Source organism: Talpa occidentalis, unplaced genomic scaffold (assembly GCF_014898055.3).
Source record: "Talpa occidentalis isolate TD23 unplaced genomic scaffold, MPIMG_talOcc4v2.1 talOcc4.8, whole genome shotgun sequence".
Taxonomy (NCBI): Eukaryota; Metazoa; Chordata; class Mammalia; order Eulipotyphla; family Talpidae; genus Talpa; species Talpa occidentalis.
In genome coordinates, this window is record NW_023605194.1 from 74505103 (window position 1) to 74622820 (window position 117718).

Consider the following 117718-nt stretch of genomic DNA (forward strand, 5'->3'; position numbering starts at 1 on the left):
ATTTTCCAGATTGGTCTATTTTTTCCTAAAATCCATTTCACCAATCCTGACACATAGGGTGTGGAACACAGGGTTATGAAATTTAACAGTCTGGTGAGAGAATTTATTCTTGTTTCTGGGAACTTGAGGCTTCTGAACACAATGGACAACAAAACAATTCAGCCTTACTAGGAAAAATTTCTTTCCTACAATTGTCTGATTCTTTCAAAACAAAGACTAACAAATTGTGTGATCCTGAATAGGCCTGGGTTTCCACCTCTAAAAAATGAGGGGAATTGATTAGATGACCTCTAAGATACCTTTCAATCTAAAGTTTCACCATTCTATTACTTTTCTCAGGAGGATAAGGTTAGACTCAAACTACCAGGAAGGAATGGTTTAATTCAACAAATATGTATTGATCATTTATTGTGGTTTCCTTATGGGCTAGTTCCAGACTCCAGAGATAGGTAAGACAGATTCTGTTCACAATGTAGGAAAGAAGGCAGATACACTAGCAAATAATCTTAACATATAGTAATAATGGCAGCAATAAAAATTCAAATATAAGCTTTGCAGGAGATGGGTATGGAAAGACAGAAGTTACAAAATGAGAGCAGGAGACTGAGTTTTTAGTCAAGGAAAATACATGATCAGAGTTAAGTTTAAACCAGTCACTCTTAGAGGTAAATAGAAACAGGCAACAGAGACATTCAGTTATCTATGCAGACATCTTGAGCAGCCCCTGTGTTAGACAAGGAAAAACTTCTTGCTCTGTTTTTATGAATGAGGTGTGGAAATGTATAAAACCTAACATTTTTAATGAAAGTAAATGGAGTTCTGTCCCGGCCACTTCAAAGGAGCAAGAATAAAGGGGCCTTTAAGTTTTATCCTGCCCAATGATTTTGTTACATCATATTCACTTTCCTTCAGGATAATAAACAACCTGTTAACTAGATGGCATGGGGTTAAGCCATTAAGTTGCTTATTATCTACCACTTCCCTAACATTGAGGTAGGCACAGTGGGAAGGAAAATGATAAATCTGAAAGGAACGTGGGGAGTGCAAGCTGTGTTTGGGGGATGGTGAATAAATTAATCTGGCTGGAATGGAAGGAACTAGAGAGAGAAGGTGCCAGATTGGAGACAGCTGACAGGGTTTATTTCAGGCTTGGGAGAATAATTTCTTCCTGTAGGCAAAGCTTGACAGTTGAATTGAAAGTTCGGCTCGTTAACACTGCAAAGTCCCACCTGAGGCAATGTGACCGGAATTGGCTTCATTTCTCTGCTGCATTTCAAACACCACAACTGTTACCTCTACCTTATTAAGCATAAGCCTTTTTCCAAAGTGCTTTTTGAAGCTTCTCACTTCACATACATGGTTGAATTAAATTCTCCCACTAGAGGACAGTCTAAACCCACAGATTCTTAAGCCTCCCTCCCCACCCCCTTTCCTATTTCTTAAGCTTAATTTCCCCCACTAATTTTTTAAAAGATCCATTTTAACCTCCTACTCATCAGATACATCTGTCTTTGAATATCAGCAACCACTCTATCAAAACTGGGGTGGAGCAGACAGGCTTATCATCGCAGTTCTTGGCCCCAAGTGGCCCCGTTTGTGGACCCTGAAACAGCAAGCCTTGGTTTAGCACCTTGAAGAGGTAACTGTTTTCTCCTGTGACTTGGGGTGAGATACTGTATGAGATTCCTACAATGGCCCATGGCTGTGTATCTAGCACAGAAATAATCGTGAGTTGAATATAATTATATTAAAGATCCAGAAAGCACATCTCCAATGGTGGGATTTTAGGGCAATGAGGGAAAGGTTTAATTTCAAGAGAATTAAGAGAATGGGGTCCTTTCTTTGCTTTTCTTTCCATGAGGTCATTCAGGTCTCCAGCTCATGATCTCCTGGTGCCTCTGACCTCTTTATAATGGATTCTACATCATTAGCCTAGAAGGTTGTTAGCCTAAAGGGTTTGTTAGTGGTGACAACTTCATTGCATTTAAAGTATGTATAGGGTAGGGGCTCCTTCTTTGAGATAGGGACAGTCACATCAGAATGAAGGTAGGTGATCTTGTCTCTCAACTTCCCAGTGCAGAAAAAGCAGTCCCAACACCCTTGATTAATGCTACAACCCAAGCATCCATCTATTAGGTGTGTCTAGACACTCAGGCACCCTGAGGAAACTTTTGGAAAGCTAGTCATGAGGTGCATTAGCTTACTATTGCTGCTATAACAAATTACCACAAATTTAGTGGATTAAAAAAGCACAGGTTGGACCTCCCTGGTAGCGTAGCAGGTTGAGCGCTACTCTGTGAAGCTGTCCCAGCCTCTGCAGCGCAGATTTGATTCCCAGCCAGCCAGGGAAAAACCCACATGACGTGGCAGACCTCTCCTGCCTGGCCCGCTGATCCCCTCAGCGGTATCTTCAGTCCGTCTGCCTGTTCTGCTCCCCGCTCTGTCTCTGGTGAATTCTCTCACCCTCCCACACCTCTGGCCTGTACCCCAGTTCTTGTATAAATAAAATAAATAAATCTTAAAAAAAAAAGCACAGGTTTATTATCACACAGTCTATAGATCAGAAACCCAACATGGATTTCACTTAGCTGAAAATAAAGGAGTTGACAGGGCTGCATTCCTTTCTGGAGGCTCCTGGGAGAATCTGTCTCCTTGCCTTTTCCATTTTCTAGTAGTTGCTCACATCCTTTGACTCTGCACCTTCATCCTTTAAAGCAAGCAGTGTGGTAATTCCGACCATTTTTGTCATCACTCCCTTCAGCTGGGAGCAGAATTCCACTTTCAAGGATTCATGTGATTGGAATGGACTCACTTGGGGGGCCTCTCTGGTGGCTCAAGGGGTTAAGATGCAACCTATGAGGCTATCCTCAGCCACTGCTGACGAGTTCGATTCCCTGCCAGGAAGATGACCCACATGGCACAGCAGATCTCTCCTGTCCCGCCCGCCAGCTCCTCCCCTCAGCAGTGTATTTCAGTCAATCTGCCCGTTCTGTTCCCTACTCTGTCTCTGGTGAATCCTCTCACCCCCCACACCTCTGGCCTGTACCCCAGTTCTTGTATGCATAAATAATAAATCTTAAAAAAAAATAGAATGGACCCACCTGGGTAATCCAGGCTACACCCCCCCCCCATCTCCATGGCCTTATCTTATTCGCACGTGAAAATTCTTTTACCATATATTCATAGGTTCTAGCATTTAGGAGGCAGATACTTCCTCCTCTGGGAGGCCATTATTCTGCCTACCACATAGACAGCATATATATCAGGGAGCAGTCCTCTCTAGGCAGAGGGAGGAGCTTGTAGGAAGGTGTCCAGATGAGGATTGTGTGTGTTCTAGAAGCTGCAGGGAGTATAGTAAAGGCCAAAGCACGGTCTATATTGAAATGAAGGAGGGTGTTATTCATTCAACACACTTGAATACCTAGTACATGACAGGCACTGCTCTGCGGATGCAAGGATTAGTGAAACAAAGTTTCTGTTCTCCGAGGCTGCAGTGAAAATCCAGGGCCAGAGAGGAAGTGGCCCTGATTGTGGACTTGAGGTTTGGACTTTACCCAGGAGTTATGTGGAGCCATCCATTTGTTTGACAAGCTTTTCTTGAGTACCTGTTATGTCCCAGGCACTGTTCATTCTCTGCTCTGGGAATTCAGGCATTTAAAGCACAAAGTAAAAAATCCTGCCCTCGCGAACATACATACTAGTCAGTTTTAAGCAAGGAAAACAGATGGTTGTGTTAGAAAGCACTTTCTGGGGCCTCCCCGGTGGCGCAGCGGTTGAGCGCTGGGTTGCGAAGCTACCCGCGACCTCTGCGGCGCCGGTTCCATCCCCGGCTGCTCCCCGGCCACCGGAGGAGGGTCCCACATGGCGCACAGACCTCTCCTGCCGCCCGCTGCTCCCCTCAGCAGTGTACTTAGGTCCTTCTGCCTGCTCTGCTCCCTGCTCTGGCTCTGGTGAATTCTCTCACCCTCCCGCGCTTCTGACTGTACCCAGTGCATGTATAAACCAAACAAACAAACAAACAAATAATAAATAAATAAATAAGACATGCCTCTAAAAAAAAAAAAAAAAGAAAGCACTTTCTGGCCAGGGCACCGGAGTGACAGGCCTTAATGCCCATGTCAGCATTCATAACCTTCCTGCTTTGGCACCTCCTTTTCTTTCAGGAGCCCTCTTTTCCTTTTTTTTTTTTTTTAAGTATTTTTTTTTTTTATAGAGGCATGGTTTTTATTTATTTATTTATTTTGTTTGTTTGTTTGTTTTGTTTATACATGCACTGGGTACAGTCAGAAGCGCGGGAGGGTGAGAGAATTCACCAGAGCCAGAGCGGGCAGCAGAGCAGGAGAGGTCTGCGCAGCAGCCGGGGATCGAACCGGCGCCGCAGAGGCCGCGGGCAGCTTCGCAACCCAGCGCTCAACCGCTGCGCCACCGGGGAGGCCCCCCTCTTTTCCTTTTGTGTTTCAACTGGGTACCCTGATTTAACGCTTAACATTCCCAGTGCTGTAGAAGAAAATGGAAATATGGGTCATAGCCACTACATGATAAAATGGCCCATCCCAACAGGATCCTTGTCTCTGTGGGCAAGTTCCTTTCTTGAAGGAGCTACCTTCTCATTCCTTCAGCAGCTATATTAACCTTGACCACTTTCCTTAAACATTCCTCCCCATTTCTCTCAGTAATTTCTTAGAGACTGTCAGGCAGCAACCAGTCCTCTCAAGGCCTAGTCTCTTGTGTATGACTCTGCACAGACATCTCCTTGTGTACCCTCCTCTCAAAGATGCCCAGGCAATGTCACCCCCTATTCCTGGACCCCAAATCCTCTCACTCCTCTGGGGTTTTCTTCATCAGTCATCTTCCTCCTTGGTTTTACCTTAACAAAATAGCATGTTTAAGTCTTTTCCATCTGAAAAAGAAAAAAATCATAAGATCTTCCTCTCGACCCTGCACCTTCCCCATCTACTGTCATATTTCTCCTTCCCATTCATTGCCAAGTTTATAGAAACAATGATCTACACTCATGTGTCTCTTTTTTATTATTTTTTAAGATTTATTTATTTATTTATGCATATAAGAACTGGGGTATAGGCCAGAGGTGTGGGGGGGTGAGAGGATTCACCAGAGACAGAGTGGGGAACAGAACAGGCAAACTGACTGAAATACACTGCTGAGGGGAGCAGCAGGTGAGACAGAAGAGGTTTACTGTACCACGTGGGTAGCTCCCTGGCTGGGGATTGAACTCAAGCTGCAGAGGCTGTGGATAAGTTCAGAGTACTGTGCTTAACCCCTGCAACACCAGGGAGGCCCTTCTCCATTTCTTTTGCAGGCCTCTTCCTCTGCATGTCCACTGAGGTGATCTCAGACATGCCCATAACTTCATTTACTACCTATAAACCAAGCAGTCCAAACTGGGTATCATTTGCCCATGCCTCGACTATGAGTTTAGAGTCTCAATTCACTGTCTACCAGGCAACCCCCCCTAAATATTCCACAGATAGCACCAACGAACACAAACTCATGATCCCCCCCATAGTTAGACACCCCTCTTTCCACCTTAGTGAACTGCCACCAATTCCTAATGCATCCAGTGGGGAACAATTTCTAGATCCCCCTCTCTCCTTAATTCACAACTTCCAACACATAAGCAAATGTTATTGATTAGGATTCCTAACTATCTCTTATATCTGTCATTTCCTTTTCATCTTAGATGTACCCTGGGCACTGCTAACTTGTATCAGGTTGGGGCAGGAAGCAAATTTGCACTTCAATTTGAGGAGTAATTTAAAGAGAGTTAAAAAAAAAAAAAAGAGAGAGAGAGAGAGTTTACAAAGGACTGGCAGGGCCTAGGAAAACCACAAGGCACAGAGTGCAGCAAAGCAAGTTTCTTCATTTCCCCCCCCTCCTCCAAAGGAAGTGGGTGATTACCAGAATTAAGAGAGAGGAGGGAGAGGGAAGGGGGAAGGGAGCTATGATCTTTGGTTGAAGGTGGCCACAGCCCACAGTGATCCCAGAAAGAGGGATTCTGAGGAATAAATATCCAGACCTCCCTGAATTCCAGCTCCCCTTCCCCCCACTACTGCCATGGCTCCCCACTGGCAACTGGTTCCAGGAAGCAGAGGGCCCAGAGTGGATCTGGAGGGCCAGGGGGAAATAGTGCATCTTCCAAATGCTGTGTAATCCGCCAGCAAGTTTTCCAGATCACATCACTCCCAACTTCACCTGTCTACACCTGTGTCCTCTGTCACCTCCAGGACAAAATCTAAGCCTTTTTGCCATGTCCTGATTTCTCTTATAACACAATTTCTTCTCCCTACCAAAATGCATTTGAAAGCCTTTACTGTGCTCCTCAACCCAGCTACCCAGGCCCACTTATTTCCTGTTAGCTCTCCACTTGTGACTTTTCACCCCAAAATTGTGCCACAATGGGTCCACCTATAGCCACCAGGCTATGGGGTTCTCTCAGGCTTCCGAGCTTAGCCTGATAGCAGGCACAGAATAAGTGTCATAAATATCTGTATTATGAACAGGGGGAGACTGGGGAGTGGAAGAATGACGGCTTTAGCCTCTGTGGATCTTAGGGATCAGGAATAGGGTCCTATGGACATTATGATTTATGTTATCAGAATGGTTCACTTCCATTCTCTCGTTAGATCTGCTCACACTGAGTGGTAGGGGAAGCTACGGTTATTGCAGCTCAGGGGGTGACTGGACCACCCAAGGTCACATCAGGAGGGGCAGAGAGGAGAAACAAGCCTGTCTGCCCCTCACAGGCTTCTCCACCCTTTTTCTCTCCCCAGGGTTACCTGCAGGGTTACTTTGCATTTGCCCAGGTTTCATCTTATAAGAAACCAAGAAATCCTTCTGAATTGTCAACTCACTTTTTCCATTGCTTTCTCCCCTATGTAGGATGGCCTTTGTTTATTCAAATTCCATTTCCAACAAATAGTTGTCCTTTTATAGCACTTTAGAGTCTCTTCCAATTTTATAATATGAATCTAAGAATTCTGTTTGGGGTTGTTGTAAGCTTTTTAGTAATGAGGAACAATTTAAAGGTCCCGAGTCTTTAAAAAAAAAAAAAAAGTCCTATCTGAAACTAAAAGCTCTCATGAACCTCTAACGGACTGGAATAGTAACATCTTGGCAAATATTTCCTCGAAAACACGGAAGAAGATGGTTGGCAGATGTTTCTATGGAGCCCTGGTTGGGAGTCTTGAGACTTAAATACCTGAAGGGGAGTTCAGAGGACAAGGCTCGGAACAGGTGTGGATTCACAGTCGGGCAAGAACTAAGGAAAATGCAAGCAGTGAACTTTGAGATCAGATATCAGTCATTATGCAAAGCAAATGCAAACTGGGAGCTGGTCAACTGGCTTTCTTGAGGTGACTCCTGGGGGAGAATTCTTCTAGATACCACGCCTCCAAGAAAAAGTCTACATTTTAGGTACGACCTACTGTAAGAAAGAGGGCTCCCCCACCCTTGCCACCTGCTTCCCTCCTCAGGTCGTTGATTGCTGTTTTCTGAGGCTCTGGGGGGAGCTTCCATTTGGGCGAACAGAAAAACGAATGGGGTCGAGTGGGGAAGGCGCGAGACAGCCCCCCCTCACCCCACCGCGGCCCCGAGGTAGCATCACTGTGGATACGAAGGGAGAATTCCTCGAGCCGATAACTGGACCCCCAAACGCTGCCGTTTGCAGCAGCGCGGTTGGCTTTCACCTGACCCGGCGCGGAGGGAAGAGGAACGACCGTCTGCAGAGCCCTCACCTAAGCGGGGAGTGGAGACCTGGCGCCGGGGATCGCAGGCACCGCTAGACGCCGGCGCGCCGCGCTTCCCCCGCGCGCAGGGGGCGGAGAGGGGCGAGGTGAGGCGGGGAGGGAGAGGTGGAGGCCCCAGGCTCCGGGACCCGCCCTGCCTCCCGCCCGGGACGCGCGCTGCGGGCCGCCGGCAGGGTCGGGCGCGGGGCCGAGCCGAGCGCCGGCCTCCGGGAGATGGCTGCTCCGCGCTCGCCCGCGCCTCCCGCTATTGTCTCGCGCGGGGTGGCCTGACCGTGCGGGCTCGCGCACGCCCTCGCCGGGGACCTCTCTCTGCTGCGAGCTGCGCCCGGCGCCCTCGGCGGCCTCCCCCGCCGCCCGGGGTCCCCAGGGCCGCGTGAACCCGCGGAGGGGAGCGGCCCGGGAGGAGGCGGCGCGCGCGGCTCGCGCGGGCCCCGAGCCGCCCGGAGCCGCCCGGAGCCGCAGAGCCGGCCGCCCGGTCGCCGAGCCCGCGGCACGTCGGCTGGGGCGGGAAGCCCGCGGAGCACAGGTAGGACGCGCCCCCGCCGACGGCGGCCGGGGGGCTGCGGCGGGCCCGCCGCGCTGGCCGAGCCGAGGTCCGGGCGCTCTCTCCAAACATGGCAACAGCCGAGGGGCAACAATGGAAGGAGCGAGGGTGGCGGGCGACCGCCGGAGCCGCGGACGCGGTAGCAGCCGGAGCCCCTGCCCGCCGCGCCGAGCAGGTTGCAGACCCCCGGCTCGCGCCGTGTCGGGGCAGCTCAGGCCCCCGGGGGGTCCTCGCCGACCACTTTCCCTCTAAGCACACTTCCTGGCTCCCGGCTGCAAGCCGGGAACCAACCAATGATTTGGGGATATGTTTGTTTAAGATGAAAAATAGGAGCCAGACCTGCCTCGAGTGGGGGTGGCAGGGGTGGTGCTTTCTCTGGTAGTGGATGAAAAGTCAGCGCCTAGTCTGGGGAATGCAAACATCTCTCAGCCAGAGGATGGTAAATGGGCCTCGTGCCTTATAAGGATACTGCAACAGAAGGAGAAAGCTTGGGAGAGGGACCCTCAGGCCTGGGTCCTCGGCCCTCAGGGTCGCTCTGCTCTCCCTGCATGTGCTTGTCTCTCATTTTCAGCTCCTGAAAGCTGTGACTTTGATGTTGGGGAGCAATCGCAGCAGCAGGGAGGTTGCCAAGCTGGGGTGGAGTGGGGTAGGGTGGAGTGGGGTAGGGTGGGGAGCCTGGGGGCTTGGCAGGCTTCTGGCTCACTGGAAGAGGTTACCAAATGTATGAGGTTAGTTTTTGCCCACACCCTAGTTGGCTGAGGTGTGTGTGCTTGAAGAATGTGCCACTGCTCTTGCTCCTCCAGCCCAACCTTCTCTACCTCCATCTGCACTGCTTTTGGGTCTTTGTGGCTTCCCTGCCCAGGTTCCTCCAGCCATGCTTGGGGTGAAATCACTTGTCTGCAGCTGCCCTGATGTTTTTTCCTCAATTTCCTTGGAGAATTTTGCGTGCAAACTCTGCATACAAATCCCTGCCCAGCACCAGATTCCTTAGCACACAGCCACCTGGGCTTCCAGAAGTGGGCCAACAAGGCCCCTCCTTCTCTCTGAACTACCTGCCTGTCTGGGCTGTGGCCAAGCAGATGTAAGCAATTTGCACTGAATTCCAACCCTCTATCAATCTTTGAATGAAATGGAAAGATATTGGGAGAGAAATGTCCAGGGAATGACAAACCTGATTCCCAAATACTTCTTCTCCTCCCACATCTCCAGTGTGGGTCCCAGAGCAGAGGCTTTGGAATTGCAGCTCCTGCAGAGCCTGCCAGTCCCATCTGGGGTTGTGTCCATGGAAAAATTAAGTAGAGGTATATTTTATTGCTCTGCCTGGCAGCCAGCATCTGAGGAGATGGTAGCGCTGAGCTGGAGCCCCAGACAGGCTGCAGCTGCCACTGCTTCTCCTTTGGCCTTGGGTGAGCCCAGGGCTTGATTTCCATGGCTCTGAGTTTACTGCTGAGTGTGCATGGGTGTGTGTCTGAATTTGATCAAACTCTCGGCCCTGGCCAGAAGGAGCTTATCCGTTTCCTTCTCCCTAGACAGGTCTTTGAGGCAGGCCCAGGGGTGTGCTGGGATGGAGAAACCTTTGTTTAGCTGGAGCCTTGGGCTTTTCCTGGGTTCTTCAGAATTGTCTGGGTGCTTGGAATGCCTTGGTCTTTGCCTTGAACTAGTGGCGCTCTGGCAGGTATCCCAGACCCTGTGGGCCTTTGGTCCCCTCTCTGGTTTTCCCTCCCTACCTAGGCATGGTGCTTTGCAGGCAGCACGTGTATGGACAGCCCTGCCCAGGCCTGAGGGGGTGAGGGCGGAGCGGCGGGGGTGGGGGTGGGGGTGGGAGGAGTGAGGCATCTTTGTTTCTGACCATAGACTTCCGGCTCCACGTGCTCCTGGGCTGTGAACGTGGACATGACCAAATGATAATATGGAGTAGTGGAGGAATGGCGGATGGGTTCAGTTTTAGGAGACCTAGCTTTGAGTCCTGGTGTGACTGACTTCCTAGCTGTGTGAGCGTGGACAGCTTGTGAAACTAAGATTTGGTTTGCATATCTATAAGATGGGGAAAAACAAATACAGGTTCACAGGATTGTTTTAAGAATAAAATTACACTGCTTACCATGAACTGAACAAAATCATATATGCAAAAGCACTCTGAGAACTGCAGAGTACTATACAAATGTTGGTTATTCGTCCTGGTTTAACCTCACTGACAAGGGAAGGAGAGCTGGCTGGATGGGGGAGGGGATAGGAGGAGAAGGATGGAGTAGAGAATATTCTGGAGCCTTTCCTTTCTGGCTAAGGGAGAGTGATATGACAATGCCAAGGGAATTCCATGGGTATTTCTCTTTAAATGGAGCTGGCAGGATGGGAACAGAGATGTGGAAAGGCTGCTTAGTGACATTTGTGGGTAACTGGGGAAGGACAGACACCCTCCAAAGACTAACTTCTGTCAATGGAGAGATTAGTGCTGAATTGGCAAATAATACGTAATTGCTAACACTTCCTGATTTCAGCCAGCTACCAATTGACGCAGAGGGATTAAAACAGGCCAATTTACTCCAGACCCTGCACTTGTAACCTTGATGCCATCATCTGGGAGATGTCTTGGGAGAACAGAAAGGGACAATGTGGCAGAATTCATTTATGTTGGAATCCTTGACTTGGCTTTCCTGGGCTATGAAGAGACTGGGGATACCTTAGGTAATAGGCCTCTCAAGGACAGGGGCCCAGGAAGACAGCTTTCCTCCACCCAGTTCCAGTTCAGTATAGAACCTTCTCATTTTCTAATTGTTTTGTGGTTGGAGCACATATGGGTGTGAATTTCCTGTGGCCTTACTCTGCTTTGTTATTTATATACCTCTCTTCAGCATAAAGAGAAGATTTGGAGTAATTAAATCAAGTTATTCTGCCACCTTCTGGGCAACTCCAAAAAAAGTTTTGGGACTTGGGCGGCCCTGGGATAATTGAGGCAAATCTTTTGATATTTCCGTATCTGCTTTATTTTGTGTCTGTTGAAGGGAGACTTCTTGCTTTACCTAGGATCACAAGAGGCATTACAACTGGAAAGGATTTTGAAAATCATTTCCATGAGAAGTGATTCTCCCCACTAACCACAATATGAACAGGAAAAGGACCTTCCCTTTGGCATCTCAGAATCTTGTGTCCTCCCTATCAGCAGCTTCACTGTTAGGAAAATCCCTTCTCTTAGAACTTGGTGAAGGAATTTACTCACCTTAAATCTACACGCATAGGTTAAAAAGATGAAGGATGCTGAAGATACCATTTGTGCAGAGGCGCTCAAGCTTTGGAGAAAGAAGGAGAGAGGTTTGAGACAGAATACAGAACCCCCGGCCACAGGGATCTTTAGCAGTTCGCTCCTTCCTTTTCCTGTGAACTTCCTATAGGAAGTCACACGTGGCAAGCTTCCATCGTGTGTGGAGAAGCCAAAGATCATTTGCCTCTTTGGAAACTATTCATCTTTATCACTCCTGCTACCATTCCTTCTTGAAAACATTGCCCAACTCCCTTGGTCCTGATCCTTTCTCTATTTTTTAAAAAAAGATTTATTTATTTATGCATGCAAGAACTGGGGTAAGGCCAGAGGTGCTGGGGTGGGTGGGGGACTGTGAGAGGACTCACCAGAGACAGAGTAGGGAACAGAACAGGCAGACTGACTGAAATACACTGCTGAGGGGAGCAGTGGGTGAGACAGGAGAGGTCTGCTGCACCATGTGGGTACCTCCCTGGCAGGGGATCGAATTCATGCTGTGCTAGGTTGTGTCTTAACCCCTTGTGCCACCAGGGAGGCCCAACCCTTTCTCTATTAACCCTAACCAGCTCTAGTCACTGTGGGACGTTCTCTGGGGTAGGCATTTCTTCTCCACAGCTCTTCCAACTGTTCAGTGCCCCCACAGCCTCGTCCTAGAGGTCATATCTGACTCCCTCTCCTCTCCCTGCATCCTCCCACAATGGAGGTGGGTGTCAGCATAGTAACTGCACCACACATGTGTCTGGTTCCCCACAATCCCTGCCTGGCTGAGCCAGGCCCCCCAAGACTGAGCTTGAGTAAAGCCATCCTTTGCAGTTAGGGCTTTTTCTCTGTCTCAGTCTAGTTAGTATCCTTGGCAGCAAGCCAGAAAGCAGAGAGTGAAGGGGAAAAGCAGACAACCAGGGAGATTCTCTCTTTTGAGGAAGTACTATAGTTTACCTTGCCAGGCAGAATAAATAAATATGGTCAAGCTCTTCTCATCTTGGGTCTCAAGCTGACCTAGAGCTCAGGTGAGAGTGACAAAGCCCTTCCATGAGTGTAGCTTCTCTCAGGAGCCCTGCTTTTCAGGAGACAGAGTGTCTGTCATGTTCCTGACTTGCCAAGCTGTCATGTCTCCCAGGGTAAAGGGAGTTAAAGTGACCCGGAGTGCCGTAAAAGTGTGTTGAAATCTGATCCAGAAAGGAGAGATGGTTTGCAACTTGGATATCATGGGAGCCTGGAAGAAGGTGATTTTATTTTATTTTATTTTGTTTTGTTTTTTAAAAAGATTTATTTATGCATACAAGAGCTGGGGTACAGGCCAGAGATGCAGGGGGTGAGAGGATTCACCAGAGACAGAGCGGGGAACAGAACAGGCAGACTGGCTGAAATATACTGCTGAGGGGTGCAGTGGGCGAGACAGGAGAGGTCTGCTGCGCCATGTGGGTTGCTCCCTGGCCTGCCGGGGATTGAACTCGTGCTGCAGAGGCTGTGAACTGCTTTATGGCGCGGTGCTTAACCCCTTGCACCAACAGGGTGGCCCAAGGTGATTTTATTTTACCCCCAAAATTTATAACCAGGGAGGGTAGATTTCCACCCTAGACCTCAAGAAGGCAGAGAAAAGAGATGCAGTTCTCTGATGAGAAACTTTGAAAGACAGAGTAGTTCAAAGGGCTACCAATTTCTCTGCAGTGCAATTGTGACTGTCCTGTTGCAAGATGATCCCAATAAGGAAGGCAGAAGGAGCCGCTTGAGCAAAAAGTCGAGCACCAGGAAAGAGCACGTGATAATATAGTCCCCAGCATTGACAGGTCCACTCATAGATACTCAAACATTGTCTCAATTTTTCTTTCTTCCTATCTCTGTTGGAGGTAGATGGTGATAAAGTTGTCTCTTTCCCCCTTTACAGATGGAAGACTGAGGTTTAGATTCAAAGTAAGGTTAAGCAACATGCCTGAGATTTTACAACTACTAGCACACCCCAGAGATATTGTGGGTTTGGTTCCAGACTACCACAAACAGTGAGCGCCACAATCAAGCGAGCGCAGCAATAAAGCGAGTCACTGGCTGGATTGGGTTTCATAGTGTGTATGAAAGTTGTTTATGCTACTCTACAGTGTGTTAAGTGTGCAGTAGCTTTATGTTTAAAAAATGTACATACCTTGGGCCTCCCTGGTGGTGCAAGGGGTTAAGCACTGCACAATGAAGAAATCCGCAGCCTCTGCAGCGAAAATTCGATCCTGACCGGCCAGGGGAGCTGACCCACATGGCACAGCAGACCTCTCCTGTCTCGACATCTGCTCCCCTCAGCAGTGTATTTCAGTCAGTCCGCCTGTTCTGCTCCCCACTCTGTCTCTGGTGAATCCTCTTACCCCCTGCATCTCTGGCCTGTACTCCAGCTCTTGTATGCATGAATAAATAAATCTTTAAAAAAATATGTACATGACTTAATTAAATAAATTCTATTGCTAAACATACTAACCATGATCTGAGCCTTTAGCAAGTTGTTCTCTTTTTGCTGGTGGAGGGTCGTGCCTCCACCAATTTGTTGGCTGCTGACTGATGGTAGTTGCTGTGTGGCAATTTCTTAAATAACACAACAATGAAGTTTCCCTCATTGATTGACTGTTCCTTTTACAAATATTTCTCTGTAGCATGTGATTTGGTCTGATAGCATTGATCCACAGTGGAACTTCTTTTAGAATTAGAGTTAGTCCTCTCCAGGCCTGTGGCTGCTTTACCAGCAAAGTTGATGGTAAACTTCAGTCCTTTGTTGTTATTTCTTTTTTTTTTTCTTTCTAAGATTTATTTATTTGTGGGCCTCCCCTGGGGGCGCAGGTGGTTGAGCGCCATGCTATGAAGCTATCCGCAGCCTCTGCAGCCCCGGTTCAATCCTGGCTGGCCGGCGAGGGTCTCACATGGTGCAACAGACCTCTCTTGTCTCACCCGCTACTCCCCTCAGCAGTGTATTTTGTCACTCTGCTTCTTCTGGTCCCCGCTCTGTCTCTGGTGAATTCTCTAACCCTCCTGCGCATCTGGCCTGTACTCTGGTTCTTGTATAAACAAAAGAATAAATCTTTCTTTTTAAAAAAAGATTTATTTATTTGTGCATACAAGAACTGGGGTACAGGCCAGAGGTGCGGGGTTGGGGGGTGAGAGGATTCACCGGAGAAAGAGTGAGGAACAGAACAGGCAGATTTGACTGAAATACACTGCTGAGGAGAGCAGTGGGCCAGTCAGGAGTGGTCTGCTGTGCCAGGTGGATCAGCTGCGCCATGTGGGTCAGCTCCCTGGCTGGGGATTGAACTCTTGCTGCAGTGGCTGCTGTGGATAGCTTCATAGGTTGCAACTTAACCCCTTGTGCCACCAGGGAGGCCCTCTTTGTTATCATTTCAACAGTGTTCACAGCATCTTCACCAGGAGTGGGTTCCATCTTAAGATACCACTTTCTTACTCATCCATAAGCAGCACCTCCCTTATCTGGTAAAGTTTTATCATGAGATTATAGCAATTCAATCATACTTTCTAGACTTTGCTTCTTTTTCTAGTTCTCTTGCTATTTCCACCATATCTGCAGTTACTTTCTCCACTGAACTCTTGAACCCCTCAAAGTCATCCATGAGAATAGGAACCAACTTCATCCAAACTCCTGCTAATATTGATATTTTAACCTCTGTCCATGAATCTCGGATATTCTTTTTTTTTTTTTTAAGATTCATTTTATTTATACATGCATACAAGAGCTGGAGTATAGGCTAGAGGTGTGGAGAGGGGAAGTGGTGTGAGAGAATTCATTAGAGACAGAGTAGGGAGCAGAACAGGCAGATTGACTGAAATACACTGCTGAGGGGAGCAGCGGGTGACACAGGAAAGATCTGCTGTGCCATGTGGGTTAGCCCTGTGGCTGGGGATCAAACTCATGCTGCAGTGGCTGCTGATAGTTTCATAGTTCTGAGGTTTAACCCCTTGCGCCACCAGGGAGGGCTTGAATATTCTTGATGGCATCTAGAGTGGTGAATCTTTTCCAGGCGGTTTTCCATTTACTTAGATCAGATCCATCAAAGAAATCACTCACTGTGGCAGCTAGAGCTTATGAAATGTATTTTTTAAATAATAATACTTGAAAGTTGAAATGACTCCTTGGTTCATGGACTGCAGAATGGTTGTTGTGTTGGCTGTCATGAGCATTAATCTCCCTGTACATTTCCTTCAGAACTATAGATAACCAGGTTCAGTGTCAATGAGCAGTAATATTTTGAAAGGGATCTTTTTTTCTGAGCAGTAGTTGCAATAGTGAGCTTAAAATATTCAATAAATGTGTTGTAAACATATCTGCTATCATCTAGGCTTTATTGTCCTGTTTATTGAGCATAGGCAGAGTGGACTTAGAATAATTCTAAAAGGCCCTAGGATTGTTGGACTGGTAAACAAGCATTGACTTCCACCTAAAGTCACCAATTTCATTAGCTCCTAACATGAGAATCAGCCTGTTCTTTGAACACAGACATTGACTTCTCCTCTCTAGCTATGAAAATCCTACATGGCATTTTCTTCCAATAGAAGACAGTTTTTTTTTTTTTTTATATATATATATTTTTTTTTTATAGAGGCATGTTTTATTTATTTATTTGTTTTGTTTTTGCTTGCTTGTTTATACATGCACTGGGTACAGTCAGAAGCGCGGGAGGGTGAGAGAATTCACCAGAGCGGGGAGCAGAGCAGGCAGAAGGACCGAAGTACACTGCTGAGGGGAGCAGCGGGCGGCAGGAGAGGTCTGCGCGCCATGTGGGACCCTCTGGTGGCCGGGGAGCAGCCGGGGATCGAACCGGCACCGCAAAGGCCGCGGGCTGCTTCGCAATCCAGTGCTCAACCGCTGCGCCACCGGGGAGGCCCAGAAGACAGTTTCATCTATGTTGAGAATCTGTTGTTTGGTGTATCACCTTCCTGTATTACCTTAGCTAGATCTCCTGGATAAGTTATTTCAACACTTGTTTCCTTTTATGCTTTGATGTTATATAGACATCTTCTTTCTTTAAACCTCATGAACCAACCACATCTGCCATCTTCAGACTTTTCTGTAGCTTCCTCACCTCTCTCAGCCTTCATAGAAGTGAAGGTTAGGATCTTGCTCTGGATTCGGCTTTGGCTTAAGGGAACATTGTGGCTGTTTGATCTTCTGTCCAGCATACTAAAACTTTCTCTATATCAACAATAGGTTGTTTGGCTTTCATATCGATCACGTGTTCACTGAGTAGCACTTTCAGTTTCCTTGAAGAATTTTCCCTTTGCATTTACAACTTGGCTGACTAGTACCAGAGATCTTGTTTTGACCTATCTATCTCGGTCTTAGACTTGCTTTCCTCACTAAGCTCAACCACTTTTAGTTTTTGATTTCAAGTGAGAGACATGCAACTTTCCCTTTCACTTGAACACTTAGAGGTTCTGAATTGACATAACTTCTTTGTTATATCTCAGAGTTTAGGGAGGTAGGGCTAGGGGACAATCCGCGGAGCAGTCAGAACACATCATACTTATTGATGAAGCTCCTTGAGTGAGTGTAGTTTGTGGCACCCCAATTATAAGAGTAAGATCAAAGGTCACTGCTCATGGATCACCATAACCAATAGAATAATAATGAAAAAGTTTGAAATATTGTAAGCATTACCAAAATGTGACAGAGACAGGAAGTTTCAAAAATGGTGCCTGTAATATCGCTTGACACAAGGTTGCACAGACCTTCAGTTTGCGAAGACAACATCTGCTAAGAGCAATAAAGTGCAATAAAATAAGGTATGCCCATAATTAGAGCCAAAGTCTGAATCTAGGTCAGAGCACCCTCAGACCAGCATTCCTTCTGTGCCAGTGCGACAGTAAAAAAAAATCAATGACCCCAAGTTCTGTATGAGGTAGTGCTTCCCCAAAAGCCAGTGACAACAGAAAAGGCCTCTTAAATCTTCTCTGCAAGAAGAGTGATCATACAGGAATAGAAAGTCTGTGCGATAATGTTTAAAAAGAACTCGCTGGAGTTCTTCTAGTGACTTTAGGTACTTTCAACAATCCAGACAGAATTTACCAAATGGGAAATACAGGCAAGTAAGTGTGCTGCGGTAGGGGCCGTGGGGGTTCTTGGAGAACCCATAAGTGGGGCTTTCTGAGAAAATACTAAATGTTAGCTGAGATCTGATTGTCTAGAAATTGGGGTGGGGTGGGGGGTGTAGTAAGTGGTAAAAGAAGTGAATGAAAGTGTTTTTTTTTTTTTTTTAAAGATGTTATTTATTTGTGTGTACAAGAGCTGGGGTACAGGCCAGAGGTGTGGGAGGTGGGAGGATTTACCAGAGTCAGAGTGGGGAGCAGAACAAGCAGACTGACTGAAATACACTGCGGAGGGGAGCAGTGGGCAAGATAGGAGAGGTCTGCTGCGCCATGTGAGTAGCTCCCTAGCTGGAGATCGAACTCATGATGCAGAGGCTGCGGACAGCTTCAGAGGTTGTGTCTTAACCCCTTGTGCCACCAGGGAGGCCTGTGAATGAAAGTGTTTTAATCTGACCAAAGCCATCGAAGAAGTTTGTTTCGTTTTTCATTCCTCCATTCATTCACCCCATGTGCGAAGAATGTGCAACATGCTTGGGTCCTGCCCACCGCAGCCGGTGAGGAAGGTGACCCCCAGCTTCTAGGACTTGTGTGCTGGAGAACTTGGCTCACTAAGAATAAATCAAATCAAACTTCTTTGTTTTACTGACAAGGATTCCATACTGGTAGATCAGGGACATATTCTGGCTGACGTCAAGGAAAATTTGAGAATGATTTTTGTGATATTATTATGGATAATATAGGTTAGGTTAATTAATGGTTGGTAATTTTCAAATAAGAGCATCTTCAGTGCCTCTGCTCATTCTTTCATTCATTCATTCAATCATTCATTCATTCACTGAGGGGCAGTATAAAATCTACATGGCTAAGACTTTGGCTCTGGAGCCAGATTCCCTGGGTTCAGAGCCTGGCTCCCCCACTGCTAGTAGCTCGACCTTAGGAAAGTTGCTTCATCCATCTGTGCTTCTGTTTCCTCACATGTCAGATGGGGATGATAATAGTACCAGAGGGGATAAAGGCTGTTGTGAAACAGAAGTGAGTTCACTGATGGCCTACCTGGCGTGTGTGGCAAGGGCTTGGTAAGTGGTGGTGGCTACAGTTATTTTGTCATTCCTCAGTAGCAGCTTTGCGCTGGGGATACAAACTTTGCGCTGCGTCCTGAGTTTGAGGTGACCGCGCTACTCCAAAGAAAGGATAAGATTCCTTTCGGAGTGGGGTAAACCTGTAAGCTCAGTCTGAGCCAAGCAGCACATGGAGTTAGGGAATCTTGGGCAGCATTTCATAGGCGTAGAGGAACTAGAACCAGAGAGCTTAATGTGGGGGAAGGGAGGCTCTAAATTCTGAGAATCTGCTAAATCGACCTGGAAAAGTAAATTACAATTTTGCTTTCTTCATCGAGTCCCAGAATCTCTGATCCCACAGCAGGGATGTGTTAACTCTCTGCTTTGGGCTGGCCCAGACTCCCTCAGAACACAGTATAAAGTACCTACACGGATAATAGTTATTTTTATTCCCATCACTGGGGGGGATAAATGAAACAATACAAGTACAGCAGAGAAGGCTCTGACAGAAGAGCAGACCTGTAGAGGACAACCAGTGTTCTAGGAGACTAGGGTGAGTGCAGGTTTGTGGGAATACTTGAGGCCCTGGGGAACGGTTAATAACCATCAGAGTTTGGGGTGACCAGGAGGCTGGGTGGTGCCTCAGTGTGGGGAATCTTGAGTAAAAGAGTAAAGGAGAGAAACAGAAACTTTTCCATCATAGAATGTCATTAGAGCTGTGTGGTGGGGTGTAGATAGTGTGGAGGGTGGCAGGGGAGACAGAGACTAATTAATTAGGATGCTGTTTTAATCATTGAAATAAGAGAAAGGAATAACAGTTCTTTCGCTGCCTAATTCATACTTTGTAAGATTATTTCACTTAATGAAAGCAATCAGAAGCTTGGTAAAGAATGGACCAATTTGAGAGAGATTTGAAGCAGGATTTCCTTTCCCTGGAGGGTTTTTTTTTTTTTTTTTATAGAGGCATTTTTTATTTATTTATTTGTTGTTTGTTTGTTTATACATGCACTGGGTACAGTCAGAAGCGCGGGAGGGTGAGAGAATTCACCAGAGCCAGAGCGGGGAGCAGAGCAGGCAGAAGGACCGAAGTACACTGCTGAGGGAGCAGCGGGCGGCAGGAGAGGTCTGCGCGCCATGTGGGACCCTCCTCTGGTGGCCGGGGAGCAGCCGGGGATCGAACCGGTGCCGCAGAGGCCGCGGGCAGCTTCGCAACCCAGCGCTCAACCGCTGCGCCACAGGGGAGCCCTCCCTGGAGGGTTTTGAGAAGGGGAGTGAGACTGGTTGGGGCTCAGTCTGGAAAGTTCTGGCTCGGCCTCTGACCCTCCTTCCAGCAACTGGCTATGTGACTTCAGGCCAGTCAAGCCTCCCCTCTGGGCCATGGTTGGCTTAGCAAAATTATGCGCTTGTTTTTTCTTTTCTTTTTGAGTGGCCTGGGAGGGTGAAGTGTTTTGGGGTGTGAGGAGTGAGTGTGGGAGTGTTCCAGAATAATCACAGTGTTCATGTGAACATTTGGTAAACTGTGATGTGCGGGGTCTCCATGGCAGGATGAGGTAGAGACTGAATTTAGGGCTTAAGCAAGTTTCGCTTTGACTCTTGAATCTATTGGTTACTAGTTGTGTGGCCTTGAGCAAAGTACTCAAGACTTTTCCTGTTTTTTTAATCCATAAAATAAGGATAATAATATCCACATTTAAGGATTGTCCTGAGGATTAAACAAGACAATATTTGGCACAAAATACTAGCGGGGGTGGAGGGGGGTGGGGAGGCAGGTCGGTTTCCTTCCTTCCCTTTCTGTCATTTACAAATTCACTTAGCTGTCGCCCCCACACCCCTCTCTGCCTACTTCTCTCTTCCTTCCACCAAAACAAGCATGATTCCCTCCCTCAGCTCTCCCTGGGGGTCCTAACTCAGTAGGCTTTGCCATGGTGTTCATATATGTGTAGTGGGGTTTCAGCAAGGTGCCTGGGACTTGTTCCCTCCCCTGTGCCAGTGCACACGCCTGCCCCCTGGTCACACTCATGCGACTGTGACCCTGCTGGGACCGGCCTCCATTCCTACCCCGGGGTCCTTCTGGGGCCCCACGAAAGTGGGGCTGGTGGAAGAAGAATGTGCTCCACCATGCCAGGTGGCAGCTGAGTGTGCTGTGGTGCACGGAGGCTTGTTCTTGAGACCTTACTGTGCCAAGTATCGGGTAGAGGCAGTAGGAAGGCATCTGGGCAGGAACAGAGCAAGGCTGCCGTGAGTCCTTGCTCTGCTTCTCACCCCCGGGTCGCTTCTTACGTAGGAAATAAATCTTCTTGATCCTTCAAGCACAGAGGTGTAAAACAGTTGTTTTAACCCACCCAAAGCCACTGTGTCACTCCACCCAAGACACCAGGGCCATCATTTTAATCAGCCATGTCACATGCAGCATCAGAGTGTCACGAAGCCCCTGAGAATAGAAGGAGTAAGGAGAGATGGAAAGGGTTGACTCGGGAAGGCTTCTGGAGTTGGAGTGGAAGAGGAAGGTGACCACAGCTGCAGCCATAGCTCTTAGGCCCCGAGAGTCTGGAGGGCTGGGAGGAAGGGCCCGGGGCAGCCCTACCAGGCTGTACGTACGGAGGAGCAGGGCCGAGGGCCCTGGAACCCACTGATGGGACGAGTCCAGGGGGTGACCTGGCCGGGATCCCTGGCTCCTTCAGAACCAGTGCCTGCTGCGCCCCTTCCAGTCGCCCCATCTAGGTATCCCCTCCCTTGTGCTTTGAGGATTCTGGACCCCGAGAGGCCATCTTAGGGAGGCTCTCGTTTCCCATTTCCCTTGTTGGGCCCTGCATCCCAAGTGGGATTTTTCCCTTGACCTGGGTAAAATTGGATCCTTGGTGTCCCCGCTGGGTTCAGTGTCCTTGGCTGACCGGAGCAGGATATCCTCTGGCTTGCCAGCAGGAAAAGTGGAGGTTCCCTGCTTGGGGACTGCGTAGCTACAGGGAAGGCCTGTGGCCACCCAGGTCAGCATGGGCTGGCAACAACCATGGTCAGGGGTTGGAGGGTCAGTGGCTTTCAGGGTAGGCTGGATAGTGCACAGCAGGCGGGGGTGGGTGGGCTCATGTTCTGGAATCCAGAGATTCCTGGGGCTTGGGAGCTAAGAGCAGGGAAGGCCTCCTTTTTAATGTCGAGAGTCCTCTCGGTGCTTCTAGAACCTTCCCATACCAGTTCCAGAACCGGTTGGGTTGGGCACTCCTTAGACTCTGCCCTTTAAATGCAAATGTCCCCTGGGAAGGACTGACACCTTGGTCTCTAACACCCCAGTGCAAATTACTATCTGAGGTTTGATGGTATTTTGGTTTTTGTGTTGTTTTTTTCAAGTCTGAAATGTGGGGGCTGCTGGAGAGCTAGTGCCCCTTTCCTTTCCCACTCTAGTCAGTGGGGACCCCAGGGCTTCTTATCTCTTCCCAGATTTTGGAAATAACTGGCTACCCTTGGGGCCTGCCAGAAGCAGGTGGGGTGGGGTGGGGGAGGGAAGGGATGGTGTCTTTGGGTAAAGACCCTCCTGGGCTCATTGTCTGGAGCCTTCTTTCCTGGCATTCTTGTCCCCGGGTGCTGTCTGGCCTGCTGGGCCTGCCCCAGGGTGCTGGAATGCGACTAGGCAGGGCCTGTTGGGGAAGGCCCTGATGGCTCCTGAGTTGAGCGCTCCTGTTTTGTTTTTTTCTCCCAGGTTCCACCTTCTGCCTGCTTTTCTGACTTCTTTGCCAGTGACACTAAGACTGCTACCTCATGGTGTCTAGGCCAGCATCCTTCCCTCTCCTTGGGAGTGAGAGAGCTGGCAGGTGTGTGGGGTGTGTGGGGGGCATGGGGAAGAGGTTGTGGGTATGTGTCAAGGGTGTGGGGGTTCTGGGAAGTGGTGGGTATGGAGGTTTGCATGGTGTGGCAGGAGTGTGGGGTGGGAAGGGGCAGTGTGTAAGGTAGGGAGGGGAAGGCTGAGGGGCTTGGGGTACGGGGAGGTATGGGGTGTGGGGTAAGCGTGGCATGCATGTGATGGCCATGACTTCAGGCTCCTGAGAATGACTACAGTCTCTTGGGGCTTTTCTTCCTTTTGGAGTGGGCAGGGCTGGGGACCCCAAGGGAGGGAAGGCAGGTCCCCTGGGCATGGTGTGCGTGCACATCTTCAGCTCCTGGCTGGTTCCCATGGGCGTCTGGCTGGCCTTTTTCTGCTTGATTTCCTCTCTCCTCTGAGCCGGGCAGATAGCAGATCAGCTGCTGGCAGCCCACCACCCACACGGCCTGTCCCTGTCCATGGCTTCTGCACCTGCCCCTGCTCCCAGGCAGCCTCCCGTCCCTTCCCACAGACACACCGTCCCACTGGGCTGTTGGCTCACCATCGCCATTCTGTGGGAGACCATTGTGGCAACCACTTTCCTCCCAGGCTCTGGCATATTTGTGCCACGTGTGTGTGGGGAGAGCACAGGCTGGGGGCCAGGACTGTTTTTGAGGGTTGCCACCGTGGAGCCTTCATCTCTGCTGGGTTCCAGTGTGAGACCCCAGGCAAAGCCACTGGCCCTGAGGGGGCCTCACGTTTCTTACCTCTGACAGATAGGAGCGCCCTGCCATGGAGGAGAGATAGGGCACTTTTCAGAAAGGGGCACCAGAAAGCAACCCATGTGCCTTATAACAGAATGAATTGAAGATGCTGCCTGAAAATCAGAACCTTGATCCCCAACCGAGATGTCCTCCTTCAGGGTGTGGACAATCTGGCTTGGCTCCGGTGCAGTTACCCTGAGGCCACCGCCCCCTTGCCTCGGGTCAGGCCCACTGTGGTGCCTTCAGTGTGGCTCTTCCCTGTGCAGACTGAGCCCGCCCAGTGCTGAGGATGTGGAGTCAGGTCCGAACTCCCCTCCGCGAGTCCTCCATGTGGAGCAGCAGGGCTAGTCCTTGTTCTGGTGCTCCCGCAGGGTAGGAACAGTGACCTGTTTTCTGGCCCCCTCCAGGCAGTTTTCCCAGCCCAATTAGGAATCCTGGAGAGCTGGACTTCAAAGAGCATCAGTTGGGGAGCTGGACTGGAGGCTCAGCTGGAGGTCACACAGGCTACGGAGGGCCTAGCAGGAGCCTTTGGTTGGTGGGAAGCAAATGGCGAAGCTGAGCTGAGGAGGGGCAACAGATGGGGCAGGACAGGACTAGGGGGGCTACTGTGCCCTTGGCCCAGCCGGACCCATCTCCTGACGATCTCCTTTATACTTCATGGGACCTGAGTTCTCTTCAGAACTACTGGGGGCTCCTGGACATTGCTATTGGAAATGTTGGCATTGTTTTTCTGATGTGGGAGGGGCTGGTGGTAAAGGCTCATAGTTTCCTCGTAAGTCCCCTCAGCTGGAGGCCAGGATGGGTGAGAGCCCCACCTGCCAGGCCCCACCCACACCACCCTCTAGTGTGCTGAGGAAGTTGCATGCTTGATTCTTAACCACCACGCTCTTTAGAGGGAACTGGCCCTTCTGACCTAGAAAGGCTGTAGTGACGCAGAGCAGATGAGGGTAGAAAACTGGAAAGATGGACCAGACTGAGAACAGCTGTAGCTTCCTTGTTCCTGGGGTGGTTCCGGGTCAGAGAGCATACTCTGCCAAGCCCTTTCTCTCCTGTTGCCAAAGCTCCCATTCTGGCAATTGGCAGCTCTTGACCCTGCCATCAAAGTCACTGACTCTAGGAAGGAAAGTCTCTGGAGGGGCCACGAGCCATCTCATGAAAGTCTCTGGAGGAGTCATGAGCCTTTTCACCTCTTTCAGCCCTAACTGTCTTCATGCTCAAATCCCCAAGCCTGGCCGAGTGTGTGGTAGGAGCTGAGACTATCGGAGATTCTTTGTGTGGGTGAGAACAGAACCAACTGCACAAATGGTTGCTGAGCCAGGACCAGAGCCTCCAGGGGCCTCCAAGGGGCTCCAGGGCTCTGAAGGATCTCACTACCTTATATCCAACCCCAGGCCTCTTAAGCACCTTCTCTGCTCTGTGACACTACAGAGTAGCCTCTACTGTTGTGTTTTTGTTTTTTTTTTTTCCCCTCCACTAACTCTTGTATTCTCTTTGGCTTCAAATTATTGGAAAGTCCAAGATGGGCCTGGGAATAGAGAGCTGGAAAGTAAGTTCCTGTAGCAAAGGCTTAACCATGTGGGTCTGCTTTAATTTGGCTAAGGGGGCATTAAGGAGGGGCTGTGTGAGTGGGAAGAAAACACAAGCAGTAATTTTCTTTCCCCATGTTGGAATCCAGATGAGAGTCACTTGGAAGGAATATGGGCTAGATAAGAGAAAGACCTTGTTGGTGCTTGTGACTCAGTGGAGGGCCTGACGTCGGAGAAGCTTGGAGAGCTGTATGTAACTGATAGGTTCAGATAAGGACAACAAGGATGCAGGAGTCAGATACATGTGGATCCAGGCAGAGAGCCGACCTCCTTGAGCTTCCTGATAATCCTTCCTGCCGGAAGAGTTGATTCCTGGCAACGGGGCACATTGATCTTCCCTGTAGGAGCTGGGGCTGTGTGAAGGGAGAGGGCTGCAGGTGTGTGGATTGGAGTGGGGGGAACGGTCCCTGCCTGCAGAGCCACTGGGACTTGGGGCACTGGTGAGTGTGGCTTTTGGGGGGGTGGATAGGGACAGGGCTCCTGTTGGAAGAGAAAACTCTGGAATCAAAAGGATCAAGTCCTAATGGCCTCCAAACCCTTGACCTTATTTGTCCTGAGGGAGGTTCTAGAGACCCCTTCCTAGGGCAGTGCTAGAATGGAGTCCTCTCCCTTTAGTAAAAACTACTAAAGGTGGGATGCCCAGGGCCAGGGACTCGAGACCCTCTATGTTTTCACCATCTTGCCCAGTGAGGATGGGCCAAGACCTGTAGTACTTCCCTGCTTTGTGCCTTAGGGGTGGGGACTGAATTGTTTATGTCTATGTCTGTCACCTTTCCTAGATCTTACATGCCCTGAAATTGCACCACATTTATCTGAATACTTTAAGGTCTAGCCCGGCTCCTGGTATGTAGCTGGAACTCAGTGCCCACTGGAAGTCAGTTCTGTGGCTCAGGCTGGGGGGAGAAGGTCACCCAAACCATCAAGTTGCCATGGCCCCCAGCGGCGCAGCTCTGATACCCTGGCCTGCAGCAGGAAGCCCTGTCCACAGCTGGTATTGCTGCTGGCGCCAGGCCCGCCCTCTCCTGCAGAGACCGAACACAGCTAGCTCCGCTGGAGGGAGTATTCCCTCCTTCCCCTTCATGCTTTGACTCTGAACCATTGTGTGGCTCTGCCCTGACCCTGTTTCCTCCCCTGCGGGCTCCAGCCATCTGTTGGCAGCTGTGGGGGCTATTTGGTGCCTGGTGCTGCTCTGACCCTGGCACCGACCTGCTCAGCCATAGCACGCCCTTTGCCCTCACCAGCTCACTGCCTGGTGCTCTCTGGGATCTCTTTCCCCAGTTCTCTTTTGCCGTCCTGGGGGTTCTAAAGCCCTTGTCTGTGGCATCAAACCTGGCTGCACATCTGAATCGCCTGAGGGACTCCAAAATACTGAGTCCAGGGACTCTCCCTACTGAAGCAGGCCTTTCCGGGAGAGGGCCAGGGACTTGCAGTGACAGGCTGATAATTTAAGCCTTTCAAATATGGATAATGAGAACCCTCTCTAAATTAGATAATGCTGAGTCAACATTAAGTTCCATGGGTATGCTAATGACATTGTGTTATATAGGAGAATGTTCTAGTTCCTAAGAGTTTCAGGCTGAAGTATTTCATGGTAAAGTGTTTGCATCTTACTTTCAAGTGACTGAGCAGAAAAAAGAGACCAAATGTGGGGAAATGTTAACAATTAGTGCATGCGGGTGCCGAAAGGAAACTGACTGAACTTGACCTTTCAGACCATTTCCATCTGCTCTGAGAGATGGATACTGGAAGAGAACACAAGTCATCACGGCGCACAACTCCTTGGGGTGCCTTTCATATGGTTCTTTGTTGTGGTCAGAGGGTGTCCTGCACATAGAATGTAATGTGAGGGTGGTCCTGTAGTTGTGTGGGGGTGGTGCTGGCCCAGCCATGTCTTCCTGGATGAGCCACAGAGCAGCAAAGACCTAGGCCCTGGTCCAGCTCACCTGTTTCCTGGGACCTGCATAAATATTTGTTTTTTTATAGGATCCCTAAGGAATGTCTAATTTGTCAACCCAGCAGAAACTGGTAAAGAGGAGCTGAAATGGAGAGCGGGGAGGCAGGGAAAATGAGACTCTGATTTCTAAATACTCTGTGTGCCATCCTCCTCCTGGGAAATGAAATTCAGGGCTTACTGGGTGAGGAAGCCAGCTCGCTCTGGCCTGGGGTCCCTGGGGCCGTTGGCGCTCCTGCTCTGACCTGCCCTTACCTTAGGCCAGCTCTCCTGGCCCTCAGGTGATGGTGCTTATCCTGCCTCCTTACCACAGATTTCTCAGGATCAAAATGAATGAGTTCTGAGCCCTTTGGAAGCAAGAGCTGCCAGTGTGGCTATGGGCAAGAGATCTGTGGACAGGCCTGTGTGGCTGAGACATAGCGTGGTGGCTTCCTGGCCTGGAACCACGATGGTAGTCACAGAGGGGTAGCTTGATTCCTTCTCTGACTCCCTGGAAAGAGCCTTAGAGCCCAGCCTGCCAGATCACCCTCAGCAGCGCCTTTTCCTCCCCAAGAAGCAGCCCGAGCCCTGGGGTCTGACTGCGGAGTCCTCTGAGAAATTGGCCTGAAGGGAATCAGTAACCCCAGGGCCAGAGGCTCTTGGTGTGGTGGTCTCGTCCATGTGCTGGCCTGCCTTTTCACATGCCAGCCTGTGTTAGACAGACCCCAGGGGAGGGTATCACCTCACTGTCTCCACGTCTGAGAATTCTCACCACCAAGATGCTCTGCCCTCCCATCCCTCTCAGGTTCGACCCTCTCAGTGGGAGCAGGCTGATTCAGAGCGTGAGGAGCCTGGAGGCAGTGACAGATCCACACACTGAACTTTGAATAAAATATTTTAAAATTATGTTTGCTATAAAGAGCCTTAGTCCAATTTGAGGGTGCAGAGAAGGCTTCCTGGGGAACATGGTGTCTGAGCAAGGGCAGAGACAGCCACACAGAGCACTGGGAAGGGAACACCCAGGGAGGGAGGCTTCTCCTAGGCATCAAATCCATGGTGATATGTGCTTGGGGACGAGGCTGGTGGGGAGTCAAACAGCCAACCTTTGAAGGGGTTCAAGCAGTGAGTGGGATGATGGGATTTACACCCTAGAAGAGCCCTCTGGCCATTGGAGAGAGCCTCAGAGAAGGAAAGAGGAGGAGGAGGAACTGAGGCCCTTGTAATGCCCAACTGAAAGATAAAGGTGAAAATAGGGCAGCAATTAGGACAAAAAGAGGCACTAGACTTGGGACATTTTATTTATTTATTTATTTGTTTGTTTATACATGCACTGGGTACAGTCAGAAGCGCGGGAGGGTGAGAGAATTCACCAGAGCCAGAGCAGGGAGCAGAGCAGGCAGAAGGACCGAAGTACACTGCTGAGGGGAGCAGCGGGCGGCAGGAGAGGTCTGCGCGCCATGCAGGACCCTCCTCCGGTGGCCGGGGAGCAGCCGGGGATCGAACCGGCGCCGCAGAGGCTGCGGGCAGCTTCGCAACCCAGCGCTCAACCGCTGCGTCACTGGGGAGGCCCTTAGATTTGGGACATTTTAAAGAGGAAAACTGGCAGACCTCAGTGATTGCATGTGGAATGGAAGGAGGGAAGAACCCTGGGGGACTCTAGTTCAGGTGACCGGTGTGCTTGAACCAGGAGGGACAAGAAAGTCTTGGGCAGGAAAGAAAGCAACAGTTAATTTTTTTAAAAAAGATTTATTTATTTATGCACACAAGAACTAGGGTACAGGCCAGAGGTATGGGGGTGGGGGTGAGAGGATTCGCCAGAGACAGAGTGGGGAACAGAAGAGGTGGATTGACTGAATACACTGCTGAGGTGAGCAGCAGGTGAGACAGGAGAAGTCTGCTGCGCCATGTGGGTTGCTCCCTGGCCAGGGATTGAACTCGTGCTGCGGTGGCTGTGGACAGCTTCATAGGTTGTGTCTTAACCCCTTGCACCACCAGGGAGGCCCCTGATAGTTCATTTTGAATCCTTGGGGCTTGGGATAGCGGTGGGCCTGTACACTTGAGGGGGGAATCTGCTGTGAGTCATTATCATGTGAATGGTATATGCAGGTAAGATTGCCCAGGCAGAATGGACTCTTGAGCCAACGGTAACACTTCAGAGGTAGACGAAGAAAAGGAGGACAAAGAAGGAGGTGGAGCACAGGTGCTATGGAAGCCAGGGGTTGGGGATCTGAGGAGGAAGGGAATGGCCTGTTGAGACAAATGCAGCAGCTAGAAGTGTCTGCTGAATTGGGTGGACAGGGCACTGTTGCTGGAGCAGTTTTTGTGGAATGTCAGGACAGCAGCCAGATGATGGTGGAGGAGTAATGGGAAGGGATGTGTTGGAATCTGTGTGTCATCTACCCTCATGCAGCTCGGCTGGGACGGGAAGGAAGAACAGGGAGGATATCAGCTGGAGGACAAAGTCAAGGGAAGATGTTAGAGAATAGGTTTCTCTCCTCCCTCTTCCCCTCTCCTCCCCTCTTCCCCTCAGAGGAAGATACTGGGGAGCATCTTCCTGGAGGAGGTGGGTGGATGGGGCAAGAGCTCTAGAGGGTTGTTCTGCAAAGGAAGAAAGGGGGGTCCCAGTGCAAGTGCTGATGTATTAGTGGGTAAGAGAGGTAGGAAGCTGAGAGAGGTTATTTCCAGTGTCCCTCTCCATAGTGTGCCAGGCTAAGGCAAATCTTAATACTTGGCTTGTCCCAGCTCCTAGCTGAAAATGCAGGGTCATTCTCTGGATTAAGAGAGGGCCAAGAGGGCCTCCCTGGTGGCGCAGGGGGTTAAGATGCAACCTATGAAGCTGTCTGCAGCCACTGCAACATGAGTTTGAGCCCCTGCCAGTGAGCTACCCACATGGCGCAGCAGACCTCTCCTGACTCGCCCACTGCTCCCCTCAGCAGTGTATTTCAGTCAGTCTGCCTGTTCTGTTCCCTACTCTGTCTGGTGAATCCTTTCACTCCCCACACCTTTGGCCTGTACCCCAGTTCTTGTATTCATAAAAAAATCTTTTTTTAAAAAAAAAGAGAGGGCCAAGAGGAGGCAATATTTTGACATGCCTGTACCCTGTCAAGCACCTGGTTCTTACCTGTTGGCAAGCTTAGTTTTATTGTACATGTAGGTGTTTGGGGGGGAGGATCTTAGTGCCATCTGGGGTCTGTTTAGTAGGCTATATTGTACTTTTCATTTATCACTTTATTGATGCGTAATTGACATACACTAAACTGTACATATTTAAAGAGTACAATTTGAGGACCTCCCCTGGTGGCGCAGGCGGTTGAGCGCAGTGCTGTGAAGCTGTCCGTAGCCTCTGCAGTGTAGGTTCGATCCTGGCTGGCTGGTGAGATACCCACATGGCACAGCAGACCTCTCCTGTCTTGCCCGCTGTTCCCCTCAGCAGTGTATTTCAGTCAGTCTGCCTGTTCTGTTCCCCACTCTGTCTCTGGTGAGTTCTCTCACCCTCTCGCACATCTGGCCTGTACCCTGGTTCTTGTATGCATGAATAAATAAATCTTTAAAAAAAATGAAGTGTACAATTTGATAAGTCTTGGCATGTGTGCATCTGTGAAACTATCAGATAATGGACATAGTCACACTCTTTCAAAAGGTCCAGTGACTCTTGCTATTCCACTGCTATTCCCACCCCTGCCCGGATCACCTCTGAGCTGCTTCTGTCACTGTGGCTTAGTGTTCATTTTCCTGAATCTTATGTAAGTGGAATCCTACACCCTCAGACTCTTTTGTCTGACTTCTTTTACTCGGCTTAGTTATTTTGAGATTCAGCCATGCAATGGCACGTATTAGTAATTTGTTCCTTTTTGTTGCAGAGTAGTATTCAATTGCGTGGATTTAAAACTTTTTTTAAGTTCATTTGCCTGTTGACAGACATTTGAATTTCCAGTTTTTAATGGTATGAATAAAGCTGCAATGAATATTCACATACAGTTGTGGTGTGGCTCTGTCTTTCATTTTTCTTGGGTGGTAGCTAGAGGAGAGGGATAGTTGAGCCACAGGGTAATTTACCTCTACAAGAAGCTTCCTGTTTTCCATATTGTGGTGACATTGTAGATTCTCCACCAGCGGTGTCCCTTTTAAGCTGGTTGAAGGCCCTTGTTTTCTCTCAACTGATGAGCAGGGGCCCTCTTTTTCCTGGGTTACATGTGAGAGAGCTGAGGACGGGATTAAAGACCAGAAGTGGAGACATGTATACATGAACGGAAGGGGAGAGGGATGTAATAGATAAAGTTATCTTGGTATCTCTTTTCTTTTTTTTTTTAAGATTTACTTTATTTATGCATGCAAGAACTGGGGTACAAGCCAGAGGTGCAGGGGGTGAGAGGATTCACCAGAGACAGAGTGGGGAGCAGAACAGGCAGACTGACTGAAAGACAGTGCTGAGGGGAACAGCAGGCGAGGCAAGAGAGGTCTGCTGTACCATGTGGGAAGCTCCCTGGTTGATGGGAGATCCAACTCATGCTGTAGATGTGGATAGCTCCTCAGTGCTGTGCTTAACCCCTTGCGTCACCAGGGGGTCCTGGTATCTCCTTTATCATTTTTCTCTTTCTTTTCATCTATTGTAGGCAGTAAAGCAACAGACAGGCACAGGTGCAGATTGTGCTACCTGAATTAGATCATTAATATCTCTCTTTTTGCCACTCACCTACAGGTGCCTGGACACCATGCCACAACCCTGCAGACCTGACACTGGCAGAAAGTAGAGGCTGCTTGTCTCTCCATTGCCCACCCTCACCATGTCTTCGACTCAGGGCAGTGGGGAACACTGGAAGTCCCTGGAGTCGGTGGGCATCAGTCGCAAAGAGCTGGCCATGGCTGAGGCCCTGCAGATGGAGTATGACGCTCTGTCCCGGCTCCGGCACGACAAGGAGGAGAGCAGGGCCAAGCAGAACACAGATCCGTCCCTCATCAACTGGGACGAGCTCGACCTTGACTTCTACAGTAAGAACACAGGAAGGCGGAATGACCTCAAGCTCTTACGCGGTCTTTCTGGCTCCGATCCCACCCTCAATTACAACTCCCTCTCGCCGCAGGAAGGGCCGCCTAACCACTCTACCTCCCAGGGCTCCCAGCCTGGCCCCGATCCCTGGCCCAAAGGCTCCCTGGCTGGAGACTATCTCTTCCTTTTTGATGGTTCAGATGGGGGACTCTCTTTGTCCCCAGGGCCAGGGGACATAGATGACTCCTCTAAGAAACTGTCCCCTCCTCCTCTGCCTCCCCGAGTCTCCATCTGGGACACCCCTCCCCTGCCTCCTAGAAAAGGGTCCCCCTCATCCTCCAAGATCTCTCAACCCAATGACATCAACACTTTTTCACTGGTGGAACAACCTGAGGGCAAATTGCTAGGGCGTCGGATCCTCGAAGAGGAAGAGGAGCCGCGAGGTGGTGTTCCAGGGCGCCTACTGGGGTCTGTGGACTACGATGGTATTAACGATGCAATTACCCGGCTCAACTTGAAGTCCACCTACGATGCGGAGATGCTGCGGGACGCCACTAGGGGCTGGAAGGAGGGCCGGAGGCCCCTAGACTTCAGCAAGGATACTCCTGGCAAACCCGTGGCCCGGAGCAAGACCATGCCTCCACAAGTGCCCCCTCGCACCTACAACTCCCGCTGCGCTAACCGCAAAAATGCAGCACCTGGGAAGAATCACCGGATCTCTGCTGCTCCGGTGAGGACCTGTGCATCTTCTGCCCCTCTTTCCTCACATCATCAGCCATCAAGAGTCCTCTCTCTCTCTCTCTCTCTCTCTCTCTTTCTGTTTTTGTTGTTGTTGTTCCAAATCCAGATTTGCAAAGCGCTCTCTTCCCCTCCTCTCCCTTCACAGAGCCCCCGGCCCTGGCATGTGTCCTCTCAGTGGTGTAGGACCTGGACTGGTGACTCTGCCCAGTTGGCCAGTTGAGTCTGCCCATCTGTCTCTTTTATTACCATTTAACCATTTCTAAGTGTGCAGTTCAGTGGCATTAAGTGCCTTTACATCGTGTGCAACTGTCACTACCACCCATTTCCTTTCACAGTGGAAATATTTAGAGAAAGTATGCAGTGTGACAATAATTCACTTTTACCAGTACATAGTATGAAATGACAACATAGCTCCACAGAGCACCGGGTGGCTCAGGGCAGCTTTGATCTTTTCTTCTGGGTTAAAAAGCATTATGTCCATGGTGTGTTTCGCCCTCCTCCCTGGAATCGCTGGCCTCAGGGGGCAACAAGAGGCACCTCCATGGCCCATTACTTCTGTAGTGACATTGCACCACCTGATTCCATGCCTGATCCTTCCATATCTATTGCCTAATGATCACCTTGTGTTGCCTAAGGGATCACCTTGTGTCCAGCAGCTGGGATCCTTAACAAGTCTTGGAAATCACATGGTCCTTCTTTCCTGGGCTTCTGCTAAGAGAGTCTCCCCAAAGCCGAATCAGCTCCTAGGATCAGTCCCAGCCCCGGAGCTTCGGGCTTTTTAAGGCCCTGCTCTACGAGGTGGGGCTGCTCTGGCTATTTATAGGGACAGGGAGATTCCTGTTCCCAGGGCACTGAGCTGGGCCTACTCACTGAGTCAGGCGCTGTGGTAGGTGGTCAGCCCTCTTGCTCCCTTTCTCTCCTGCTTCCCCCCACTTCCTCACCCTTCCCCCAGCCCGTGTGTCATCAGAGTCCTGAGAGGGAGCTTGGTCCATAGTCTCCTTGAAGACGCAAGGGCAAGCTGAAAGCTCTTGCCATTTCTTGGGTGAATGCGGCCTTGGTCCTCCCCACCTCCACTCAGGAGGAGAGACCCCTTGGGCTCTCGGCCTGTACCACCACCCCGCCCTCGCCGGGCTTCCAGCCGGAATGATACTCCTTATCCCAGGCCTGTGGAGCCAGCTCTGGAATTGGCTGGCTCCAAATGCCAGCCTGGTACCCCCGCTGCCAGCCTCTGCCCGGCAGATCCCCCCAGCCAGCATCGGGCGATGCCATCGGGGCCTGCCAGCAGGGCAAACGTAAGTGGCTTTTGTTTTCTTGTGGAGCCAGTGAGTGGTACTGAAGGGGCCTGAAAATGGCCTTCAGTAGCCACTGTGTTCTCTACCCCCTCGCCTTCCCTTGCTTTCTTGTTCCTCTCCCTCTGTCCTTCTCTCTGTCTCACTCTTTGTTTCTCTCTCTCTGTCTTTGTTTCTCTGTGTGTGTGTCTCCTCACTTTTATGGGTTAATTGCTGACAGTGGTGCTATTGTTTTGACTGGGACACAGGCACGAACTTGGCAGAGCTGGGGCCTCACATGTCATCTGCCTCCGCTGCTGCGCCCCCTCCATGCTCACCCAGGGGAGCAGGGCTAACGAGAGCGAGCGTCAGAGGGAACAATCTGGATATTCAAATGACTAGCTCAGTCGCTGCCATCTGCCCCAAACTGAGACTAGCCAGTGGGAGGACGAGAGGTGAGGTGTTGCCATGAGCAGAGACATAGACTTGATCCCCGGAAGCAGCTGCTGACCCCATCTGCCTTTACCGGATGTGGCTGGGCGCTTCATTGGAGCCACAGCTTCATTCCCTTGGGGTGGCTGCTCTGGGCAGCTGCTCAGGCAGAAACCCGTCATGCACCAGCTCTCCCTCTACTTCCTCCTGCCGGGGCTGGGCTGTAGGCCCTGTTTGGGGGTTCCTTTAGAAGTCTTCACAGGTGACTGAAAGCAGCTCTGTGATGGGGGACCATTCGAGGTCTTGTCCGAGAGACTATGCCCTCCTACCACACACATGCTCTTAGATAAGAAATGGGACCCAGGCTGACTTCCTAACATTCAGAACCAGACGACTTGGGAGGCAGGAGAAGCTAAGCTTCCATCAGGAGGAGCCTCCACCAGGTTCTGTCCTGCCCAGACAGCTGCTTTGACACTTTCTTCCTCAAATAGCATTGACCCAGAAGTCACAGGTGTCTGAGTCACTGCCTCCATCCAAGGGCTCCCACGAGGCTGTCTCTGCTTTGGGTCCAGAAGGCTTGCCACGGGTGTCGAGGCTTTTGCCCAAGACCTAGCTTCCCTGGGGACTACTGGGCCACACACTGGCCCTGGTTTCAGAGGTGTTTCAGGGGTGTGGCAGGGAACAAGTGCCTGCTCTGATCCCCACCATGCCTCTGGGAGCATCCCCCTTAAAGCCAGTTGTTAGCCCAGCCATGCTGCACTCTGTTGAACCTGCTGGATTGACCTTATTAGACTGCCCTCTCCGGAAGTGACTTCGGCCACAGTCTTGTCTGTCCTGCCCAGGCCTCTGTACTCAGCCAAGTTTTCAAGTCCTCCTTCTTGACTTGGCTTTTAGTCTCCTAAGATGGCAAATATTTTCTTAGATTCCCCATATTTTCTTGTGCTAATAGTCACTGAACGTTGAATGGCTAGAAAAGTCTTTTTATTTTTTTAGCATGGATTTTTACCTCCTCTGGAGAATCAGTATCTCAAGTAGCTATTTTATAGAGTGAGGGCAAATTTTGCATAAATTTTTTTTAAAATCAAAACATCTAGCACCAGCCATTAAACCCCCTTGGCCCTTTCTCACACCCTCCAACTTCTTCCCCTCTGGTAACTTTAGTTCTGTAGTACTGCTTTATTTTGTTTTGTCCATTCATCTGCTTTGTTTCTTTATATTGTACATACAATTGAAATCATCGAATATTTGTCTTTCTCCTTCTAACTTATTTCATTTTACATAATCCTCTCCCATTTTGCTGCAAATGGCAAAATTTTCATCTTTTTCATGACTGTGTAGTATTCCACCATAGATATTTACCACATCTTTATCCAGCCATCTACCAGTGGGCACTTAGGTTCTTCCTGTATCTTAGCTGGTCTGAAGAGTCCTGCAGTGCACTGTGATACATATAACTCCATGTGTTAATGATTTCATATTCTTTGGATAGATACCCAGAAGTGGGATTTCTGGATCACATGGTAGCCCTAATTTTAGTTTTTTGAGGAAGATCCATACTTCTTTCTAAAATGGTTGCACCAATTTATATTCCCACTGACAGTGTACCAGGGTTCCTTTTTCTCCACACCCTCACCCACACTTTACTGTCTTTTTGATGTAGGTCATTCTCACAGGTGTGAGGTGAAAGCTCATTGTGGTTTTGATCTGCATGTCCCTCATAATGATGTGTATTTCTCCACGTGTCTGTCGGCCACCTCTATGTCCTCTTCAGAGAAGTGACTTCAGACTACCTGCCTGTTTTTTGATTGGGTTATTTGTTTTTCTGTTGTTGAGTTGCATGAATTCCTTCGAGAGCTTGGATATTAACTAGAAAAGTCTTGACACCTAGAGGTTAGGAGTTTCAGACTGGGAGCAGCCAGGGGAAGGTGATGCCGGCGGGGAGATGACACAGCTGCTCTTCTCTTAAAGGTGGGCTCCCGGCCCCACGCCGTCGCCAATGGCCATGAGTTGTTTGAGGTCTCAGAGGAGAGAGATGAGGAAGTTGCTGCATTTTGCCACATGCTGGATGTGTAAGAGTTAAAGAATGGGGGATTTGGGCGGGTTGTCGGGGTTGGGGGGTGGCTACCCCTTTCAGAACTTTCTTAGGAAGGAAGAAGAGCCTTGTTGATAACTCTCAATGTACAGCTCCATACAGCAGGTGTGTGCAGGCTTTATGAAGTTTTAGCTGTGCTGCGTTTTTTGACAACATGCATGAAACTTTCATCTAACAGTTCAGTTATCCCAGTCTCTTGAGACTCAGTGGCCCTGAGGAGCAGATGCAACCCAGGAGGAGATAAGAACATCATCTAGAGAAAAAAGAAAAGAAATGGATTTGGAAATTTTCTTTGTTGATTGCAGTGTAGAAAGCTTTTTCATTTTAGAACAACCCCTACTGTTCAGCTCTGTTGGGGATACCATTTACAACTGTAGCAAATATGTGAAGAACATGGTTTTCCAGGGCTGCTCCCTCACTGCCTACCTGCAGACCTGGAGGGCCTTGCCAGCTATGTGAGCACTTAGGGGCTCCTGGGCCTCAGGGTGGAAGAGTCCCAGAGGGCCTCTTCTGGACTGCTCTCTTGCACAGCGAGGGTCCTTCTCTCTTCCTGCACAGACTTCGCTCAGGCTCTGACATTCAAGATTACGCCCTCACTGGATATGTCTGGAGTGCGGTGACCCCAAGCCCAGAGCACCTGGGGGATGAGGTCAACCTGAAGGTGACCGTATTGTGTAACAGCCTTCGGGAGCCACTCACATTTACCTGCAATTGTGAGTTAATGGGGAGGGCAGGGGCATCCCTGGAGGTGGGGCTGGGAGGACTGCAAGGTGGTGTTGGGACTGTGAACTCCTTTGTCCTTGATTCCCATGCTGCCTTGTGGCCCAAAGAAGAGGCCGTGGGGCAGCTCCTCTGGAGTGACTGGCTCTACGGCAGCCTTTTAGATCCACAGTTCCCCGCCTCTCCCCCACGCTGCTGTATCTGCCTGCTCTGCTCTGGAGCGTGCTTAGCTGGGAGGAGTCCGCGTGGGGAGGTTGAGCCCCACCAGCCCAGTACCTACCTTCACTGCTCCGCGGGCCCACCCTACAGGTTCCTCCACTGTAGATCTGCTCATCTACCAGACCCTGTGCTATACCCACGATGAGCTGAGGGAGGTGAACGTGGGTGACTTTGTGCTGAAACCCTGTGGGCTGGAGGAGTTCCTACAGAAGTAAGTGAGGGGCTGGGTCATGTGGGGTAGGAGATGGGACCTGCCTGTAGGCAGCAGGACTGAAGGATGCTGGGGAGGGCTGGTGCTTGGCTCAAGCTCCGGGCTGGCAGCTCCACCCCAACCCCAGGCAGGACTCCTGCTTTCTGGGCACACTCACAGCCACGTCGCGCTTTCCCCGGGAGCTGCATCATCTAGGAGGGCTGGCTGAACTCCTGGGCCAAATCTGCTGTGGAAGAGCTTGGAGTTGGGCTTAGGCAAAGACGAGGTTCTATTTGCTTACAGACTTCATGCAGGGAGGTGGGGGGGGGGGGTGGAGGCGGGGGTTGCTGGGGTTATTGCTCCTGCCCTTGATTACGTGTAGTGTCTTTATGGCAAGGGGCAGGAGGAGGACGGGGCAGAAATGCACTTATGGAGCCTGGGGAGAGATCACAGTTGCTCTCCTCTCCCAGCCAACCAGCCTTTCCTGGCTGGCACAGGCATCTGGTTCTCCTCCTCACCAAGGCTCGCCTCCAAGCACCTCTCCATCCCGTGCCCTTTGCAGCAAGCAGCCTCCCTGGAAAGTCTGACGTGCCAGCTGCAGCCATTCCCCTCCCGCTGCCCTGGGGCTCTGGAATTGGGGTGGAGGGTAGTGGAGGATCATGGCCTCTCGGGTGCTGTAGCTGTGTGGCAGGCTGTGGACTCAGCCAGAGGGTTGCAGATCAGGAAATAAAGAGATCTGCATCTTCCAGGATGCCCCCTGCCCACTCCCTCTGGCCCCCTGGAGAAAGCGGGGCTGAGAACAGGGGAAGCAGAGGCTGCATCAGCCCGTGGCAGTGCTGACCGGTGTCCTCACTGGCTCTTTCTCTTCCATCCAGGCCTAGATGCGTGGACGGTTGTTCTGTGGTGATCGCGGTTCTTGGCTCATTTCTGTAACCTCAGGGAAACAATATCCCATTCTGGCCCCTGTGCCCTTAGCTGGAAAGCTGAGGGGAGGAAAGTGGGGATGTCCTGTGTGGCACAACTCCAGGGCATCGTTTGGGCATATTCCATGTGTGCTCACTTTCCCTGGAGAGTAATAAGCAGTCTTAGCCTCAGGGTCTCCCGGCGCAGAGACACACGCCGCTGTGTCGGGGACCTAAGAACACGGTGGGTCCAGTTCAGCTCCTGGCCACACCACATGACTGGTTCGTATCCTGGTTGCTGCTAACTGACTTTAAACCCCGACCTACAGTTTCTTTTGTAAAATGGAACACAGTTAAATGTGATAGTCATCCAACAAGCCGTCGATGCCTGTCAGCAGGGAAGGACCAGCCCGAGGGGAAGGGTGCCTGGGGATCGGGTCAGATGGACACTGTCATTCATTTCCTTGCAGCCCCCCATGTCCTTGAGCTCCCCCAGTCCAGAGGTGGTCAATAGGCTCTCGGGTCCTGACAGACCCGGGCAGTGTTCAGGGTGAGGTGGAACAGCATGGAGGGGCTCCCGCAGCTGAGCTGAATGCACACCGAGGAAGCCCTCCCACAGGGCCTGTGTCCACAACTCTCATCCAGGAGACCCCTCAGAGCTCTGATCCTGAGCAAAGGTGGGGTGGAAGGGGCCCCAAAAACCTAGCCCGCAGGAAGCCCTCAGCTGCTTGCACAGGCCTGGCAGGAGGGGCTGGTGCTGAGGAGGAGCGCTGGGCCAGGATGCAGGCTGCTCACAGATAAGAGCCCTGCACAGTCCCCAGGGAGGGTTGGGTTTCCTGCCACCGCCCCCCACTCTTCCTTCCTCCCAGGGCACTCCCACCTGACCCAGCCCCCATGCACAGCCTCTTCTTCCACAGCTTTTGACAGCAGCTCAGTCCTGGCAGGTTGGAACCCAGGTGACAGGCTTGGCCCTTCAGGATGTGGAGGACCCCCTAAAGCCCTAGCTAGGCCTGGACTGGTCTCAGGCCTGGCACCTCTGTCACCTTTTGCACATCCCCTACCCTGGGCTTGTCTCCCCTCCCCCTCCATTTCTGGCCCAGACTCCCAGCTCTACTGAGGAAGGAAGTACCTTCCGGCTTCTGTTACCCAGTTGCCGGGACCTGGCCCAGGCCTGCAGGACTGGCCTGGAGTTTGGGTGCATTCTGGCCTTTTCTTGCTTTTCTTTCTGACTAAGGTAAATTTACAGGGGGAGGATGAGAATGGTCGACAGAAGGACTCCTGAAGCCACCCCTTCTGAAACTGGGGTCTCCTGTGATGGGAATGGTGTGCAAGTGGGTGTTGGCCAGAAAGTCTATAGCCATTTATATGGGCATTTGCCATCAGGCAGGGCCACAGGAGGGGAGAAGCAGATGGGAACAGAGATCTGGAGTCAGGGGTTGGCCTCAGCACCGGTAGGGAAGGGTTGGGGACGGGAGACCGAGGGCCACAGTGAGGGAGAGGCCCTCCACATGTGACTTCCACTATGCCCCAGTATGTGTCAATACTTGCCCCCGAGACGCCCCTGTGTTCCTGACTCCCTCCAGAAGTCCCCGTCCCTGGAGTGAACCAGTGGTAACAACCTGTGGCGTAAATATCTAGGAAAGTGGGATAAGTGCCTCTGGCTGAGTGTACTGATGGCTTTTCCTTAGACAGCGCCTCCTGGAGCTCTACCACACCATTTCCTAGGAGCCAGGCTCGGGATGCAAGACAGCACCATCCCCTGCCTTGCCCTTCTTCCTGTTTCTCTCCCTGTTTCTCTCCCTGGGGGTCCTGGGATGCTAATGGCCTGTCCTCTTCTCTGCCAGCAAGCATGCCCTGGGCAGCCATGAATACATTCAGTACTGCCGCAAGTTTGACATTGACATTCGGCTGCAGTTGATGGAGCAGAAAGCCGTTCGCCGTGAGCTGGCCAGGACAGTGAGTGTGGGGGCTGCTAATGGCCACACGGGGCTGAGGGGTGCAGAGGGAAAGGGGTGAAGTTGAAGAGAATAGGAGCCGGGGGTGAGGTCAAGACACCACCCCTGAGTGGGACATCTCTCACACAGGTGAGTGACGACCAGAGCCCCTCCACCTTGAACTACCTCGTCCATCTGCAGGAGAGGCCCGTCAAACAGACCATCAGCAGGTGAGACTGGGCCCATCTAGAGTGTGGGCCCAACAGGAACCATGAGGGGATCCCTTTGCTTCTCTTTTCTGCTGGGGCCCCAGTATCTTGTTGGAGGTAGGGCCAGGGTCTTATGGGGCCATCCCCATCCAGTGCATCTCTTCCCTTCAGTGGTAAAGTAGAGGGGATTTGCCCTCCTTCAGTCTTTATAGAACATCTGGACAGAGAGGGCACCCCTTTAAACCCAAGTCTGACTCCTGAGCTGTGAAGAGGGCTGGAGAGAATGGGTGTCCCAGTACATGGGGTCTGCCCCGACTTTCCTGTGACTTTTCCCTGTCCCACCTCCCCAGGCAGGCCCTGAGTCTTCTGTTCGACACTTACCACAATGAGGTGGATATGTTCCTGCTGGCTGATGTGAGTACAGATCATCCGGCTGCTTCTGCTGCTCAAAGCACCCCTCCTTCCCCTCCGTAGTACTCCTGGCACCAGCGGTGCTACAGGGATCTGGAGTGGACACTGAAATCTTTTTATCCCCCGTGCTCATGGGCAAAGCAAGACTGCTGCCACACACAGTTGGCACGTGTGTGGAGAGGGGTCTGCTCCTCTTTTGAGGGAGCTCAGGCACCTGCTTTGATCCCGTCTCTAGAGTAGGGCTTCAGGGTTTCGAGTTGTCCCCTCTGCTGTGCTTGAGTGTACGTTGCCGTGCAGCCTGTGAGCTGTTCCCGGGAGCCTTCTGGGGTGAGAGGTTTTAATGTGCTGGTGTCACAGATAGAAAAATTTCAGAAGGGTGGAGGGACCCGAAGGGAGGGGAAGGAGTTGGCCAAGACTCTTCCCCCTTATGCATATGGAGTTTTTAGTCTCAAAACCATGAGGAAAAACATTTGCCTCAAATGTTGTGAAGCTAATGACAGTCGGCAGTGGTCTTCAAAAACAGCGCTGTCTCTTTGCTCCCATGGGCGTTTCCCTTTGGGGAACTTCTGCACTGTTCCTCCCTCAACCCTGTGCCCACTGCCAGAATCCTCTCTCCGGCAGCCTCTACCCGAACACTTACAGCAACAGGGAGTTCTCGCAATACCTTTCCTGCAGTTGTCTGGCCCTGTGTTGGCGGCTGCAGGAAGAGAGCATAAGAATCTGGGGAATTTGTGTTGTTAGAAAAAGAAATAATATAAAGCTAATAGCAGACAGAGCAGGATGGTCATGAGTTGGTCAAGGACCCTGGAGGAGGACAGATAGGGAAAGCTTTGGAAGGAGGCTGGATTTTAGCCAGTCCGTAATTTGAATTGACTTAGGTAGTCAGGGTAGGGCAGGTGAGAAGAACCGCAGGAGCCCGTGAGTGTGGCGTGCTGGGAAACTGTGATGGTGTTTGTCTGGCAATTGGTGAAAGTAAGAGAAAGAGCCACGGGGCAGGCGGAACCTGTGTGGTCTCCGTGGCCCTCTCCTCTCCTGAGTCCCTGTGGATTGGTTTTTCTTAAAACTGCTTGTCTCTGGGGGAGACCTGTGTTTACATAGTGTAAGTAGACTGGCTGCGAGGGAGACTGGGAATCAGAGGAGGTTCAGGGAGGGAGGCTGGAGGCTGGGAGAATTGGGAATGTGGGCCTGGCTGGTGTAATTCAGTAGGAACAATGTTTACTGATGCTGGGGGTTTGAAAATAGAGCACGGATTCCATGCATTACCCCTGAGGTCATGGAGCCCCTGCTCCTCCCAAACCGTTCTGCCACTCTCGGCAAGGGGCTGAGAGGCTGGCTGCCAGCCTCACTGTGCTGCCTCCCGCAGGGGGACTTCCCGCTGAAGGCTGACAGGGTGGTCCAGTCCGTCAAGGCCATCTGCAATGCCCTGGCTGCTGTGGAGACGCCTGAGATCACCAGCGCCCTCAACCAGCTGCCCCCCTGCCCCTCCCGCATGCAGCCTAAAATTCAGAAGGTACTGGGGCCCAGAGCGCTGTGGGGGCAGGGAAAGACACAGTCACAGGTTCACTGTGTGATTAGGTGTCTGCTGACAGAAGTGGAAGACTCTCCTCTCCGCCTCCATCTTTTATGTTTGAACAGTTTAACCACAGATTTCTTGGGAAATTAATACCAAGTGTGACCCCTTCCGGGAAACATGAGGGTGGGCTAAGGTCTGCCCTGGGGACTGATTGCCTGGAGTCCAGGCCAACAAAGGCTTTACTTATAATCACCAAAGCCTTGGCAGTTGCTGGGCATGGCAGTTTGCATGCCCACCGGGATGCAAAACCCACATCTTCCCTGAGCCTGCGCTTGGTGACTCCGCGGTGGGGGCTGTTGGCTGTGCAGACGGGGCCAGGGCAGTCAGTGCCGTGAACTGGGGAGGCCTGCGGGTAGGTGTGTCTCGTGTGGGTGGACACCATGATTTTATCCTCGGCCAGTCTCCGTCCATCACATGGATCTGCTACAGATCATTACTCCATCCTCCCAGGGGAATCTCTGCTTCTTAAATTTCAGCCCTGTCTGGTCCAAATGAGCACAGCTGTGAAAACCCTTCTTCCAGCTGTAATGGAAAAGGCCTGGCTCTGAAGCTCCCCTCCCTCTCCTTTTTCCCCAACAGGATCCCACTGTCCTGGCTGTGAGAGAAAACCGAGGTAAGGCACCCAGCCTCTGGCATGTCCAGTAGAGGTGGCTGACAACACAGTTTCTACCCAGATGCCTGTTTTCCCTGGTCCCCTTGATTTATGGGTCCGAGTCTGCCTCTGAGTGCGTGTGTGCACGTGTGTGCATGTATGGGTATGTGTACGCTTGCATATGTGCCCATGTGTCTTCCTATATGAGGCATGGACACAGCTGGAGAGCATATTTCTTTCCACAGAGGGTTTTCTCATTCTCTTTACTGGTTATTCCTGTGGTTCCCTGGGAGATGGTGATGAGGTGGTGTAAATGTGGGGGTGGGGCCGGTGAGGCAGCTAGCCCTGGCTTCCAGATGGGAAAACTCTCACTTGGGTAGGTGGTGTTTTTTCTCCAGGCTCATCACCCCTGTGTTTCCAGTTTAGAATGGGCCTGGGAAGAAGGTGATAAAACATTTTTTACTAGGCTTCCCCCTTGGAGCGTTTTAAGCAGAACTTTGCCCTATAAACCCCTTGACTCTGGGCTTCTTGGTCAGTGACTCCCAGCCTTCCTGATTTTGTGGACCAATAAATATCCCAAAAAGAAATTTGGGGGACCAACGCAGAATTTGTCAGCTTTTATTTTGCCAAGTAGTAACTTTCTGAAAGTAACTGACAATTATCCTTCCTACTAATTCCTAACAGAATACTAAGTAAGTAGCAATACATAAAAAATAAGGGCAATGTTTGAAATGGAATATCTATCATTTTATGAAAAGCTTATAACATGCTTCTGCTTTTTTCTCATTTCACCTCAAATGGGTGAACTTTGTCACAGCTGTCAGAAGCCAACGGGCTTTGGGGACTGCTGTCCTAGAGTATCCCAGTCTAGCCAGCTCCATGGGAACGAGATAGGGCTGGTTGAGGCCTCAGGGCTTCCTGCTGACCCCATCCTTTTACAGAGAAGGCCGTGGAAGCCCTGACGGCTGCCATCTTGGACCTGGTGGAGCTCTACTGCAACACGTTCAATGCAGACTTCCAGACCACAGTGCCCGGGAGCCGCAGGCATGACCTGGTGCAGGAGGCCTGCCACTTCTCGGGGCCGTTGGCCTTCACAGTCTATGCATCCCACCGCATCCCCATCATCTGGGTTACGAGGTAAATCTATTATATGGCAGAAAGGAAACTTAGACACCAGGACTAATAAGAAGCAGGTTTATTGCACTGGTGCTGACTCAGCTGATTCCATTTAAAGGCAGAGCCCTGTTTGCAGGAAGTCAGGGGCTTATATATACATTCAGTTTCTACAAGATTCCAGGTGGGTTTGCATGGGCAGCTGTGCATAGCCAGATATGACTTGGCTACATACCAAGAGGTGAGTTGCGTACCAAGGTGTGAGTAAAGGGTCAGTTGTCATGGGACCCCCCAGGTCTATTCTGCCTCATGGCGGTACATGGTTTAACATGAAGCAAGATTCATACCAGGGACTAAGTTGTATCCTAGGAACTGAGCAAAAGGTTATTACTAAGACCCCCACGCTGCTTATCTCAGGTCACCATGCTTCAAGCACAGGGTTGAGTAGCCTATAGGGTGGGAGCCATATTTGACTTTTGGGAGGCTTCTCCTGGCTGCACAAGATCCTGCTGTCCCAAGTTTAGAATCTGTGGCATCGTGGTACCCAGTGGGCAAGCCAGACACCCGCAGGAGGCCTGGGACAACCCAGAGGAGACAGAAGGTCTCTAGGAGATGAGCAGAGGCAGCAGCAGATCCTGCCATTCCCTCTCAGCGCTGGTTGCACCGGCATCCCTGCCCCCTCCAGTCCAAGGCCAGCTGATGGAGACTTGGCGACAGATGGCCGCTTCCCAGATAGAGTGCATGCCCCATGGCCAATGAGTGCACTCCCCTGCAGATGCACAATGGGAGGGGGCGGGGAGGTGAGCGATGACCCTTTGTCTGGAGTTCCCCAGGCCTGCATGTGTGGGTGGAGGGGCGTTCATTTGGTAATCTTCAGCTTCTCCGCAGGGTCCCTGGCATCCAAGGCTTGGGGAAATAAGCCTTGACTCCACACCCCCCTTCCAGACTCTCCTTCCTCCTCCTCCCCCTTCTCTCTTTGTTCCTCACTTAATGTATTCCTCTGGGCGATTGGTGGAGAACAAAGGAGGCAGCCTGGGAAACCAGGGCCTTCTCTGACCTCTTCTGTCAGGCACCTGTCACAAGCCACAGGGACCCCCATGTATTGGCATTCATGTCGGCATATGTCGTTTTCATCCCCCACCCTCTCACCAGCACATGCGCATGCACACACGTGCACTGGCCTCCCAATGGACTGGAGCTCACTGTAAGGAGGAGGCTGCTGGCGGGTTCCCAGTAAGGAAGGAAGAAAAACCACTGGCCCAGCCTGCAACCTGAAACTGGGCCTAGAGGGATCAAGACTGAGTTGCTCCCCCACCACACAGTTCCTCAAATACAACTTGGCTTTCCTGCCCTGAGACCCTTTGTTACAGTCCCCAGAGGCCTAGTGGAGTTTTACCAGGGGAATGGAGCTTGGCATAGGCTGGGTGGCTGAGCTGGGGCTTGGGAGCTCAGTGTCCTGACCTGCCCCCTTTTCTCTTGCAGCTATGAAGAATTTTTCCTCTCCTGCTCCCTCAGCCACGGAGGCAAGGAGCTGTGCAGCCCCCAGCAGACCCGACGGGTGCACTTCTCCAAGTACCTTTTCCACCTCATCATTTGGGACCAGCAGTAAGCCCCCCTCCATGCCTGTTCCCAGGTCCATGCCCAGACCCAGGCCCAGGCCACTGCAAACCCACTTAGACTTCCAGTTGTCAGACCTGGCCTAGAACCCATGCCCGGCTTACACCAGGCTGTCACCAACCCTAACCTAGCCAGCCTCTCGGCCTCCGAGGCTCCACTTCCCTAATGCTTCAGTGAGACCAGTGTAATTTCTATCTCTTGAGTTGCAGTGAAGTGCCACAGAGAAGTAGCTGTAAAGGACCATATGCATGTTAATTGTTAATTTTACTAATAACTCATTGTTTTGAACTCATCTCCCTTAAAAGTCTGACAGGTTCATATCCTCTCAAATAGAGTTTCAAGGACCGGGGAGCGAGGACTGTGCTTTCTCCCTTACAGGAAGAGAAAAGGAGGTTATTAATAGGAAAGAATGACAGGCTTGGAACCCCAGGAGCAAGCCTCCCTTTCTAGTTCTGTCTCTGGTCCTAGGTTCTCTTTGGCTTCTCTGGGCCTTGGTTTTTCAAACTGTAAAGTGGACACATTTGTTTAACTCCAAGACAGTTGTGGCACTAAATGAGATTGACAGGTTATAATATAAACATGAAACCACAGGCACAAGATGATATGAATCATCTTTTATCAAGGATAATTTGCTATCGGGAAGGTAAGCAAATGCCAAGCAAAGTAGGACATGAGACGAGGGTGCCTCAAATGGAGGTTTTGGGGTGTTCACCTCTGAGTGCCTTTCCTGCGCTGTGCTCTGTCCTCCTCCAGAGCATCCAGACCCTGTTTGCTGGCCTCAGCTTCCCTACCCCAGGCTGTCTGTATCTGACAGTCTGCAGAGCAGAATTGTACCTTGACTACTTGGAATGCAGGTTAAAGAAACCTAGGAGGGCTCCTGGGGAGGCCAAGGATGTGAAATGGGGAGACAAAGTGTCCGTGGACTTGGTGGGAGGGGCAGGTCACTTTATAGATGAACAACTGGGAGGCAGACCCTTTCTCTTGGCCTTACCCTTGTGTGAGTTTTGGGCAATAAAGGTGTAAATGAAAACCGTTAACCAAACACCCGCCAGGGCAGGAGAGACTCCTGGAGGCAGCTGATGCTGACTTTCACCATCCCCTTGGGACTCTCTGGCCTTGGTTCTTTCCACTGTCCAGAGAGGGGTGCTGGACAGCTCTGTGGCCCAGGCCACAAAAAATAGGCCTTAGACCATTTTGTCACAGTGTTAACAGCAGAGTTGGGACAGTCTGGCCTGACCTGCTCAGTCTGCCTACTCTGGGGGTCCTTTCCATTCCCTGTCTGAGAGTTGTCCCTTGAATTCCGGAGGCTAGTCCTGGCCTAGACCTTGTGGAGGGCGCCATCTCAGCACCACCCATCCAGATGCCCCACAGAGGTCCTCTTGGCATCTTTTTGGTCAAGACCAAGGCTTTGGGGGCATGGTGCCACAGTATAGGGGTCAGAGTCAGCCATCACCCCCCTTACGGCAGGTATAACCTCTAGCAGTGAGATGGTAGTGGGGCCTAGCCCATGGAACTGCTTGAAAGCAGGTGGGACGTTGTAGGTAAAGTGCTTGGCACAGGATCAATGCTTTCTTCTTCATCTCCTTTGTTTTCTTAGTTAGGGGAGCCGCTCAGTTTCCTGTTTCAGTGTCTCTGTTTCAAGTGCCTGACACAGAAGATATTTGTACATGAAAATACTGTACAGATAGCATAGTTCCAGTGCAGCAGCCACAGTGTCACATAGCAGAGTGCACAGTGTACACATGTCACAAGTGAAGCTGTGTCCCCTTTTCACTGATGAGGAAACAGATGCAGAGTTGTGAGTAGTTGTTCAGGGTTGTGAGTGGTAGAACCTGCACTGGAAGTTACACATCCCAGGAGTCCTTCCTGGAGGAGGCAGCCCCTATGATATGATATTGAGGAATAGGTTCCAGAGGGAAAGGAAAGGATTTTTCAGAAGGAGGTTCTGCAGCCAGGAGGAGGGCTGTCACCAGTGTACTAGTTATCCTGGCTGATCCTGGTGGAGGTGCATGGGCAGCTTTTTGGAAGACCATATATACTCAAGGACTGAGAAAGGGGCCTTGGCTGGTTCTCGGGGTCATGATTTAAGTTAGACAGTTTCATCATTTCCCTTTTCCTCCAGCTACCAAGCTGGAAGTCTCTTCTTGGATGAAAAGAGCGGGCGCAGGAGTATTTCCCTCTCCTCTTGGCTTTGGGTCAGCTGATTCGGTCTCTACTGCAGTAGAATGGGGATCAGCTAACTCTTAAAATAGGTCCAGTAGCCAAGCCCTGGTCTGGCATGTCCACTGGCTGCTGGAGGGGCCCTAATTTTAGCTGTGGGCCGCCCCCCCCCCCCCAGAGTAGAGGCAGCTGGGACAGAGTAGTGCTCTGCCAGTTTCTGGGGAGGGAGGGAAGGAGGGAGGGACTCACTTAGGTAGAGATTCCCCTGGAGGAGTGAGGGGCTGTGCTGGAGGGAGGCTGCTTTATCAGGAAACTGCCAGCCAGGGGGGTGGTCACCTTGCCTGTATGCCCTCTGGCATAGAATCTGCTGGGCTTGGGCTGCCAGGGCCAGCCAGGAGGGTGTAACCATGTGGACTTTGGCCCAGAGACAGCTTCCCTGAAAGGTAATGTGGGTTCTCCCTCTCTTTCCACAGCTCCCCTCCCCTCACCCCACTCCAGCTCCTAATCCTGAACTTGGAGGGAGCGTCTGGGTGTGATTCAGGAGGAGCCCAGGAGGAAACATGTGGGCTTGGGTAGCGGTGGCCCTTGTGTCTCCGTTCCTTTTGCCCTACAGGTTTACTTCCCACAAACCCCCCGTCCCCGACTTTGAAAGCCCCTTTCCCTCTATCCCTTTGGCTTTGGAAATGTTCAGAAATGTTTTGGGGTGAAAGCAAATCACCTTGTGCCCGGGGACAAGGGTATAAGGAGAAGGGGAGGGGACGCAGAGGACGGACATGGGGAGGACAGTTGGGGGAGGGTGAACCAAGGGCAGCAATTGGCACTGCTTCCTGGTGGCTCCCGTAGCAGGAAGAGGGAGGGTAGCGACTGGTAGAGGAAAAGGATTGTAGAAAGGAGCAGCTTCTTGGTGACCCTCTGCAGAACTCCTCAAACAGGGGAAGGAGTGTGGCTATGGTAACATGTGGTCACCCAGCACTGAGATGGCTCAGGCAGGGCTTGTCCTGCCCCATTCCCATGGAGCTCAGAATTGGGGTGTTTGCCTCACTCTGCTGAGACACCCCGGAGACACCATACCATGTTCTGGGAGCACGCAGTGTAGGCTTTGTCTATGGTGTCTGCAGGAAAGCTACCCCGGGGAGCACGTCTGATACCCTAAGAGGGAGGCCAAGTTCTCAGCCCCAACTTGACCTCCGGGCCACCTGCCCCTGGAAGCTGCAGAGACAGCACCTCCTGACTTGGCTTCCTGTCCTCCCTAGGATCTGCTTCCCGGTGCAGGTGAACCGGCTGCCTCGGGAGACGCTGCTCTGTGCCACTCTCTATGCGCTGCCAGTGCCCCCACCCGGGAGCTCCTCGGAGGCCAATAAGCAGCGGCGCGTGCCTGAAGCCCTGGGTTGGGTCACTACCCCGCTCTTCAACTTCAGGCAGTATGTGGGCCCCGGGCAGCTGCTGCATGGCCTTGGAAGGGAAGGAAGGGGATTGAGACACGGGCCCGGGCTGCTGCATTGGCCAGTGCCCCACTGGAAGGTCGGCCATGTGGGGCTCATGGAGAGTCCAAAGGGTCCCAGACCTGTTGGAGGGGACCCAGGCACAGGACTAGGCCCAGGACAGTTAATGTAACCAGGTGCCACTGGGCCTGTCTGGTAGCCCAGGACTTCTGGGGAGGGGCATGAAAATGCTGTACTCGGGCAACATGGCATTGACTCTCATTGGAGACCCTTAAAGGTCAACTAGCACAGCACTCATACTGAGGTGCGGGTGGCTCAGAAAGGCTTCCTGACGGAGTGAACTTTTCTGGGCCTTGGAAAAAGGAAAAGGCCGTGATCTTGGAGGGGATGAGGGGAGGAGCTGAGTGGTGGCTTCAAGCAGAAAAGGCTGATTTGGGTGAAGGGGCAGCAGGAGGAAAACCAGCTCTCAGCCACCGGGCCTGTTGGCTCATCTGACCTTCCTTTCTCTTTAGAGTCCTGACCTGTGGCCGGAAGCTTCTTGGCTTATGGCCAGCAACACAGGAAAACCCCAGTGCTCGCTGGAGTGCACCTAATTTCCACCAACCGGACAGCGTCATCCTGCAGGTGGGGCCCCAGTGCCAGCCCCTCCTCCCCATCTACCCATTAGGACCTCTCCAGCTCCAGGCTTTCCTCTTGGGTTTTGGACTGGGACAGTAGGAGAAAGTTCTGGAACTTTGGGGATGATGTAACTAAAGCAACTAGGTGAATGTGGTTGGGCCCAGAGCGAGAGGGTGAATTTTGTGAAATCTACGTCCAAGGTCCCGGTGGTGAACTTCAGTTTCACACAGCCTGAAGTCAGGGTCTGAGATCCTCTCCTTGCGGGGCTCAGTTCCTTAATGCCCCCGACTGACCTCGTCACACCTGATCAGACCTGAGCTGTCCCCTCCTGGGGACCAAGGGGAGCACTCCCTGCGGCCAGCCACTCAGTGCTCTGGTGGGGTCGATCTGCTCATGGGGAGAGGAAAAGGGGTTCTTCAGGTTCAAGGTCTAGTAATTGGTTTCCGGCTCCCCTTTCTTGTGGTTGTGGGGTGCTGTGGTGTGTAATGTGGGATATCAAAGCCCACAGAGTGGCATGTAGTGGAAGCTCTGAGAGGCAGCCCTGTCGTCTTGTTCCTGTCTGTGCTCAGGGCCTGGGACGTTCTACTTGGTGCCTCTTAAGGTTCAGTTCTGTCGGATGAAGGAATATAGATCTCCTTTGGACAGCCGGCTGGCTCGGCTCTGATAGGCATTTTAGGGGGGTTACCATCTGGCAGGTGGAACAGGGAACCCAGCATCCATCACAGGCTGAAGAGCTGGTAGAGCTGTCACCCAGCACGCACCCAGGGGTCCACACCGGAGGCCCCTGTGAGCCAGCCCCTTTTGCTGGCTGGGGCCACATCCTCACCTCGCACATCTCAGCCCAGCCTCCTCCTCACGCGCCCACTTCTCACTTCTTGCTGGAAGTTACAGCTGGAAGGCACTTTAGAGACCACCAAGTTTAACTGAGTCTTTCACAGAGAGCCCGAGGGCAAGCAGGGAGGAAAACAGGAATGCTGGCTCAAGGAGTGGCAGCCCCACTCACCTGCCGTCCTCTCTCCTTGCTTTGCTCATGCCACGCCCAGATTGACTTCCCCTCCTCGGCCTTCGATGTCAAGTTCACCAGCCCTCCCGGAGACAAGTTCAGCCCCCGCTATGAGTTTGGCAGCCTCCGGGAGGAAGACCAACGCAAGCTTAAAAACATTACGCAAAAGGAGTCCCTGTACTGGTGAGGTCCAGGGTGCCCCCATGAGTGGCTGAGGCCACTAAGCTTCCACGTTTTCCCCCTGTTCTGCTCACCTCCCAGGTCCCTGTCCTGCTTTGGGGCTGAGGTGGGATGGGGTGAGCCTCTCTGCTGACGGCTGCCCCCAGGCCCCTCTTCGTTAGGGGACACTAGGCAAAGTGGAGCAGTCAGGGTCAAGAGGTGGGCTTGGGGGAGGCCTGTCCCTGCACTGGGAGCTTGGCCCAGACTCAGCTTGCCTTGGGGACCAGAACATCGCCCCAGCCCGGAGAAGCTGCCTATTCTTGCTGTCCATCGGGACAGGTAGCTGCGGTCCTCACCACCCTGCCCCACATCCTGCCCCTTACACACCCACAGTTTTGCATTTCTCTGACCCTGTCACTTTCCAGAAAGTATCAGATGTCAAGGCAAGCTGGCAGCTCTCAGGGGTCAGGGAGTCCAAGCTGATGTCATCCTTGGGGCTACCCCTCACACCAGGATTGAAGAAGGGGGGATCAGTGAGAAATCAAGAGCAGGAGTTGCTGGGGGCGGGGGGGGGGGGTGGTTCTGGGCTCCTCCCCTGCCTGCTCTCTGTGCATCTCTGGCTCCTGCACAGCCCTGTGTGGGTGGGGGCAAGTGAGAGGGGACACATCCCTTTCTCCAGTCTACCCAGGGCAGCCAGAGCAGCTGAGTGACATCAGTCCCCCCTCTGCCACCCTTGCTTCATTAGCCCCTCAGCTCCCTTCTCCCATTAGACACCTGATCTCAGGCAAAGCCTAATTAGCTGCAGGTCCCATAAAACCTCCAGCTGGCCCCCAGAAGCCCCAGGGGGCCTTTGCGCTGCCCAACCCCTGACACGTGGGGACCGCTGCCCCCTGGAGGCTCCATGTGGGAGTGGAGGCCTATACTTTGGGGCTCTGGCTGTGACTTCCCTGAGTCTGGATTCCAGCTGACAAATGGGCCCTGGTTCCAAATTTTGCTTCACTCACTACAGCCACCCAGGGAGCTTTAAAAACTACTGATGCCCTGTGAAGCTGTACTTGCTGTCTATCGGGACCCTTCGCTGGGGTGGCTATAAATTGTGGCAGAGTCTCAGACCACTAACTTGGAGAGGGAAAGGGTGGAGCCTTTTCTTGGGAGTAAGCACCTTTACCCCCTGGCCACCTCAGTGTTCTCTCACCGACCCCACCATCACCCCCACCCCAGGCTCACTGATGCTGACAAGAAGCGCCTGTGGGAGAAGCGATATTACTGCCACTCGGAGGTGAGCTGTCTGCCCCTGCTGCTCTCCAGTGCCCCCAGTTGGGAGTGGGCTTGCCTGCCAGACATCTATGCTCTCTTGAAGCAGTGGACACCCATGAACCACCAGGATGCCCTGGGGCTCCTGCATGCCACGTGAGTCTGGGACACCCACCTTTCCTGACCACCTGTCCTTCAGATGCAGGGATGACCTGAGCCAGCCCCTGGGAAATGTGGGCATGGATGGCTCAGGCCTTTCCCTCTACCCCTTTGCTCTTTCTTCGTTTTACTCCCTTCCCCCCTGACATTTTTCAAACACGCAGCAAATTTGGAAATGTATCAGTGAACATCTCTTTATACCCTAAACTTAGATACTAACCATTAGCACTTGCTGTGATTTTTTTTTTTTGGTTACGTGTCTGTTCATCCATCAGCATGTCTTATTTTTTAATGCATTTGGAAGTAAATTGCAGCTGTCATCACTCTCTCCTAAATGCTTTAACATGCTTATCATTAACTAGAGGTCAATGTTGATGTTTTTTCTTTGTGGGCAACCTCACATATAAGAAGGGGCTCAACCTGTACCTGTCTAGATGCCGAGTTTGACAAATGCAGTCACCTGTGCACACCTATACCCTAACACTTCCATTTTAACAGTCGCTTCTTCCTTTTTTCCTCTGAAGGCTTCTCTGGGATGCAAGGTGCTGAGAACACCTCTCAGACCCCTGGGCTGTCTTTCCCAGATGGTACCCAATATTCTCAGATTCTTGCCACTCTCAGTAATTAAAATGTACCCGATCCATATGTTCCGCCTCTTTGAGACATCAGTTTTGCTAATCTCTGCTCAGCGCCTTCTGCCAAGGTGTTCAGTCTTATGTAAAGCCCCACACCCCTCCATCACGCACCTGGCAAGCTTTGCATGAAAGGAGGCAATAGTGCTTTAACTCTCACGAGGATGCTTTGATGGTGGGAAATTTGGGCCCAGGAAGAGTCAAAGAAGAGATCTTCAACTCACCCAGTTGATGAGTGTGGCTTCCATGGTCCAAGCAGGCTCTGACTGTGGGCCAGGGCTGTCTCGTGGAATGCTTGGCAGGTTCTGAAAGCAATGGCCGCTCTCCACCGTGATCCTGGGGCCCAGGTGGGGGATGCTTGCTCACTCCCGTGCTGCGGAGGAGGCTGGGTGATCATAGTGCTGGCTTCCATTTGTAGTTTCCCGGACCAGGAGGTGCGTCGGATGGCCGTCAAGTGGATCGACTCGCTCTCGGATGCGGAGCTGCTAGACTACTTGCCCCAGCTTGTGCAGGTGGGCATGGTGGCCTCACTCCAGTTCTGGGAGCCCAATCCCATGCAGCCCAGTCAGTCTGCACTCCGCCCCCAGCACCGCGAGCTGGGACAGTGGTGGGTGCAGGCTACAGGCAGCCTGCAAGGCCTCTCTCTCCTATAGGCCCTGAAATACGAGTGCTACCTCGACAGCCCCTTGGTGCGCTTCCTTCTGAAACGAGCTGTGTCTGACCTGAGAGTAACGCACTACTTCTTCTGGTAAACCTGCAGCAGGACAGAGGGGACATGGCCTTCCCTGGGGACACGCAGGGCGGGGCTCTGACCTAGGTTATGTTGCTGACTCCCATGTGGTCTTGGGCTGGAGCATCCTCCTCGGGGTAGTACAGGCTAAAGGGGGAGGCCCGCTCCTCACCCCTACATAGCAGAAATATGCTCTCCTGAGACGGGCCCACCTGGATACGATGGGCCTCTGCATAAGTCTGCACACAGTGTCTCCTTTTCCAACCTGGGTGGGTTTTCCAGGGAGTTGGAGCTGGGCCTGCCCGTCCTCTGACGTAAAACCTGGCCTGCAGTTCCCTGAGCGCAGGATTCCCCACTCCTTTGCCTCGCAGGTTGCTGAAAGATGGCCTCAAGGACTCTCAGTTCAGCATGCGCTACCAGTACCTGCTGGCGGCCTTGCTGTGCTGCTGTGGCAAGGGGCTGAGGGAGGAGTTCAACCGCCAGTGCTGGCTCGTCAACACCCTGGCCAAGCTGGCCCAGCATGTCCGGGAGGCCGCGCCATCTGCCCGGCAGGTAAGAAGGGCGCACACGCTCCCCACTTCCGGTCCTGGGCTTCTGCAGCCAGTTTTCGACTTCTCAGGCATACCAGCAAGAAGGACTTGACTACCTGATTTAGAGGCTGGAAGAGGATTCTGTCTCTAACCCCCAGGCTATATACTGACAGCCTGCAAACTGGATACAGTGGCTGGGTTTGTTTGACCTGCAGAGTACTAACATTTTTTTTTTAAAAGATTTATTTTTATTTTATTTATACAAGAACTGGAGCCAGATGTGCAGGAGGGTGAGAGGATTCACCAGAGACAGAGTAGGGAATAGAACAGGCAGACTGACCGAAATACACTGCTGAGGGGAGCAGTGGGAGAGACAGGAGAGGTCTGCTTGCCATGTGGGTTGCTCCTCAGCCGGTGGGGATTGAACTAGCACTGCAGAGGCTGCGGACAGCTTCATAGTGCTGGGCTCAACGGCCAGCAACACCAGGGAGGCTCCAGAGTACTAACAGTTTTATTGAACTGCTGGCCTTAAAGCCTAAGTCTGGCTGTATAAGTTGTTCACTGCCCAAGAGCACCCAGCTGAAAATGGGTATGGTGAGTGATGGCTCAGGGTTGCCGCTACCGCCCCCCCCCCCCCCCTCCCCAGGGCATGTGAAGCTGCCCACACAAAGGGCCTGTGTCTTGCAGCAGTGCTCCTGGATGCTAACATTTACAACTCCAGAGACTTGAATGTCCAGTTGCTGGCTCCTCTTAGCAACTGTCTGAGCTGCTCCTCCCCTGGAGACGGGCTGCCTTTCTACTCACCATGGCCCATAGCCCGCATGGTGCTGCTGTCACCCTCCTGGCCCCGGAGGTGTTTGGACTTCCTGCCTCACAGTCACCTGCAGACTGCCCATATTCTTAGCTTCTATTGGGCACCCACACCAGGAGAGGCCTGTTCTGAGGTGTGTTTCTGGGCCTCCTGCCTCACCTCTTCTCTCCTCCTCCCCTTTAGGGGATACTGCGCACTGGCTTGGATGAGGTGAGGCAGTTCTTTACCCTCAATGGCTCCTGTCGCCTGCCGCTCAGCCCCAGTCTGCTGGTAAAGGGCATTGTGCCCAGGGTGAGTGTCTGTTGGGCCTGGGCTCTCGGAACGGGGAGGACTCAGTGGAGGACAGGTTGTCACAGACCCAATGTTGAGAGACAGGAGGAGGAAAGGCAGATTTAGGACCTCTTCTTAATCCTCGCATGTCAGGCTTTGGCCTGACAGCTGTGCCAGGCGGAAGGGTCAGGCTGGGCAGGGATGGTGTCTGATGCTGGGGTTGCAGTGTGGCTGGTGAAGCTGTCATTTCGGAGCTCTCTCTGTGCCCAGCGCCATTCTACGTGTTCCTTGCTAGTTACTACATTCCATGCTCTGCACTGTGTGAGCCCCATTTGACAGAGGGAAAAGTGCGATGTCAGTGGATGTGATTTACTGGAACTAGTAAGTTGCATGCAGAATGAACGCAGCTGGGATGAGCCACCAGCTGAGGCTGTAACAAACTGACCTGGATGAGGGCTGTATGGAGAGGAAAAGGAATGTGGGCTTCTCCTCCCAGAGACATCTGGAAGAAACAGTGAGCAGGTGGATGGGCAGCAGTGTGACCCAAGGGATGGACTCTGCCCTCATAACTGCTCTCTCTCCATGGCAGGACTGCTCTTACTTCAACTCTAATGCAGTCCCCCTCAAGCTCTCCTTCCAAAATGTGGATCCCCTGGGTGAGAACATCCGAGTCATCTTCAAGGTGAGGTCACTTCCCTCAAGAGAAAGGAAGGGCTGGAGGGAGCCCGGGGTGGCAGAAGCGGCCCCTGGGTATTCTCTTCCCATTATTCCCTGCTATCAGGACAAGGAAACAGTAATTCGGCATGCCCCAGAGGGTAGGAACTGGAGTTGGAGGGATAGGAAGGCCTCGAGAACTCAATACATGGGAGTGCTGGGGAGGCAAGATTGTCCCAAAATGGAGTGGGTGAGGTGGCGACCTGCCTGTCCCTAGGGGTATTCAAGTAGAGGCTGAATGATGTTGAGAAGGAAGTTAACCTACAAGGTGCAGGGTGGACTAGATGAGCTCTGAGGCCTTTCTAAATGATCCATTCCTGATTCTGAGAAGTAAATGGTTGTTCCAGACCATGTAATCTCTTTGGGGATGAAATGCACTTACATGTCTTATTGGTAGTAACTTACATATTTAGAGTGTATAAGTTCCAAATGCAAGTTTTAAAAAGGCTTGATGGTCAGCAGGGGCATCTTTATGAAAAAGAGGAACCTGAGCTCAATTCAGAGGGAATGTGGGTAGAGGGAAGAGCCGGAACAGTGCATGGGCAAAATGTGCAGGTTGCTAGTATGTCTGCAGTGATTTGACCGAGTGGAGCTGAGCCAGCAGGTCAGAGAGGGGAGGACTGTTCACTACAGTTGGGGTCGAGGTTGCTTGCCTGGGGAATCTGGGAGCCAGGGGACAGCAGGGGACATGAGCTCTGTCCCTTTCCTCCTCCATCCAGTGCGGGGATGACCTGCGCCAGGACATGCTGACCCTGCAGATGATTCGCATCATGAGCAAGATCTGGGTGCAGGAGGGGCTGGACATGCGCATGGTCATTTTCCGCTGCTTCTCCACCGGCCGCGGGAAAGGTCAGCTGGGAGTGGGCAGGGCTGCGAATAGGCAGCTGGTGGGAAGGGGGCCCTTTGCCTTCTACCTTCTGACCCCTTCCCCAGCACAAATAGTTTGCTTCTCCGGGAAAATGACAAGGGCAAGGTCATTCTATTCGAAGCTGTGGAAAAGCGTGAATAAAGAAGGCAGGAAGAGATATGGTTCTAAAATCAGTCAGACTTGGGGACATAACAGCCAAATGAACCGTGGTAACTTTGGATCCTGATTCAGATAAGCCAGCTGTAAAAAGATTTTTTTGAGACAATTGGGGGTGATTTTGGATAGAGGCTAGGTTGGATCAGATCAGGTTGGATTCAAACTAGTCGTTAATTTTTTGGATGTGATAATGTCATGGTGGTGTCTATGTTAGCTATACTTGGACTATTTATAAATGAAATGACATGTCTGGAATTTGCTTTAACATATTCCCATGGGGTTAATTGAGTGACACTGATGAAAGAAGATCAGCAAAATGTTGGTAATTTTTGGAATTGGGTGATGATTATGTATGAATTTGTGATACTGGTCTCTTTATTCTTTATATGTATTTGACAATTCCCATAGGAAAGTTAAAAACCAAAAAAGGAGCAACAGCTGCAAATTGGGGATCCCAGAGAGCCAATCCGAGACCCGTGGAATGACCTTCCCTTCCATCACTGTCCTTTACTGCATTCTCAGACTTTGTCCAAATGCCCTAGAGCTTAATTTATAGGGAAGCATGCTGCAAAACTCTTGTAGTCCCCCACTGACAGACCCTTCTCTCTGGTCTGGAAAGTGACCCCTGTACCTCCTCTTGCAGGGATGGTGGAGATGATCCCCAACGCCGAGACTCTGCGGAAGATCCAGGTGGAGCATGGGGTGACGGGCTCCTTCAAGGATCGGCCCTTGGCCGACTGGCTGCAGAAGCACAACCCTGGGGAGAATGAGTATGAGAAGGTAGGAGGGGGTGGGGGCAAGGCTGCGGTGGAGGGTGGCTGGGCACATGGCTGTGTTAGCACAAGGCCTGAACGTGCGCAGGGAAGACAACTTAGCTTCGGGGAGGCACATGGCACTCTGTCCTGGTCGCTGGTGCCTCCAGATGTCTCCGGGCCAGGCAAATAGCTGTTGTGAGCAGGCTGAGAAAGTTGTTATCAAACTAGGAAACCAAGAGTGGGTTCCCCTGGCAGGTGGAGTTGTGCAAGGAGGGGACAGCATCTGAGCAGCTGCCTGTGTCTCCTAGGCACGGGTCCTGTTCAGTTTCTCTTGCTCTCAGTGGGACTCAGTGATACTTAGGAAAATAAGAGTTGGTTGAGATGATGAAAATCCAATCCTTCTTTTTATAGGTTTGAATCAGGTCACTGGTTTGTTCCTGGTATGCAGCTGGTTTATGTTGCTGTAAAAGGAAGCCAGGGCTGAGGCTAGATAAGAGGCAGAGATGGCAGAGAAGAGGCCTGGCCTGAGCGGTTGAGCGCTGGGTTGCGAAGCTGCCCGCAGCCTTTGCAGTGCCGGTTCAATCCCCGGCTGCTCCCCGGCCACCAGAGGAGGGTCCCACATGGCGCGCAGACCTCTTCTGCCGTCCGCTGCTCCCCTCAGCAGTGTACTTCGGTCCTTCTGCCTGCTCTGCTCCCCGCTCTGGCTCTGGTGAATTCTCTCACCCTCCCGTGCTTCTGACTGTACCCAGTGCTTGTATAAATAAATAAATAAATCTTAAAAAAAAAAACCACATTTAAAAAAAAAAAAAAAAAAAGAGGCCTGGCCTGTCCTCAGGTGGAGATTTACTGAGTGGTAGGACCTTGGTGGCCTGCTGTGGTCCATGGCTGGTCCACAGCTTTCCCAGTCTAGTCTCTGCGTTAATTCAGTTTAGGGGAGGGAACAAGTCACAATAACCAAACTCACAAGAGACTTATTATAATCCAGAATGCTGGTTTATATAATTTAACTTCCTAGGGGGATCCAAATACTAATTTATATTGATCAATACATTGTATCCTTGAGGGAAAACCTACCAGAACAGCCAAATTATAATCAGAATATTGTTTAGTGAACATATAATTAGATGATCTTAAATGGCCTTAAAATGTTTGCATTCCCCAGGGCTTAATTCCTGACCTGCTGTGCTCTCTTTGCATTTCTTGTGCCAGCTCATCCCCTCTTACTACTTTAAGTAACACCCACATGCACTTGCCTTCCAAAGCCTCCCCCTCTCCCCTGCCTTGAGCCACCTGCTTCCTGGACATCTCCACTTACCTTTTACCCACACTTCACGCTCAGTATAGGCAAAACGAAGTGTCTATCTCCACTGGTCCTCTTGAAACCTGCTTTTTGTCTTTCCTATCGGTGAATAAGTCACCCAAGACACAGCTGTGAGTCTCCTTGCTGCTTCTTCCTGCCTCATCTCTGCAAACCCTCTAGATTCTTCTCAAATATCTTTTCAAATATCTTTTCTTCTCCTTCCACTTCCGCAGCTCTTTGCTGTGTGACCTCTAACCACTGATATCTCTCCTCCCATAGCCATCCTCTGCTTGATTTCAGAGCCCTTTTAAATTAAGTGCAAACTTGCTCAATCACGCCTTTGTTCTAAGTCCTAAAGATAAGTCCAACAAGAAGAAAATAAAGAAACAACAAAAAACAAACAGGGCCTTCTGGTGGTGTAGGGGTCTCAGTGCTATCAAGCTATCACCAGCCACTGGGGCATGAGTTCAATTCCTGGCCAGGGAGCAACCCACATGGTACAACAACAGACCTCTCCTGACTTGCCTGCTGCTCCCCTCAGCAGTGTATTTCAGTCAGTCTGTTGTTCTGTTCCCCGCTCTGTCTCTGATGAATCCTCTCACCCCCCACACCTCTGGCCTGTACCCCAGCTCTTGTATGTACCCCAGCTCTCTTTGTCTTTAAAGACAAAATCTTAAAAAAAAAAAAAAAAGAAAGACTAGAAGAGCCGAGAAGCCATCTTTGAACAACTGATGTATTAAGGATTAAGCCACAGAGTTAGAGTCTCTGTGTATGTATTCTTGCATAGACTCCCACATTTTTATTCTCACTCCTTATTCTCTTGGCAGGAAGTAAGCCAGTACCAAGCGTGCTGCTGGAGCACCAACAACTCCAGTACCAAGCACACTGCCTCCATGCGGTGCTGCTTAATGCCTGAAAAACACATGCTAGCATCAAGAGCACATGGTGGGGAGGAGGGATGAGAGACTCAGCATTTACTCCTTTCCAAAAGTGGACCCAGAAGTTTACCACATGGTGGGGGTAGATTTAAAGAGATGGGGAGGGAAGAAATGGCTTTCTAGGCAAAGGGAATCCCTGTGTGTCCGTTCCCTGGCCAGGGATTGAACTCAGGCCACAGTGGTGACAGCACTGAGACTTAACTCCTAGGCTACCAGGGAGCCCCTCTTCTAGTCTTTCTGATAGAATAATGCTAGTCTAAAGTCTCTTGACCACTTACTCAGCAAAGAGGGTACCTCATCCTCCAACAAGTGAAACCCCTTCAATCAGGAGAGCGTCCCATAGATAGAAAGACCCCCTGCCAGTTAGCAGCTAACACCCCACATAATGCAGGTGATGAGTGTTGAGTCATTAGCCACAGGCATCCTGCCGTGCTGAGTCCAAATAGGATGCTTATATTCCAGGTAGAAAGACTGACAGGAAGAAAGGGGGTGCGATGAAGGTCCAGACTCATTCTTCTAACCCAGAGGTTTCTTCTCGTTCATTTACTTCCCTTCCATAGAAAGAGTTTTTTTCTTCCACTTGGTGTAGTCACTGATTTCTTTACAAACTTCTGTTCTTTGTTTCCTATGGATTCGCCGTCTGCTTTAATCTGACAAGTTTGGGGGGTTTCTGTGTGAGCTTTGAAAGAGTTTCAAAAAAAAGTTTCAAAACTCTGTGAGTTTTCAAAACTCTCACACAGAGTTTTGAAAAGTTTTGAAACCTGCCTGGTATAAATAGGATTATAAATGAAAGAGGAGAAATCACAACAGACTCAGTAGAAATCAAAAGAATAATCAGAGATTATGAACACTTATATGCGAACAAATTCAACAACCTAGAAGAGATGGACAAATTGCTTGAAAAATGCCTTGTGAGACAGGCAAGAGCTGCTGGGAGAGGAACCCCCTGGCCCTGGGGCAGTGGAGGGGGAAGCGCTGAGTGCTTCTTGGGTCGGGGGCTGAACGGGCTCAGTAGGGGAGGAGTCCAAAGGTGGTTGGGACTCTAGAAAGGCCCTTGAAGATTGGGGGAACTTGCAGAGGGAGGCCAGTCCATATTATCTGGGACACTTTCTCCCGCTCCCCATTTTGATCCTTCCCGGTTGGCTCCGACCACCGCTGCCCCCGCTGAAATCCACCAACCTCACGAAGATTTAGAGGACAGGCGTCCAGTCATCATTCCTTGTACTTTTACTTCCTGGAAAGACAGATGAGGGAGCAGATGCTACAGTGAGGGGGATCAAGCCCTGGCCCCTCCCCTCCTGCTTTAAACTCAAAATACCTCTAATGCTTTTGCCAGCAAGAGATGTCTATTTCTGAGTGTAAAACACCCTGAGACGTGTTAAGCTGCCTCCACTCTTCTTTGGAGTGAAGGAACTGGAAGGAGATTAGCATGTAGTGGGTACCAAGGGCCCCAGGGATCTTGTACTGGGGCTGAGGGAGAATGGAGGGATCCTGAGCAGGGCTGGGAAGGGACCCTGAAGAGGCTGGTTCCCTAGTCTAGGCTGGTCAAGGTTGGGTGCCTCTGTCCCTCTCAGACATCTCCCCTGGCGGGGAAAGAGAGGCATAGAGGTGGGGGGGTGAATTTTAGACAAAGGGGTGGAGATTTTCTGACACACCTTCATCTCTTTCTACCCCATAAGAGACCAGAGACCTGTCCATGTGCAGGTGTTACAGGGCTGGGAGAGGGCCACCCCGGAACCCCCAAACCTGCCTGCTCTAAATAGGTTCTGCTATCTGCTGCATCAAGACAAAACATATAAGACCTTTAATGGAAAGGAACTTTAATATAATTAGTGTGCAATACAGAAAAGATAAAGAGTATAGTTTCCAAATCTAGCACCCAAAGTCACCCATCTCCTCGTGGCTAAAACTCCAGCCAAACAGGATTGGCCCAAAGCAAGGCCCAAAAGCCTAAAGTATCTTCTGGTGGGGACCCATAGAAAAGGGCCAGAAACAGACAAGTCTGGGAGGAAAAAAGCAACATCAAAACCAAGATAAAAGCTGCCATTGTGAACCTCCCCACAGGTCTCTCACCCACATCTGTTTCAACCAGTCCAGGACCAAGAAGCAAGAGCAGCTTCTTCACATGTCTCTGCTCCATGTGCCTCCTCCAGGTCTCCTTCTGGCTCCCCATCCTGCTTCCTTCCTTCTCTTGTCTCCTCTCCAGCTTCTTTCCTCCCTGCTCTGCTCCACCCTCCCTTGGGTAGGGCAGGGAACCTGGAACTTCCCCTTTTCCTGGGGACCACCCAGTTACAGTGGGATCACCTGAGGGGTGACTGAGGCCGGGCAGGCAGGTGTGAGGGGCTCACAGAGAGGTCGCTGAGTTTGGCGCAACTGTGGCCCCTGCGGGCTCCAGGCAGCTGACGTCCTCCCTCCCCTCGGACTTCCCTCCTCAGGCCGTGGAGAACTTCATCTACTCCTGCGCGGGCTGCTGCGTGGCTACGTATGTCCTGGGCATCTGTGACCGACACAACGACAACATCATGCTGAAGACCACGGGCCACATGTTCCACATCGATTTTGGCCGCTTCCTGGGCCACGCCCAGATGTTTGGCAACATCAAGAGGTAAGTAGTCTCCTGAAGCCAGATGTGTGAGGGCCCCGCGGTCAGCAAAGCGGGTCAGAGCCGAAACACAACCCGTGACGGCAGGGGTTGCGCTACGGAGCATGGGCCCCAGGCTGGCCATAGGTCACGTCCTCGTGGGGACGGGCAGGAGAAGATGGGGACAGGCTGTTCTACCTGCCTAATGAGGACTGAGCAAAGGGAAGGCGCCCACACTGCAGCAAGAAGGAACACAGACGTGTGAGGGAAAGGACTGCTGGCTCCCAGAGGGGCCCGGCGAGGATGTCTCTGGGGGTCTGTAAGATGAAGGTAGGAAAGAAAAGCAAGATGCTAGGGAGCACCCCCTGACCTGGTTCGCACAGTGATGAGGGAAGAGGGGAAGGATCCCTGATGCAGCCCCCAGGTGGGCCCCTCCTCCACGCTGACTTTCTCCCTGTGTGTTCCCCTCGGCCCAGGGACCGTGCCCCCTTTGTCTTCACCTCGGATATGGCGTATGTCATCAACGGGGGTGACAAGCCTTCCAGCCGCTTCCATGATTTTGTTGACCTTTGCTGCCAAGCCTACAACCTCATTCGCAAGCACACCCACCTCTTCCTCAACCTCCTGGGCCTGGTGAGGCGCTCCGTCCCTTTCTGCTCCCTCCTCCTGTCATCTGGCACCATCTCTAAGACTCCCATGTCTTTCAAGGGTTCCTGGAGAGGCAATTCTCTGAGCCCGAGATACAGGCAGGGCCCAGACAGCGGGGACAACGGTGTCTGCCAGCTGCTCCAGCCCCCCATCCCTCCAGCCACTGCCCACAGCTCTGTCTACCACCCCCGGGAGGACCAGGGTGTCTCACTATAGAAAATCTCGCCTTATGGCAGAAAGAAACAAGAATTCCTGGTGGTTCCAGGTGACCTTTCTCCTTTGCTCTCCTCCAGATGTTGTCCTGCGGGATTCCTGAGCTCTCAGACCTGGAGGACCTCAAGTATGTGTACGATGCCCTGAGACCTCAGGACACAGAGGCCAATGCTACCACCTTCTTCACTAGGTAACACCCTGCACCTGTGCGGCTCCCAAACCCCCGGGGCATAATTTCCAGGCTGCCTGCTTGGGAGGAGCAGGGTAGGGGAGCAGGGGAAAGGCTTCGCCCAGAGGGCAGAGCCTGGAGTTGAAAGTGGTCTGTTGTCCCAGCTTTGCCTCAGCCTTAGGTAAATCACTGCTATGACTCACTTGGTGCTTACCTTTGTATATAGAGGCATTGCAGCCCAACTCTCACTCTCTAAAAAGGTCTTGGTCAATGCATGAAAAATTATACGTTATCTATGGGGCAGTGTATCAATTGGATTTTTAACCGTTTTTAATTCTCTGCATCAGCACTTTCCCCCTTATCAATCATGAAATTCCAGGGCTTCATTTTCACTATTTTGGGCAAACTGTGTGTGAAAGCAAGGAAATACTGTAGACTAATTTTTACGGTTCTGTTCACCTAGGCAATGTTTCCTTTCTCTTATGCACTATTTTTGAAACGTATCTAAATTTTCTCTAACACAGAATCTGTCCTTTTGAACTGCAGTCTCTAGACTGAACAGTAATTGGTAAAGTTCCTTTGTACTGAGCTTTGAAATTCAAAGCTGTCAAAGTTTGACAGCAATATTTGGACATTTATGTGGTGATCCTGCAGTGGAATCCCTGATTGCTTCCTGCCTTGGTTTAACTGCCTGTAGGTCAAGAGGGTAGCTAGGGGAGAGCCCCAGGAGCCCTATGAGTAAGCCACATGTGGGTAGTTCTCACCCACTTTATGAGGAGATGACACGCATGACCTGAGCCGCCAGGGCCCGTGGCTGTGGATTGCCTGGTCAAGGCCGCAGGGACCTGGTCCAGGTCATATCCTTTCCCCTGTTCTCTGCACCAACAGGTTGATCGAGTCCAGCCTGGGCAGCGTAGCCACAAAGCTCAATTTTTTCATCCATAACCTGGCTCAGATGAAGTTCACGGGCTCCGACGACCGAATAACCCTTTCTTTTGCCCCCCGAACACACACCCTCAAGAGCTCTGGCCGCATCTGTGACGTCTTTCTCTGTCGCCATGAGAAGGTCTTCCACCCCAACAAGGGCTATGTAAGTGTGTTCTCCACTCTGGCCCTCCCTTGCACTCCAGACCCAGGATAATTGCTTTCAGATTCCCACATGTGTGCTGTCTCCTGTCTCCACCCAAAGCCCTTTGCCCTTTTCCTTCTGGAAAGTAAACTCCCGCCCCTGCCTTCTGTCCCTTACCTGCCCCCTCGTTGGGTGCAGAGGGTTGGGCAGGTCTCCCGTAAGCCCTGGTTGGACTTTTGCAGATTTATGTGGTGAAGGTGATGCGGGAGAACATGCATGAGGCCACGTACATCCAGCGGACCTTTGAGGAGTTTCAGGAGTTCCACAGCAAGCTGCGGCTGCTCTTCCCTGCTTCCCTCTTGCCCAGGTAGCTGCCCCTTCACTCTGCACAGAGAGAGGGTGAAGGGAGAGGGGTCGAGGTAGACAGCCGGGGCTGGGGGCATGATGGCAGGGATGGAAGCCACCCTTTTGAAGTAAAGACTCACCTGCTTCTCTTGGCCTGATGCTGAGTTTGGTAACTAGTGCCCCCTGCTGGCCATGTTTTGTTCTGCTCCGAGGTTTCACCAACCTGCCCTTAAGGTTGGCCACCTGTTTGAAGGAGAGCAAACTAGGAGTTCACTGAATTCAAAGATGCTTCAAAGTTCCTAGTATTTTTCAAATAGATAAAAGGTGGTATATAAGTAGGATGGGATAGTAAGTCTTAAAAAGGAGGAATTCTGGCACGTGCTACAACATGGGTGAGCTTTGAGAGTATTATGCCAAGTGCAATATCGTGAGACATCCCACTTACATGAAGTACCTGCAGCAGTTAATTCATAAAGACAAAAAGTAAATGCTGGCTGGCAGGGCTGGGCCAGGGCTGGGGAGTTTTGCAGGATGAGCAGCATGCTCAGGTGGTGGTGGAGGAAGCCCACAGTAAATGTCTAGACACCACTTAGGAATGGGAAGTATTATGTGAACTTTATCACAAAGTTTTAAAAATGGTTTTTAAGTGAACTTTTCCCTTGATGAGGAAAACTGGGGCTCCAAAGCCCCTGAGGCACTTCTGGGGACCTCTAGGACTTGGCCCAACTGTTGGTCCTTGGAACTTGGGGTGTGAGGTGCCAGCACTGGGCACTCAGTACCCACCTGGGGAGCTGTAGGAGGAATGGGGCTGGGTGAGGGTCTCTTATCTCTGCTCACTCGCCTTACTGGGGAGAAGTGTGGGTCAGTGAAAATGCAAGTGAAATGTGGCAGAAGCCTGTTGTGTCTGAGTTTTCTTTCTGTTGCACCCCACCCTCCCCACGCCCCACCTACCTGTAGCTTCCCCAGTCGCTTCGTGATCGGCCGCTCTCGGGGAGAGGCAGTGGCTGAGCGGCGAAGGGAAGAGCTGAACGGCTACATCTGGCACTTGATCCATGCCGCCCCCGAGGTGGCCGAGGTGGGTGGGCACACCCTGTTCCTGGCTGTTGGGGTGGGGGCCAGTAGAGGGTAGGGGCCAGAGCCAAGGCAACCCCAGAGGACACCTGTCCCCTGGGAGTGTCCCATTGCAGAAGAGGGTGGGTGGCAGTGCAGCCTCACAAGTCCTATAAAGTCAATGCGACAGGAGGGGACACAGCGAGCAAGAGACCTGACCCCAGAGCTGTGTCCTGCCCGAGGAAGGGAGGGCATTCTTGAGAAAAAGGAGTTTTATGAGCAGGTTGAGAATATCTACACTAGGGTTTTTTCTCTTTAACCAAATAGCCTTATAATTTGCTATTACAAGAGCATAAAAACATTGTCTCTGGAGTCCCATCACCCCAACTAACCATCTGACCCCATCTTTTTTTTTAAAGATTTATTTATGCATACAAGAACTGCGGTACAGGCCAGAGGTGTGGGGGGTGAAAGGATTCACCAGAGCCAAAGTGGGAAGAAGAACAGGCAGATTGACTGAAATACACTGGTGAGGGGAGCAGCGGGCAAGTCAGGAGAGGTCTGCTGCACCATGTGGGTTGCTCCCTGGCTGGCCAGGGATCAAACTCATACTGCAGAGGCTGTGGAGAGCCTCACAGTGCTGTGCTCAACCCCTTGCCCCACAGAGAGGCCCTGACCCCATCTTCACATTCCTTTTGTTTTTCCATATGCCAATGTGACATCCACAGTTTTATGGTGGTTGTAGTTTAAATATAATTCTATATTCTGGGGTTTTTTCGCCAAGATTTTAATAGTAAGCATAGCTTTAAATGTCTGTACCAAACTATACCTCAACTTGCAATTTCATAAGCTCCTTAGCCATTTGCCTCTTGAAAGATACTTTGCTTATGTCCATATTTTCTATGGGAACATTGGGCTGGGTGTCTGCACACGTCTTTAGTTTTGATTTCCCTGATGACAGAGGATACCTGGTATTTGCCCTGGTATTTGCCCAAGGCTGGCTCAAGCTTTTCCCTGTATGTGAAGGGAGAGGGGGGTTGAAAAGAGCAGACTGCTTTTTTTTTTAAATAGATTTATTTATTTATGCATACAAGAACTGGGGTACATGCCAGAGGTGTGGGGGCAGGTGAGAGGATTCACCAGAGAAAGAGTAGGGAACAGAACAGGCGGATCTACTGAAATACACTGCTGAGGGGAGCAGCAGGAGTGTCAGGAGAGGTCTGCTGTGCCATGTGGGTAGCTCCCTGGCCGGGGATCGAACTCATGCTGCAGTAGCTGTGGATAGCTTCATAGGTTGCATCTTAACCCCTTGCGCCGCTAGGAAGGCCCTCCCATACTTTTTTGAGCCATGATCCAAACAAGAGCTGCTTATTTTATGTATGTGTGTGTGTGTGTGTGTGTGTGTGTGTGTGTGTGTGTGTATATATATTTTTTTTTTTAAGATTTATTTATTTGTACAAGCACTGGGTACAGTCAGAAGCGCGAGAGGGTGAGGGAATACACCAGAGCCAGAGTGGGGTACAGAACAGGCAGAGTGACGAAATACACTGCTGAGGGGAGCAGCAGGCAAGACAGGAGAGGTCTGTCGCACCATGTGGGATCCTCGCCAGTGGCTGGGGATCGAACCAGCGCTGCAGAGGCTGCAGGCAGCTTCGTAGCCCAGCGCTCAACTGCTGCGCCACCAGGGGAGGCCCTGCTTATTATATTTGATGACTATTTGTATAAGTGTCTTTAGTCTGGAATACTCCCTTTTCTTTTTTCATTGAAGAATGACCTGCTTTTTGCTTCCATTCCAGTGTGATTTGGTGTACACCTTCTTCCACCCGCTGCCCCGGGATGAAAAGGCTGCAGGCACCAGCCCAGCCCCCAAGTCCTCAGGTATGATGCCTTCTCTGCTTCTCTTGCCTGCCATTCCCTGGGAGCTGTCACTCTGAACCGTTCCAAGGGTAATTTCTCTTATCTCTGTTCTCTTGCCTTACTGGTCTGTGGGCCTGGCTGGCATCCCACGTAGCCTGTGGGCTCCATGGCCTTTGCTCAGGTCCCCCAGGAACTTGATATTTAGCTGGTGGCTACACACTCCAACTGGCCAGACCCAACCCAAGTCTGAACCACGCTCACAGACATGTCTTATGCAGACTCCCCATGGAGTGTCAGGAACCAGACTTGGAGATACTGTTGGGGGCGGGAGGCAGAGCAAGATAGAAACCGCCTGGTACCAGATGGGACAGGGCTGGCCTCGCAACCTTCCTTGATTTCCTTTGTCCCCACAGATGGCACCTGGGCCCGGCCCGTAGGGAAGGTGGGAGGGGAGGTGAAGCTGTCCATCTCCTACAAAAACAACAAGCTCTTCATCATGGTGATGCACATTCGGGGCTTGGTAAGTGTGTGCGCAGCCACCTGTGATCCTTCATCTTCCTCCAGCGCTGCTCTGACAGCCGGGCCTCTGCTCCTGTCCCGTGAGCACCCCATGCAGGCTCTCCACCAGTGGTGCTGCCCCCACACATTGGGGCCGCCAAGCAATTCCACATACAGTTTCTTCCCACCTGTGGCCTTTGGCTTTGGCATTAACCTTTGTTAACATGAGGAGGATGTTATACCCGCCCCAGTGGGTCGTCATGGGGGTTAAATGGCGTAGTGTATATTGAACACTTAATCTAAGTTAAGTGGTTTTTGGGTTTTTTTTTTTTTTGCATAGAACTGGGGTGTAGGCCAGAGGTATGGGGGATGTATGTGTGAGAGGATTCACCAGAGACAGAGTGGGGAGCAGAACAGGTGCACTGACTGAAATACATTGCTGAGGGGAGCACTGGGCGAAACAGGAGAAGTCTGCTGCGTCCTATGAATTAGCTCCCAGGTGGGGGATCGAACTCAGGCCATGGGGGTGATAGCGCTGAGACTTAACTCCTGGGCCACCAGGGAGGCCCAATCCCTAGTATTATTACTATGATAATTGTGGTGATTATTATAAGGAGAGACCCAAGGGGCTTATTACCTGGTTAGATAGATAAGGCAGCCACATGACATCCTTTGAGCATAGTAAGGCTAGTGTGTAATTACTAAATTTTTCATTTGGTTTTAAGAATAAAGTGAGTGGCAGGGAACTTTCATTAAATACCTGCCAAGTGCTGGATTGGGGCATGGGTAGTTGGCAGAATGGAACATGAGCTTTGGAATCAGAGAGCTTATGTCTTACTCTCGGCATCACTCATTCATTCATTCATTCAACAAATGTTCATCAAGTGCCTACTATGTGCCAGAACCAATACATTATCTCTGGGTACAAGGAAAAACAAATCAAAATCACCCCCCTCTTTTTACCATTCTAGTAAAAAGAGGCAGATAGACCACTGAGATAAGTAAATATGTGGCATGTCAGATAGCAGTAAATATTCTAGTGAGGACTAATGCTGGATGGGGTGGGGTGGGGAATATGATGGTGGCACAGGTCGGGGAAGCCCTGGTGGATGAGGAGGTATTTAAGCAGAGATGGAAGGAGGAACCTCTTTCAGGTCCATCTGAAAGAGGATTGTTCCAGATGGGGGGAGCCCTGAATCAGAGCCAGTGTGGGGTATGTCAGGAACTGCAAGGGGCCAGTGGCTGAAGCTCATGTAGCAAAGAGGAGAGGTGTGGATGATGAGGTTGGAAGGGCAGAATGGTGCCCAGTCAGGACTGAGTGAGAACAGGAACCTGAGGGGGTTTGAGCCAGAGGCATGACTTAAGTTTTAAAAGGATCTGGCTAGGTGATCGCTAATTGACTGATCTTGAACAAGCAACTTTATCTCTCTGAGTCATTTCTTACCTCTGAGGGGTTACTTGGCTCAGATGACAAAATAGACAATGACTTGGGTCCTAGCAAGGAGATGCCTGGGGACATGCTGTTCATACCCTTGGCATTCTGGTCAGAAGTTTAGACAGGATATAATTGGCAACCTGATGTTTTAGCAAGATGCCTAATGGCATGGTAGATATTTGTATCAGGCAAATCAATTAGGTGTGCATGACAGGAAATCAGGCAAATGCCATGAGAGTCTGGTCAAGGTGTGATCACAGGAATGGCGAGAAAGAGACACAGAGAAGAAATTTCATCTTTTTTGGGGGGGGTTTCATTCCCTTTGTAGCAACTGCTCCAGGATGGGAATGATCCTGACCCTTATGTGAAGATTTACCTCCTTCCAGACCCTCAGAAAACCACTAAGAAGAAAACCAAAGTGGCCCGGAAAACCTGCAACCCCACATACAATGAGATGGTATGTGGCAAGGTGCTGGGTGGGCAGGGTTGGCCTGTTGCCCTAAGTCTTAGTGTCACGTGCCTGTACATCCTCGCTTAGGTATCGTCTGTGGCTGCTGCTTGTTCCAGCAACAGGGCCAAGTAGCAGTGACATAATGGGTCTCCCAGGCCTGAAATAATCACTGTCTGGCTCTTTATGTGAAAAGTTTGCTGAACCTTAGAGTAGGAATCTTTAGCTGAGCTGGGGCCTCCCTGGCCCATGGGAAGGGAGGGCCTGCTTACCCTGTGCAGATAACAAGGAGTGGCCCCAATAAAAAACCATGACCTGCTTGAACTCTGAGTGAAGAACAGAGTTCCTTAAAGCCTCTCTGGGTTCCATGTGCCTTCAGGATTCCCTTAGACTCTGTCAAGTCAGGCAGATGAAGTGGGCTTGGCCTCAGTCAGATCAAGTCGCCAGACTTAAGCGTCACTTCCTCCCTATCTGCCCCTTCGGAGTCCTTGTGCTTCCCCTCACCACTTGTCTCCTCTCTTTCCGGTGCTGTGCTGGCAGCTGGTATATGATGGGATCCCTAAGGGAGACCTGGAGCAGCGGGAGCTACAGCTGAGCGTGCTGAGTGAGCAAGGATTCTGGGAGAACATTCTTCTTGGGGAGGTGCACATCCGACTGCGAGAGCTGGACCTGGCCCAGGAGAAGACCGGCTGGTTTGAGCTGGGGTCTCGAAGTCATGAGACTCTGTGAGCCCCGTGGAGCCCCAGCCAGGGACCCCAGGCTGGGTGGAGCCGGGGGATCCGCTTTCCCCTGCTTGACTCGTCCTTTCCTTCTGAAGGGCAGGGCCCTTGGTGGGCCTCCCACTGTCTGTCCGATGGGTGAGCCTCCGTGATAGAAGCAGGGGGAGTGGAGCTGCTCCCGCTGTCCGCCCCTTCCCCCTGCAGACTGAATTTGGGTTGATTGTGCTGAGTGGCCCTTGGAGGCTGTGAGGTTACAGCAAAGTTTTAAGTTTACCTTGTGTCAAGGGAGCAATACCTGGTTTGGGGTGTGTGGGATGGACCGTATGAAGGAGCACTGGGGGGGAGGGTGGGTGGACATCTTTATTTTTATTTTTAAAAAATGAAATAGTAATGTTGTCCTAACTGGACAGGAAGCCTTGTGAGAAGGGACTTACATATGCCTCAGAAGGCAAAAGAGGAAGACTATTTGGACTTTTTTGTATGATGAAGGTTCTTATTGGACTTTTCCCTAGGGGTGTGTGTGTGTTTGTTTTTTTGTCTTTTTTTTTTTTTTTCTATCTATAGGAATTATTTACGGAGGGGCCCAGTGGGTCCTCCGAGCCCTCCCTCTCTGAGGGCGGTGGGGAGGGGCAGGGAGGACCTGGTGCTGGACTGAGGCCTGTGCTGCAGGGCCTCTCAGATTTTGCCTCCAAAGGAGAGCGACGTGATACCTATGTGTGTAAGGAAGGGCCCCCTTCCTGTGCGGTTCTGCGAAGGACCCGTATTCAGGGACCCACGCTCTTCCTGGGGGGCGTGTTTCTTCTCTCTTCTGCTTTGCTAGGACTCACCCTGAATACCCTCTTCTACCTTTTGTTCTCTTGGCCCTTTGGGGGCCACCTGGGCCCTATGAATATGCTGGGGTGCTCCTCTATTGGTCTCTCTCTTCACTTTTCTCTGGTGGGATAAAATGTTGCCTTGGCCTAGAGTTCCTGTCACCCAAAGGCATCTTGGCCTGGGGAAGGGGCCTTGGGCGACCATGCTGGGAACTTCCCAGGATGCTCCCCCCCCCCACCGCCTATGCTACTGCTTCCTTTTGTGCTGCTTCCCTCCCAAACTCCATGTCTGTCACACTTTCTGTAAGAATTTCTTTCATTTCATGGGGCCACAAACCTTTTTACTGTGGAGCCAAAGGGATACCCTAACCTGAAGGAAGAATGGCATGGGGGTGGGGGGGTCCCATCAAATGATTGTTTTTCCCAGTGATTTTGGCTTTCTTTGCCTGTGAGGAGGCTAGATCAGAGTCACCCCTGGTGCAGCGCTGGGAAGAGAGACCAGCCTCTCTCGACTCCTCACACTCTTCATTCCTTACCAGATGGACTTGAAACTCCCTCATTCCCTCTTGTGCTTTTCTCCAAAGGGTTGTCTTCCTTGAAAAAAGAGGGAGAGACTAGGAATTTGATAGTAACTTTTAAACCAGATTGGCTGGACGTGCCCTGACTGGGCAAGGGAGTGAAACACGGGTATTCTGTGAAGTGTCCTCCCCACAAGGCCCAGAAAGCCTCTTATGCTGACTCATTCCATAGCCGGAGAACGACGCTCAGTCTGTTGAAGCCACAGGGCAGTAAGGAAGTTTCAAGTTTTCTTTTATATTAGAATTGCCAAGGATGACACAGGCCCCTGTGGGCAGCAGCTGGCAGCTGGGAGCAGAGGTGGTGCTTCTCAGATAAATGGACCACAGACACATTAATGGCTTTTTGCCCGGAGCTCTTTATTCTCAGTGCCCTGATTTAAAGAGGTCTGTGCCATACTCACTTCCCAGACATCCTTGTTCTCCTTTCTCTGAATTGTATTTTCTAATAAATGACCTTTGAGAAAAACTATCATTTTCAAGATTGGTCACTGTTGAAATGTTTAGATGAAACTATCTGATGTACAAGATAAAATCAGTTGTGGTTTTACAGATGGTAACTGACGCAAGACTGGTATCCCGCATGGGGCATTTCCACATCTGTCCACAAAATCACGTCAGCGTGATTACAGGTGAAGAAACTGAAGCTCAGAGATGTGAAGTCATTAGCCCAAGGGCACAAGACCAAGAATTTGTTTTTTGTTTTGTTTTTTGTTTTTAAAGATTTATTTATCCATACAAGCACTGGGCACAGTCAGAAGTGCGGGAGGATGAGAGGATTCACCAGAGCCAGAGCAGGTAACAGACAGGCAGACTGATGAAATAAACTGCTGAGGGGAGCAGAGGGGAGCAACGGGTGGCAGGAGAGGTCTGCGTCTGTGCGCCATGTGGGACCCTCACCCGGTGGCCGGGGATCAAATTGGCGCTGCAGAGGCTGCGGGCAGCCTCGCAACCCAGTGCTCAACCACTGCGCCACCGGGGAGGCCCAAGACCAAGAATTTGAATGAGGTTTACTTGATTCCGAACTTTGTTACTTCTTTTACACAAAATTTAATAGAATTCTTTAAGTTAGTAAAATATTTGATAGTTTTCAAAATGCTTTAATAAACATTATGTCACTGTTCATTTCAGCTCTCTGGGAAAGCAGATGGGGCTCATTCACTCACTCGCTCTCTCACTCTGTCAGCAGGTATTGGCTGTGCTGCCCAGGACCTGCCTCTGTCTGCAGGGGCAGCCTTGGGTCCTATGCCCTGAGCCCTAGACTGGTCACTAGGCTAAGAGTTACAAAGATAAGTTAAAACATTTATTCTCTGATTTTAAGACTTTTACTGCCTAATGACATTTCACCAACCCCCCCCCTTTTTTTAAATAGATTTTATTTTTGTGTAGAAGAACTGGAGTGTAGGCCAGAGGTGGGGAGGAGAAAGGATTCACCAGAGACAGAGTGGGGAACAGAACAGGCATATCTACTGAAATACGCTGTTAAGGGGAGCAGTGGGTGAGACAGGAGAGGTCTGCTGAGCCATGTGGGTCAGCTCCCTGGTGGGGGATTGAACTCATACCTTAGTGGTGATAGCGTTGAGACTCAAACCCTTGGCCACCAAGGAGGTCCTTCACCAATCCCACTTTAAGAGAGGAAATGGAACCCTGAGGTGCCTTGAAATTGTTGTTAGAGCAAAGTTCTAAAGCAAACTGAACCCCCTTGATGGCAGATGGAGACAATGCTCATGAACTTTACACAGAAGTTTCTGGAACTCTTCAGTGGGGAGCCATATTTTATGCTGGAAAATTTTGCAGGGCTTCTGAAAGATCCAAGATTTTTGGTAGTAAACAGAAGTGTCACCTGCTGTTTCCATGTGATTCTGAGGTGTCACTGCAGTTCTGGACAAACCCCAATGGACCTTTTAAAAGTTAGAACTTGAATCTGGTAAGAATCTTAGTTAAGAAAATTTCTTGGCCAAATAGGGCAGAAATCTGAACCTCCCTGAGGGAGTAGGGAAGTGGGTTATCCTGGGAGAAGAGAAACAAAAGGGACCCAGGAGGCATGGGTTCCTGAATTCAAAGAGAGGTAGCGATGCTGAATAACCTGACTTGAGTAAAAAATGAGGCAGCATTTTAAGCTGGGAAGGGATTCTGGTGACTGGGACTTGCCTGAAGAATCTGACAGCAGTGCTAGTGGCCTCCAGGTGAGGCCCTGTGGTTACTAGTATGACACAGACCTGAATCCTGTCCTCGAGGAACTCAAGTTTGTCTAGGGAGGCAGACATGGAAACACCTGGTCACAGTGTGGTGTCTCAGGGACAAGCAGGCAGAGGAGAGGTGGCTCAGGCAGGGCAGACGTCATCAGATGTTTGACTTAAAGTTGATTGGAACTCTGGATTTTATTCTTAAGTTGACAGGGACCATTAAGGGATATTAAGGGGGCCTCCCTGATGGTGCAGCGCTATGAAGCTGTCCGCAGTCTCTGCAGTGTGGGTTCCATTCCCGGCTGGCCAGAGAGATACCCACATGGCATGGCAGACCTCTCCTGTCTCCCCCGCTGCTCCCCTCAACAGTGCTTTCGGTCTGTCTGCCTGTTCTGCTGCCCGTTCTGTCTCTGGTGAATCCTCTGATCCTCTAGCCCCTCAGGCCTGTACCCCAGCTCTTGCATAAATAAAATCTTTTTTTAAAAAAGATATTAAGGGGCCTCCCCGGTGGCGCAGCGGTTGAACACTGGGTTGCTAAGCTGCCCGCAGCCTCTGTAGCACTGGTTCGATCCCCGGCCTCAAGGCGAGGGTCCCACATGGCGTGCAGACCTCTCCTGCCGCCGGCTGCTCCCCTCAGCAGTGTATTTCGTCAGTCTGCCTGCTCTGCTCACCGCTCTAGCTCTGGTGAATTCTCTCACCCTCCCGTGCTTCTGACTGTACCCAGTGCTTGTATAAATAAACAAATAAATCTTAAAAAAAAAAGATATTTAGGGGGCCTTCCTGGTGGCACAGGGGTTAAAGACAGTGCTATCAAGTTATCACCAGCCACTGCAGCATGAGTTAGATTCCCAGCCGTCCAGGGAGCTGACCCACACGGTGCAGCAGACCTCTCCTATCTCCCCGCTGCTCCCCTCAGCAGTGTATTTCAGTAGATCCGCCTGTTCTGCTCCCTACTCTCTGGTGAATCCTCTCACCCGCCGCACCTCTGGCCTACATCCCAGTTCTTATTTTTTTTAAAGACTATGCATTCAAGAACTGGGGTACAGGCCAGAGGTGTGGGGAATTGAGAGGATTCACCAGAAAGAGTGGGGAGCAGAATAGGCAGACTGACTGAAATACACTGCTGAGGGGAACAGCAGGTGAGGCAGGAGAGGTCTGCTGCTCCAGGTGGCTAGCTACCTGGCCAGGGATTGAACTCATGCTGCAGTGGCTGCGGATAGCTTCACAGTGCTGTGCTTAACCTGTTGTACCACCAGGGAGGCCCACACCCTAGTTCTTGTATGCATAAGTAAGTAAATCTTTAAAAAAAAAAAATAGATATTAAGGGACTGGCGTGCTCTGTGGAAGCTGAAGAGAAGGCCGTCGCAGTCGTCCAGGAGGGAGAGGAGGTGGCTTGGGGGTGGGGACACACTCGGGAAAGGACAGATTTGTCATGCAAGGGAAAAGGTTTCCAGGAAGCTTGAGGAGAAAAGCACCACAGTAACAGAGGACCTGCCCTAGTCTCAAGGCAGCCAGCCCCAAGGTCAGAGTGGGGAGGAATGAGGGGTGCTCAGCAAGACCCTGCCTACATGTTCTGACTCAGACTCTGCTGTTTCCTAAGCGGGGGCGAGGTGGGTGGGGGGGGCTCCTGGTATGTCTGGTAAACATATCACTTGCAACACAGATATCAAGGGACTCGGGCACTTCCACAGAGTAAGTGCAGCCACTTCTCTAAATTTCAGGGATGTTTCTCCAAATCTCATTTGTGAGAAATGATGGCTGAAATAGGATTCCGCAAAGATAATCCCATAAATGCATATCGTAGGGCCAAAAATAAATAGACACACACACACCAAACCTCCACACCATGAATTAAAGTAGTGCCACGTGAACATTTCAGGAAGAACCAGAGCAAGAAAGCTCATATGAACAGAAGATCCTCATCCTCCTCTTCAGTCAGACGATCCGGCTGCCTCTAGTACTTCTCCAGCTGCACTTTGTTTCTCCAAATCCGTCTCAGATTTTTCCTTAAGAACCTATTTCTTCTCCTGCATTTTCTTTAACCTGCAGAACTCTTCTCGTTCTGTCTCCCAGCTCCTTGATGGTATAAGCAGGGATATGTTCAATTCAGGAATGATGACGTGGTCACTGGCATTTACACGTCTTTATCTTAATAGCTTCACTCAAAGCAACAAAGGCCGCCTGCCAGGAAGTCACTTCCCAGCACTCTCCTCTGCCGCGGTATAATTCCACTTTAATTTAGCCAACTGCTGCCCACCTCTGGCTAACTGGTCCATAACATAACTATCAAGCCTTCAAGGTAATGTTGAACCACCAGTAAAGTAACACCTGCTACGTTATCTTTCCTCACGCATATCTCCACCTGGGTTTTATTTACATTTATTTACATGACTGGTGCTAAAGTTCCCTGCTGTGAACTTGGCCTCAGCCAGTGAAAAAGCAGCTTCTCTCATCAACATTTTAGTCTTTATTATCTTCTTTCAAATCTGTCAAAATTGAAAGTTAAGCCATCAGATTTTTTCCTTCAGGGGATGTGCACTGTTCTGTGCTCCTTTAAATCGAAATTTCATGATGGTCTGAGCCATTTGTGGGGGGAAATTTTCAATTTGGTCTTTGCAGGACACTCACACTGGGCTTGGGTCCCAGCCAGACAGTCCTCTGAATTCTGGATGTATTTTGAAAGTAGAACTGTGGATGGGATGTGGAGATGAGGGAGAGGAACTGAGGATAACTCCTCAGTTTGGGGTGAAGAGATTGTGGGGGCATTGCAGGGATGGAGGGGGCCTGGGGAACTAAATTTAAGAATTTTATTTTGTGTAATAAGTTTGGGCTCTCTGGTTGATGCCCAAGTGGAAAGCAGGAGAATGGCATCAAAGCCCTAGAGACAAATCAGTCTAGAGTTCAGATACAGAAGTCATCAGCATTTACCGCGGATTTAACACCATGGAAACATGAGCTCACTTACAGAGGTGAGGAGAAAAGGGGGCCAACACGGGGGGGGGGGGGGGGGGGGAAGGGAGGGCAGGGAGGCGCAGCCACAGAAATTGTAGGACACCAAAGAACGGACCTGTTGGCTTTAAATAACAGCAATTGATTTTCTCACGCTTCTGGAGGCGAGAAGTCCAAGAGCCAGGTGTCGGCAGGGCTGGTTCTTTCTGAGGGTTGATTTGCTGGCAGCTGGGGTGTGCCTTGGCTGCTAGATGCGTCACCCCAATGTCTGCATTTGTGTCCACGTGGTCTGCAAGTCTGTGTCCACATTTCCCCTTAGTGTAAGGACACAGTTATGTGAGGTCAGGGCCTGGCCCAAAGACTTCATCTTAACCATATTTTCAAATAAGTTCACATTTCACAGGTTCCTTAAAGGAGCACAGTTCAACCCAGAACAGAGAACCTGATTTGAAAAAATGTAACTTTGATAAAAGCTGTTTGAGCGATGGGGGCAGTGGAGGGGGTGGGGGGTTGAAAGCCACATTGGAGTAGGTGGAAGAGAGAACGGGATGGAAAAGAGGGCACTGTGAGTGTGCATCACACTTAAAAAATTTTGCTAAAGTCGTGCAGAAACTCAGAGGGGCATGTATCTAGGGAGAGTTAAATTTTTAGGTAGGTGATAGTGATCTATGTTGATGGCCATTGCCATGAGAGAGAAAAGTATATGTTATAGTAAGAAAGGGATAAGAGATACCAGTTTCCTTGCGTAGGATCTGGGGAGGCTTCTTTGCTTGTGGAGGGATGAAGGCAAGAGCGTGTTCCCGCTGCAGGTGGGTGGGTGGATCTGGTGGTGGACAGACCAGGTTGTTTACACCCAACTGCATCTATTTTTCTCAATGAAATATGAAGTGTGATACTAAGCTATGATGTGTGTTTGCAGGAATGACAAATATTTGAAAATAAAATTTGTAAAACAGTCTCGGGGTAGGAGAAGTGAGGTGGCAGCACTGATGAAGTGAATCAATTGGCTTGTGGAGTGATGTTCTCCAGGAATGAAGAGCTGCATTAAAAAAAACAAACTTCAGGGCCTCCCCGGTGGCGCAGCGGTTGAGTGCTGGGTTGCAAAGCTGCCAGCAGCTTCTGTAGTGCCGGTTCGATCCCTGGCTGCTCCCCGGCCACCGGAGGAGGGTCCCACATGGGGCACAGACCTCTCCTGCCGCCCACTGCTCCCCTCAGCAGTGTACCTCGTTCCTTCTGCCTGCTCTGCTCCCCGTTCTGGCTCTGGTGAATTCTCTCACCCTCCCACGCTTCTGACTGTACCCAGTGCTTGTATAAATAAATAAACAAATCTTAAAAAAAAACAAAAAAAAAACTTCATTGGAGTGAATTGAAGATCTAATTGTCTTTTTTTAAAGCCATTAGCAACTAGAAGAAAGTCTAAATAGTGTATAAAATGAAAGGCTTTTATAGACAGGAGAGGGGGAGATAAGAAAATGAATTATTTCAGGCAAGGCCACCTTCCCTGGGGGACAAGAGGGCTAATCAGGCAGATTACCTTGCCAATGTTTGTTTTTTTTCAAGATTTATTTATGCACACAAGAACTGGGGTACAGGCCAGAGGTGTGAGGGGTGAGAGGATTCACCAGAGACAGTGTAGGGAGCAGAACAGACAGATTGACTGAAATACACTGCTGAGGGGAGCAGCAGGCGAGTCAGGAGAGGTCTGATTGCACTGTGTGGGTAACTCCCTGGCTGGGGATCGAACTCGTGCTGCAGTGGGTACAGATTAGCTTCATAGTGCTTCGGCTTAACCCCTTGCGCCACCAGGGAGGTCCTACCTTACTAATGTTGACTGGGAAATTCCAGATTGATTAAAAGTTCATTCCTGGGCTGGGCGGAAACTGCAATTAAGTAGGTTATTAAGGCCTGGTTTGATGATTTGGACCTTAGCATAAGGGACTCCATTTTGGGATAGTTGGCTGGGGATGAGTGGGTAGTTGGGCTCAACTAAAGTTAGAGTTTTGCTAGAAAGAATGTTGCAGTGGGAGACAGACTGTGAGTTGGAAAGACAGGAATTGGTAGTTACAGTGAAGGATACTAGGAAATAAGATTTTGGAGGCTATACTAAACCTAAAATAGGAAGTCAAAAGCTATAGACCCTTTACCTCAGGTCTGTCAAAATCTTTAAAAATAAACGTAATTAGGGTTTACTTTATCTTGCCGAAGCGCCAGTTGGCACTCAAGTTCTTCCTGTCCTCAGCAGCGTACATGTAGCCATTGCATGTTGTTATCTCCTTGCGCAGAGCTGGCCTCTCTCCACCCTTGGGCTGATAGCAGGCATGAGGAGGCCAGTCTACATCGTAAGTTCCTGTTGAGCGACTGACAAGACGAAGTCACACCTTCCTATAACTTTCCAGTCATTTATTTTATTTTATTTTTTTTTTGAGGCATGTTTTATTTATTTGTTTGTTTGTTTGTTTGTTTATACATTCACTGGGTACAGTCAGAAGCCCGGGAGGGTGAGAGAATTCACCAGAGCCAGAGCGGGGAGCAGAGCAGGCAGAAGGACTGAAGTACACTGCAGAGGGGAGCAGCGGGCGGCAGGAGAGGTCTGCGCGCCATGTGGGACCCTCCTCCGGTGGCCGGGGAGCAGCCGGGGATCAAACCGGTGCCACAGAGGCCGCGGGCAGCTTCGCAACCCAGCGCTCAACCGCGCCACCGGGGAGGCCCAACTTTCCAGTCATTTATGAGCGCATTCCCTCCTCCCAAAATCAACTTCCAAGGTAAGGAAGTCAGGAAAGTTCTAAGAAATTATTTTCAGGGGCACGTGGTGGTAGTGACAAAGTTGACAGTGGAATGCTAGAGGTTTACTCACAACAAGATGCAATTATTTTAATGTATTATTGCTCTTCCAGTCAGTCAACAAGCATTTATTAGTCACCTATTATGTGCCAGTCAACATGCCAGGCCAGCAATTCCTAAATTTTTTGGTCTCAGGGGCCTCTTTACAGTGTTGAAAATATTGAGGACCCAAAAAACAAAAGCAAACAAAAAATATTGAGAACCCCAACAGACAAAAAAAAAAATTGAGATCCCAAAGAACTTGTTTTTATGTGGATTATGGCAATTAATAGTTACTATTTTATAACTCAAAACTGAGGAGTTTAAAATACATTTCATTAAAAAATAATATACCCATATTAACAATAATTTTTGTGAAAAATTATTTTTTAAAACAAAAAAATAAGCAATAAGAGCAGCGTTGTTTTATACTTTCCCCCAAATGTATTCAATATCTGACTTAATGAGAGACATTAGACTCATATTAGCTTTTGCATTCAATCTGTTGCCAGGGGGCTCCCTGGTGGTGCAGCGGTTAAAGACACAGCGCTATCATCAGCCATGGCAGCATGTTCGATCCCCAGCAGGCCATGGAACTGACCCACATGGTGCAGCAGACCTCTCCTGTCTCGCCCGCTGCTCCCCTCAGCAGTATATTTCAGTAGATTTGCTTGTTCTGCTCCCCACTCTGTCACTGGTGAATCCTCTCACCACCACCCCCATCTTGGGGGTCCTTGTATGCATAATAAATAGATAAAATTAAAAAAAAAACCTGTTGCCACCTCAGGCATCATGTACCTTCTAGTAGACACCACAGGACCTTCACAAGAAAATGAGTTAGGGCCTCCCTGGTGGCACAAGGGGTTAAGCAATGCATTATGAAGCAATCTGCAACCTCTGCAGCATGAGTTCGATCCCTGGCCGGCCTGGGAGCAGCCCACATGGCGCAGCAGAACTTTCCTGTCTCGCCCGCTGCTCCCCTCAGCAGTGTATTTCAGTCAGTCTGCCTCTTCTGCTCCCCACTCTGTCTCTGGTGAATCCTCTCACCCCTGCATCTCTGGCCTGTACCCCAGCTCTTGTATGCATAAATAAAATCTTAAAAAAAAAATGAGTTAAAGAGGAAAACAGCTACTTAGAATTTTTAAAAATTTTGTTTTTATATGTTTTTTGCATCATTCTTCATTTTTGTACAATATATGCTTTCTCTACTTGGTTACAGTCCCCGTGAAATTCCCACCACCCATTTACCCATGTACCATTGCCATAGTCCCTTTTGCCCTTCCCTCCCCTGTTTTGATCCTACTGCCTTCTCCCCCTGCAGAATGTCTCTGGTTTATAGTTGCCATTGATTTTCATTTTTACTTTATTATAATTACTTTTTTTTTCCTGATCCCTTATTTGGACCCTCTATATTCCTCCTATAAGTAAAACCATCCGGTATTTTTCTTTTTCTTTCTGGCTTATTTCACTGAGCATGATCCCTTCCAGCTCCATCCATGTAGCTGCGAATGGCAGCTATTTAGAATTATTTTTTTTAAAGATTTATTTATTTATGCATACAAGAACTGGGTACAGACCAGAGGTGCGGCGGGTGAGAAGATTCACCAGAGACGGATTGGGGAGCAGAACAGGTGGATTGACTGAAATACACTGCTGAGGGGAGCAGTGGGCAAGACAGGAGAGATCTGCTGTGCCATGTGTGTAGCTCCCTGGCAGCCTGGGGATCGAACTCATGCTGCAGAGGCTGCAGATAGCCTCACAGTGCTGTGCTTAACCCCTTGCACCACCGGGAGGCCCTACTTAGAATTATTATGAAAATATTTTTGACCTTCTGGACCCTCGGCAAGGATTTTTTTTTTAAACATTTATTTATTTATCCATACCAGAGCTGGGGCACGGGCCACAGATGTGGGGGGGTGAGAGGATCCACCAGAGACGGAGTGGGGCACAAAACAGGCAGACTGACTAAAAAACACAGTGCTGAGGGGAGCAGCAGTTGAGACAGGAGAGGTCTGCCTCGCCATATGGGTTTCTCCCTGGCCGGCTGGGGATCCAACTTGTGCTGCAGAGGCTGGGGATTGCTTCATAGTGCAGTGCTTAACCCCTTGCGCCACCAGGGAGGCCCGCTCTTGGCAAGGATTTTAAAATGGAATCCCAGGCATGTTCTAACCATACTTTGGGAGCACTGAGCTAGGTACTGGGATACGGCCCTCAGAAGCTGAGACCAGCAGGAGAGAAGAACACTTACAGGTATAGACAGTGCAGGGTGGTAAGTGTGCTAGTAGTATAAGAATTAATTCTGAGGCCTCCCCGGTGGTGCAGCGGTTGAGCGCTGGGTTGCGAAGCTGCCCTCAGCATCTGCGGTGCCGGTTTGATCCCCGGCTGCTCCCCGGCCACCGGAGGAGCGTCCCACATGGCGCGCAGACCTCTCCTGCCGCCCGCTGCTCCCCTCAGCAGTGTACTTCGGTCCTTCTGCCTGCTCTGCTCCCCGCTCTGGCTCTGGTGAATTCTCTCACCCTCCCACGCTTCTGACTGTACCCAGTGCTTGTATAAATAAATAAATAAATAAATAAATAAATAAATAAATAAATAAATCTTAAAAAAAAAAAAAAAGAATTAATTCTGACAGGGAAAGTGAGCAGACTTCAAGAAGTTAACATTTGAGTTGGTCCTTGAAGCTTCAATAGGTATACAACCAGGGAGGTGAGGGCTTATGTTACTGCAATAGGCCTGGGTTCTGCTGCCTGTCACTTGTTGGCCAAAAGCCCACGAGCAGGAATTGAATCTCTAAGTACTTTTATTTTTCAGATCAGTGGCCACTGATCTGAGAGGACTGACGGAGGGCATAGCACTCTGAAGAGACCGTTCTGCCATCTCATCTCAAGCTGGCCTTTTTATGAGTTAGACAAAGACAGTTAGTCATAAGCAAATAGCCTGTCATAGTTGGTGTTCTTGGAATTCCCTACATTCAGCTCCCAGAACTTACCAGGTTCTGGGTTCTAGGTTATCTTGACCCTGGTACATCTGATGACTTCAATGTCCACCACTCATTTGGGCATCATGGGGGCAGGAATCTCTGTTCAAACAAGAGTTTTAATTTAAAGAAAACAGATCATTAGTCACCAAGTGTGTAGGTGCAGCCTGTGCTGGGTGTGGATGTGCAGATTCCTATACTAGGTATGGTGCCCTTCCCTTCCTGCCTAGTCCTCTGTCACTTTCTTTTTCTTTTTTCAAGATTTATTTATTTATGAATACAAGAATTGGGTACAGGCCAGAGGTGCAGGGGGTGAGAGGATTCACCAGAGACAGAGTGAGGAGCAGGTGGATCTACTGAAATACACTGCTGAGGGGAGCAGCAGGAGAGACAGGAGAGGTCTGCTGTGCCATGTGTGTCACCTCCCTGGCCAGGGATGGAATTCATGTTGCAGTGGCTGCAGATAGCTTCATAGGCTATGTCTTAACCCCTTGTGCCACCAGGGAGGCCCCCTTCTATCACTTTCTTGATTGAGACAAGCCCAGTGTTTGTAGAGTATAACCGGCATGAGAGAAGTGGCTGAAGAGAGGGCTGGAAAAGGGGCACGAGGTGTATGTTTATTTTGTGGGTGATGGGAAACAATTGAAGATTGTAGAGTTAACACAGTATTAACAGATGTTGTACCCCTACTCTGGGCGAGGCACGGTATCAGGAACTTACTTTTCTCAATTCTTTGAAAGATGAAGGTCTCACTTTGCAAGGGAAGAAACTGAGGCTTTAAGTACTCAATTTGCACAATTGGATTTCTTTTCTATTATTAAACTGGCTTCTATTACTAATACATTTTTTAAAGTCATTTTTTAAAAAGATTAATTTATTTATTTATACAAGCACTGGGTACAGTCAGAAGCGCGGGATGAGAGAAATCACCAGAGCCAAGCGGGGAACTGAACAGGCAGAGAACTGAACAGGCAGAGAACTGAACAGGCAGACCGACGAAATACACTGCTGAGGGGAGCAGCGCGCGGCAGGAGAGGTCTGCGCGCCATATGGGACCCTCGCCTGTGGCTGGGGATCAAACCGGCGCTGCAGAGGTTGCGGGCAGCTTCCCAACCCAGTGCTCAACCGCTGCGCCGCCGGGGAGGCCCGTATTACTAATACATTTTTTCTGAAGTTCTTGGAACTGAAAAAGAAATTTCCAGAGATATGGAAAATAGATCAGAAGGATACACCACATAAATTGAGGACCTCCTACTTTCCTAGAAAGAAGCGGCTTCTCTTTCAACCCCTAAGTAGGAGGATATGCTGGCCTCCTCCGGCCTCCCAAAAGATCTTTCCACGTCCCTAGTGCTCATTACTGCTATCCCCTCTCTGTAAGAGATACTTGGTTTCAGGGGTATTGATTAAAAACTTTTAGCAGAAATGAGGACGTGAGCTAAGACCAAACTCACAAGAGAGAATCAAATATAGCAACTAAGATTTTCGGTCAATTTTTTCAGAGGATGGTGGTGGGGGTCTGTGCTTCCTTCTATGGGTTTTGTGTCCTGTGGTTCTGGAGTCTCAGGATATTAAAAACGATTTGTTGCCTGTAGAAATATCCCTTATTCATTTGTCCACTGACGGGGCTAGTCAATCCTGAAAAAAACAAGCTGATGGCTGGGAGGATGAGGGGGTGGTGGAGATTGTATGTAGGTAGGGCGCTCGAAGGCCTCAAAACTAGATCCTGGGCAAAGCTAGTGATTAGAAACCCTAAAGCTGAGGGTGCAGAAATGCATAAGGTTGATTCGTTTTTCCGCATAAAAATTTCACTCCTATAATTCACTCCAGATATTCGAGTTTTAGCTCTACATACGTATTTACACAGCAACGCCCAACTCTTACACTAAGAGCTCAGGATGATGACCTATTTAGCACTCAACAATCCTGGAACCCCGATAATGCAAGCCCAAGGCAAATGTTTCCACCTGGGGATGTAATGGGCCATTACAGAGACTCCAGGGAACTCTCTGGTTCTCTAGAAACGCTAACACCTCCGCAGATCGCTCCCTTTAGTCCAGGGGCGGGGCGGGGTCTCCAAGGAGACCGCCGGGAAACCAATGCGCACGCGCACAGGCCGGGTCAGGCTGATGCAACCTCCGGCGCGCGGGTCTGGTCTGCCGAGAGCAGGCCGACGGGGACCGGAAGGCCAATCAGCGCCCGCGCGCCAGAGCGCGGAGACACCCGCCCGTGCGGCCAGCGAGTGACGCTCGTCTGCGCGGGGCTGGTGGCGTAGCCGGCGCCCTCCCTCCGTCTGGGCGCGCAGCTCGTGAGTCCTGCTCCGCGCTGGCTCTGCGGCCATTTTGAGCTTCGCTTCCACCTTTGCCCGCCGGTCGGCCCAGCCCTTCCGGGGTCGCGCCGTCAGGGGTTTTGAACCGCCCGTCTCTTCCGGAAAGTCGCCGCCGCCGCCGCGGGAGGGCTCCTATCTATGGTGGCGAGGCCCGCGGAGAACTAGGACGCCTCCTTCCCGCCAGGATGTATGTGGCTCCTGCCGCCGCGGCCCGCGCGCGCTGTTCCGGACTGAGGTCTGCCCCCTGCTGCCGAAGCCGCTTTCCTCTGCGGCGCCTCTGCTGGCCCGCGGCTCGGCCCGGGACCCCGACTCCGCCTCTAGGCCAGGCCAAGACTGTCTAGGCCTCTCCGAATCCCTTCCAGCCGCCCAGCTCCGCGTCCCTCCCTGTGAGACTGCCCGGAAAAGAGGACATGGAGCCGGGAGCAGACGGATCGCGGAAACGGTCAGCCCCTCCGGCGGGCTCCGGGTTCCGGCTGCCCTTCTTCTTCCGTCGGCGCTCTCAACCGGTCTCTTCCAAGTTCCCCACGCCTCCAGTCCAGGAACATCCTGCCAACCCCAAACTGATCTCTCCCCAGCCCGAAGCTCGAACCAGGTACTGGATGAAGCTGCTTTTCCAGCTCTTTGCACCTCTCCCCAGTTTGCTTCAGAAGCTGCTGATTTGGAGCCAACTTTTCGGGGGGATGATCCCGACCAGGTGGTTAGATTTTGCTGGAGGCTACAGCGCCCTGAGAGCCCTGCGGGCAGGGGAGGAGCCAGCCGCCCCCAAGGCGCAGAAATCCTTAAGTTCTCTGGTACTGGACCCCTCCGACGACTCGGCTACCAGCCCCATTGATTGGCTGGAGGAGGGGATCCACTGGCAGTGCCGGTCCGCGGATCTCGAGTTGGAACTGAAACACAAGGGAAGAGCTTTGGACCCTGCCGCACATGATTTTCTCCTGGAGCGGCAGCTGTGGGGGATGGAACTCTTGCCCAGTAGCCTTCAAGCGCGTCTGTTGTCTGACCGGGAACTTGGCTCGTCGCCCTCCCGGCCGCTAAACTTTGAGCGCTTAAGCAATTTCAACGTCGTCTCCTATTTGCTGAGCACTTCCTATCTCGACTGCCTGCCCCGGGCAGAGCTCAGCTATCAGAACGGCTTGGCCGGTGGTGAGCTAGTTGATTTACAGACGCTCACCGCGGAGAGCAGCTGCCTGACTGAGGCTCATTCTCATCCCCAGCCTCTAAATGCAGAAATCACTGGAGGCTCGTGGCAGGGATGTCCACCTCTCTCTAGGGAAGGCCTGCCTGAAATCCACCATCTTCGCATGAAACGGCTGGAATTCCTTCAGCAGGCTAGCAAAGTGCAAGCGTTACCCACCCCGGACCAAGATCATGGCTACCACAGCCTGGAGGAGGAACACAGCCTTCTCCGCGTGGACCTGAAACACGGCAGAGAGAGTTCCACAGAGTTTGTTACTCCTTCTGGAGCCCTTCCCAGAACCGCCCAGGAACCCATCGAGGAGAACACAGAATTGTTGACCAAAGAGGTTCCACTTGCTTTGGGAAAACGGGGCCCTTCGGATAACTGTCCATCTTATGAGACACCTATGGCCAGAGAGCCTGAAGAAGACCAAGTAAGTGTAGCTGACTCCTCGGACATAGAAGATGACCTCCCCGTTTCTGCCAGGCCAGCGTGCAGTAACAAGCTGATAGATTACATTATGGGAGGTGCATCCAGTGACTTGGAAATAAGTTCTGATTCAGAGGGTGAGGATTGGGATGAGGACGCTGAGGATGATGGTTTTAATAGTGACAGCTCACTCTCAGAATCAGACCTTGAACAAGACTCTGAAGGGCTTCACCTTTGGAATTCTTTCTACAGTGTAGATCCTTATAATCCCCAAAACTTTACAGCAACCATCCAGACTGCTGCCACAATTGTCCCTGGACACCCTTGTGACTCAGAGAATTTATTTGACAAATCTGATGCAGAGACTTCTCCTCTGACCAGAAGCCTTCCCGAGTCCCCTGGCCCTAATTCTGGGGAGGAAGATGACTGGGAATCTAGTGCAGATGAAGCAGAGAGTCTCAGACTGTGGAACTCTTTCAGTAACTCCGATGACCCCTACAACCTTTTAAATTTTAAGGCTCCTTTTCAGACATCAGGGAACAAGTGGAAAGGCTGTTGTGTCTCAGAGAGGTCGTCTGAGTCCACTGTGGCCATTACTGAGTGTCACACTTTACTTTCCTGTAAGATCCAGCTATTAGGGAGCCACGAAGGTGAAAGTTCAGACTTGGTTCAGGGTGGGGTTCTTTCTGGAGAAAGACACACGCATATCAAGAGAAAAAAGGTTTGTTTCAACCTGCCTGATAATTTGTTCTGACTGTTTTGAATGGTAAAATATAGCCACGTAACTGTTTTGGAGGCTTAGTAGTGCATATTTTTTAGAAAGGCCTCTAAATTCATACACATGAATTGAGAAGTGAACTCCCCGCCCCTCCCTTTCTCCTCACGGAGTGTCAGACCTTCCAGATGGAAATTGCCAGTGTGGAGATGGTAGCAGCAAAGTATTGTTTGCACTTGGGTTGGCAGCGGTGGGCTCTTTCTATACCCTTTTTAAGGAACAGACAAAATTAAGACTTTTTTGATAGGTTTAATTTTTCTTGAGATTGGGAAATTTCTATTAGAGCCATAGAATTTTCAGATTCACCTGCAGACCCTTAATACTAGGTACACATGGTAACAGTGTCTTCATTCCAGCCTATTAGAACCTAAAGGATTGATGGTTCCAAGTCGCAGGTCAGATTTAGTTTTTTTGCTGTGGAAGAAAATATTAATTTCAGCCTTAAGAACTTTTTGACAGGTACAGTGACAGAAAACAGGAGAGAAGTAGTATTGCCTTGTCTTTAAAATACAATACTAGTTACCATTGGCCGGCAACGGGTTAATAGTCAAATGTAAACAATGATAATCTCTTACTTAGTTTATCTCCTTGTGGAGCATTTTTATTCTTTCATCACATTGGCAAAGTAGTCTTATTTGGGAGTCTTCTGAGTTGCCCCCCCCCCCCCACTTCATTCAGTTAAAAAGTTGCTAATTGGAATTGAAGAGCACTCCCCCAAACACACAGGGTGACTTTTGCTCACCAAGTTTCTTTACCTCTACTGTTACTTAGAGAAAGAAGTGGGTGTGTTGTTGCTGATCTCAGGTTCTGCAGTATCAGGGTGATTCAAGTGGGCAGTGCCATAATCTCTTGGTTCCATATGGCCGGCTTAATACTTTGAAACTGTTTCTGGGCTTGAAAAGGTCTGTAAATGGTGGAAATCGTATTTCTTAACCTGTAGAAGCAGAGTAAGTCATGTTAAAAATTGAATTTTAGTTCATACTTTCACTAATACCATGATAAAAGAGCTTTTCTCTTTTTTTTTTTAAGGGGTCTCTGGTAAAGTGACCCGTTAAGAGTAAATTGGTAAGAAGCAAAGTGGGGCAAAGAAATGAACACTTGGCATCTGGAGACCTGCGTTGCCTGCACCTGAGTGTTTAGGGCCGTGAGACTTGGGAAGGCAGCCAGAGCTGGGAGGGAACTCCTCATATCCTTGATTCACTCATTTATCTGATCGGAATAGTAATAAAAATATTTGTTATAAGAGTTAGTGCATGATTTAAGTGAGATAAACAAAACTCTTTAATCCATTGCCTCACTTTTAAATAGTACTTATAATTCAGGACCTCCAGCTATTCTCTTTGCATCCTGTTCATTGGGTCAAAATGAGAGGAGTGAAGTAAATGCTGAGACTGTTGACTATGAACTAGAAGTAACATTTGTTAAAGATAATGTTTAAAGTCACAGTATTGCCATACTTTACATATATGGGAATTATGGGTGATGCCTAATTCTTAAAATGAGGCTTTCGGGAATTCAAGTTTAAAATGCCTTATTTTAGAGCATAACATGGTGCAGGCTGTGGAGCCAGACTCAAGTGTTAGAATCCTGCTTACACTTCATAGAAGCTGATTGATTCTAACAAGTGGGTTAACCGGCCTGCTTCTATTTCCTGAACTCTACAGGGGGAGGTACTAGATCATATACCCTTTAGAGACCTTTTCTAGCCCAACCTTTAGGATCATGTGAGGGTTATGTGAGGTGAAAGTTACAAAGTGCTTTCAGAGGAGCCTGGCATATGGCAGACACCATGTTGTTGTTGTTGTTATTGTTATTTATCTTAGTGACACAGGGAATGAGTAACACTAGAATGCAATATCTAGTAAGGTGTTACATCCCTCCTAATTGTCCTCTGGGGCATTCCTTGGCCTGATGTAAAGGGAATGAAAGTAAGGAGGCCACAGTGGGACTAGCTGATGTAACCATTGAACATACTTTAAAGCAAGTATAATATTTACTTTTGGAGTTTTCAATCTTAGAAACTTTTTTATTAGAAATTAAGTAGAGATTAAAAGACTCAGTCACAATTTTTAAATATATAGTGATAGCATTTGTAGAGGAATACAGAGGGTTTTGACTACAAAATCTCTAGAATAACATTTCAAGATTTGTAAATTTTGCTATACTTCCTTTACTAAGTAGTTTCCTGTTGTATATTCTGATTAACAAAGTAATAATAAGAATAAATTACATGTTCATGATTCAGAAATTGGAAAGTACTGAAAAGTGAACTTTTTTTAAAAGGAAAAAGAATAAAAATTAAGTGAAGAGCCTCTTAAAGCTTTGGTGCTATAATAAAAGCATAAACTTCAGGAATGCATTTCTGAAATACTTCTTTGGGAACGTTTGTCATTTTGGGGAAGAGTATCATAGAATAGTCTTCCCCTCAGGATTAAAAAAAAAAAAAAGTAAAGATTAATAACAGGAAAAATTACATTTTCCCAGCTGGATTAGCTGGATTCATTTTATTAACACAAAGTCAAGAGAGGTGAGAAGGAACAGAAAGGTGACAGGTGGGGGATGGGACTGTGTGCGAAATTAAGGCAGCTTTTGCTAAATGCCATCCTGTCAAAATTAATTCTTTTTTAAAATTTCTGTTATAGTTGCTGCCAAATACTCTTACAAGAGATTTGATAGTCTGAAAGGATTAGTAACAAAAGGGTTAATTACCTTGATGATTGTATGATAAGAATGAGTGATTGAAATTAGTCTTTATTGTGATAAATGTGTGTTGTTTCAAACCATTAAATTTGTGGTAATCTGTTACTTAGGAAATTAATAGAGTCGGGGCCTCACTAGTGGCACCAGGGGTTAAGTCTCAGCACTGTCAGGTATTGCCACGTGTTCAATCCCCACCAGGGAAACTAACCCACATGTGGCACAGCAGACCTCTCCTGTCTGGCCTGCTGCTCCAGACAGGAGTGTATTTCGGTAGATCTGCCTGTTCTGCTCCCCACTCTGTCTCTGGTGAAGCCTCTCACCTCCATACCTATGGCCTACACCCCAGTTCTTGTATGCGTAAATAAATAGATTTAAAAAAAAATGAAAATTAATAGAGTGAAACCTGTTCTGGTCATGGAATGCTATCAGTTAAACAGTTTTTACCTTGCACCACTCCAGACTAAATTAAAATTCATCTTTGTCTTTATAGGTAACCTTCCTTGAGGAAGTTACTGAGTATTATATAAGCGGTGACGAGGATCGCAAAGGACCATGGGAAGAATTTGCACGGGATGGATGCAGGTTCCAGAAACGAATTCAAGAAACAGAAGATGCTATTGGCTATTGCTTGACATTTGAGCACAGAGAAAGAATGTTTAATAGGCTCCAGGAAACATGCTGCATGGGATTTAATGTTTTCAAGCAATGTTAAAGATGATTGGACAGCCTCTGTCCATGGAGGCACTACCTCTTATTTGAGAGGTTTCTTTTAAAAACAAAAATTTGGCAGCTGCCCTTTGACTTTATTTTAGAGAATATGCAACTTGGATGCAGTGACCTAGTTTTACTTTTTTTTGCAACAGTCCCACTCAGAAATATCCAGGTTTGCAGCCAGGCCCTGATAATGAAGGAGGAGATGGTGTGATTTCTAACCCTTCCTTTATTTATTGGGATGTTTTTGAATGCCATTTACTTAACTAAGGTGAAAAGTGGGCCTTTTAAGGTGTGAATTTGCACTTTCAAAATTTATTTTCTTGGGGAACAATATTTATGGGGTTCAAAGCCCATTTACACTTCTAATTTAAATTATGTGTCCCTGAATAGACTTTGGACTCCTCTCCTCCTGCCCACCCAGCATCTTGCAATTAATGGACTTTCATGTTCTCTGTTTTTTCCCAGCTCAGTAATTTGGCACTTTTACCTAAGGCACAGAAAATCATCTTGTATATGTTATCAACTTAACTTACATTACCTTGTGTCACTTTTTTTTCCTTCTAAAAATGACTGATTAAAAATGTGTGGTGGGTTTTTATTTCTCGATTAAGTTCTACTTAAAGATATTTACAAAGACTGCCACAGAACCTACATATGCAGTGTGCTGCTACTTTGGGGAGCTGCATCTTTCTGCCAAATTTTAACATCTAATATATTTAATTTCTGTACAAACTGTTCTTTGGAGAGGATTCTTGTGTGTTGTAGTTCCTGGTTGAATGGTTCTTTGTATCTCTCAACAGGTAGAAATAGTTGTAGAAGATGCCAGAAAGTAATAATTGCATCATAGGCTTTTATTTATTTATTTTTAATTTAAAAGCCTAGAATTTACATGAGAAAAGGTAGGAGACATCTTAGAGCGATTTGGTTTTGTTGTATATACTCTTAATATAGAAAACCAGTGTTATTAATGTTATGCCTCAGCACTGTCACTTTTAAAAACCTGTCAGGGTGACACTGTAAGCTTGGAAAATGACAGTTCTGAATTTTCCAGTTTGAAATGTAAAATATAGACTTCAGTCAGTGTCCAAGTTTGTGTTCTATTTTAAGGAGAGGCCTATACTTACGGGAAAGGCTAGAGCTGTAGATTTAACAACTAGAAAGTCTTACTATCTTTAGCCCAGAGTTTACTTTTGAAGTTTTTGCAGTGACTGGTTGTGCTTGCTTATTTAATTTGTTAGGCTTATTTAATTATGTGCATATGTTAGGTCAAGAGAATGTTAACCAATCCCTTAATGTTCTGTTTTACTCCATGTGCCTCCTGTCTCAAGTAATGGAAAGCGTAAGAGATAACCCTCTTAATTTTTAACTTGTTTCATTGTGGGAACTAATTTGTCATCAGAAGTGCTTATAGACTTACTACCTCAGTTTTAATCTACTTGGTCATTTTATTTCTGTCTGGTTTGCTCTAAGAACTGCATCTGGTGTTCCATAAAGTCACATAAACACACTGGTCCGATTTTTGCAGAGTCCTTATTCAGTGTGTTTTGTGCACTTCCACCTTAGGTCCTCCCAGGGAATGCATTTAGTCTTGGTAGGCCACCACAAAAACAGGATAGTTTCAAGCACCAGCCATGTCAATTGGGAAGAAGGTATTGTTTGCCTTGAAAAAGTCTTTTTGAAAATGTATGAGCATTCTCTTCAAGCAGTCTAAAGCACACATTTATTTCAGGGATTTAGGTTGCATCCTGCGTTTCTGAAACCTAGCACCTCTGCAAATTTGAAAATGGGATACCTTTTTTACACGTTGGATTTTGGAAACTTGTTCCCAGAGATTCCAACCTTACTACCAAATGAGTAAATGCTTGGTCAAGAATTCCCCCACTTACTCTCTTAAGAGGTCAGATGGATGAAAAGGACAGAAAGGACATTTTAAAGTTGGACTGAAGGAAAAAGCCAAAATTCTTAACAAATTTCATCCCAATTGTAGTTTTTAGAGCAAACTTAAACCCCCACAATCTTAAAAAGAAGATTGGACTTTTTAATTGAATACTTAACGCATTCAAAGTCTTGCAGTGGTGCTCTCAGTATCCTTGTAGCATGTGAAAGGCTTGTACAGACAGGTAAGATTTCCTTTTCTGAGTGTTGAAATATAATAGCACCCCTTCATCTTTAACTTGAAATCAAAACTATCAGATTTTATTTTTTTATAATTTAAGGAAGGTGAAGTTAGGGACTAGCAGACTTCTAAGTTGGCTTCTACAGATACAGTGATTTAAATGTAACCAATTTGTTGGAATTTTATAGTTAAAATTATATTTGTGTATATAACTTAACTAATCTGTAAGTTGTAATAAATATATTTGCAATTAAAATTATTACATGATATTTTGGTTCAACTTCCTATTGAATGTTTCATAGTATTTTGCGTTGGTTTTGAAATTAAATTGCACCTCAACTAATTGAAGGGGAGGACTGGTAGGATATAAATTATATTATGACCCATATTTTAATGATAGAAGAATTTAGTTTTTAGGTTATGGAAAAGCCCTTCTAAAAGACTGGGTATTTGATTCTGAAATTAGATTAGCTGTCCACTTTGTGTGCTTACAAAGAAAAATAATATATAAGAATAGTCATAGAAGCTGTAGCACTCATGCTGGGCTTAGCATAGTCTTTCTAACAGGCCTTTTTCTTTTTTTTAAAAATTTATTTATACAAGCACTGGGTATAGTCAGAAGCGCAGGAGGGTGAGAGAATCCACCAGAGCCAGAGCAGGGAGCAGAACAGGCAGACAGACAGAGGACACTGCTGAGGGGAGCAGCGGGCATGGCAGGAGAGGTCTGCGAGCCCTGTGGCACCCTCACCGGCGTTCGGGGATCGAACCGGCGCTGCAGAGGCTGTGGGCAGCTTCACATCCTAGCGCTCAACTGCTGTGCCACCAGGGGAGGCCCCTTAGCATAGTCTTTCTTAGAAAATATTTTCTGTTTTGTATTCATGATAACCATGGTTATTGTAAATAATGATGGTCTCCCATTTACAATATTGAGTAAATGACGGTAGCATTAGAGAAAACTTCTTACCCTGAAGAAAACAAACCACTAGTGGTATGGCAAGCCTGATTGTGGATTAAGGAATGATAGCATTACTCATTTGGCAGTTTGAATTTTCCCAGCTAATGAGAAATCGTTACAGGTGTATTTCTGCACTGGACAGAAGAGACATTTAGCTGCAGATGTTTGGTACAGATTGTATTGACAGTCCCAGGTCTCACTTTATTTTTTTTTACCATCTTGGAGATACTTAAGCATTTTTTACTTTTCCCAGGCAGGTTTATGAAAATAGCGATATTCATGTCCTACCACATTTGCTATGCTTACCCTGACCGCCTGAAGAAATGTTTTTTTTCTTTGATACTTAAACAAAGTTTAAAGCAAATATTGCTGACATCAGAAATTTTGACAGTTGTACACAGATTTAGGAATTTGGTTTCATTCAGAGACTAAGGAAAATTAAAATAGCTTCACTTTTTTCCTCAAAAATACATGTTATTTAGGGTCTCCCTGGTGGCGCAGGGGTTAAAGACAGCGCTTTCAAGCTATCACCAGACACTGCAGCACGGAGTTGATTCCCAGCCAGCCTGATCCCTGGCCAGCTGGGGAGCAACCCACGTGGCACAGCAGACCTCTCCTGCGTGGCCCGCTGCTCCCCACAGCAGTGTATTTCAGTAAATCTGCCTGTTCTGCTTCTCACTCTGGTGAATCCTCTCAGTCCCTGCACCTCTGGCTTACACTCCAGTTCTTGTATGCACAAATCTTTAAAAAAAAATATGTGTTATTTATAAAGTACCCAGTGCAGAGACATTGTTGGTATATCCTAAAAAGTATGCTACTGAGGTTGCTTTTTAGGACCGATTTCATGTATAGGAAGAGGTTTTGATAATGCTTCATTTAACTTCTTATGACACAAATCTGTATTGGCAATAAGGGTTCTCACGAGCTCAGTGGAATACAAAACAGTCTTTTTCTCTGGATTTGCTTCAGTGAGACTCCAGTTTGTCTTGGCCAGTTACTAGGAGACAAAATACAAAGGCAGCGTGACAAGGAGACCTGTAACAATAGGTGTGATAAATGGCACAAAGAATCTCTCAACTGAATCCTCAAAATGGATTGAGTAAGACACATACTGTTTTCAATTAACATGTTTCAGTGACAGGTTTGACAGAAAAATTTCGGTGTGTGAATGGAGTCATGGGGTGGAGGAGTATAACAATTTGAGTCATTTCACTGCTTTATCCTTGGTAGATTCCTTCATTTCACCAGGGAATAGGGAAAACTAGCTTTATAGAAAGTGGGTGGCTTGACAGACAAGGAGGGTACCCCAGAGATCTAACATGAATGTAAGTCCTAGACAGCTCAGCTCAAAGGGAAAGAGCTTTAGAGTGATTTTCAGGTTTAGTTCCTTTATCCTCCCCTCCTCTCAGCACTATCCTTTTCCAGTTTCTACCCCACCTTGTTTAATTTCTTGTTTTTGATTTTTTTTAATACATTTTGTGTTTATTTTTGTGTAGAAGGACGGGTGCAGGCCAGAGGTACAGAGGATGAGAGGATTCATCAGAGAGAGTGGGGAGCAGAACAGGTGGATCTACTGAAATACACTGCTGAGGGGAGCAGCGGGCCAGACAGGAGAGGTCTGCAGCATAATCCAGCTTTCCTGTCACTTCTTTGACCCTAAACATCTCTGGGGTACTTCTGAAAACTAACCCAGTCTCAAAGGGCATATGTCAAACCTAACATTTTGGTGGGATAGTGTTCAGTAAGCTCTGAAGAGAATTAAGAATTTGGGGGGGTGCTCCCTGGTGATCTAGGGGTTAAGTCTCAGCACTGTCACCTCTACAGCCTGAGTTCTATCCCGGGACAGGGAGCTGACCCACATGGCGCAGCAGACCTCTCCTGCCTCGCCCGGTGCTCCCCTCAGCAGTGTATTTCAGTAGATCTGCCTGTTCTGCTCCCCACTTCTCTGGTGAATCCTCTTACCACCCTCACCTCTGGCCTACACCCCAGTACTTGTATGCATAGGTAAATAAATCTTAAAAAAAATAAAAAAGCAGTTAGCTCCCAAAAAGAAAAACTGAAGGAGCCGCAAAAGAGTTTTGAAAAAGGCTTATCAGAATATATATTCTGGAGTGGTTGTCTTTATGAATAAATTTCATCATGAGAAAACTAGCTCCCATTGGGATCTCAAATACAACCTTCTGAGAGACCTCTGTCCCACCGCACAACCCTTCTTTCCCTCTACATTTAAAAATTATCTTCATCTGACCTCTTTTGCATTTTTACTTGTTTCTTATCTGCCTCCACCCTCACTATTCTATATATTCCGAGAGGGCAGGGATTGTACTGTGTGTCTCGTTTATTCTATGAGCCCCGTGCCCAGAACCGTGTCTCGTATTTTAACAGTCAACAAATAATTTATTGGAACTGTTAAAAGATCATCTGTCCAATAGTTCTCTGAGATTCCATCCATTGCCATCTCTGACTAGGAACAAAGGTTCCGCAGTCACAGATGAGGTGGGATTACAGAACTGAGAGCTTTTTAGAGGGAAACTACAGTGAACTTCCAATTTGTGGAATGTAATTGCAAATCTCAATTTGACTAGGGAAACCACATCAACTAATTTGTGTCATTAGTAAGGTGAATATTAAATTATGAGTTAATAAGTGAGCAAATCATCTGAGACCTCTCTTTTCCAGAATTAATATTTTGTATTCAGGTATTCTTCCCACCGTGCCAGATATTTCACTTCTCCCTTTTTTCTTTCTAAAGATTTATTTTTATTTATTTTTTGCATAAAAGAACTTGGGTGTAGGCCAGAGGTGCGGATGGGGGGTGTGAGAGGATTCACCAGAGACTGAGTGGGGAGTAGAACAGGCAGATCTAGGGGATCAAACTCATGATAGTGCTGAGACTTTTAACTCCAGCGCCACCAGGGAGGCCCTCTACTCCCTTTTGGCGAAAGATTGACTTTCGACTTCTAGAGACTCTCTTTTGGCTCCACCAGATGGCGTTCCTCCTCCGCGCGCCATCGCTGCCTGGTGGCCGTCTTCCTGCTAACCTGATGGCTGGTGCTCCCTGGGAGGTCATCCCTGCGTGTGTACACAAGCTGCTGGAGCACTGCCCAGTCCTGCCCATCCCAGCCCTTCCTGGCCCATTGTTACTCGACCTTCTTTGTGGTAACTACCCAGAAGTGGGGGCTGTTCCTAATGGGAGAGCCAGGATTTGTATTTGAACGCAAACAAATAAGTTGATTCTTCCTGATAGACAGGGAGGGAGAATAAAAGGAGCACAGGAGTGCCCCAGGAGACTGGACGTGGGACCCAAGAGATGGACGTCAGGGTATTCGGGGCTTTCTGTTTTGTTGCTTAGGCCCTTATCTCACTCAGCTGCTTGGCGTTCAGTTTTCTGTTTCGTCCCTGTGCATCAGGGTGGCCACTGTCAATGAGAGGAGAGGGGGGTGCTACGTAGCCCCCAAATACACAGAGTATCGCTATGTCTGATGACCATATAGTACGTGAGTGGCCTGGAAGGAGGAAATGAGTCTCAAGGGCAACAGAGGGCTTCGTACTGGAGTTGTCCTTTCCCGCTCAGAGCTAGTAGCCACAGCCAGGTGAACACCCGCGGCTGCTCAGCTAGGCTGGCATTGGCTCTGAATGAGCTTAAATTAACCAGCTCAGGTGAGGGGCTGCCCGCAGTCACTTCAGGAACGCAGAATGGACTGCCATTGTGTGCGTTCACCTGTGCTATGATGGCTTCCCTGTGACTGGAGCGTCTTTCAGCTGAGTTATTGTGGTAGTTTTCCTTCTGGTTGTTGCTGCTTGATTTGATTGAGTAAGGAAAGTGGGGTTATTATTTTTATTACTATTATTTTTGTACCTTCAGGAATTTACATGGGAGTTTCTTGTTTGTTTACTTCTGAGTGATGCATTTTCTAAATACACACTTTTGAACAAATTCCCTTCCTCAGGACAGCCTGCTGAAAATCACAGCTTGATTGGCCTGAGGAATGGAACCCGATACTACCTGAGAGGAGGCATTTTTTTTTTTTAGAGGAATATTGAATTACAGAAGAAAAGTCCTGCTGGTAAGGCAAAGGGTTGAAGCAGGTGCATGTTCTAGCAATTAATCTCCCAGGTTGTTTCAAAGGGGATGCCAAGTCAATGGCCCTTTCCTTTCCATCCCTCCCATTTGGCATAGACCCCCCTCAGGGCCCTTTGGGAGTATTTGCCTTCTTTGATCAGGTCTCATCTTCCCTCTAAAGTCTTCCCGATGATGACACCATCTTTACACCCTGGGAGTTCATTGTCTCGTTTTCAATACAGTATTACGGCCCCCCAGTATTGTGCCCTTTATCACAGTTCCTATCATTGACTTGTAATTGTGGTTTGCACTTCCACTCCTTCCTGCGGACTGTCACCTCTTTGTTGTTTTTTTTCAATTTATTGATTTATGCATAGGAGAACTGGGGTGTAGGCCAGAGATGTGAGGGGTGAGAGGATTCACCGAGACAGAGTGGGGCACAGAACAGGAAGGTCTACTGAAACACACTGCTGAGGGGAGTACCAGTGGAGACAGGAGAGGTCTGCTGCAGCATGAGGGTCAGCTCCCTGGCTAGGGGGGTGACCGTGTTGGGACTTAACCCCTAGGCTACCAGGGAGGTCCCGAGAATCTCATTTCTTTGATGAGTTTTCTGTTTTGTCCCTGTGCAACAGGGTGGCCACTGTCAATGAGAGGAGAGAGGGGGTGCTATGTAGCTCAACACAGGAACCAGAACATCTTCAGTGCTTTAACTCAAGTAGCAATTTCCATTGTTTCCTTCCAATAAATAGGTTCCATGCTACAGGCAATTAGGTAATTTATAAACTCATGTGTTTCAAAGAAGCAATTAAATGTATGCAAAGCTTTATCTTCAATGCACACTTTATCTTCAATGCACACTTTATTTTTACCTGCAGTACTTGAGATATTTTTGAGACGCAGTTATTACTTAAGTCATGACTTTAAACCTAAGGATTTAAATCAAGTTTGTTGTGTCTTCATAACTGATCTTTCAAGTGATAGCGCACGCTTCATTGGCACTTGAATCAATGTTTGATAACTTGATCAATGTTATGTTCGACACTACTTCCTTAGAAAGGGTATCATTCATATCTAATTTTTCTACCACAATCAAGTTATAGAGCATTTCTATTACCCCCAATTTCCATAAAGCTCTCTTGCATTCAATACCTTCCCTAATTCCCAACTTTTGGCAGCCACTCATCTATTGACCTGCTTTTGATCATTATTTTGCCTTTTCTAGAATTACACAAAAATGGTCTCTCATATTCAGTGTGTATACTATTTTTTTGGGGGTTTTTTAAAAACTTTTATTTATTTATTTTTTAAGATTTATTTATTTATTTATATAAGCACTGGGTCAGTCAGAAGCGCAGGAAGGTGAGAGAATTCACCAGAGCCAGAGCGGGGAACAGAACAGCCAGGCTGATGAAACACACTGCTGAGGGGAGCAGCAGGCGCTGCAGGAGAGGTCTGTCGCACCATGTGGGACCCTCGCTGGTGGCCAGGGATTGAACTGGCGCTGCAGGGGCTGCGGGCAGCTTCGCAGCCCAGCGCTCAACCGCTGAGTCACCAGGGGAGACCCCAGTGTGTGTACTATTGTGTCTGACTTTTATCTAGTGTAATGCTTTTTTTCCCCAAAGATTTATTTAGTTATGCATACAAGATCTGGGGTACAGGCCAGACGGGTGGGGTAGGAGGATTCACCAGAGACAGAGCAGGGAACAGAAAAGACAGATTGACCGAAATACAGCAAGCGAGTCAGGAGAGGTCTGCTGCGCCATGTGGGTAGCTCCCTGGTGGGAGATCAAACTTGTGCTGTGGTGGCTGCAGTTAGCTTCATAGGTTGCATCTTAACCCCTTGTGCCACCAGGGAGGCCCCTCTAGTGTAATACTTTTGGAATTCATCTATGCTAGTGAGTATATCAGGAGTTCATTCCTTTTTGTTGCTGAGTAGCATTTTATTATATGATCATTCCACAATTCCTTTATTCCACTATTTGATGGACAGTTTGTTTGTAATTTGTGACTTTTATAAATAAAGCTACTATGAACATTTGCATGCAAGTACTTCTGTGGACATATGTTTTCATTTCTTTTGGATCAGTTTAAGCGTGTGATTTTGGATCATATGGTAAGTGTATGTTTAACTTTATAAGAAAACTCCTAGTCTTTCAAAGTGGCTGTACCACTTGGCAGTGATAAATGAGAGCCAGTTATTCCACATCCTTGCCAGCCTTGGTAGTATAAGTCTTCCTAAGTTTAGCTATTTTAGTGAATTTGTAGTGACAACTTATTTGAGGGTAAATTTGCATTCCCTGGTGTTTAATGACAAAAGACAAAGATCTTTCCATATGTTTATTTGAAATAGCAAATATCTTCTTTTGTGAAGTGTGTGTTCAAATCTTCTGTCCATTATTTGTAACAAGTTTATGTATGTGTGTTTGTGTTTGATTTTTTTAAAAAAGATTTATTTAGTGATGCATACAAGAGCTGGGGTGCAGGCCAGAGGTGCGGGGACAGGGGTGAGAGGATTCACCAGAGACAGAGTGGGGAACACAACAGGCAGATTGACTGCTGAGGGGAGCAGTGGGCAAGACAGGAGAGGTCTGCTACGCCATGTAGTTCAGCTCCCTGGCTGGGGAATCGAACTCATGTTTTAGTGGCTGGTGATAGCTTGATAGTGCTAAAACTTAAATCCCTGTCCCACCAGGGAGGCCCTATAGTAATGTTTTCATTCAGGTAATATATTTCCATTTCTCTCCTTTTTTTCTTAGGGTTCCTTTTGTAATTAAAAACCTTCTCCACAGTAATGATCTGAATCTTTGTCCCCAGGATCTGCAGGCAAAGTCCGGCATTCACGCATTGCAGTGAGCATTGTTTGCCTCCAACGCTGATTTCTCATTAGGTGCAATTCTAAATTCAATGTCGAAACAAATGCAACTTCATCATTGCTATCTTCCTCTTCTTCACCAGCAACAGTTTCTCTTTTTTTTAAATATTTTATTTATCCATACAAGAGCTGTGGGGGGGGCCGTGAGAGAATTCCCCGGAGACAGAGTGGGGAACAGAACAGGCAGACTGACTGAAACTCACTGCTGAGGGGAGCAGTGGGCGGGACAGAAGAGGTCTGCTGCGCCATGTGGGTAGCTCCCTGACCAGCTGGGGGATGGAACTCGTGCTGCAGAGTCTGCGGACAGCTTCATAGGTTGCATCCCAACCGTTTGCACCAGCAGGGAGGCCCAACAGATTCTTTTGATTCTTCTCCAAATTTGGCAGTTACCCATTGCATACAAGTGCTCTTATTGGTAGGCATTTAAATTTCGGGAAACCATGTGCAAACCAATGGTGGTGTGGGGTGTTACGGTGAAAAACTTAATTCAGAGTCATCTAGCCGAGACAGGTGGCTTTCGGGGACCATCAGCATGTGGGGCTGTAGCCCTTCCCTTTCTGCACACCTGCCTGGCTGGCTGGCTGAGCCCCTCAGCCAACGTAGGCACCGGGAAACTTCTGCAGAGGTTCATTGCAGCAGACATCGAGGAGACAGTGAGGAAGAAAATTTAAAACTTTTCAGAAGTCCAATTTATCAATATTTTCTTCCATGGTTCATGGTTTTTTGCACCCTATCTTAGAAATTTTTCCTAACCCAGTCACAAATGTTTTGGCTTATATTTTCTTCTGAAAGTTTTATACTTTTAATTCTGAAATTTAAGTCTACAAACCATTTTTGAGTTAACTTTTGTACATGGTTTGAAGTAAGGGTTGAGATTCATGTTTCTGCACATAGTTATTCAATTGTCAAAAGATAATCCTTTCTCCATTGAATAATTTTGGGTCCTTTGTTTAAAAAGTCATTGAGTATGTACTTGGGTGTCCTTCTGGTGTGTAGCTCTGTCCCTACATGTGTACTACCGGATTGCTGTAGTAAGTCTTGAAATCAATGTGCTCTTTTTCAAAACTGTTTTGCTGTTCTAGGCCTTTTTTTTTTTTAAAGATTTATTTATTTATTTTTATAAAAGAACCTGGGTATAGGCCAGATGTGCAGGAGGGTGAGAGGATTCACCAGAGACACAGCAGGGAACAGAACGGGCAGACTGAAAAAATACACTGGTGAGGAGAGCAGCGGGCGCAACAGAGAGGTCTCCTGCGCCATGTGGGACCCTCCCAGCTGGGATCAAACTGGCACTGCAGAGGCTGCAGACAGCTCCACAGCGCGGTGCTCAACTGCCTGTGCCACCAGGGGAGGCCCTGTTCTAGGTCTTTTACATTCCTATTTGAATTTCAGAACCCAGCTTGCTAGTGTGTTGAACAGAATGACATTGGCTCTATAGACTGATTTAGAAGAGTTGACATCTTAACAATATTGAGTATTCTGACCTATAAACGTAGTACACCTCTTCATTTATTTGGTCTTTTAAAACTTCTGCAATGTCTGGGTCTCCCTGGTAGCTATGGGTTGAGTCTCAACACTATCACCACTATGGCCTGAGTTTGATCCCTGGCCAACCGATATGGTGGAGCAGACCTTTCCTGTTGTTCCTGCTGTTCCCCTCAGCAGTGTATTTTGGTAGATCTGCCTATTCTGCTCCCCACTCTGTCTCTAGTAAATCCTCTTATACCCTCCACACCTCTGGCCTACACTCAAATTCTATGCAGAAAAAAAAAATTTAGCAATGGTAATAATTTTCTGTATACTGACCTTGCTCATGTTTTGGTAACTTTATACATAAATATGTTCTACTCTTTGATGATATTGTAAATTGTACTTCTCAATTCAATTTCTAATTCTTTGGTGATAATATAGGGATAGAATTTATTTATGTATATTGGTCTTGTAGCCTGCAAGCTTAGGATTTTTTTTATATAGAGCATCACATTTTAGAGTGACAACAGTCTGTGCCTTTTATTTCTTGGTTCTTTTCTTTTTGTACTGGTTGGGATATTCAGGACATTGTTGAAAGGAAGTGGCGAGAACAAAATTTTGACTCTTCATTAAGAGCTGTGATTTTTTCTCTTTCATTCCTGATGTTGGTAATCTGTGTCTTTCCTCTTGTCTTTCATATCAGTCGGGCTAGAGGTTTACCAATTTTATTCATCTTTTCAAAGAATCAGCTTTTGGTTTCATTGATTTTTTTATTTTTACTTTGTTTGGCTTTATTTTGTGTTCAAGTCCATTGATTTCCAATTTGTAGTCCATATTCCTTCCTTCTATGTTCTTTGGGTTTCATTTGAGCTTCTTTCTTCTTTCTGATTCCTTAGGGTGGAGCTTAGAGCACTGATTTAAACCTTTCTTCTCATGTAAGCGCCTGATGCTATAAAGTTCCTGATAAGTACCGCTCTAAGTGCTTCTCAAATATGTGTATATTTTGTGTTTGTATTTCATTTAGTGTACGATATATTCTTTTTTTTTTTTAAAGATTTATTTATTCATGCATGTTGGAGCTGGGGTGTAAGCCAGAGATGCAGGGGATGAGAGGATTCATGACAGAGTGGGGAGCAGAACAGGCAGACTGACTGAAATACACTGCTGAGGGGAGCAGCAGGAGAGACAGCAGGGGTCTGCAGTACCATGTGTGTAGCTTCCTGGCCAGGGATTAATAGCTTCATAGTGCTGAGACTTAATCTCTTGCACCATAGGGAGGCCCTTACTCCACCTTTATACCTTTTCTCCCCAGATCCAAGCTTGGCGAAAACCAAATACTGACCCTTGGAGGAAGTGAAGGCTTGAGCCAGGAGCATGTGGGAGGTGGCCAGGGTTGACAGAGGGTTGAGCCTTCCTGAAGCTCCTGGACTCCTGGGATCTCTGTGTGACTGTAGAGGCTGGGAAGAGGGACTCTGATGACTGAGATTGAAATTCCTATCACCCTGGTGGGATGGGGACCCAGAACAGGTTGTATTTTATTTACAAAAATAAAAGAATGTGACATCTCTTACTGCCTCACATATTCATAACTGTTATGATTGTTTAGTTCAAATTGTTGATTTATGCATCTTTCTCAGTAGACCATAAACTCCTAAAGAGTCAACTTAGTTAAGTGGGTAGGCCCAGTGCTGAGCACAGAGCTTGGCTCACTCTCATTAATTTGTTCATTCAATATAATTTATGAATATAGCAAGAGGTACTATGGGCTAAATAATCTTTTATTCAACAAGTATTTACAGAACGCTTACTGTGTGCCAGGCTCTGGGCCAACTGCGGGGAACACACATAAGACTCAAGGTGCTTTCATCTTAGACACAAGAGTCAATTAATAAAAACAAAAAATGAACAGGTGAGCTTCAGGGGGAGACAGAAGCCATGAAGACAACAGAATCACAAGAAAGGGAGACACTTGGGGAATGACACGGAAACTGATTGGGGAAGGCAGCTCCGAGGAGGAGACCTTTGACCTCTGACGATGGGAATGGAAGGAGGGAGTCATGAGGAGATGGGGGAGCAGTGGCAGAAAGTAGGGAGCATGGACTGTGAAATGACAGGGGTGAGTGAGCAGAGCCGGATCACGTGGAACGTGCAGCAGGAAATATAGGTTTAGTCCGAGTGCAGCTGAGGGCTTTAACAGGTAGGGTATGAGAGGCTACAGTTCTACTTTCTCTTTGAAAACATCCTCTAGGGCCTCCCTGGTGGTGCAAGGGGTTAAGTTTCAGCATTATGAAGCTATCCACAGCCTCTGCAGCACGAGTTCGATCTCCAGCCAGGGAGCTACCCACATGGTGCAGCAGACCTCTCCTGACTCCCCGTTGCTCCCCTCAGCAGTGTATTTCAGTCAGTCTGCCTGTTCTGTTCCCCATTCTGTCTCTGGTGAATCCTCTCACTCCCTGCACCTCTGGCCTGTACCCCAGTTCTTGTATGCATAATTAATCTTAAAAAAACAACAACAACAAAGAAAATACAGGGAAGAGGAGAGAATTGATGGAGTAAGATTCCTGAGGATCTGGGATGGGATGGGCCCTCGTCAGGATGAGCACAAGTGGCAAGATTGGCTGTGGACAGGAGGACAGAGGGACAGATTGGGTCACCGGGTATGGGGAGACTGAAGAGAAGGCCTTCAGGTTAAGGCTGGGCCTTTCTGACTGCCTTCTTTTCTCCTGGAATAACAATGGTCCACTGCTGAGTGATGTGGACAGACAAGAGGCATGTCACAGGTGGAGCCTGTGAACTATAGGGGCGTCCATTTGTCTGCTTCTTTCAGCAGCTTGATGAGATGTTTCTCTGGGCACAGGAACCCAAAAGGCAGATTAATCCAGAGTGGGGTTTGGCAGTGTGAATACAGCTAAGTATGTTGGCCAGTGAGAGGATGAAGCGACAGGCCATCAATTTGGGTGAAAAGAGCAGGAAGTGAAACAAAGCTTTTATGGAGTGATTAGGAGGAAATTTGAGAGGAAGAAGGGCAGGTAATGGGTATAAATGGAAGAAAGGAATGGGGGTGTTAGGAGGATAAAAACTGTGGTCAAAAAGTGGAATATTTGGGTTTTTGTTTTTCATAACTGGAGTAAATCTGAATGATGGGAAAGGTTAAGGCCTGGCCTTGGGTATGAGTCACATATTGGAGTTGAGGTGGGTATTCTTAAAGCTGAGGACATTGGAGTATTATGAAATTAGGATACTGGATGGTTCTTCAGTTTATCACTGGAATCGCCCAGGATGAGAGGGAGATGATGGATGGAGAGGAAGATGCTGACCAGGAGTCAAGACTTCATGAATGCACAGAAGTGCCCAGCAGTTTAGTGGGTGACGGAGATGAGAGAGAAGAATCTGGAACTGTTTTTGCACAGCGATAGAGGCAGGATGATGCCTTTTACGTTAATGGGACCCAACTGAACTGAAGTGCTGTGTTAGTTCCAGGAAATGTAGTCAGCAAGCTGCCATTTTCTAGAAAAGCCCTAGGTCAGACATTCGAGTAAGCACAGAAAGCGGTTAGCCTAAGCTGTAGCTTCAAGAAGAGACCCAGAGCAGAAGTACCAGCAGGTTGATTAGGGGGTCTTTTTCCTGGTTTCCCCAGTGCACATCTCTTGCCCTGAGCTGCTGACTGACAATTTCATTCCTCCCCACCCCCTCTGGGGAGCTGCCAGGGCCAGTTCTCGGCTCCAAGACACAGTCCTGGCAGGAAAGATCAGTCAGCCATCTTGGGCTGGCATCATTCCCAGGAGGAGCCAGGCAGACCCTGAGAGATGGAGCTGAAGGAAGCACATTTCAGGCTCACTTTTCTACAGTGAGTAAGGGCTCATTAACCAAACCATCATCTTCCCAGGCCCATTCTCAGACCAACTTAAAAATAACCTGAGTTGTCTCTCCACCCATTCACACAGGAGTGCAAGTCGCTTCCTGCTCAGACAGAACCTACCCTAACCTCAGCCTTTCTAGAGACACAAGCACCCTTCACATATTCCCTGTCCTGGGGGTTGGCGGAGGGGGGCATGAAGACACTCAGGGCTGGCTCCCAGGACCTGCTCTCTCTTACTCTCTCCTGCTGCCCTGGTCACTTGTTATTCAGTCTCCAGGTTTCCTTTCACTCACTTGACCTCTAAAAGTCTCCCTCCCTACACTCATTTCCTTTGTGATTTTGACCCATCTCATGGCTTTAAGACCATCTAATCATTGGAAAATACAAAATGTTCATCTCTGCTCCTGAGACAGACTCTAATCTGACATGCCCACACCTCCTTGGCATCTCCACTTGGGTTTCTTCTAGGCTTCTCCACCTTAACATGCTCAGAACGGAGTTTCTGTTCCCCACCCCCTGCCACACCTGTTCTTCCTGCATCTACTCTCAGCTCCATCGCTAGCAATGCTACCCTTCAGCTGCTCAGACCAAACACCTAGAGTCAGCCTCGCTCCTCTTTTCCTCTCACAGTACAATTACAGTCCCCACCAGCAAATCCTGTCAGTGTGATCTTCAAAAGACAATGTCTAACCATGTCTAACCATGTCTCCCCTCTCCTACCCCACCCCAGCACCAAGAACCAAGCCATCATCCTATCTTGCTGGATTACTGCAACGGCCTCCTAACTGGACTCTGCTTCTCCCCTATCCCAAACGCCAACCAGAATGACCCTCTAAAAAGCATTAAGTCGGGCCTCCCTGGTGGCACAAGGGGTTAAGATGAAACCTATGAAGCTATCCGCAGCCACTGCAGCACAAATTCAATCCCCGGCCAGGGAACAACCCACATGGTGCAGCAGACCTCTCCTGTCTTGCCCGCTGCTCCCCTCAGCAGTGTATTTCAGTAGATCTGCCTGTTTTGCTCCCCACTCTGTCTCTGGTGAATCCTCTCACCTCCCCCACACACCTTTGGCCTACACCCCAGTTCTTGTATGCATAAATAAATAAATCTTTACAAAAAATGCACTGTCATTATAAAAAAAAATTTTAAATAAATATATAAATAAAAGCACAATTTCAGTCACCAACTAGTTGGCCTGGGATCTTGCATATTTACACAATCACATATCTAATCCCAGAAGACATGGTCTTGCCTTCCTTTCCTTTGTTTCCTAGCCCTGCAAAAATATCCACATGGCTGGTGACCTAGCTTGCAGGTGAGCAAAACTATGAAATGCCAGCACTCAAAAAAAATTCCTGCTGTGGTTATCTTTTATAGAGCAGAGGAATCTGTTATAATCATCTTGTAACTATGTGATTATCTTGGCCAAGTATGGTTAAATGATAGAGCAAATGTCTCAAAATATAGCTTTCTACTGATCAGATCTTCCAGAGACCCAAGTTGTCATCCAGCCCCACTGTGGATTGGCCACAACTCTGGGTACTTCTAATGAGTTGTCCAGTATCCTCCAGGGGGAAAATGTGGGCTTTGGCCAGATCATCACTAAGACCCTTTATTGATCTAAACTTGTGGCTTTCTAGTAGTTGCTCAAGTCTCAAGCACATAGAGATGCCTTGGTTATCTCAATGGCTTTCCCCAAGAAACATTTATTATACCAAACAGTTAAGGACATAAGACAGTGTGACTTCCGTATTGATGAGGACGTCTTCAGCTGTTAGGCAGAAGCCCAACTCAAACTGGCTGAAGCAAATAAGCGTATTTATTGGCACCTGCAAGTTGAATTCCAAGGGCAAAACCTCCTCGGCAAGCAGGATCCTGGGGCTCATGGAATGTAAGGAAAACCCACTCTCCTTAATTTCTGGTTTGCTTTCTCCTATATTGTCTTCATGGTCAGCAGGCTTTGGCCACAGGAGACCCCAGCAGGGCCAAAATGATAGCAAATGATAGAGAAAAAGGGCTTCTTCCCAAGAATTCTGGAGTCTTCTTAAAATGGAATCTAATTGGTTTAATCACAATCATATGTCCTTTTCTGAACCTGTTGCTCTGACCAGGGGATTAGCCACATCTGTGTCACCAGCTCTCCAGCTCTCCAGTGGATTGGGATGGGAGGGTGGTAAATATGAAAAGGAAAACTCAGGGCTATTAGCAGAAGAAAGGGGGAAGGATATTGGACAAATAAAAATATCAGACATTCATTACTGTCCTCAATGAATTATGACTTTCTTATAGACAGTGTATTCATTTCCCATGACTCCTGTAACAAGTTACCACCAACTGGGTGGCTTAAAACAACAGAAATGTATTATCTCACAGCTCTGGAGGCCAGAAGTCTGAAATCAGGTGCCAGCAGGACTACCCTCTCTCTGGAGGCTTTAGGGGAGGGTTCCTTCTTTGCCTCTTCAAGTGGCTCCGCCTCTCTGCTCACACTTCTGTTTCAATCTCCCCCTGCCTTTCTCTTATTCGATCGCCAATTGTGGCATTTAGTGCCCACCTGTATAATTCAGGATAATCTCCTCATCTCAAGACCCATAGACCTTGTTATTTTTTTTTTAAGATTTATTTATTTATGCATACAAGAACCAGGATACCAGCCAGAGGTGAGGGAGGGGTGTGTGTGTGAGAGGATTCACCAGAGACAGAGTGGGGAACAGAACAGGCGGATCTCCTGAAATACACTGCTGAGGGGAGCAGTGGGTGAGTATCAGGAGAGGTCTGCTGTGTCATGTGGGTAGCTCCCTGGCCAGGGATTGAACTCGTGCTGCAGTGACTGCGGACAGCTTCATAGGTTGTCTTAATCCCTTATGCCACCAGGGAGGCCCTATATCTACAAAGACCTTTTTCCCAATAAGGTCATATCCATAGATTCAAGGGGCTTGCCTGGTTAGCTGTTGGGGGGTCTTTTTCCAGCCTACCACAGGTACTAAAACAAAAGCAGTTCTCAAAATATATGGGGGAATAAGAATAATTTCTAAACCTTACTAATAAATTTTATCCATGTGGTTTGTTGCCTTTTAATGAAGTAAAATAAAATGTGCTGCAGGAGAAAAATAAACAGCGAATTTCTGAATGAACTGCAAAGCATGGGAGGTTTTCATTTGAACATATAAAGCCTCTTGCTCTCTTCCAGGTAATTGTTGAGCCAACAGCTATTTCCATTTGAGTTTTCAACTCCTTTTTCTGTATTACCTTTAGCTCCTTGGTTAAAACGTCTATCAGTAATATTAATACTGATCATAATTGATGAACAAGAACTGGAATATAAAAAGTCACTGGTGAGCATATACACAGAAAAGAATTTTTCAAATCTGATTTTTATTTCAGATGAGTTAAAAAAAAATTCAAAATCTCAACCACGGGTCTTTTCTTGTTAAGGTACATGTTCCAAGGAAATCCAGACTAGTTAGAGATGAACAAGACAAAAAAATTGTGAAGACATCCCCAGGAGCCCTCCAGCCCTCAACAAGAAAGCGGTCTGTTACATGGTTTCGAACCCTTGTCATTCCGTCCCTACTTCAACCCACCTTCAGTCCAAGCAGCTGCCTTACTGGTTGCTCAGGTCGGACTGGGAGCTCACTGCTTGCTGGTATTTCCCCTGCAGGCATCTTGGCAGCAATTCTGATGGTTCAGATCCTTGGATATCACAGGGCTGGGCAGGTGGCTCTGTGCTTTATCAGCCCCTGACACTAACAGGTGTTTCACAAGGCTGGGAACTGGGAGCCAGAACCCTGGGAGGAGTCTGAGTCCTTGATTCTCCCAGTTCCCCTAGTTCAGGACCTGAGGGGCGTAGGTCCTCCTCCGTGCTTCTCAGGGGGTGATTCTGCTTTATTATTGGGAGCTGCTTTCTTGACTAGAAATTTGTAGGGTCTGAGAAGGGAGAAAAGACTTGGTTGTTGTGCGTTGCCTCTGCATCTCCGGAATGGACTCAAATTAGACGTGGCAATGGGTAATCAGCCTCTATATGTTGGCAGAGGGAATTTCCAGTGCGTCATGGAAAGGGCTCTGGCCTGGGGCACTGGTAGGCAGATCCTTCCCAGCCATCACCATGCTCAGTGACCTTAACTGCCACTTGGTTGCCTTCTTTGCTCCTCAGTGTCCCATATTCAAAATAAGAGGCCTGTGCTTAGTATTATCTGAGGCATCTTCCAGCTGCACTATCAGATGTATACACATCATACCCTCTAGGTTGAACATTTGGGATACCTATAAGGCTCATTGGCTGTCTTTTTTCCAGAAAGTTCTGTCCCCACACACCCTGATGTTGCCAGTGGTTACATTCAGCAGGCCCTTAAATAAGGTCCAAAAGTACAGAATTGTGGTTAGAGTTAAGAGTCGTTCCTCGTTATGACAGCATGTCATTCATCAAACATTAATTGGGTGCCCCACGTAGATGCTGGAGCTATAAAGACGAGTCAGATGGAGACTCCACCCCAAGGAGCGCACAGCCCAGTGCAGAAGACACATGGGTATAAATCAAGGGTTGTGTTATAAGATACTAAGTTCCACTATAGAGTCATCAATAGGGAGCTGTGACACATTCAAGATTTATGCACAGGAATAGCTGTCTGGGTGGAGTCAGGGATGGCTTCCTGGAGGAGGTGACACAGGGATGGGCACTGAAGAGTGGAGGAGAGGAGTGACTCCCTTAGAATGCTCACAATTAAGTCTGCTCACTCAGCAGATACTTGCCAGCTGCCATGTGGCACAATGCTTCCTCTAAAGACAGGCATCCCTCCCATTGTCTAATTGTGCTCTTGGATCTGCCATGGACATGGACTGGAACAGTGTGCACCTGAGAGAGCCCCAGGGAAGGTCCTGAATAAGCTGGGAAAGTTGTTCTGACCCCAACTTTGATGCCGACTCAGAGCCGTCAGATCTGTGGGTTCTGGCACATTACCTTCTGTTTAGTTTTTTTCTTCTTTTTTTTTTTGGGGGGGGAGTGCTGTTACTTGTTTCTTCTTTCCCTTTTTCATTTTCCTTTCCTGGTGCAAATTAGGCAAAATGGCCTAAGTTGGCTCTGAATGTGTTCCTCTGATTTCATCGAGCCACCTTAGGCACGGCCGGCCGACTTCTCGGAGGAAGAGCTCAGGACTGACTTGTTTAATGAACATCCCAGCAAGACGAGACCCTAGGGCCCTTGCTGCTCCCACCTGTGCCCCTTCCTGCAGGTGACCTTTGCTCCTTTCCTGGCCTCCTACCTAGTAGAACCAGATCTGACCCCTTCCCCTTTTTTGTTCAGTGGCCGGACATGTCCCTCAAGTGCGTGATTCAAAGCTCTTTCGGTCAAACTGGTTCCCCCACGCCCTGGCTGCACTTGGGGACCCACCGGGCTGTGAACCGCGGCGGGAGGCGTTGGCTTGGCCCCGCCTCGCGTTCGCCCCGCCGGTGGCTCAAGTGCAGGTTGGAGCTGGAGCCGCGCGGCAACACCCCTCGCTCGCCCACAGCCACCAGCTCCCCGGGGAGCGCTCCCGGCTCACTGCGCGCGGCTGCGGGCGGGAGGGTGCGAGCGCAGCGCGGCCGGCTAGCGGTCGGCGAGAGCAGGGCCGAGTCCTCGCCGCGCTGATGGCCGGTCATTAAGTTCGGGAGCTGTCCGAAGAGGGGCGCAGGCTGGGGGCGGCGGCAGGCGGCGTCTGGGGCTCGCCGGGCGCGCGCCGCTCGGCCCGCTCGGGGTTAAGCCGCGCCGGTGCCCCGCCGCCCGCCTGGCGTCCAGCCGCCTCCCGCGAGGCCGGAGTCAGCGCCGGGCACCCGGCAGGGGCGCAGCCGGCCGCGCCGCCCCCGCCCCCGCCCCGCGCCCTGCAGGGCAGAAAGTGGGGCTTGCTGGGAAGGGAGCCCCGGTCTCGCCGGCGCCCGCGTGGGCCGAGAGCCAGCGGGCCCGCGGGACCCCGCGATGGCCGAGGAGATCGACTGGCTGGACTTGCCGGGCCGGTGGACCTACGGAGTGGACGGCGGCGGGAGAGTCTTCTTCATCAAGTACGTGCGCGGCGCTCTCGCCACCCCGCTCTGCTCTGGTTTTTTCCCTTCCTTTAAAGTTGTCCAACTTGAAAGGCGGTAAGGTTGGGGGGCCGGCGGGGGAAGGTGGGGGAGCGCTGGCGGGACGGCAGGCATGACTAATTAGTTTATCGCCACGCCGGTTTGAATGCGTCTCCCGCCTTTTCCCCAAAGGGTCAAAGTCCAGGCAAGGTTGCCGGCAGGGCAGGGCAGGTGCTGGCTTTCCCCTCCCCCAGTCGCAAACTGGGAATGGGGGCGCTGAGGAGGGTGGCTTGACGGGCCGCCCAGCGGGAGCCCTTTCAGCTCCCACTGACAAGACCAGAGGTGCGCCCTCCTAACACCTCCCACCCGGGTTTTCCTCCAGGAAATCTGGGCTAATGCCAGGGACAGGGGGCCCTGCCCCCACCACCCAGTGCCTGACTTCCCCTCACCCAGAACTTGGGGTTCCCAGGATGGCCGTCCCTCTCGGTGTGGCTGCTTTACGGGGCTGTGGTCAGGAGGAAGGAGAGAGGCCCACATACTTCTGGCATTCGGAAGCGAGGGAGCCTTGGCGACTCTCAGTCATATATTAGCACTGTTATATTAATTTCATAAACCAAAATGGCTCTGGCATAATCTCATTATGACAGAGTGGCCCTGCTGGCGCTGTTCTGGCCTGCTCCGACTACAGTCATCTTCTGCCAGGAGAGAATGCTCCTCACGATACAGCAAGTCCAGAAGCACAGCACCCTGGACTGTCCCTGCGGGTACACGAGAAGTCTTCCCTTCCCCCAGACCGTTGCTCTCAGAACATTAGAGCTGAAAGCAGCCTTGGATGCAACGCCCTCATTTTTCAGACGGGGAAGCGAGGTCTAGAGAGATGGAGAGTGCTCCTGTGAGACAGAACCACTTGTTAATCAGAGCTCAGACAGCCCAGGCCCCGCTGACTTCCCCGGGAGTGCTGCTCTCCCCACGCCAGCCTGCTTTGCAGGGGTGCAGGCAGACAGGCCTTTCCTGGTGTCTCCCAGTGTCCCCGTTTGCTGGAGGCTTTTCTTCTGTAATTATCATCAGCATGATCATAATTGATGTTGTAATTATATTATTTTAGAATTAACTCCACTAAAGGTCTTGACCCCAGGTCAGATTCTTGAATCACAGAATGGGATTAAGTCTCCGAACCTTTTGGTCAGTGTGTTGAGAATTGACTCACCGAGAATCACCAGAGGAACTTATTCAAAGGGCCAGTTCCTATTCTCCTTCCAGAGATTCTGATTTTGAAGATCTGGGGTAGAGCCTTAGAATCTGAATTTCCATAAGCTCCTCTGGGATTTTGATGAAGTGGCTCGTTGACTCTTCTCTTTCTTGCCTGCCTTCCAGCTTCATTTATTTCATCTTCCATTCTGCAAACACTTCCTACGTCTCCACTGTGTGTATGCTGCAGCACTAGGCATTGGAGATGATAAAAAACAGTAAGATATAAGTTTTTCGTTGAAGTCAGTAGGGAGGGAACACAAGCACTTAGGACAGACTGTGATGCATTCTGGAGGCATTTGTGGGATGCTGTAGGAACAAGGGAGGGGTTCCCCAGGAGGAATCATTGAACTGCTTCTTGGGGAAGACTGGAGTGGGACCTTTGACCCAGAGCCTTCATGGGTGCCAGGACACGGTTTATCCAGAACACGAGGTGGGAGACAGTAGAGATGGGTGGAGACTACGGAGTACCGCAGAAGATGAGGTAGAAGGAGCAGGAAGGTGGTAGCTTTGGAAAGAAGCCTGGTGTGACAGGCTAAGGGGTTTGAACTTGATCTGGTAGGTGATGGGAGCTGCAGAAAATCTGAACAGAGGACTGACACAGTTAAAGCTGTTTTAGATGGATGCCCCGGGTAGCTGCGTGCACGGTGATTTCAGGCAGGAGAGAAACTTGAGGTACAGATAGCTGTTAGGAGGCAAAAGTCTAGGAGACAGCTGATGGGTCTGAATTAAAGCAGGGAGAGTGGAGGGGAGGGCACAGGAGGGGTGGGAGAAATCTTTAGAAGTAGAAACGAGAGCTCACTTAGTGCCTAAATGTTGGGGAAGAAGGAAAAGGCAGACTTGGAGATAAATCTCAGAATGTTTAACTTGAGTTTGACAGAGATCAGGAGTATGGGGAAAGGAGCAGATTCTAGGAGAGCAGAAGTTCAATGGGGAAATGCTGAATTTGAGGTCCCTGTGGGACATTCGGAAGGTGCAACCTGACAGGCTGCTGGGTGTGCAGGCGAGAGGCCAGGAGGGGTGGAAAGTCCTGTGTGTAGAGAAGCGAAGGAGGGGGAGGCAGGAGTATCCCAGGCAGCACGGGGCTTTAAGGAAAGGATAGAGGGAGGGAGGCCAGGGAGGAGGAGACCTAAGGGAGGCAGGGGTGGTCCGCTCCCCGCTTTCTGGATTTAGGATCTTGGGGATCCTTTATGAGCTCTTAGAACGTGGTCTCAAGGGAGGGCTGAAACAGAAGCCAGGCTGCAGAGGGTCATGAGTGGGAGCCCAGGAATTGGGGAAAACTCCAAGGGACAAGTTTCCAAGAGAGATGTTTGGTCAGTAGGAAGAGGCGCATGTGTCAGAGGGCTGGGGGTAGGGTTGGGGGGTCTCCGAGAAGGAAGCAGAAGGTTCAGATTATGGAAGACAGAGACGGGCATGGGGGCTAAATTAGGATCGACCTGGAGGGAGAGAGGAGTTGAAGGCACCAGTCTGCAATGTCAATAGCATAAAGTTCTGAAAAATAGGAGCGCATGGGGACCACGACTCAGGCAGAGGGATTAGCCTTAAATGGGAGAGGACCCTTTCCCCAGTGAGACATGGGTAGGAGTCCGGGTAAGTTTGGGGAGTTGGGGAAACTCCTACCTAACCTATTCCTATTTTTCTTGAATTAAGAAATGAGGTAATCTATTGAGAATGGGGAGTGAGAGGAGAGACAGCTGTGGGACTTGAGGTTGGTGGGCAATCCTTAGAGCACTCTCCAAATGGGACCCCTAAAGAAGATTCTAGGTGGTGCTTAGGGCCCAGTCAAGCTTGGAGACTGTGGGCTTGTAGCGACCTCAGTCCTCCCTGGTCCACAGCTTCCCTACCAGCCCCAGGCTGGAGTGGAGACAGCATCACTGGGCCGGGGCGGGGCTGGCTAGGGGGTAGCAGAAGGACAAGGGGGACAGAAAGTTGAAGGTGATCACCTATGTGAACCTTGATTGTCCATGGCATCCAGAATGGGGGGCAACAGATGGAAGTCTGAGGGAGCCTGCAGTGAGAGGAGAGGGGTGGGTCCAGAAAGTCTCAGGGCCCTGGGAAGAGGGGTGAAGACATGTTCCCCTGCACTTTAGCTCCAGCTAAACTGCCCCTGCCCCAGCTTCCTCTCCTGCAGTCTCCCAGGACTGAAACCCAGACCAGAGGAGTCTCTAGGGGTGCACAGTGATCCAGGGCCGGGGAGCCAGACTGAGACTGTTTCTTCTCTCATCAGAGGGGTCAGCTGGAAACCTTCCACTGGCAGGTGTCCAAGCTTAGAGAAAGAAAGATTATGTCTGCACAGACTTGGACACCAGCGTTCAAGTTCAAGCAGCTTTGTTTGTAATGGTTCCAAAGGGGAAACACCCCAATGCTCATCTGCAGGTGAGTGGATGAGCACAGCGGGGGATCCCCCACAACTCAGTAAAGAAAGGAAGGACTATTCACACCTGCCACTATGGGGGAGAGAGCAGAGGGAGGAGAGGTCAGATGACAGCTTGTGTGATTCCATTTAAATCAAACTCTAAAATGGTAGAAAGTGCAAACTAATCTCTAGTAACAGAAAGCAGGTGAGTCACTGCTGGGAGGAAGATGAGGATAGCAGTGGTGGGAGGGAGGCATCACAAAGGGCCACAAAGGAAATTTGGGGGGGTTTACATCTTGATTTGGTGAAGTATTTACATGTCATAATGTAGGAAAATGTACATTTTAAGTAGGTACAGTTTATTGTATGTCTCTAGTGGGAATTTAGTGGAGCTCTGCTGGGTGGAGATTGTGTTGTTACTTAGGTATTATCAGACCTTAAAAGCATTAAGCAGAGTCCTGTCCTGACCCCCAAGACCCACCCTGAGGCTGGGTGACACAGGTGACCGGAGAGTCCCCTCCTCCACATGCCTGATTGCCTTCATGCTGGGTGGCATCTGGCTTGGCAAACATTAGCTTCACTTGGTGGGAACTGAGAACTGTCAAGGGCTCTCCTGCCAGGAGACCAGGAGCCCAGAGCATCTGAGCCCAGAGGATCTGCACTGTTGAGGAACACACTTTGCTATAGGAGAGATGTTACTGAGAGCTTGATTTTGGGGGGTTTGGATCTCAGCCTGAATCCTGGCTTCATCACTTACTGACTGTGGGCTTTGGGCAAATTGCTTAACTTCTGGGAACCTCAGATTCATAATCTGCAAAATACTTAATGTTAGAGGAATATTGTGAATGAAAACACAGCATTGCAGACCCAGAGACATGGGTTCACCCGCCTCCTCCTCTCTTGCCTGTTAAAGAACCTGCCAATCATAGATCTTCCCTGTGCTTCCTGGGCAGCTACACCATCACCTCAAATGTGCTCTTTAGTGGAGACTTCCTGCCGGTCCTCCCCTTCCCTGCCCCGC

General features: G+C 49.3%; 2 protein-coding genes and 1 pseudogene across 7 annotated transcripts; 2 read left to right on the forward strand and 1 right to left on the reverse strand.

Moving 5' to 3' along the window:
* The first annotated feature begins 7817 nt into the window (after nucleotides 1-7817).
* PIK3C2B (phosphatidylinositol-4-phosphate 3-kinase catalytic subunit type 2 beta) lies at nucleotides 7818-73165 on the forward strand. 5 transcript variants are annotated; one of them, XM_054689982.1, is made up of 34 exons: nucleotides 8248-8292; nucleotides 31463-32480; nucleotides 36160-36260; nucleotides 36842-36996; nucleotides 37313-37433; nucleotides 40159-40270; nucleotides 40399-40478; nucleotides 40808-40871; nucleotides 42232-42378; nucleotides 43021-43054; nucleotides 43975-44170; nucleotides 45629-45751; nucleotides 49177-49344; nucleotides 49878-49989; nucleotides 51027-51169; nucleotides 52367-52424; nucleotides 52509-52555; nucleotides 53609-53702; nucleotides 53844-53938; nucleotides 54292-54472; nucleotides 55445-55552; nucleotides 56121-56213; nucleotides 56965-57094; nucleotides 57913-58049; nucleotides 62698-62867; nucleotides 63320-63476; nucleotides 63785-63894; nucleotides 64762-64963; nucleotides 65185-65309; nucleotides 66245-66362; nucleotides 68134-68215; nucleotides 68608-68714; nucleotides 70456-70584; nucleotides 71116-73165. In XM_054689982.1, the coding sequence occupies exons 2-34, from the start codon at nucleotides 31548-31550 to the stop codon at nucleotides 71302-71304; spliced, it is 4821 nt and encodes a 1606-aa protein (XP_054545957.1). In that variant the 5' UTR covers nucleotides 8248-8292; nucleotides 31463-31547; the 3' UTR covers nucleotides 71305-73165. The 5 variants fall into 5 exon arrangements, with proteins under 5 accessions (XP_037353949.1, XP_054545957.1, XP_037353947.1 ...); XM_037498049.2 differs by adding an exon at nucleotides 22385-22496 and having other exon boundaries at nucleotides 8250-8292; nucleotides 52367-52555; XM_037498052.2 differs by lacking the exon at nucleotides 8248-8292 and adding an exon at nucleotides 7818-7852 and having other exon boundaries at nucleotides 52367-52555.
* Nucleotides 73166-76767: 3602 nt separating this feature from the next.
* Nucleotides 76768-80065, reverse strand: LOC119234704 (V-type proton ATPase subunit D-like; annotated as a pseudogene).
* A 5813-nt stretch (nucleotides 80066-85878) lies between these two features.
* Nucleotides 85879-94131, forward strand: PPP1R15B (protein phosphatase 1 regulatory subunit 15B). Of its 2 annotated transcripts, none has more exons than XM_054690251.1 (2): nucleotides 85879-87546; nucleotides 91508-94131. In XM_054690251.1, the coding sequence occupies exons 1-2, from the start codon at nucleotides 86347-86349 to the stop codon at nucleotides 91727-91729; spliced, it is 1422 nt and encodes a 473-aa protein (XP_054546226.1). In that variant the 5' UTR covers nucleotides 85879-86346; the 3' UTR covers nucleotides 91730-94131. The 2 variants fall into 2 exon arrangements, with proteins under 2 accessions (XP_054546226.1, XP_037352402.1); XM_037496505.2 differs by having other exon boundaries at nucleotides 85882-88263; nucleotides 91508-94130.
* The last annotated feature ends 23587 nt before the right edge of the window (nucleotides 94132-117718 follow it).

Coding starts and splice junctions, on each gene's coding strand:
- PPP1R15B (XM_037496505.2), top strand. CDS start 86,347: ATGGAGCCGGGAGCAGACGGATCGCGGAAACGGTCAGCCCCTCCGGCG. Junction 88,264..91,507: donor CGCATATCAAGAGAAAAAAG/GTTTGTTTCAAC, acceptor TTGTCTTTATAG/GTAACCTTCCTTGAGGAAGT.
- PIK3C2B (XM_037498052.2), top strand. CDS start 31,548: ATGTCTTCGACTCAGGGCAGTGGGGAACACTGGAAGTCCCTGGAGTCG. Junction 36,997..37,312: donor ACTCACATTTACCTGCAATT/GTGAGTTAATGG, acceptor CCCACCCTACAG/GTTCCTCCACTGTAGATCTG. Junction 49,990..51,026: donor CGGACAGCGTCATCCTGCAG/GTGGGGCCCCAG, acceptor TGCCACGCCCAG/ATTGACTTCCCCTCCTCGGC.